This window comes from Ailuropoda melanoleuca, chromosome 5 (genome assembly GCF_002007445.2).
Source record: "Ailuropoda melanoleuca isolate Jingjing chromosome 5, ASM200744v2, whole genome shotgun sequence".
NCBI classification, from domain to species: Eukaryota; Metazoa; Chordata; class Mammalia; order Carnivora; family Ursidae; genus Ailuropoda; species Ailuropoda melanoleuca.
In genome coordinates, this window is record NC_048222.1 from 63,841,407 (window position 1) to 63,979,735 (window position 138,329).

The 138,329-nt window shown below is 47.4% G+C and overlaps 8 protein-coding genes across 19 annotated transcripts in view; 3 read left to right on the forward strand and 5 right to left on the reverse strand.

Annotated features, from left to right (window-relative positions):
• Positions 1-10,235: 10,235 nt before the first annotated feature.
• Positions 10,236-22,605, reverse strand: SPINT1 (serine peptidase inhibitor, Kunitz type 1). 3 transcript variants are annotated; one of them, XM_034661142.1, is made up of 11 exons: positions 22,107-22,600; positions 21,366-21,905; positions 14,145-14,272; positions 13,778-13,916; positions 13,497-13,667; positions 13,297-13,323; positions 12,846-12,971; positions 12,686-12,736; positions 11,560-11,730; positions 11,304-11,351; positions 10,236-10,916 (listed from the first exon to the last, which is right to left on the reverse strand). In XM_034661142.1, exons 2-11 carry the CDS (start codon positions 21,823-21,825, stop codon positions 10,699-10,701), a joined length of 1,539 nt encoding a protein of 512 aa, XP_034517033.1. In that variant the 5' UTR covers positions 21,826-21,905; positions 22,107-22,600; the 3' UTR covers positions 10,236-10,698. The 3 variants fall into 3 exon arrangements, 2 of the variants coding, with proteins under 2 accessions (XP_034517033.1, XP_011226262.1); XM_011227960.3 differs by having other exon boundaries at positions 22,194-22,599; XR_004625708.1 differs by lacking the exon at positions 10,236-10,916 and having other exon boundaries at positions 11,460-11,730; positions 22,194-22,605.
• On the forward strand, positions 21,904-44,299 carry PPP1R14D (protein phosphatase 1 regulatory inhibitor subunit 14D). The gene is given in 6 exon segments (XM_034661716.1): positions 21,904-22,201; positions 25,048-25,275; positions 32,606-33,049; positions 42,521-42,685; positions 42,858-42,890; positions 43,097-44,299. Coding segments are annotated over 5 exon segments (711 nt in total). The 5' UTR covers positions 21,904-22,201; positions 25,048-25,272; the 3' UTR covers positions 43,163-44,299.
• ZFYVE19 (zinc finger FYVE-type containing 19) lies at positions 44,287-50,738 on the reverse strand. Of its 4 annotated transcripts, none has more exons than XM_011228002.3 (11): positions 50,550-50,738; positions 49,198-49,319; positions 48,977-49,030; positions 48,473-48,591; positions 48,228-48,373; positions 47,782-47,890; positions 45,969-46,178; positions 45,449-45,528; positions 45,049-45,147; positions 44,807-44,934; positions 44,287-44,722 (listed from the first exon to the last, which is right to left on the reverse strand). In XM_011228002.3, the coding sequence occupies exons 1-11, from the start codon at positions 50,601-50,603 to the stop codon at positions 44,644-44,646; spliced, it is 1,200 nt and encodes a 399-aa protein (XP_011226304.1). In that variant the 5' UTR covers positions 50,604-50,738; the 3' UTR covers positions 44,287-44,643. The 4 variants fall into 4 exon arrangements, 3 of the variants coding, with proteins under 3 accessions (XP_011226304.1, XP_034517035.1, XP_019657706.1); XM_034661144.1 differs by having other exon boundaries at positions 44,807-44,943; XR_004625711.1 differs by lacking the exon at positions 44,287-44,722 and having other exon boundaries at positions 44,885-44,934; positions 45,049-45,703.
• A 119-nt stretch (positions 50,739-50,857) lies between these two features.
• On the forward strand, positions 50,858-86,046 carry DNAJC17 (DnaJ heat shock protein family (Hsp40) member C17). 2 transcript variants are annotated; one of them, XM_019802160.2, is made up of 11 exons: positions 50,858-51,061; positions 75,724-75,793; positions 76,094-76,152; positions 76,741-76,804; positions 77,849-77,934; positions 78,182-78,278; positions 78,853-78,896; positions 79,366-79,443; positions 79,933-80,013; positions 80,508-80,618; positions 85,849-86,046. In XM_019802160.2, exons 1-11 carry the CDS (start codon positions 50,984-50,986, stop codon positions 85,969-85,971), a joined length of 891 nt encoding a protein of 296 aa, XP_019657719.1. In that variant the 5' UTR covers positions 50,858-50,983; the 3' UTR covers positions 85,972-86,046. The 2 variants fall into 2 exon arrangements, with proteins under 2 accessions (XP_019657719.1, XP_002913261.1); XM_002913215.4 differs by lacking the exon at positions 76,741-76,804 and adding an exon at positions 76,370-76,457 and having other exon boundaries at positions 50,877-51,061.
• C5H15orf62 (chromosome 5 C15orf62 homolog) lies at positions 76,928-85,849 on the reverse strand. Of its 2 annotated transcripts, none has more exons than XM_034661149.1 (4): positions 81,162-85,849; positions 80,348-80,434; positions 78,343-79,365; positions 76,928-77,427 (listed from the first exon to the last, which is right to left on the reverse strand). In XM_034661149.1, the coding sequence occupies exon 1, from the start codon at positions 83,447-83,449 to the stop codon at positions 82,922-82,924; it is 528 nt and encodes a 175-aa protein (XP_034517040.1). In that variant the 5' UTR covers positions 83,450-85,849; the 3' UTR covers positions 76,928-77,427; positions 78,343-79,365; positions 80,348-80,434; positions 81,162-82,921. The 2 variants fall into 2 exon arrangements, with proteins under 2 accessions (XP_034517040.1, XP_011226283.1); XM_011227981.3 differs by having other exon boundaries at positions 76,928-77,966.
• Positions 86,047-86,213: 167 nt separating the features above from the next.
• Positions 86,214-90,021, reverse strand: GCHFR (GTP cyclohydrolase I feedback regulator). The gene is made up of 3 exons (XM_002913217.4): positions 89,847-90,021; positions 87,919-88,013; positions 86,214-86,749 (listed from the first exon to the last, which is right to left on the reverse strand). Exons 1-3 carry the CDS (start codon positions 89,880-89,882, stop codon positions 86,626-86,628), a joined length of 255 nt encoding a protein of 84 aa, XP_002913263.1. The 5' UTR covers positions 89,883-90,021; the 3' UTR covers positions 86,214-86,625.
• A 5,532-nt stretch (positions 90,022-95,553) lies between these two features.
• Positions 95,554-111,328, forward strand: RMDN3 (regulator of microtubule dynamics 3). 3 transcript variants are annotated; one of them, XM_019802208.2, is made up of 13 exons: positions 95,554-95,702; positions 96,014-96,207; positions 98,271-98,463; positions 98,895-99,038; positions 104,466-104,751; positions 105,549-105,651; positions 107,794-107,854; positions 109,279-109,354; positions 109,506-109,583; positions 109,822-109,920; positions 110,085-110,138; positions 110,260-110,340; positions 110,635-111,328. In XM_019802208.2, the coding sequence occupies exons 2-13, from the start codon at positions 96,021-96,023 to the stop codon at positions 110,686-110,688; spliced, it is 1,416 nt and encodes a 471-aa protein (XP_019657767.1). In that variant the 5' UTR covers positions 95,554-95,702; positions 96,014-96,020; the 3' UTR covers positions 110,689-111,328. The 3 variants fall into 3 exon arrangements, with proteins under 3 accessions (XP_019657767.1, XP_034517034.1, XP_011226312.1); XM_034661143.1 differs by having other exon boundaries at positions 95,614-95,749; XM_011228010.3 differs by lacking the exon at positions 95,554-95,702 and adding an exon at positions 95,754-95,864.
• Positions 111,329-112,502: 1,174 nt separating this feature from the next.
• The window catches only part of RAD51 (RAD51 recombinase), a 29,800-nt gene continuing 3,973 nt past the window's right edge, over positions 112,503-138,329 (reverse strand). The window contains exons 2-10 of one of the 3 annotated variants that reach the window (XM_034661145.1): positions 137,471-137,570; positions 135,783-135,920; positions 128,358-128,475; positions 126,708-126,799; positions 122,557-122,651; positions 114,095-114,208; positions 113,600-113,729; positions 113,289-113,410; positions 112,503-112,822 (exon numbers count right to left, since the gene is read on the reverse strand). In XM_034661145.1, coding sequence (XP_034517036.1) covers positions 112,699-112,822; positions 113,289-113,410; positions 113,600-113,729; positions 114,095-114,208; positions 122,557-122,651; positions 126,708-126,799; positions 128,358-128,475; positions 135,783-135,920; positions 137,471-137,557 — 1,020 coding nt within the window. In that variant the 5' untranslated portion in view covers positions 137,558-137,570 and the 3' untranslated portion in view covers positions 112,503-112,698. Of the gene's footprint in view, positions 112,823-113,288; positions 113,411-113,599; positions 113,730-114,094; positions 114,209-122,556; positions 122,652-126,707; positions 126,800-128,357; positions 128,476-135,782; positions 135,921-137,470; positions 137,574-138,329 lie in introns of all 3 variants that reach the window. The other 2 variants (XM_002913219.4, XM_034661146.1) reach the window with 2 other exon arrangements.

Below are 138,329 nucleotides of genomic sequence, written 5' to 3' on the forward strand. Positions count from 1 at the left end.
ATGTTTCTTATATCTACATTCTTACATGGCCTGATGGATGTAAATTGTTTTTAATGTCTGTGTAACCAAACCTTAGCTGATTTTTAAAATGTTTTATTTTTCCCATAATAAATACTCATAGAAAAATTAGAAAATCCGAAGAACTAGAAGATTAAAAATTTAGTAATAGTCTTAACTCCCAAAGATAATCAATAGTAACATTTTGATATACTTCCTTCCAGCCTGTTCTCCTATGCATATTTTTGAATTTTTTTTTGTGATCATGCTGTATATATAATTTTATATTTTTGGGGGTTTTTTTCCATTTAAAATTTTAACAGGGGCACCTGGCTCACTCAGTTGGTAAAGCATGCAACTCTTGATCTCGGGGTCATAAGCCCCAAGTAGGGTATAGTGATCACTTTAAACAAATAAAATCTCTAAGGGGTGCTTGGGTGACTCAGTCAGTTAAGTGTCACCTCTTGATTTTGGCTCAGGTCATGAGCTCAGGGTCCTGGGATCGAGACCCTCATCCAGCTCCGTGGTCAGTAGGGAGTCTGCTTGTCCCTCTCCCTCTGCCCCTCCCCCTGCTCATGTGCTCTCTCTCTCTCTCTCTAAAATAAATAAATCTTTAAAAAAAAAAAAAGTAAAATCTTTAAAAATAAATAAATATTTTAAAAATACTTTAAAAATATTAGTAGTATTTTTTTTAAAGATTATTTAGAGAGAAAGAGAAAGTGCATGTAAGTGGCAGAAGGAGAGAGAATCTCAGGCAGACTCCACAACCATCTCAGGGGCAAACACGGGGCTCGATCTCACGACCCTGAGATCACCACCTGAGCCAAAATCAAGAGTCAGTTGCTCAATCAACTGAGCCACCCAGACACCCCTATTATTATTTTTAAAGTAGGCTTCATGCCCAATGTGGGCCTGGAACTCACGACCCCGAGACCAAGAGTTGCATGCTCCACCGACTGAGCCAGCCAGGCACCCCAATAAATAAAATTTTAACAGTGTTTTTCATGTCATTATAAACTCTGACTAGAGGCTGTAACCGTATGTGTATATTTGCTTACTATTTCACCCTGACCATAATTTCTTTAACTAGATCCCGATTTGGAAGCATTGAGGTTGTTTTCCTTTAGCTTTTTCTTCTATTATAAATGATACTACGTATTTGGTTATTTTTTTCCACCATGGGTTGGTGACCATCTACAGAAAAACAGTTCTTCATCTTTGGTTTGGAGACTGGACCCCATATTATAATCCCAAGTGGCTCTTCGGAGAGGGCTTGGATTTCTGTGTACGTATGACTCGTGTTGGGGGGGGAACCTCTCTCTGTCGGAGCATGACTAGCAGATTGTGGGTGTTCAATAAATACTGAATGATGACAAAGTGTGTGTATATCGTGTATTTGTGTTCAGATACATTTCTCCGTGTCCCTGTTGTTGCTCTTGCATATTGAAAGTGTGTATTGTCTTTGTGCAAAACTCTGAATAATTCCATATATGTGCAAGTCTGTGTGTCTCTGTCAATGTGGGTGTCTCTCCTTATGCAAGATGTATACAGCTCTCTATGTGGACGTCTGTGCACCCCCATGATGTCTGCCCTTAGGAGTGCGTATTATCCACAAATCTATGTGTACATCTGGGTGTGCACATCTAGGTTGGGCCTAGTCTCTTGGGGGCCGTGTGTCTACGTGTTTGTGTGCACCAAGGCTCAATTCTGTTGGGTGTGTGAGGGGGTCTCTCTCCATGTGCTTCCTTGTGCCAGTGTGCGCGCTGGGCTTGGGCTGGTGTGTGAGTGTGTGCACACCCGAAGGAGGTGTGCCTGGCTTGCTTTCCCCCTGGGAGCAGAGTGGTGCCCAGGGCGGGGGTGACGCACCCTCCCTGAGCTCCCCCATTCTCCTGGGAACCAGCTCGGGAGAGTGAGTGAGACCGAAAGCAGACTGCGTCAGGAGCACCAGCCCCTTTTGCAACCAGCCCAGGCCCCAGGCGGTTAGTAACCGCGGCTCTCACAGGTCAGACCTGCCCACTGTACCTGGCTGCCAGGAAACCCGGCTCCCAGCAGGGCTGCACTGTCAGCGCCCTCCTTGGGCCCGGGCCAGATCCACCATGGTGAGCACAACTCAGCCAGCCGAGGGGCCACATGAGTCACCCTGTGGCAACAGCAGGGAGTGACTTCCTGGGCAGCGCTGGCTGTCCCCGTAACCAGGCTTTCTGCCCCAGATTGCAGCAATGCTGAGGCAGCCTTATCTCCTCCATTATCACCTTCCATTCGCACAACAGAACTTCTCAGCTCCAATTTTCAGATGAAAAGACTGAAGCACAGAGCCCCCTGACCAAGGTGAAGCCCCAGCTGGGCCTGGGACCTGGGTTTCCCGACCCCGGGTCCAGGCCTTTTTCTAGTGAGCCACCTAGGGCTCCAGGTTTCTGCCCCACTAGCCCTAGAAATGATTCTCTTAGAAGGCAGAGCTGGGAGTCGTGGTTTCTGGGACAGATTCAGTTGTCCTGGGCTGGGGAGTGGGGCAGAGGGAGACAGGGCTGGATGTGGGATGTGGGGAGAGATGTCACCACTGAACCAGGCCTGCCCTCCTTGTGGAACATTTTCAGGGCTTTTCCCACTGAACAGAGGATTTGTCCTATAACAGGGATGATCACGAAATTAATTGTCAGGTTCAGGATATTTTTGAGATTGAATGGGAGCTCTATTAATCACCTGTTCTTACGGTCACCCTACTTGTAACCCCTTTGGAAGGCAGAGCCAGTCGTTGTCATCAGCAAGGAGGGCCTCCTTGACCCTCACCTGCACCAATCTGCCTCTCTCCCCAGGTGTCTAGATGACTCCCTGGCCCCTTGGCAGTGAGGGGCATCAGGGGAGCCCTTGGGCCCAGTGGGGCCATAGAGGTTCCCTGGGGCCCCTTGAAATGGGCAGAAAATCAGCCAGCACAGACCCTACCCAGGGACGCCTGACCCATGATGACTTCCTCCCTCAGACCTGTGGCCCTGTTCTGCTACCTCTGCCCATTTGCTCCCCCTCTCCAGGACCCTGTACCAGCTGGGGAGCAAGCAGATCCTGTCCCCAGAGGTCTTCCTCTGGGACAGTGAGATCACTGTTCTGGTGAGACAGGGAACCCTTGGTTCCTGGGGCACCACCCCACCTCTGCCCAGTGGGCCATGTGCTCTGCTGACCACCCCACCTGCCATAGGGCCTCCTGTTTCAGTCCCATCCCTGACTTGCTGGGTGACTTTGGGCAAATTACTGCCTTCCTCCTTGTCTGAGTTTCTCTCCGTTGTAAAGTGGGGGTAATACTTTCTGCCCCTCCCTGGTTCCCAGGAGACCTGTAGGGATAAGCAAGATAATAGCGGGGAGCTGATTTGGAGGAAGCTATTGAGAGCCAAGTAAGAGGTATCAGTGCTGGCCCGTGTTTACATGGGTGTGGACCTTGGGTTCCCAGCATCCTGGGGCTTGGGACCAGCCCTGACAGCTTCTTGGCCTGGCTCCTGGCTCCTTTGTCCCACTTCCTGAGAAAGGACAAAAACCAAAACGAGGAGTCTGGTCGTCTGGAGAAGATGATGTCAGAGCAAAAAGTTTGGGGCTCAGGAATACTGGCTTAGCTCTGTCCCCAACCACTGGCTGTGTGACCTTTGGCCAGTCACTGCCCCTCTCTGGGCCTCAACAACTTGACTCTGACAGCCTCCCTCAGCTCTGCACTCAGGGATCCTGAGTCTATAATCAGAGGCCACCATCGTGGTTTGGGAGATAGAGAGGACCTTGTCATCTAGTCCTTTGTTTTACATAGACTACGATGGAGTCCTCTTTGGGGGCCACAGACTAACCCTGGTCAATCTGATTAACCCAAGTCCTGAACTGGTTGCCAAAGGGATCATTTGGGAGAAGGAAAGGGGGTCAGAGAAAATCCGCTAGGAAGACAACCCCAAGTGAGTTAGTGAGTCAGCAGTGTATAATCTGTCGTTCTCCGTCAGTGTTTGGTTCACCCTATACCTTCAGCCTCTCCCTCCATGCTTAAAACCTGGCACAGGCCTCTTTTCCTCCCACAGCTGGCTGTGGAAAATGTGCTGGCTCTGTCCCCTTCCTCACTACACCTGCAACTGCTCCCGCCCCCACCCTCGCCTCCACTCCCCGGCCTTCATCAGGTTTCCACCTGGCTCCTCTCCTCAGTTGGCTCCTTCCTGCCCCTGGAGAGCTTTGAAACTCCTCACCTTTGAAGCGCTGTCTTCCGGGTCTCCTGCCAACCCCCCCCCCGCAACTACCCCTCCAACCGTTGCTCCTCTGGGTCCTCTCCCTGCAAGCAGAGGCTCTGTCTTTGGGTTCAGAGTGTTTCTCTCTCCCAGCAATCTCCCACCCCTCCATTGCCCCCTATCCAGCCTACTCCCAAATGCAGACCCTCACAGCCGGAGTGCTGGGGCCTCGCCAGAATGCACCTACAGCTGGGAGCATGCAGAGCTGACCATGGCCCAAAGACGACAAAACTCGTATGTTTTTGCCTTGTTCCTGGCCAATTTATTTGTTTATTTATTTATTTGACAGAAAGAGCACACAAGTAGGCAGAGGGGTAGACGGAGGGAGGGGGAGAAGCAGACTTCCCGTTGAGCAGGGAGCCCAAAGCAGCACTCGACCCCAGGACCCTGAGCTGAAGGCAGACGCTTAACCAACTGAGCCACCCAGGTGCCCCATTCCTGGCCTTTTTAGATGTCCCTTCTTGCTCTTTTTGTCTTCTTCCTACTTTATACTCATGTTATCTCTTCCTACTTTATAACTCATGTTATACTTTATAGATCCTTTTAAGCTGCCTTTAAATCCTTCCTCAGGAAGGCCAGGCATAAGCAAACAAAAACTAAGTAACCAACAATAAAATCAATAAAACCAGTCTCCTTCTGGTCCCTGGGGGCCCCTCACCTTTCCTTTGGTTCTCTCAAAGCTGCCCCTCGCACGCGGTCCCATTTCTGCTGGCGGCACTGCCACCCACCCGGGCTCCAAAGACAGAAAACCTGAAGGGTCCACTGACTCAGTTTCTCCCTCTGCATACTCCAGCTAATGAGTCTTGCAGCATCTCCCTTCCCCAGATCTTAGAAGCTCTCTTTTCCCTCCCCACTCTCTCCATCCCATTGCATGGTTTGTTTCTTACTGGAATATATCTGAATACTTTTTCAAAAGAATAACTTTTTCTTATTACAAAAGCAATAGGTATTTATCATTGAAAATTTAGAAAATGCAGGCTGACAAAAAGAAAATGGAAACCACCTGTATTTTTTTTTAATTTTATTTATTTAGTTGACAGAGACAGCCAGCGAGAGAGGGAACACAAGCAGGGGGAGTGGGAGAGGAAGAAGTAGGCTCATAGCAGAGGAGCCTGATGTGGGGCTCAATTCCATAACTCTGGGATCACGCCCTGAGCCGAAGGCAGACGCTTAACGACTGCGCCACCCAGGCGCCCCCCACCTGTAATTTTTTGTCTTTTTTTTCCAAAAAGATTTTATTTATTTATTTGACACACAGAGAGAGAGCACAAGCAGGGGGAGCGGCAGGCAGAGGGAGAGGGAGAGGGAGAAGCAGGCTCTCCACCGAGCAAGGAGCTTGATGTGGGGCTCGAACCTAGGACCCTGGGATCATGACTTGAGCCTAAGGCAGTCGCTTAACCGACTGAGCACCCAGGCACCCCAATCACCTGTAATTTTTATCAAGGAGAGGCAAGATTTGGGTAAATACCCTTTTCCAGTTTTGTTGTCCTAAACATATAGCACCCCACTTTTTTTTTTGGTAAAGATTTTTTATTTATTTATTCGACAGAGATAGAGACAGCCAGCGAGAGAGAGAACACAAGTGGGAGAGGAAGAAGCAGGCTCATAGCGGAGAAGCCTGATGTGGGGCTCGATCCCATAACGCCGGGATCACGCCCTGAGCCGAAGGCAGATGCTTAACCGCTATGCCACCCAGGCGCCCCAGCACCCCACTTTTTTTAAACCCCACCACAAGGAGCCTCTTGATTTCTTTCTCAGTTTATTTTCTTGGTCATCCTGGTTCCAGGTTCCCCTGATAGAACCCCCAGGGGCCCCTGCAGTTGGGGGTTAGAAAAGGCAGGCACTCTGAGGGAGCCTGTGGGAGAGTCTGGGCCACCCCTCTCCACCTGCCCCCCAACCTGGCCTCTGGGTTTAGGGCTATCAGATAGTGCTATTGACAACAACCCCTCCCAAGGGGAGCTGAAAAATGCCTTCCCAGGCTGTAGTCTAACAGTTGGGTGGGGAAGGGAGTGGTCTTGTGCAATAGGGCAAACCACTCCTCATTCAGGGCTGTTTGTTTAAGTGGGCAGGGATGAGTTTGGGAGAAATAACCCAGTTTTGTCAGTGTTTATTTGAACTGTTGGGACCAATAAATTTTAGGGAAAACTCCCCAATAGGGGAAGACAGGTTGGGTTAGAAGGGATAAAATGATGGGGGTCCCAAAGTTGAATGAATGCTGGGAGTGGCAGGCTGGGTGAGGGCTTTGGATGGGTTAGTGCCTGCCCAGCTCAAGAGGACCCAAACTCAACGCCTGCATTGCTGTAGGAATGTGGGCCCCAGATTGCCAGCCTCCCAAGTTTTCACAAAAAGCTAGAAAAGTGGATTTTTAAAAAATGAATTTTTCTGACTCTCTAAATGTTAGTAACTAATTAAATTAAACCCCTGTTTGTGTCAAAGCATGATTGGCTGCCAGCGTGCAACTTTTCGACTAGCCTTTACTGCACATCTAACATACTTTGCCCAGGTTACCCTAATTTATTTGGTGCGCCTTTCTCCCTCTTTCCCTCTCCTGTGGTGCGACCTCTAGTGATAGGGCCTGCTTACCTAACCACTCAAAGCTGAGTTTGAATTTCTCCTTCCCCTGCTCAAATCCGTCTTCAACATACTCACCAACATTGCCTCCACCCGTCAAGCTCCCGGCTTTCCCTCTCAGGGCTTGAGTCCAACTGAGCAGCTTGTCGGTCCCCAGCCAAAACAAGACCCATGATCGTCACTGCCTGGCTTTTGCTCACTATGATTTTGTTGTGCCTGGAACACCCACGCCACCTACTCATCTCTTTTTATTAACTCCTCCATGAAGCCATTTCTCAATCTCCCTTTTAATTTCCATGTCTTGACCAGCCTCTGCTTTATTCGACAGCCATTTCTTAGGCACCTTGTATCCACAAGCAGGGCCTGGCATGGGGGATACTGAGGTAAATAAGACTCCCTTCCCCGGGCGCCTGACTGGCCCAGTCAGAGGAACACGTGACTCTTGATCTCGGGGTGGTGGGCTCGAGACCCATATTGAGTATAGAGATTACTTAAATGAAGGAGCTTAGGGAAAAAAAAGTCCCGATCCCCAGCCCTCCCCAAGGAGCCTCCCCCGATGAGGGCAGACATATAGTACCACGGGCCGTGTGCGTGCCGCAGAGCTGTTCGCCCCGTGGGAGGATGGAGAGGGTCCCCACCGGCTTTGGCTGGGGAAACGGCAAACGCTTTTGAACTTCATCACGAGGGAAGTAGAGGCTTTCCAGGGCAAAGAGGCATTTGAGGTAGAGGCAACGGCCCGTGACAAGGAATGGAGGTGTGAAAGTTCTGAGAAAGGGAGTCCTTGGGTGGGGATGGAAAACAGGATGTCTGGGAAAATCACAGAAACAAGAGGTTTGGGAACCAAATTATTTGCATGCCTTTTTCGTGCACTCCACAGTGTAAGTTCCAGAAGAACAGAGGCTGCGTCTCAGCTTCCATGGCTCCACACCGGCCACCTGCCTGGGACTGTGTACCCTTGCTCAAACCCTTGCCGCGAAATATGGCGCAACACAGCGCCTGGTAGTGGTGAGAGTGCCCCCTAGCGGCCCCTGCGCGATCCTTCGTTCCGTTGTCCTGGCCAAGCCCTCCCTGCGTCCCGATCTTACTGGGGATGGCACTTTGCCTGGCATCATCTCACCTCATCTTCACCCCTCCCTAAGAGGAGGCTGTTCCTTTCTGTCCAACAAACACTTATTAGGCATTTATTTTGCGTTGATCACTGTTGTAGGCATTGGGATACAGAATTTCATGAGTCATTCATCACCTCAGCCTTGGAAGCACTTAAGAGATCCAAGGGATGATGGGGGTTGTCCCCAGGGCTAGGGGCACTAGAGGGGCCAAATCCATTTTGAGCCTTGAAGGATGGATGAATGGCTGGCAGAGTAGGAAGCCAAAATTCAGTGCCCTATGAAATGGCAGTGGCCAAATCAGCCTCGCCCCTACCATCTATCCACTACCATGTACTAAGGTGGAGGGGATGTGGGGTGATGGAGACCCAGAGACCATGAAGATACTGTCTGTTGTCTCCAGGAGCTCACAACCCAGTGGGAAGGCATATAAGGAGACAGAAAGGAGAAGGGGCCACCTTGTGCTCAGGGTTCTGTTAGCAGACACCAGGGCGTGTCTCCCACCTGAGTGTGCGTGCATGTGGGAGCATTTGGGGAAGAACAATAGGCTGAAAGGTGAGAAAGGAGGATGTGGTCCAGGCTGAGAGTGCAACAGTTACAAAAACACAGTAGTGTGAGAGTTAGCTGGAAAGTAGGCCCGTCCTGGGGTGCTAAAAGGTTCTGCTTCCTGACCTGGGTGCATGCTGATATGGAAACTCATGGAGCTGTACACTTCTAGGAGTCAAATATGTACCTTCACCTTCAATCATTTGTAGCCCCCAACCTCTCACATCTTCGTGTGTGTGTGTGTGTGTGTGTGTTTTAAGATTTATTTGAGAGAGGGGCGCCTGGGTGGCACAGCGGTTAAGCGTCTGCCTTCGGCTCAGGGCGTGATCCTGGCGTTCTGGGATCGAGCCCCACATCAGGCTCCTCCGCTGTGAGCCTGCTTCTTCCTCTCCCACTCCCCCTGCTTGTGTTCCCTCTCTCGCTGGCTGTCTCTATCTCTGTCTAATAAATAAAATCTTAAAAAAAAAAAAAAAGATTTATTTGAGAGAAAGAACAAGCAGGAGGGGCAGAGGGAGAGGAACACAGAAACCCAAGTAGACTCCATGCTGAGCTTGGACCCTGATGGAGGGCTCGATCCCATGACCCTGAGATCATGACCCCAGCCAAAACCAAGAGCCGGACACCTAACTGACTGTGCAGCCCAGGCAGCCCTCCATGTTATTTTTCTGTATAGCAATTATTACAGTCTAAAAGTATCTCTTTGGTAAGACTAGGAGCCATGACAGGATTTGAACCGATCCTCCAGTACCAGCTCTAGGAGGACCCTGAGAACTCAGCTTTGCTGAGTCTGCTTCTTGGAAGCTGGGGGATAACAGTACCTTCATCCCAGAGCTGTGTGCCGACGCAGTAACTTCAGGGACATAAAGCACTTACACAGTGCTTCCTGCGTGCTTATCCTGACATTTATCAGATCGGCAGTGTAGGGCACGTAGAAGCTCAATATACAATTTGTTGAAGAAATGAATTAAAGGATGGCTTTTTTTTTTTTTTTTTGACAGCAAACAAAAAATGGCTGAAACGGAGGGGTGTGGGGTGCAGTACCTCAACTGAAGTCTCCTGGGTAGGAGCTCAGAGCCCGGGGAGCAGCTCCACTCCTGTGAAGAAGCCAAAGATTCTGCGGGTGGGCAGGGGACACAGCGGTGACCTGGGCCCCCACACCAAAGGGAGTGGAGGTAAGAACCAGAGTTCAAAGCCCTTCCCTCCTGCCCTTGAGTTCTCCACAAAACACCGCAGCTAGGATCTGTCCCAGAGACCAAGCAGGCTTGTTGACGAGGCTCAGACAAGGAAGAAATAATGCTACAGGACAGCTTTGCAGCCTCCCTGGGCCCCCTTCTTCCACAGCCCTCTCACCCCTCCCCTCTGGTGGTCAAACTTGGCAATTCTTTCCACCCTCAGGGGCTGGGGCAGTTTCGGGAAGGGTGGGAAAACCTGCTGAACAGGGTGGCCGAAGCCCGAAGCCGGAACCGGTTGTACAGGGCGGTCCTATCTCCCCCCAGCCGGCCTGTCCCTCTCCTGCCCCACAGAGCAGAGGCAGCGGCCTCACGGAACCAACCGTTTTATTACGCTGTGGGTGGACTGGGTTCTGTGGAAGGCAGGGGGACGGGTGGGGGTGTGATGCCTGAGAGCCCTGGGGCGTGTGGGGAGGATACAACACATCAGGCGCTGTAGGCCAGGCCGGGCTGGGCCTCACTTGTGGGGGAAGGGAAGAGGCATCCCCTTCCCACTCCTCTTACCCATCCCCATGGCATTAAATAAACAAAAAGCAACTCTATACAGCACAAAATATACAGGGATGTAGTTCCCCCCCAGCCCTGGACTGTGCAGAGTGGGAGGGCCAGCTCTGAAGAGCAGGGCTGGGGGGCCTCCAGTTTCTGACATTGCCCCAGGCCCCTTCCCAGTGCCACGCCACATGGTGGGGACAGGCAGCTTTGAACAAGAAACAAAACTCCAACTTCTTCTGAAATCCTACGCAGACAGGTCCATCTGTGTGTGGGACTCTGGTCTCAAAGGTTTTCTGCTCTTCCCGGGCCCTGGAGCTTTGTCAGGAATAAGAGGCCTAAGCTTAGTTGAGCCATCTCCCAGAGGGGCTGGAGCCCTGCCTCAGAAGCAGAGTGGGCCTGGGAAACAGGCTGGAGGAGTCTGGTCCCAAAGTCTTCCCCAGCCCAGGCTTCCATCTTGGCAAGGAGAAAGCAGGGCCAGGCAAGAGCTGGAAAGAGCCTGTGAGAGCCCCAGGCTCAGAGGGGCTGGGTTGTGTGGTTATAGACCAGGTGCTCCGTGTCCTCTGTGGTGGAGACCATGGAGCTGGCAGGGGTAGGGGGTTGGAGCTGGTGGGGGTGGGGGCGGTGTCTGTGGAATTCCTTCCTCTGGGTCTTGAAGAAGCAATAACCCAATAGGGCTATCACCACCACGATGCAAGTGACCAGGAGTACTGCGACGGCCATCTCCACGGAGCCTGGGGGCGGGAAGAAGGGGTGTAATGGAGGCGAGCTCCCGGGGCCTGCTCGGCTCTGATGCCCACCCCCACTCTGTGCAGAAGGGACCAAGACAAGCGGATGCCAGGTGTGGAACAGCCTCCAGCGTATGAGCAGCTGGGCTCCATCAGGAGCTCAAGGAAAGGCCTGGGACTCCGACGGCAAACACAGGACACGCACTATATTGTGCTCCCCTCCTCTGCCTGTGCCAGTATCACCACTGACCGTGGGCACTCTGTCCCTTTAGCCAACCTCAGAGTCCTTCTCAACACAGGTTTTGGCAGTCAGAACCAATCATGTGACATCGATCCTTGAGACCATACCTACTTGTCCGTGAAAGGGCTTGCTCTGCACCCCCCAGGGCTTACCTATGTTAGCTATGGGGCTTTCCCGCCGCAGACCGAAAACATCCTTCTCTACAAAATATTGAGAGAAACAAGTCAAAACTCAAGGCTCTGAGACTCAGCTGCTCCTCCGTGCCCCAGACCACCCACTGCCCCCTCCGCCTTCCCCATTTCAGGTACCCTGATGATGAACCGGGACCAGCCAGGCCTTGCGATGGAGCAGAGCGCTCTAGCTAAGCCCTGCCCCTCCCTGTCTTCTGCGCCCCACTGCCCAGCTCACTGGAGATGCCGCGACAGGACGCAAGACACTGCTGCTCCTCCTCGAAGTTGTTCTTGTTGCCAAAACAGCCACCATAGGTAAAGCGGGCACAGCGTTCACTGAAGGGGTTGTAGTACCAGCGTGGGATGTTCTCCAGGCAGAGGCCTGTGTCTGGCAGGTCCACACAGTGCCCTGGTGGGTGCAGAGCAGGCCCAAGGGTGCGTGAGTCCATGGGGGCCCTCCCTGCCACCACCCACCAGGCTCCACATGGTTGCTGCTTGCCACCTCCTGACCCGCCTCATGCTGAAACTCAGGGCCTCAGGGGGCCCCAGAAACAGCTGGCCCTTCCGTAGTTTTGCCAGAAGCAAGGAAGACAGATCCTGGACGACAGTTTTAGGCACAGAAATACCCTACATTGACTCACATAACTATTTTTTTCAATTTTCTTTCAGCTTTTCCAATTGTGTCAAGGTCTCAGTTTTCTCTCACGCACTGGATGGTCTATCTTTTTAACAAAGAAGGCTCAGGGTCTGAGCCCTGGCAGGCAACAATGTCCAGCTAAAATTTATTAACGTTGTTTTATTATGGTTATTTTAATAGTTAAAATAACTTGATTGGTAGCACGTAATAGTGGCTTTCCATGTATGCTAACAATATGAAATTTCCTTTAATACATTAAGTTTAAAAAGTACTTGATTTTGGGGGGTCTGGGTGGCTCAGTCGGTTAAGCGACTGCCTTCAGCTCAGTTCATGATCCCAGGGTCCTGGGACTGAGCCCCGTACTGGGCTTCCTGCTTGCTCAGTAGGGAGTCTGTTTCTCTTGCTCTCTCGCTCTGTCTGCCCGTCCCCACTGCTCCCATTTTCTCTCTCAAATAAATAAAATCTTTTTTTTTAAAAGTACTTGATTTATAGGAAAAATGGAAAGTAAATAACATCTCACTGATATGCAGGCATGGGTAAATCTCTGAAGGTGTTAACACGAGGACCCATGCTTGGGGAACACGGAGACAAAGAGAGCCCAGGAGCCCGCCAGCTTTCTACCTGCAGCCTAGCACACCTAGCAGGCCCCTCGGGCACCCTGGAGCCGTGCGTGAGGATGGCAGTGCCGGCCTCTGTCCCAACCCAGGGGACCCGGGCAGGAGCTCACCTTTGTCACTGCGGAAGTGGATGTTCTGGAGCTCCTCAAAGCCACTGGTGTCTGCAAAGATGAAAGGTCAGAGGCCCAGGCCCCACGAGGGTCTCCCAGGACGCAGGGTGCACAGTCAGGTCCCCCTCCGCCCACCGCCCCTCCCTCTCCCAGGTCTCACATTTCTCACAGGTGGCCTCGTCGGAGGCATCGGGGCAGTCGGGAGTGTCATCACACTCCAGGAAGCTGTCAATGCAACAGCCGTCGCGGCAGCGGAACTCGGTGGGGTGACAGGTGCCAGAGCACACTGGGTGGGGCGGGATGGCATTAAGGGTGAGGTCAGGCTGGAGCACAGGTCACCAAGTACCAAGAGTCCTCCATCTACCCAGCCTTCTCTACCCCAACACGGCATTATGACATGTCCCTTGCTCCCCTTCTAGAATCCATTCCCCACAAACCCTCCTACACACAAACTGGGCAGATCCTGATAGGGTGCTGGGCTGCGAGGGATGGGCACTTGTGGTCCTTCCACATCCTACGAGGGCAGGAATGGGTTGGGCAAAGCCAGCCGGGGCAGGGACAAAGACATGACTTGGCAGGGGTGAGGGAAGAGGGAAAGGAGCAAAGCTCACCTGGACGGTGCCTGTCCAGTGCGGGGCCTGGAGAGAGAAAACAGATGAGTGAGAGGAGTCAGGGCCAGGTCCCGGCAGGGAGCAGCTGATGGGGGGCCTGGGAATGGAGGACTTCCCTGCCCACTGCCCTGACCAGCGGAGAGACCACCCACCCTGGGGGCAAGTCACCTGAGTCCCAAAGCTGCCTCGTAAAGGCCCACCTTGCACATCCCGGCAGGCCAGCTTGCACTCCTCTTCCCGAAGATAGTTGTTCTTGTTGCCCAAGCAGCCTCCGTAAACAAAACTCTTGCAAATCTGTTCTTTGGGGTCGTAGTACCAGCGGGGGAAGGAACCGCGGCAGCGGCCCACCTTGCTGGATGCGAGGCAATATTCTGGGGGGAGGAAAGCTTGTGAGGGGCCCCTGTGAGGGGGTTGGCTGATGATGGGCCCCATCAGCAGAGGGGGCTGGCTCCAGGAACTGCCTCCCCACCCCCTCCTTCACCTTCTGTCTGCTTGGGGGACAGCACGGTAACTGTGACGTTGGTCATGCTCTCTGGCTGGTCGGAGTCGGCTGCTGTCAGCTGGAACAGGTAGGTGCCTTCCTTGAGTCCCCACAGCTTCACCTGGTCCGGCTCACTCTTCTATACACAGGAGGAGCCATCAGGCCGGGACCCCTGATGCCCTTCGGCGGCCCCAAGTCCTCCCAGCCACACAGCCACCCCCACAGGGAGGGCAGAGGAACTTGGTATTAAAGGGATCCTCAGCTTCTATCCCCCGCACCAATCTGGAACCTCAGGTTGGCCTGTGGCCCTGGAAAGTGGGCCCCGGAGAGCTGAGGTGGGGGTCAGGGAGCCAGCCCAGTGTCTTACCTCTACTCTGACATCCGTGTCACCCTGCAGTAGGTACCAATCTGTGTTCTCCACATCCTTCAGCACTAGGGGTTCCTGGGGCTGTACCTTCAAGTCTATGCCTGCCCAGGCCTTGGGGATCCGGGACCCTGACGGGGAAGGTAAGGTCAGGCCAACTCTCACTGGATGGACCAGAGCTCTCCTGAAGTGGGGGAGCAACAGGGGCCGCACGGAGACCAACCTGGGGCTCAGAAGCCTGCATGGGGCCCAGGCAGGGGCTCACAACTAAATCAGCATCTTGCTCTCTATTTAGATGTGTCTTTGGTATACTGAAGGCATGTTTTTAAAAGATTTTATGTATTTATTTGAGAAAGCGAGGGAGGGACAGAGCAAGAGAGAGCGAGAATGAGCGGAGAAGAGGGGCAGAGGGGCAGGGGGAGAAGCAGACTCCCTGCTGAGCAGGGAGCCCAGTGCGGGACTGGGATCATGATCTGAGCTGAAGGCAGATGCTTAACCAAATGAGCCACCAGGGACCCCCTGAAGGCATTTTTAATGTTGTAAAACCTGCTTTTGGAAGCAAAATATATAACAGCATGTGCCATTTGACCCCAATTAAGGAAAAAATATACACGGGAGAGGAGCTTATTCCCATTTTCTATAGTAAGCAGGTACTTGTGCTAATTGCTTTAAAAAGTTAAAGTAACAATATTTTTTAAAAATATTTTTATTTATTTATCATTTGTCAGAGAGAGAGAGAGAGAATAAGCAAGGCGAGCAGCAGGCAGAGGGAGAAGCAGGCTCCCTGCTGAGTAAGGAGCCCGATGTGGGACTTGGTCCCAAGACCCTGGGCTCATGACCTGAGCCGTAGGCAGACGCTTAACCAACTGAGCCACCCAGGCGCCCCAAAGTAACAATATTTTTGAAAAGCCAAAGAAGTAAATATGTAATTAACGCTATTAGCCCCCATTGTGCTGGTCTGGATTGCTGCTGAGACGCCCAGCCTGGCAGAGGTCCCAAGCACAGAGTCCTTGGGCAGCACCGTGGCAAGCCTTGGTGTCCCAGAGCATGTAGCCACAGGAAGAGGGTGCCTGCCTCTGCCACCTCAGACAGACTCTGCCTCTCCTTACAAGAGATCTCCAGGGAATCACACCCTCCCTCAGCTTGACAATGCCTATGCCTGAGGCTTCTAGCAGTTTCAAGTTAGGGGCTGGGGAGAAACAAGCCCAAAGCAGGATTCCTGCCTATAGTAGGATGAATGGTGGGACCCAAAACACATGCCTATGTCTAACTCCAGAACTGGTGAATGTGACCTCATCTGGAAAAAGGGTCCTAGCAGAAGTAACTAAGTTAAGCATCTCCCTATGAGATCATTCCAGATAGCTGGGTAGGCCAATGCAATGACACCTGTCTTTACAAAAGACAGAAGAGGAGAAAACAGAATGAAGGGAAGCCGTGTGAAGAGGGAGGCAGAGACCTGAGTGATGCAGCCACAAGCCAAGGACGCCTGGAGCCGCCAGGAACTGGAAGAGGCAAGGAAGGGCCCTCCCCGCTCTTCAGAGAGACTGTGGCCCTGCCAACACCTGGATTTTGGACTTCTGGCCTCCAAAACTGTAAAACAATAAATTTCTGTTGTTTGAAGTCACCCAGTTTGTAGTACTTCGTTTCAGCAGCCATAGGAATCGATACCCTGCTTTGGAGGGGACTCCAGTCCAGCTGGGCAGGTGAGACCGAGCACCAGGAAGCAACATGGGAGAAAAGACCCACCAAGATGAAGCAATACGTGGTGTGTGTCCAAGACAAGGGAGTGGACACGCTGAGCAGGCAGAGGCCACAGCACGTTAGAGGAAGGACCTTGGGCTTTCTGGAGAAGGAAGAAAGGATTTTTTAATTCTTTCATTTCTGCTTTTTTGTTTTGTTTGTTTAGTTGTGGGGAAGAATGTGCTGTGCTGTTGACAACAGCAGAAAAGGGTGAGCAAAAGCAAGGAGCTGGGAATTTGCAGGACGGGTCTGGCGGACAATGCCAGAGGCCAGCGGAGTGAAACATATCTCAGAGGGCCCTCAATGCAGAGCCAGAGCATGCAGAGACACAGAAGTGACATTCAAATATGTAACAACTGGCGCTACAGGAAGGGGACAGACGTGGCCACGAGCAGTGGCACAGAGTTCTGGACGCCACAGGTGCACCAGACATTGACCTCCTAGATGCGTGACTGAGGTCCACGAGTCTGAAGGGAGGGATCATCCTGAGCTCCAGGCCGCAGCGAGCGATCCCTTGGTCCTGAATTACTTCTATGGAGCGAGGAGGCCAGTGAGTGGACCGGCACAGCAGTTCAGCCCACACGCGAAAGGAGTACTCGGAATTAGAGGGACAGCTGAGGGAATGGAAAGGAGGATGTGAGAAGAATGCTGAACAGACACTTCAGGCTTCCATGTCTGACAGGCACTGGGAAGTGGGAAGGAAGAATCAGGGCGCAGACAGAAAGGAAACCAGATCTAGAGGGAACCTGTGGGTTCAATCAGAGAAGTTGAACTTGAGGGAGGGAAGACCATTGAGAGAAGTGACCAGCAGGCAGCAGAAGTGTGAATGGGAGCCTGAGAGGCCAGAGTTGGAGAAAGATAAGCAGTTGGGTTTACTAACCAAGCTGCCAATAGTTTAATGTGTGCTGGCCACCACACATCACCTACCCTCATCACCTGCAGTAGGAGCTGACAAACCATGGCCTGCAGGCCTTCACCTGTTAAACTTTCAAATGGTTGAAAAAAGTCTAAAGAATAGTGTTTTGTGACATGGGGAAAGCACCTAGAATTCAAGCGTGTGTCCATGAAGTGGAATACAGCTTCACCTATTCGGTTACGTATGGCCAATGGCTGTGTTCGTGTTACAAAGGAGAGGAGTGGCTGGCACAGAGATTGTATGGGCCACAAAGCGTTAAGTATTTCCTCTTTGAACCTTTACAGAAAGTTTGCTGACCCCTGGTCTATGTCACCTACCTTCCTAACCATCCCGCCACAACTGCGTTTTCGCCCCTTTCCACATCAGAAAATTGGCACCAGAGAGGTTCAATGACTTGCCCAGGATCACTCAGTTTTTTAACAGGAGAGCTGGGATCTGAACCCTGGTCTATCTGACTCCATAAGCTCTTTCTAAAACACCGTGCAGCAGGTCACCCACCTATGCAGAGGTGTGATTTTGATTGCTTTTTATAATCTCAGGGTTGTTTTTAACTTAGATAGTATCAACATAGGATAAAAAATTCAACACGTACAAAAGAGGGGCGCCTGGGTGGCTCAGTCTGTTAAGCATCTGCCTTCGACTCAGGTCATGATCTCGGGGTCCTGGGATCGAGTCCTGCACTGGGCTCCCTGCTCATGCGGAGTCTGCTTGTCCCTCTGCCCCTCCCCTCCTGCTCATGCTCTCTTTCTCTCTCTCTCTCTCTCAGATAAACAAATAAAATCTTAAAAATTAAAAAAAAAAAAAAACCAAAAGAAAAAGAAAGTACTTGAGAGTTGGAGCACCTGTGGCTCAGTCAGTGGAACATGTGACTCTGGATCTCGGGGTTGTGAGTCTGAGCCCCATGTTGGGTGTAGAGATTACTTAAAAAGTAAAATCTTACCCCCAAAGCAGTACAAAAGAGTGGTGAGAATTAAATCTTGTCTTTTCTTAACCTGTTCTCCTTAACCTCTCTTCCCACCAGAGGCATCCATTCTTACGCGTGTGTGTGTGTGTGTGTGTGTGTATGTGTGTGTGTGTGAGAAAACATCAAGACAGACAGTATTGAATGAATTCAGAAGCATGCAAGTTCTCCTTCTTGTTTTTCCCACAATATGTTTTGGAAATCATTCCATAGCAACATGGAAACAATTCCCCCCCCTTTTGGGTTGCACAGTACTCATTACATGAATGCACCATAACTTACAACTTAGCCAGTACACCAGTCTTCTCTTGACTTAGATTTTCTTTTTTTCTTTCTTCTCCTCTTCCTTCCCTACTAAGCACTAAACCAGGTTTATTATTATTATTAAAACAGCATTACCATATCCAATTATAGGATGTGTTGATGGGCATTTAGATTGTTTCCAATTCTTTGCTATTATAAACAATGCTACAGTGAATAACTGGCTGGTAAGTTGGTTTATACACATGTAAGTATAGCGGCAAGATGAATTCCTACAAGTGGAACTGTGCTGAGGGTTATATGCATTTACAGGGTTTTTAGAAAGTTTTTATCTATTCATTTAAGTAATCCCTACACCCAATGAGGGGCTCGAACTCACCATCCTGAGTTCAAGAGTCGCATGTTGTTCCGACTGAGCCAGCCCAGTGCTCCCGTTTACAGTTTGGATGGATAGTGCCAAACTGCCCTCATCGAGGCTCTACAGACTTCTGTCAAGCGTTAAGAGTGAGTTGAAAGAAGAAGAGAAGGTAAAGAGATAAGAACGCTGGTGGGAGGCTGAGTCACGGAGATTCCTCTTTGACGAGGCACTCACAGAGGAAACTCACAGAGGGTGGACCCAAGGGGGAAGACCAGGACACAGAGTGACAGTGAAGGGATGGGAGGGGAGAGCTTGCTCAGAAAAACATGCCAGACACAGGTGCAGAGGCCGCGAAGAATGAGAAAAGGAGGCCCTGGCTTCCAGGGGTTGAAGGGAAATAAAACCTGAAAAGCAAGAAAAAAAAAACACCTATCTGGACCGAACCCGTACTGGTGGCTTGGCTGGCAATCAGTAGAGGGTCCAAAAGGGGCAGGTTCAGGGGTAACCTCTGAGTGACAAAGCCATGGGGGTGCCTCCCTCCTTAAATTTTTCAGAAAGTCATCCGCTGAAGACAAGACCACCTGGCAGTCTACCTAGCAGACAGATAGGCTAGCCCCACCAGCCCTTAGGGTGGCTGTGGACAGGGGAGTGATGGAGTGATGCGTCAGGCCTTGGGCCAAACCAGCAACATCCACCCGGGCTGGCTGGGAGCAAGGGGCAGATGCCCCACCCTACCACTCCCTACTTCCTACCCCCCAAGAGGGCAAAGGGCCAGAGGGGCAATAAAGCCTCCCCTCCCCCAGCTGCCAGGCCTCAGGATGTCTCCAGGAAACACAGACTCCACCTCCTAAGCCACTCCTCCAACAGAAAGGCAAAGTGTGGGCAAGTGAGGGGAATGAAGGAAGGAGCAGGGTGCTTGGGAGCCATAGGAATCTGGGCTGGACTGGCCTGGCCACAAACAGGGAAAGGGGAACAAGCTAACCCACCCTGGGGAGGATTTCTCTACCCCATGCAAGAATCAAAGGTTTAGATGCCTGGAGCACCTGCCCACCTTGCCTGTCTTGGTCCACCCGAGCCTCCAGGATGGCTTTATCCTGCTCTTTCCCACCTCCAATCTCTAGCCAGGCTCAGCCAGGACTCCTTGATACCAAATAGCATCCCCCACCCCCCAGAGCACTGCAGCACCCCTAAAATGGCCTGGAGCTCGAACTCAGTTCACGCCCTACCCAGCTCCCTCAATGACCCAGGAAATCCCCACTCCACCCTGTGTTGTGCCAAACAGGCCTGTCTGGGTTGGGGGGCGGGGGGTTTCCAAATGAGGAAGGCTGGTCCCAAGGACCATGGAGCCCCATCCAGCTCAGCTCCCTGACCAGAACCCGGATTTTTTAGGTTCTGGTCCTGGATTGGGACTCCCATGGACCCTCTATCAGAGCAGGAAGGCAGAAGCAGCTCAAGTCAGTTAGTGTCATCACCACCTACACTCTGTGCTACTTCCTTGTGGAACAGGCTCAGGCCCTGGACCAGTGGGATTCAGGTGGCCCAGCCTGGCCAGAGATGGTGCCCACTCTCCACCTCCCCCACCCAGAATTCCCATCCCACCTCTCCTCAGAGATCCAGGAGAGCTACTGGAAGGATAGGGAGAAGAGCAGGTCCTTAACCTGAGAGAGACTGGCCCAGGAAAAAGCTGGACAGTCTCTTTTCCACTTTCCAGTACTGAGACCACCCCCAGACTGAGCACCAGCCCAGTCCTGGCCCCCGAGTTCCCCAGTCTCTGGTTCTATTATCTGCTGGGCTATCTTGGGTCAGAGTGCTAGGTTTCTACCAAAAAAGGTGGTCTTGTGTGGAAAAACAGCACAAGACTTCTGGAGATCCTGCCTGGGTTGAGTCCCACGTCTCCCATTTCTGGGCACTGCTATCCTAGGCAAATTATTTAACACAGGAGTCAGTTTCCTCATCTAAAAAGTGGGCTGACGACTAATAGCACCCTTTTCAGAAGTGGTTGTCATGAGGCCGAAGTCAGAGGTTGAGTGGCACAGCCATCAGTAAACTATCAAGTGCTAACAGAGGTTATCTGTTGTGACCCATCCCTGCCCTGCAGCCCCACCTGGCCAGAGCAGCAGGCAGAGAAAATGGGGAGCGAAGGTCTCTGGAGCGGCCCTGATCCCAGCTCACTGCTCAGTCCCAGGAGGAAGGAGGAGCCCCCACTTTGCCCTTATCCCTGGAAGTAAACAAGGTGAGCAGACCTTGTAGCCTGGCTACCACATCCTCAGCTGGAAGAGCCCTGCCTGGCTCACCGAGTACACACACACCTGCCTGTACAGCTGACATCCCTCCCCTACCAGGTACACATACCAGTGGGCTGACTCACGCAGCAACCCTCCTCACCCCCACCCCAGAGCCTCTGGCTACTGTGCCCACAACACTACCCCTTCCCCTTTTAGGTCAACCCCTGACTGGGCTTGTTCTTTAGCATCTGGGGTCTGGCCCTTTCCCCCCGGACCACCAAAAGGCCAACAGGTGGGAGGGAACAAGGGGTGCAGACAGGTGCTAATCAGTCCCAGCCCAGCAGGAGAGGTGCAGACTATCCTTCCCCAGGCTCCCCTGACAGGGCCTCAAGGTGCCTAGAACAGTGCTTGGCCAGGGGTGCTTAGCCAGTCACCCTGCGGCCTCCAGACAACTCACTCCCTGACTTGGCATATCAGGGTCAGCAATCGGGAATCCCTCTCTCCCAAACACACATCCCAAAGCACCAGCCCATTCAACATCCTGAATTCCCGACCCAGAGTCTGGGCTCTAGAATGTTACCCCTCCTCATTCAGGTAGCCCGGCCTTTGTTTTACTGTTTATACTGCCTACTTCTAAGGAGTCGGGGCAGAATGAGACTGTCCTCCTTACTGCTTTCTGATGCTCGCCCCTCCCAGAACTCCATAACCAGCCTCTTTGCTGAGTCCCCCCAAGTCCATCCAACCTGTTCCCCTCGTTCCTTACCGCCAAAGCCCTGGGTCCGCAGCTCGCGGTAGGAGTGGTAAACCTCGCGCGTGAGGTAGTTGACGAAGCCCTCCCTGGGCGCGAACTTGCACACGAAGTTCTGCTCGTAGAGGCAGTTCATTAGGAAGCAGGCGACAATGGCGTCCTCCCCGCGGTCCGGAGGCAGCTCCACCAGCGCCAGGTTGCAGTTCTGGGTGGTGCAGCACGCGCGCACGCAGTCCCAGCCGCGGCGCACGGCGGGGGAGCCCAGGAAGGTGGCCCCGTTGCTGACCGAGGCCTCGGTATCGAGCACGAAGGCAGGCACCCCGGCGGTAAAGCGGTCCAGGCAGGGGCCTCCCGGGGGCAGCCCGGGAGGCCCGGGCGGCGGCCCAGCCTCGGTGCCCAGGAGATCGAGCGCGCACAGGAGCCACACGGCGACTGCTGGGACGCGGGTCCGGGAGAGGCGGGCGCGGGCCATCATCCTCCCCGGGGCCGTCGCCTTCCTCCCCAAGGGGGTCACCTTCACTGCGCGGGCCTCTGGGCTCCGAGGGTGCTAGCGATCTGAAAGAGGGGAGGGGACACACTGGATGAGCAGACACTTCGAGGGAGGCGGACCGGCCAGGAATACGTCGAGGGGAGGGCAGGGGAGCACCCCACGCCCCGGGAGTGAGGAGGGGTACGCGGGCCCAGCCCTCCCACGCACGCTCCGGCGAGCGGGCCGCCGGACTGCCCGCCAGATGGACGGCTAAGGAGCTCACGTACCCGGACACACACAGCCGCGCCGAACAAAGGGCCAAACATGCTCCGAGCCCGCCCCGTCCCCGCCTGGCGCTCGGGGGCCCGGGTTACCTGCGCAGGTGAGTGGGGTGGGGCCGGGCCTGTCGAGGTTCCGGTCCCGGCTTCCGGCGCGGCTCTGGCCGCCGCTTCCGCCCCGGTGCCGGGAGCGCTGGGGCTCGGCCACCTCCTCCCCAGGTTTCTGGTGAAACTGAGTCAGTGCGGCCGGGGCGGGGCGGACATTAACCCCAACTCCGCCGGCCCCGCCCACTCCCGGTGTGCCGCCGCCTGCCCTGCCGCGCCGATCTCCGCGGAACCGCCGCCCCGCGGCCCCCGACTCGTCCCGCGCCGGCTGGTCCCGGCAGGGGCTCTGAGCGGCGCCCCTCCAGACTGCTGTACGCCGGCTCCGCCGAGTCCAGCCTCGCGCCGGGACCCCGCACCCCAGAAGCGCAGCGGGATCCTGGGAGGCCCGGACACGGCCGGGACGCTGCAGCGAAGTCGCCCCCTCGGGGGTCAGGCGCTCCGCGGCGGCTGCCTCCGGCCTCCCTTTCCGGTCGGGGCCGGCATTCCCAGCCCCAGGCCCGAGGCGCTGAAGGGGCTAGGGGAGGAGAAACAGGGAAAGCCCGATGCAAATGATCTCGCGGGCGTCGTCCGCCCTCGGGAAATGATTTTCTCGAGGCGGGAAGAGATCCCCCGAAGCTGTGGGGCTGCACCTTTGAAACCAGGAATCCCGGATGCCTGCTCCAGCGTCACCGCCCTTGCCGGCCCCGGGAAGCCCTCCTTTCTGCCCCAGTGAGCGGCTGAGGCGATTCCGTCCTCCACATTTCCCCGCTGGACCCGCAGTGGTTCCATTTCGTTTGAGGCCCTTCCTTGTCTTGTACCAAGGCTTACTTACACTCAGGCCTCTGTCGGAGCTGAGTCCCTGTTAGCTCACCGGTCTGCTGCCTCCTCCCCTGGAGCACAGGTTCCCTCTTCTCTCCCACCAAGAGGGTGCGCCTGGTCAAGACCTGACCACCTTCTTCCAGTAGAATGCCATCTTTGAAAGCTAGAGTTTCCAGCTCACCAAAGTAGTTGAGATAATGACCTTCACAGAACCCTGAGCTCCTTGAAGGTGAGAGTGAAGAATTCCTCTTAAAGACCATTCCTACAGAACAAGATTGGTCCTATTAATACTCTCCCAAAAAAGAGATTCTATACATTTTCACACTTAACAAACCCCGCCCAGTGGAACATTCTTCCTAATTGCTTATCTAGAGAAGCTTTACCTACTAGTTCCTGGAGCCAACCCTTTGATCATTTTCCTCGCTGAACTGCAACATCCCCCAGCTTTATGGGTGTTGGGTTGTGAATATGGGGTCTTTCCTCCTTCTCTGGATTTTCTCCTTTTCTTCCACTGCCCCCAGCACAGTGGTGGACAGGGCAATGATGTTATGCTGGGAATGAAGGAAATAACTGTGTGGTTACTGGGAAGAAAGAGTTTTGTTGTGAGTTGATTTCTGCCTCCCCCAATACCTTATACACACAGGAGTCCTAACAGAGGAGACTGTTACCTTATGGTAACATTATATAACCATAGATTGATCATTACATCCATCCACAGCATTACAAAAACCTGTATTTATCAAGCACTGACAGTGCCCAAACCCTTAGGTTCCTAAGCACTTCCCACACGTTGCCCCATATACTCAAACCAAGAAAGCAGATACTATTTTTATCCCTGATATACAGATGAACAGATGGGCTAGGAGGACAGGTAATGTGGCGGGTGGCAGAGTGAGGATTGACGTCCAGGCAGGCCAATTCGACCAAACCCTGGGCTTTACTGCAACTTGCAACTCTGACTTCAGCTAGACCTTCCGCCCTCCCCACAGATTTAACTTGCCGGAAGCAAAAAACTTATTTTCAAGTGGTGAGCAACCACCTTCAGTTAAGACAGTAACCAGCACACTTGACACAGATGATTGCTAATGCTCACAACAACTGAGAATAGTTTCTACTTTGCAGAGAAGTTCACTAGCTCCATCGAGATCACAGAGTGAAGAGTGGGAGGCAAGGCTGGATGGGGGTTGTGTATGTGGGCTTTAGACTCAGGCTCCTGGGTTTAATTATCATCTGACACTTACTCTCTGTGTGGCCTTTGGCAAGTTATTTAGCCACTCTGTGCCTTGGTTTCCTTGTGTACAATGTGGGGCCTCAAATGTTATTATGAGGCTTAAGTGAATTCATACAGATTAAAAGTTTGATGTGTTTTTCTAATTGCTTATTGCAGGCCCAAGGGGAGCTGTCTGGATGAGTTAACTCTTTTGGTAAGACCATGTGGCTCACCTTCCTTCTGTGAGCTTGGGGAAGAGTAGGCCTGGGTTTATGCTATAGGCTTCATTCTCATTTGCCATATCACCAGTATGAACCATTGCTCTTAGGATTGGGTGCTTTGGTGAGAATATTCAATCCTTAACACCACTGCTAGAAAAGGAACACTGAGTGCCTTGTCTCAGATGGTGATCTGGTGGTTTCTTTTTTTTTTTTTTAAAGATTTTATTTATTTATATGACAGAGAGACAGCCAACGAGAGAAGGAACACAAGCAGGGGGAGCGGGAGAGGAAGAAGCAGGCTCCCAGCAGAGGAGCCCGATGCGGGGCTCAATCCCAGAATGCCGGGATCACGCCCTGAGTCAAAGGCAGATGCTTAACGACTGAGCCACCCAGGCGCCGCTGATGGTTTCTATAATAGGTGTGGTGGGTTGTCTACAAAGATGGCCAAGACCATACCCCACCCCCCTGTGTGTGCACACTGCTCCTCCCACTAAGAGGTGGCATCTGTCTTCCCTGCCCTTTGAATCTGTAACTTGCTTCAACCAGCAGGACATGCAGAAGTGATGCCCTGTGACTTCCAGGCCCTAACCATATGGCTTACATTTTTCCCTCTTAGAGCCAGCTGTGACATAAAGAAGCTTGACTCCCCTGCAGGAGAAAAAGACCACCTGGAGAGAGCAAGCCCCAGGAGGATGGGAGACTTGAAGGGAGAGAGAGGAGTGCAGCTGTCTCACAGCCACCCCAGCCGAGTAGCTGTGTGAAGCCGTCTTCTACCCTTAGCCCCAGTTGAGCTGGCTGCCAGAGATCAGCTGCACCTGCCAAGCCCCGCCTAAGATGCAGAATGGTGAGTAAATTAAATGGCTGTGTTTGTTTTACACCTTTACATTTTTGGGTGGTTTATGTAGCAATAATAACTGAAATAGAGGGATAATATATTTACAGACTAAATTTTAGTTTTAATTATTTAATGATCATAAACATTACATTTTATAAATAAATTTTTTGAAGATTTGTTTATTTGAGAGAGAAAAAGCACGTTCATGAGTGGGGGGAGGGGCTGAGGGAGAGAGAGAATCCTCAAGCTGACTCCCCGCTGAGCACAGAACCTGATGTGGGGCTGGATCCCAGGACCCGGAGATCTTCGGCTGAGCTGAAACCAAGAGTCGGACACTTAACTGCCTGAGCCACTCAGGTGCCCCTAAATAAATTTCAGTTTTAATTATCTAAGTCAAGGCCCATGAATTCTCTTGATAATGCAGAGCCAACAATTTTTCATTAGGAATTTTGGGGAAAGTAATGTAATACTTTTCAAGGTGAGGCCGGTGTCATTTGTTCAATCTTTATTTAAAGGAGACAGGTTCTCTTGGATAATGCCTAAAAGGGGCATTTTTTAAAAAGATTTTTATTTCTTTATTTGACACAGAGAGAGACAGCGAGAGAGGGAACATAAGTAGGGGGAGTGGGAGAGGGAGAAGCAGGCTTCCCGCTGAGCTGGGAGCCCAATGCGGGACTTGATGTGGGGCTTGATGTGGGGCTCGATGTGGGGCTCGATGTGGGGCTCGATCCCAGGACCCTGAGATCATGACCTGAGCCAAAGGCAGGCGCTTAATGACTGAGCCACCCAGGCACCCCTAAAAGGGGCATTTAAAAAGAATTCTACTAGTGTCAGAAATGCTCACACAGTATTCCAGTGTGGTAGATTGCCTCTAAATGGCCACTGGTAGTCCAGACCTGCTGGTATTCGTGCCTTTGTGTAATCCCCTCCCCTTGAGTGTGGCTGGGCCTAGTGCCCGGCTTCTGGTGAATAGAATACAGCAAAAGTCATGGGATGTCACTTCCTACATTAGGCTAGAAAAAGACTGTGACTTCCATCTTGCTTGCCAACCATCCTCCTCTCAATGCCCTGGCTCTGGTGGAAGCAGATGTCATGTGGTTAGTAGTTCTCTAGAAAGGTCCTTGTGGTAAGGAACTGATGTCTCTGACCAACAACCCTGGCCAGCATCTGACTTGCAGCCTTCTGAGAATCCCTGACCGAGAGGAGCCAGCTAAGCCACCTATACAACAGTGATAGAGTAAATATTTATTGTTGTAAGCTGCAAAATTTGGGGATAATTTGTTATGCAGCAATATATGTAACTCACATATTCATTAACTGAAAAAATTAGGGTATCAAACTATAAACAGTTCATTTGGTACAACTTTTCAAGGAACTAATATGACCATAAATATTAAAGTCCCCTAGAATTTCACACATCCTTTGTCCTTGTCGTTCCGCCTCTAGAAATTTCTCTTAAGGGAAAAAAAGTCATGGAATTCTAACAAAGGAATAGTTAAGAGGATGTTCAGTACAGCACTATTTATAATGGCAAAAAATTGTAGCAATCCATTTATCTAATAATAGGGGACTGAGTAACTATATCATGGAATTGCTGCTAATAAAACAGGATGGAATCTATTAGTGAATCTTAAAAACAAAGTGACTTGTCAGCATTTGAAAAAATAAAATGAAATCGATTTGAAAATATCAGAGGAAAGGTAAGTTTTGCTTCATAAGAAATTTTTGTTTCATGTTTGTATATGTATGCGTTATGATAGTAAATGAATTCCTTACTCTTGAGTCATGGTCCAAATTTTTAAAAAGTCTGCAGAGGTTAAAAAAAAAAAAAAGGGATATGTGTGGTGTGCACCTGGGTGGCTCAGTCCCTTAAACATAGGACTCTTGATTTCGGCTCAGGTCATGATCTCATGGTGGTGGGATCGAGTCCCACATTAGGTTCCATGCTCAGTGGGGAGTCCACTTGAGATTCTCTCTCTCTCGCTCTGCCCCTCCCTGCTCTCGTCCGTGCACACACACACTCTCTCTCTCTCTCAAATAAATAAATCAATCTTAAATCTTTAAGGGGCACCTGGGTGGCTCAGTCGTTAAGCGTCTGCCTTCGGCTCAGGGCGTGATCCCGGTGTTCTGAGCCCTGCATCAGGCTGCTCCGCTGGGAACCTGCTTCTTCCTCTCCCACTCCCCCTGCTTGTGTTCCCTCTCTCACTGGCTGTCTTTCTCCGTTAAATCAATCAATCAATCAATCAATCTTAAAAAAAAATCTTTAAAAAACTTGTACGAAACTGCTTAAGGGTACAAAAAGTATTCAAAAGATATTAAATTATAAAACAGCATGCATATGGTACAAAATGATCTAATTTCATGAAAATCTAAAACAAGCGAAGCTCTATGAAAAATGGAAAATAAATACACCAAACAGATTACTTATACTTTTCTTTTTTAAGTTGTATTTAAAAATTTTCTACAACAAACAAGTCTTCTTTAAACTTATTTCTTGAATTATAATAATAGTTTTTAAAGTTGCCCAAATAATTGTATATTGTATATTAGCATTTTCTCAACTATGTTATATATGCATAGAAAAAAGACTGGAGAGAAATTTTCCAGAATGTCAGTTAGCAGTCATGGTTTTTATGTGGTGTGATTGTGGGGAATTTTTAATGTTTTAGAAAATTTAGAAATGTTTCTAAAATGAACATGGCTTTCTTTTATTATAAAAAATTTAAAAAAAAATTTAAGTAATTTCTACACCCGATGTGGGACTTGAACTCATGACCCCAAGATCAAGAGTCACATGCTGTACTGACTAAGCCAGCCAGGCGCCCCATAAATAAAAATTTTTAATAAGAGAAGGAGGGGCTTCTGGGTGGCTCAGTCATTAAGCGTCTGCCTTCGGCTCAGGGCGTGATCCCGGAGTTCTGGGATCGAGCCCCACATCAGGCTCTTCCACTGGGAGCCTGCTTCTTCCTCTCCCACTCCCCCCGCTTGTGTTCCCTCTCTTGCTGGCTGTCTCTTTCTCTGTCGAATAAATAAATAAAATCTTTAAAAAAAAATAAGAGAAGGAAAAGAAGAGGCATTTTAAAAAAAAAGATTTTATTTATTTATTTGACGGAGAGAGAAAAAGAGCATGAGCAGGCAGAGCAGCAGGCAGAGGGAAAGCAGGCTCCTTGCTGAGCAGGGAGACTGAGACGGGGCTCAATCCCAGGACCCTCGGATCATGACCTGAGCCTCAGGTAGCTGCTTAACCGACTGAGCCACCCAGGTGCCCCAAAGAAGGGCATTTAAGAACAGCCTAGTTCTGATGGTGTTTGCCTGTGGCCCATTTTATCCCACCACTGGACCTAGGGCAGGCCAGGGGAGCAGGGCAGACACCCTCACCTCTGCCCAGGCCGGCACCCTCTTTGTTTGCCCACCCTGGGGTGGCCCTGAGGTCTTGGTGCTTTTTTCTTTCCATGTTATCTCGGGACATGATTTCCTTATCTTGGGCAAACTAATTGATGAATGGTGACATGTGTAGGCCAGTGAGACGTGTGTGAATGCAGAAATGGAATAATGTTAATAAAGAGCCTTATACACACATGATGGGCGTAACTCATTTGTGTGCCATCGAGCTTCACGGAGGTCATTCTGCATGCTCTTACAAAATCTCCCCAACCTCCAGTTTACAGATGAGGAAACAGGCTCACAAAGTCTCCATGTGTGAACCTGTCTCTGTCCCTGTGTGGGCGTCTATGAAGTTTGCTAATGTTGTGATCCCAGTCCATCACCAAGTTCTATTAAATAATATCCCCTAAGTAGCTCTCCACTGTCCCCTTCTCACTACTGACAATACTACCTCCCCCAGTCAAGCCCTACAGCATGGTCTCCTAACTGATCTCTTTCAGACTTTCTGTACCCTCCGGTTCTCTATTTAACAGGCAGGGTGATCTTCTGAAAATTTAAATCTGAACATGTCAGCCTATCCCACCACTGTTGCTTAAGATTTTGCTGTGACTCCCAGTGTGCTTAGGATAGAGACAAAATTCCTTAATGTGGGTCACAGGGCCCTGTGTAGATACCTCTACCCCTTCTGCCTCACGACTGTGTTTCCCTCCCTCCTTTCCCTGTTCTAACCCTATTGACCTCTTAGTCCTTGTATTCAACATCTCCCTCCTGCCACAGGACCTTTGCATTTGCTCTGACTTCTGCCAAATCCACTCTTGCTGGTCCCTGTGCCTAATTAACTCCTATTCATCCTTCAGAATTCAGTTCAAACTGTTACTTCTTGCCAGGTCACATCCTCAGTAGACATTCTTATAACACCTTTTTTTTTTTTTTAAGATTTTATTTATTTATTTGACAGAGGGAGAGACAGCCAGTGAGAGAGGGAGCACAAGCAGGGGGAGTAGGAGAGGAAGAAGCAGGCTCCCAGAAGAGGAGCCCGATGTGGGGCTTGATCCCAGAATGCCGGGATCACGCCCTGAACCGAAGGCAGACGCTTAACGACTGAGCCACCCAGGAGCCGCTCTTATAACACCTTTAACCTTTTTTTTTCAGATCACTAAATACAGATGCAGTTGCAGCTTTACATTTATTTGATTAGTTGATTAACATTTGTTTATTTTTACACTTGACTATAAGTTCCACGAAGACAGGGACAGAGTTTCTTTTGGATCACCAATCCCCAGGACTGAGCATAATGCTTGGCCTACTAAAGGAGCTTGTGAAATCTTTGTTATTAAGTGAATGACTTAATGAATGAACAAAACCCACTGAGTCTTCTGATCTGGTTCCTTTTCCTGAAAGGGCTCCCAAACTCTTCACAAGACAGGAAACAGAAGATAGAAGGAACGATCATAATAATGCTGCCCATCACAGAGTATAACAGGTGATTCAAAGTAACAGCTGAGTCCATGGGCTGCATTTTGGAGGCCTCCCTACCACTGCTCATGTCCACCCTCTTCCAAAGAGGCCCAGGAAGGAAACCAACACAGAGAAATCCCTCAGCAAGCCTTTGGCAGACAGAGCCATACCAGAAAGGCAGGGAGTGAGAAGACAAAGAAAGGAAGGGAATAGATGTCTCCTGAGAAGGGATTCTGTTTCGGACATCACGTTTACATGTATCAACTCATTTAATCCTCCCCCAAAACCATCTTTTGCAGATGAGAAAATGGACTCAAAGAGGTTGTGAATGTGAAGGTTAGAAAACCAGTGCAGGGCAAAAAACTGAGTTTGAACTCAGATCTGTCAGCCTTCCTCCGAAGTCTGTTCCTTTCCAGGCTACTTTGCTGGTGTGCACCCCTCAAACACCTCCCCCACTCTGTCAACTTAGGGCCCCAAAGCTTTTCATCATTTAAGAATCATGTATTGGAGGGGTGCCTGGGTGGCACAGCAGTTAAGCGTCTGCCTTTGGCTTAGGGCATGATCCTGGCGTAATGGGATCGAACCCCATGTCGGGCTCCTCCACCGGGAGCCTGCTTCTTCCTCTCCCACTCCCCCTGCTTGTGTTCCCTCTCTTGCTGGCTGTCTCTATCTCTGTCAAATAAATAAATAAAATCTTTTAAAAAAAAAAGATTTTATTTATTTATTTGAGAGAGAGAAATAGAGCGCACAAATGGGGCGGGGGGAGAAGCAGGCTCCCCCGCTGGGAGCCCCACATGGGCCTTGATCCCAGGACCCCAGGACCATGACCTAAGCCGAAAGCAGGCACTTAACCAACTGAGCCACCCAGGTGCCCTGAAATTCAACATTTTAAAAGCAACTACTGCAAGACCTAAAAAGAAACAAAAATTGGAATGTAGAAAGTAAAAGGGGGTGACAAAGTTAATTTCCCATTCTACATATGTAGAATGAGGAGACAAGAGATACTGTCAAGAATGGACAAATATATGATATTACACAAAGGGATAAATGGTGATTACAGGAGAATTAAAGACAGAATCTGTTGGTGGGATTGCTTCTGGAGAGAGGAGAGAAGCTTTCATTTTTCATTTGTTTGTCCTTCTGAGCTGTTCATCTTTTTTAAAAAATGACAGTGTTCTTCTGTAACTTTTCTAAAAGGTTTAGAAATTTTTGTTACAGGGCGCCTGGGTGGTGCAGTCCGTTGAGTGTTTGACTGTTGATTTCAACTTGAGGGATGACGTCAGGGTCATGGAATCCACCCCTAGTCGGCTTGGGATTCTCTCTCCCTTTCCCTCTGCCCCCCTGGTGTCTCTCCCTCTTAAAATAAATAAATAAATCTTCTAGAAAAGACATTTTTTTTTAAATTTTTATTTATTTATTCGATAGAGATAGAGACAGCCAGCGAGAGAGGGAACACAAGCAGGGGGAGTGGGAGAGGAAGAAGCAGGCTCATAGCTGAGGAGCCTGACGTGGGGCTCGATCCCATAACGCCGGGATCACGCCCTGAGCCGAAGGCAGACGCTTAACCGCTGTGCCACCCAGGCGCCCCTAGAAAAGACATTTTTGTTACAAAAGACTAAACCAACAAACACACACTTCCTTTAGAATGCAAGTACCATATGTTTAGAACTATTAGTCTTGTCACCTGGGTAAAAGTTAGGTCTGCAGGTTTCCGCTGTGTCAGGAACAACCTGAGTCAGGGGAGGGTCATGTGATGATAAACATGGCGTCCCAAGCAGTTGCCTCTGGGGGGCGGGCACGGGAGATGAGCTTGATTAATTTACCTTTGCAAGCACAGGCCAGGCTGACAGAGGAACACCTCTTCCTTCACATATTCCTAAGACAGCTCACATTCAGACACATCCAGACCCAAGAGGGTACTGACCCGACAAGGGCCAGAGATAACCATTCCTCTAACTACCCCTGGTGAGACTCTGCCCCCACCAGTGCCACACTCTGAGCAGCAGCTCCCAACTGCCTGGGACCCTGTTCCTGCAGGATCCATGTGACTCCAGCTCCTCGGGGCCCAGGTGGATCTAGTCCCAGGAAGATGGGATGCTGAGGGCTCTCAGGTGAGTGTGACTCCGCTCCTGTTCCACAGCTGGCCATAGAGCACCAATCAGAGCCCTGCACCTCTCAGGACCTAAGCGCCCCTGCTTTCTCCCAGTGTATGCACGTTCTTGACCTTTACTTATCTGAAGTTGATATCACTCTGGGCTCCAGCAGTTGCAAAAAGGAGGGCTGGGGCACAGCTCGGGAGTGCCACTTACCGGCAGCAAGGAGCCAGGAGATTGACATTCCCAGCACCCGGGAAAGTCCTGTTGATCTTTGACCCTCCGCCCCTCCTGGAGCCTTGGCCCTCCCTCTCTCCCCCTTCCGTTCTCCACTGGCCTCTCCCTCTGTGCTCTGGGCTCCTCACTTTCCCGGCACCCTTGCTCTGACTGGCAGTTTTTCCCAGGTCCGTGCTCACGCCAGTCCTTCCATGCTGTCTTCAAGCCCTACTCCCTGCACATCTCCCAACCCTGACGGGGAGAACCCAAGTAAGAAGGTCCGCTGGACTTCTGGGAGGAGGAGGACGTCATCCACAGACTCAGAGTCAAAGTCCCACCCGGACCCCTCCAAAGTAGCCAGGTCCCGGAGACCCAGCCGGCTGACGGTGAAGTACGACCGGGGGCAGCTCCAGCGCTGGCTGGAGATGGAGCAGTGGGTCGANTGCGGGGGCGGGGGGGTGGGAACAGAGCCTGCAGGGGGACCTCAGGAGGAGCTGGAGGGCCCGTGAGAGACAAAGCTTCTCCCAACAGGTGAAGATACACTTGCAGTCCCGAAGTCCGCCTCCGTCAGGTCTGGGCTCTGCCTCCAGTGCTCTTCAAAATCTGTGCCAGGTGTTTTAACACCCCGAGGCGTAGTTTCCTAATCTATAAAATGAGCCTATCAGTGCCTGGCATATCTCCTCTGGGGGACTTTTTGAAGCTCAAATGAGATAGAAGAGCTATTTTTATTTATTTTATGTCTTATTCTCATTCTCAACACCCCTGCATGTCAAGAGCTGTTGCCAGCACCATGACTATCAGCCACGTGTAGCTGTTTGCCTTCAAATTAATAAAAATTAAATAAAATGAAAAGTTCAGTCCCTCATTCACACTGGCCACATTTCAGGTGCCCCGTAGTCCCGTGTGGCTAGTGGCTGCCATCTTGTCAGCACAGATATAGAACATTTCCATCCTCTCAGAGTGGACAGCACTGGACTGGAACTAGTTCTTGCCCCTGGCTCTGACTGACTCCACTCAACTCTCCCTGAGAAAAGGACACGTCTCTGCCCCTGTCACGAGACATGGCACTTTCTTCCTCAGATAACTAAAAATCAGGGTCCTAGAGTAGTAACAACCGCTGTTTTAACAATAAGAGTAACATTCTGAACACTTAACTCTGTATTAGGCGCAGTGCCTAGTTCTTGACATGCATTACCCATTCAGCGCTCCCCACCACTCCCTTAGGTAGATATGTTTTATCGTGGAGGAAATGGAAGCTTAGAGATGTTGAGTAACGAAGGATCCCAAGGTCACACGGCTAGGAGACCAGGAGACCAGGAGCTGGGGCTCTGCAGAGCCCAGGCACTTAGGTGAGCAACTTAGTGGTTCTCCACCCATGAAGTACTTCAGAAGAAACCTGATGACCTGACTGCACCCCAACTGACTAAATGTCTTGGGGTGGGGCCCAAACACTTGCCTTTTTTTATAAGCTCCACAGTTAATTCTAGCACGTGGCTGGCTGAGAACCACTTCTCCAAGCCAGAACCCAGGAGTCCTCATCTACATACCATGGTCCTTCTTTCTCCTCCTTCTTGACTTTGTTTCTCTCTTTTCTTTTTGGGGCAACAGGGGCTTGTCATTCTTCCAGGTAAGAGCTGTGCTGCGGTGGGGGTGGAGAAGACTGAGGCATGTGGCCCGGGCTGTCACGTGAAGCTCACTGGGTCATGTGTTAGTGTGGCCCTGGTGTCCCCCATGTCTCCAGCAGCATCCTGGGCTCCCTGGTACAGGGGAGGGAGATGCTCTGGAGCTGGGAGCAGGAGAGGCACACTTCCTTGGCCTGCTTCTGCTCTGCCTCCACTGCCCTTCTCTCCTGCCAGCACCCTCCCTCTCTGGATCAGTTTCAGTTTCAGATTGTTGTGCACTTGCATAAAAAGTCTCATATTTCAGACACCTCAGAGCAAATTTGTCCCCGCATCAGACAAATAATAGGACCTCAAAGATAAAGAACTTGTTTTTACAAGATCAACATGGGGAAGGGGGGGTGGGTGGGAGGAGTATAAAATAATGAGTTCATAACATCGGAAAACAGGATATGTGGGAGGACCACTCCCAGGCAATGACCGAAATAAAATACCTGGCCTGTGGTTGCCATGGCAATTGTCCAAAGGTGCTAGGTGGCAGTTCCTCTCCCAATCCCTGCGCTTTTCAGCAGGAAGCAGCCAAGTGGCTGGGGAAGCCCCAGGTGGCTAGTCATCTTGGGAGAGATTGAGGCAACAGTGTCTCCAGGCTTACCCTGCCCCAGTTCTGTCTTCACAGAGCCTGTCTGCATGCAGCAGGCTCTCCCCAACATGCCCACCTTGGATAGCCCTGCAGGTGCTGGCTCCAGGCATGCATCATTCCTCGTTCAGTTTGGTTTAATGGGATTCAACCTCATTCTGATGGAGGGCCCCACCTCTTCTCCCTGGGTATAAAATCTGCTTTGGGGTCTTAAGAGGAACCCAGTCTGGGTTCAGCAAAACAAACAGACTTGGGGCCCTCGTGCTCCTATTGTCCAGAGGTGAAGTGTGGATTTGGCTTCTAAGCAAGAATATAAACACTCATGAGTTTCTCCTATTTTAAGGAGACTCTTGATCGGCCACGAGCCCCCTCCAGATCCTGCCTCCAGTATGTCTCCTTTAGGACAAGACTTCCTTTTTTTTCTTTTTTAAACATTTTATCCATTTATTTGAGAGAGAGAGAGAGTGAGAGACAGAGAGCATGAGAGGGAGGAGGGTCAGAGAGAAGAGCAGACTTCCTGCTGAGCAGGGAGCCCGATGCAGGATTCCATCCTGGGACCCCAGGTTCATGACTTGAGCCGAAGGCAGTTGCTTAACCAACTGAGCCACCCAGGCGCCCCTACGAAAGACTTCTTAAAGAATTTGTCCACAGTCACATCCTTTACTTACCTTTCCCCTTCCTATCACTATTCAGACCACTGAGATCTGGCTTCTGTTCCCATCATTCTATTGAGAGCTCTTGCCAAGGTCACCAGTCACTGTCTTGGGGCCAAATCTAATGTACACATCAGCACAGGGTACTGTTGACCACCCTAGAGTTTTGCAAACATTCCTTTCCTATAACTTCTGTGACACTGTCTTTTTCTGGTGGCAGCTGGCATTTTGATGTCAGATATATGGCATCACGAACATGTGAAACAAGCCCTTGCTAGCTCCTCCCTGAGCCTTACTCCACTGCTGGTTCCCATGGCAGAGACATCGGGAGGAAGGGGACTGAGGATGGAGTGAAGGCTAGAACGGTGTCAAAATCAGGCACCATCTGACAGGAAACCCCTTCATGAAATAGCGAGTCACAACTTTACCACACTTGTTCATCTCAGCAGTTGTTTGATGTATCCACTCATTTACTGAGAATTCAAAAAGTACTTGAGGGCAAGAATATTTGGATTAGGATATCAGCCCATATTCTCAACTCCAGACTGCAGTTGCAATCTGACTCTCAATAATATACTACCTTATATTCAAAATACATGTGGATAATATCCTACATGATATGAAAAGGTTTTTTTGGGGGGCCAGACTAGTACTTTTTTAGAGGTAGAATTCTATAATTAGAATGCAGCTTTACTATTCAGCCCCACCCTCCACCTTCTGGGATTCCAGCTGCACATAGGTGAGACCACTTGATATCACACCACAGGTCATCAAGACTCTGTTCTCTTCTTCTTCCCCACACCCGCCGCAAGGTTTTTTTCTTTCTGTGATTTCATTTTGGCTAGTTTCTGTCACTGTATCTTCAGGTTGAACTGATCTTTTTTTTGGCAACATCTAAATATGCTGTTAACTCCATCCAATAAGTTTTTCATTAAAAATATTGTATGGGGCGCCTGGGTGGCTCAATCATTAAGCGTCTGCCTTCAGCTCAGGGTGTGATTCCAGAGTCCTGGGATCGAGCCCCACATCAGACTCCTCCACTGGGAGCCTGCTTCTTTCTCTCCCACTCCTCCTGCCTGTGTTCCCTCTCGCTGTCTGTCTGTCTCTCTCTCTCTGTCAAATAAATAAATAAAATCTTAAAAAAAAATATTGTATCTTTCAGGATGCCTGGCTGGCTCAGTTGGTAGAGCATGTGACTCTTGATCTCAGGGTTGTGAGTTCGAGCTCCATGTTGCGTGTAGAGATTACTTAAAAATAATCTTTAAAAAATATTGTATTTTTCATCTCTACATGCTCCATTTGGTTTTTTCTCATATATTTCATTTTTCTCATTACTGTGTTCATGTTTTCCTCATCTGCTAATTCCACCATCTCTGGCATTTCTGGGTCTGCTTCTATTAACTGATTTTTCTCTTCTTTGTAGGTCACATTTCTGGTTCTGGTATGACTAGTGATTTTTGTTGGGATACTGGATGTTTTATGAGTTTTATGTTACTGGGTAACTGGATTTTTTTTTTCTTCCTTGAAAGCATTAGGCCTTGTTCTAATAGGCAGTTTAGTTATTTGTGGCTCAGTTTGATTCTTCTGAAGCTTGTTTTTAAGTTACATTGAGTCTAGAGTAGCCTTTAATCTGGAGAATAATTTAACCCCTAGTAAAGTAGGGCCCTTCCAAGGTCTGTACTAAGTTCCTGCATGATCAGTGATGACTGTCCCCTCTGGCTGGGTGGAACCTGATTTGCCTCCCAGTCCTGTGTGAGGTCTGTTCATCTCTGGGCCTTCGGTGACTCACACTGCCTGGCCTTGTGAAGCTTTACCCTATGAATATGCATCTTGTGTTCAGCAAAGACTCAAGAGAACCCTTATGCGTATTTCTGCAGGTCTCTTTCTTCATAACTCCCTTCTCTCCACAACTGTGTCTAGCAACTTCCAGCCACCTCAGCACTGAACTCTGATCTCTGTCACATTGATATAGCAAGACCACTGCGCTCCGCTTGGGGCCTCCCTTTCTGCTCTGTGGTCTGGAAATTGCCTCCAGGAAGGAATACAGGGCAATTACAGTGTTTGCCTCTTCTGTTTCCCTTCTCTCTCAGGTAGTCCTGAGCAACCTGTTGTCCAATGACTGAAAACACTGTCCATATATTTTTGTCTAGTTTTCTAGCTACTTATGTTGTGAGAATAAATACAGCCCCTGTTACCCCATCATTTCCAGAAATATAAATATCTGGTTAACTCTTACTCAGCCTTCAGGTCTCAGATTAGAAGCCGCTTCCTCCAGGAACCCTTCCTGAACCCCAGGCTTGGTTAGGTTCCCCTTCCATGTGTTCTCAAAGTATCTCATCAGAGTGCTTATCACTCTGTATTATAACTGCCATTTCACTTGTCTGTATCGTTCAGGAGACCATAAGCTTTTCAAGGGCAGGATTATATGTGTCTGTCTTGCTGTTATGGCCTTAGTACTCATCACAATACTTGGTGCATAGCATGCTCTCAGTAAATATGCATTAAATGAATGAAGGCTGAACCAGGTGAGCTGGAAACTAAGGAAGCAAAAAGGAAAGTCGAGAGCTTAGGGTGAAAGAGCTAACTTAGAACCCTAGCACTATTTATTTTAAAAAGCCATGGAAGGACCAAAACTGTTAACAGTAGTTACCTGTTGGCAGTTGGAGGAATGAGAGGGCAGGGGAGGCTTCTTTTTCTTTTTTCTTTCTGTTTTAAAAAACATCAAATTATTGAGGTATAACTGACAGAGAATAAAATTTGAAGTGTACATTGGGGTGCACTTTGCCATATGTAACCACTACCCCAGTCAAGATATGGAACATTTCCATCATTCAAAAAGTTCCCCCAAATAGCCTTTCAACAAATTATACATTAGTTACTTATTGTATCTGTTTCTATTATGTCTCCTAGACTGCTTCTAACATGTGGACTCTTGGAGGACAGGATCTTTGTTTTGTTCACTGACATTACCAAGTTCATGGTACCATGTTAATAGTAGTCACTGGACGCATATTTGTTGAGTAGAAAGATTTCAAAGGATTAAATAATCAAAAGGAAAAGGTGAAATTATCAAACCTTTAGAAAACATAAAGGTAAATATCAAATATTTATTCAAATCAGTATGAGAAGAACTTACTAAGCATTAAAAGAAGAAGAAAGAAGGGGTGGCAAGGAGTGGGGGAAGGGGAGGAGAAACAGCAGCAAAATCCAACTGGAAAAGATCAATAGTTACATTCAGCTATATAAACATGTATTTCCCCAACTCCTTCCCCACACATAAATGGTATCTCCAGGGGCACCTGGGTGGCTCAGTCAGTTAAGCATCAGACTCTTGATTTCGGGTCAGGTCATGATCTTAGGGTTGTGAGATCGAGCCCCTCATCGGGCTCTGCGCTCAGCAGGGAGTCTGCTTGAGATTCTCTCTCTCCCTCTCCCTCTGCTCCTCTCTCCATTTGTACTCTCTCTCTCTCTCTCTCAATAAGCAAATAAAGAAATAAATTAAAAAAATTTTAAATCTTAAAAAAAAGGTATTTCCATCATATGTGGAATGAATGCTAGGGCTAATCTGAATTTTTAAAAAAGACTTCTTAATAAGAAAATACTAAACAACCCATAGAAAAATGAATAAGGCAGCAGTTGTTGAAGTATATTCTGGTGACCCTTCGGGAGGGTTCCTGTTTATTTTCGTAATAATACTGAGATGTCATTTGGCTTTTTCACTATGTTGACATTTGTACTGGTAATGCAAAAACAAGGGTGGCCCCTAGCGTGAATCCAGAAAGTGGCCATGGGGGCACCTGGCCGGTTCTGTTTGAGGAGCATGCGACTGTTGATCTTGGGGTTGTGAGTTTGAGCTCCATGTTGGGTGAAGAGATTACTTAAATAAATAAACTTTAAAACAAGAAGGAGGGGCGCCTGGGTAGCGCAGTCGTTAAGCGTCTGCCTTCGGCTCAGGGAGTGATCCCGGGCGTTCTGGGATCGAGTCCCACATCAGGCTCCTCCACTGGGAGTCTGCTTCTTCCTCTCCCACTCCCCTGCTGTGTCCCCTCTCTCGCTGGCTGTCTCTCTGTCACATAAATAAAAATAAAATCTTTAAAAAAAATAAAAGAAAACAAGAAGGAAAGTGGCACCCACCTGTACTAGTGTTACAGGAATTTTTATTCCCTTAGAGCCCGCAGTTCTTGGTCACGCTGCTTTGAAGAATGAAGACGAAGACCGAAGAGTGGTGGGCAGCAAGGCAAAGTTCATTGAGCAATAGTACAAAGCCCCCAGACAGGGAGGGGACCTGAGACGGTTGCCGTTTTGGCGTTCAAATCTAGGGGGTTTTATAAGCTCTTTTGCACAACTATCTTGAGCATCCTGAGTGTGGGGCCCCTGTGGATTGGCTGCTAAGCTGTGCCACTTGGGGCTTTGATCTACCTATGGGGTCATTGTTCACGAGTCGATGGTCTTTGGGGCTGACCTTTGGAGACTAACTGCCTCAACTTGTGATAGTGACAGATGTTTTACGGTTAATTGTTTTGTTTCAGGATGTTTTGCAAAAGTCACTTCTGCAGAGGCTACTAGACAGGATGCTGTTGTGGTCTCGTCTAAGCTGTAAAACAGGCTGCTAGGGCAGTTTGGTCTTAGCTGTCCCGGCTGCCTGTTTTCTTGTTGGGGACCCTGGCCCTGACTACCTAATTGTCCAACTAACTCCTAACACCAGGCGTCGTGTTCTTCACCAACGTGTTACTTTCACTTTAGAAAGTTCTTGATGAAGCAGTAAATCTCTAAGTTTATGAAAACTTCGCCACTGAATTGACATCTTTTTTAATAGACTTAATTTTTAGAGCAGTTTTAGGTTCACAGGGAGACTGAGCAGAAAGTACAGAGTTCCCATGTTCCCCTGGGCCTCCACATAGGCACAGCCTCCCCCACTGTCAGCATCCCCCACTAGAGCAGTACACCATTACAATCAGTGAACCTACATTGACACGTCAAAATCACCCGAAGGCCATAGCTTATAATAGGGTCTACTTTTGGTGTTGTACCTTCAAAGGGTTTGGACAAATATGTAAGGACATGCGTCTGCCATGATAGTATCGTATAGAGTATTTTCTCTGCCCTAAAAATCCTCTGTGCTCCACCTATTCATCCCACTTTCCCCCTTAATCCCACTGATCTTTTTACTATCTCCAGAGTTTTGCATCTTCCAGAATGTTGTATAGTTGGAATCATGCAGTGTGTATGACTGGCCAATTTCATTTTTTTTTCATTTTTTTAAAGATTGTATTTATTTATTTGTCAGAGAGAGCGCGCAGAGTACAAGCAGGGGGAGTGGCAGGCAGAGGGAGAAGCAGACTCCTGGCTGAGCAGAGAGCCCGATGCGGGGCTCGATCCCAAGACACTGGGATCAGGCCCTGAGCCAAAGGCAGGCGCTTAGCTGACAGAGCCATCCAGGCGTCCAGACTGGCCAATTTCAGATTGGCTTCTTTCACTTATTCTGTGTGTTTACAGTTCATTTAGGGCTTTTCATGGCTTGACAGCTGAATAATACTCCATTGTCTGGGTGTGCCACTGTTGATTTATCCATTTACCTACTGAAGGACAGATTCATTGCTTCTGAGTTTTGGCAATGATAAGTAAAGCTGCTATAAACATCTTTATGCAGGTTTTTGTGCGGATATGTTTCCAACTCACTTGGGTAGGTATTAAGGAGCTTGATCACTGGACCATGTAGTAAGAGTTGTAAGAAACTGCCAAAATGCCTTCCAAAGTGGCTGTACTATTTGGCATTCCCACTAGCAGTGAATGAAGGTTCCTGTTGTTCCATATCCTCATCAGCATTTGGATTTGGATTTTTTGCCCATTCGATAGGTATGTAGTGTATGTCATTGTTGTCTTAATTTGCAATTTCCTAATCACATATGATGTTGAACAGTTCTTAGGCAGTTTGCCATCCACATATCTTTGGTGAGGTATCTGTTCAGATCTTTGGCCCATTTTTCTATTGGGTTGTTTCTTATTGTTGCATTTCAAGGATTCTTTGTCTGTTTTGGATAGTAGTCCTTTATCAGATATATCCTCTGCAAATAATTTCTCCCAGTCTGTGGATTGTCATCTCATTTTCTTGAGCTTCTTTCACTTTTAATTTTATAAGCTCTGTATTCTTTCAATTATTTCACTGACTATGATAACTTTTAAAGACAGCTTTATTGAGATATGATTTACATGCCATACAATTCACCCCCTTAAAGTGTACACTTCCAATAGTTTTAAGTGTCTTCGGGGTTGTACAACCACAGTTGAATTTTAGGACATTTTATCACCCCAGAAAGAAACCCTATACCAGTTAGCAGTCACACCTCATTCCTTACCACTACCACTCCCAGCCCGAGGCAACCAGTAATCTACTTTGTGTCTCTATGGGTTTCCCTATTCTGGACATTTCATACAAATTGAATCATATAACATATGGCCTTTTGGAACTGGCTTCTTTCACTAACATAATGTTTTCAAGGCTGGTCTATGTTTAGCATAAAACAATGCTTTGTTCCTTTTATTGCTGAGTAATAATTTATGGCTACATTATATTTTATTTATCCATTCATTGGTTGACGGAGATAAGTGTTGTTTTCACCTTTTGGCTCTTACAAATAATGCAGCCATGAACATTCACGTGCAGGTGTTTGTGTGGACACGTCATTTCTCTTGGGAGCAGACCTAGGAATGGGGCTGCTGGGTCAGGTGGTAACTCTATATTTAACATTTTAAAGAACTGCCAAACTGTTCTCCAAAGCAGCTGTACCATTTTATATCCTTACCAACAATGTGCGTAACTTCTGAAATTAAACAGGCACTCTTTTTTTTTTTTAAAGATTTTATTTATTTATTTATTTATTTATTTATTTATTTATTTGAGAGAGAGAGGGAGGGAGAGTACACAGGAAGAATGAGAGGGAGAAGCAGATTCCCCACTGAGCAGAGTGCTCGATGTGGGTGGGACTCCATCCCAGGACCCTGAGATCATGACCTGGCCAAAGGCAGATGCTTAACTGACTGAGCCACCCACATGTCCAAACAGGCACTATTTTAAAAGAACCCTAGCCCTGTGTCAGATAGAAGGTAGTAGGTCCTCGGTAAGTGTTGAATGGGAGAATGAACGGGTGGTTTGAGGAAGGTGAGGAGATAGACTGAATGTGGGAAGCAGGGTAGGAGATGGGGGAGCCCCTGACTGACTTCCGCTCCAGCACCAGCTGGCCAGGCCCCTCTGAGCCCCATGTGATTCCCAAACAGGACCAACCAACTCCTTCTGAGCCTGAGATTGACCTGGAGGCTCTCATGGAACTATCCACAGAGGAACAGAAGACTCACTTGGAGGTAGAATGCGGGGCTGGGCTTAGAGCGGGAGGAACCCAGGAACCCAGGTTTTGCCTTCTTGAGTGGTGTGGGGAGAACCAGTTCAGAGGGGAGGATTCCTGGGAGGGCTGAGTGGAGGCTTGTGGGAAAGTGCTGTGGCTCAGGGACCCACTCTTTGCTCTCTTCCACCCAGGCTATTCTCCGAAACTGCCCCCGCCCCACAGAGGTAAGGGATGATGCTCTGCAGGTCTGGGGGTAAGAGGGACCCGGAGGGGAAGCAGCTAATGAAGAGGAGGATTTGAGAGGAAGGCTTGGCTCTTGGTGCTTCTCCCCTTCCCCAGCTCTGGAGACCTGGAGTCAGGGGAGATTAGGGAGGGCAGTATGGTGGGTGGGTGTGATGCCATGCTTTGATCTCACCCATTTCTCTCTCAGCCTTTTATCTCTGAGCTGCTCAGTCAACTCAAGAAACTCCGGAGACTCAGTCGGCCTCAGAAATAAGCCTTGTGAGACTACCTTCAGCAGACTTAGCACTGCCAAGCGTGCCCCGAACCTCTGAATCCTGGGCTGAGAGGAAATGGCCCCGTGGGACACAGACAAGGAACACGAAGGATGACAAGGGACATTTGGATACTCCTGGTGTATGTGTAGTCACAGCTGGGCTTTCTGGAAGCCATTCCTGGCTGTTGCCCAGTACTTTCCTCGGCAGCCAAGTGGATAAAGCCTTTGGGGAGTCCCAGCTGAATGGAATGTGGAGCATATCTTTCCTGAGGGATGGGGAGGGGAGGTAAAGTGATAAACCAGAGGGCCAGCATCCTGAGCCACCAGGCTCTGTCCACACATCCTCCGTCCATCTAGCCAAATTGGCCTTGAGAATTCAAAGAAGGTCACAGTTCTCCTTAGAGCTCATGATCTAGCAAGGCCCAGAGGCCAAGCAGAGGGCACCAGACTAGAACACACAGCATCTGGCATCACCAACAACAGGAGCCCAAGTGGCAAAGACTAGTTTTGAATCCCAGAGGAGAGGTACCAGGGAAAACCTAGCTGGGTCTGGGGACATCAGGGCAGGCTAAACCTTCCTGTCCCCCTAGATGAGTCAGGAAGCATCAGGTTGAGGACTGTTGTGAGCTGGCTTCAGCCAGCAGCAGAAAGAGAAAAAGCCAGAGCTAAGCAGAGAGGTGTAAAGGGGAGGCTGAGAAGCCAGGAGTCGGCTCAGGAGCGTGTTGCTGGAAAGATACTGCATCTGAGCGGCTGGCAGGTTGGGACAGGACCTTGGGGAGGTGGCATCCTTTGGGAGTAAGGCAGAAAGCGGCCATTCACTGTTTGTGCATGCACTGTCTGAGTACTACGGAGCCTGAGGGATCCAGATGGTGGGGCTTGGGCGCTACGCTGGGCTGCCCAGCGCTGGATGCACAGTGCAGATCAGGTGAACGAATATGCATTGGCCACTTCATGTGAGCCTCCGGGATGGATGGGGCTATTCCTGCCTGGAGACACCTGCAGCGTGGCCCCACCTTTTCCCCCACTCCACAGGACTGGACTTTGAGTGGAAGTCCTGCTCTTGCCACCTCTCCTGGGGCCCAGGCTCAGAGCCCACAGGGTTCTAGAGATAAGAGATGCTGGACTTAAGACAGCAACATTTTTTATTAGATCCACTAAGTGCCGGGGAAGGGCCCTGAGCCTTGAGCAAGTTTCAAGGCTCATCATCCTTAGATCCAGTCTCATCTTTCCCCACCATGCCTCACTCCCAGTCCAGGCTTGGCTGTTGGCAGGCTCCTGACTTCTGCCTTCCCTCTGGCTCTCCCTCGTCATCATCTCGAATGGAGAATCCTGTCTTCTTCCGGGGACACTGAGGCTCAGGAAAGGGCACATCCATGAGCAGTCTAGCCTGACTCGCTCTCCCATCGGGTGCCCTGGGGCTGGGCCCAGGGGTGGGGGCGCCAGCCTGCACAACTGCCCGTGGGCTAGCGTGCCTGGTTTCCTCAGTACTCTAGGCCTGCGCTCGGCAGGCAGTAGGGAGACGTCTGGTGCTCTTTAATTTCAAAGGCATCGTGGCCTTCCCTGTGGAGCAGAGAAAGACAGGTCAGGGATCACGGGTGGCCCTCGACTTCTCCCAGTGGAACAGAACATGCCACCGGCCCTCACCGGAAGCAGCGGGCGCAGTAGAGGTCCCCGTCGCAGCCAGCGCAGCGCAAGGTGGCATCCTCATTGCAGATGCAGCACCAGGGGAGCTCCTCTTCCTCGGCCTCGGGCCTGGCGGCCATGGCCTGGGCCTGCCGGGCCCAGAGAGGAATGGGGGAGGGAAGTAAGATGTGTGGCAGACCGCTGCAGGGGCAGGTGGCCAGGCAGGGAGGGAGGCTGTGGTGGCAGCCAGGGGCTTTTCTCACCTCAGGCTCTGCCCTGCAGGGCTGGGCCCGGGCTCGGACAGCGGGCTCCACAGGGATGTTAAAGCCACTTGCCTCATCCAGGGCAGCTTCTTCGGTGAGCTGTGGACAGGGCAAAGAGGTGCAGCTCCCTGTTCCAGGTCTGGACCCTGACTCTCTTCCCCATGAGTATTTCTGTGTTCTGTGGCCTTAGCTTCTCAACCCATCTCCCTTTATGATACCCCATCTCCAGGGACCAGTAGGCCGGTCTGGGTCATAGGGACAGTGGGGCCCCAGCCAGAACAGGAGCTGCAGTGGCCCTTCAGCACGAGAGCGGAGGCAGGGTGAATGGGGCCAGGTGGGGGGTGGGGCAGTGAGACCAGGACAGGACAAGGGGTGGTCAGGTGGGTAAGGCAGGGCCCACCTGTTGCAGGACTCTCTGGATGGCCGTCTCCTCATCCTCATCATCATCACTGTCTGGGAGGCGATAGTCCTGGAGGGTCACTTGAAGAAGGAACGACGGGAGCAGGGCAGGAGGAGTAACATGGACAGAGTTCACCTGAGTAGCTGTACTTTTGCCCCCAGGAGCTGGTTTGCTTTCTAGTGGCACTTGTTCCAGAGCTAGGCAGCCTCTGTCGCCACTGATCAGATCCTGCCCTAGCTGCCCCACTCTGCAGGGCTGGGGGACAGGAAACAGAAGACTTTGCACCTGAAGGCACTGAGGGCCCCAGGCCCCTGATGGCTGCTATGTATTCCTTTTCCACTCCTTTGCCCCAGTCCCTTCCTTGTGGCTCTAGACAGGGCTCGACAGACCCCTGGGCACAGGAATTCCCAGCACCTGACTCAGCATGGCCAGGAGTGGCCGTTTTGTAGAGGTTGGCCTGGGGGTCTGTGTGGGGGCCCTGCCTGATGGACAGAGTGAGCTGCTGCTTCCCAGCCTCTACCTTTATCGGGGTCCTGGCCCCGCAGCACAGCCAGGCGCTTGGCGAGGACCAGGATCCTCTCCTGCCTCGTGTTCTCTTCCCGCAGCTCAACCGCTGCCTCAGCCAGCAGCCTGCTTTTCTCCTCTTCCAGGGACCAGGTGGCCTGCCCCTTGGAATTAGTACTCTGGCCCCCTGGGCCACCTTGGTTGAGGTCATTCTGGACAGAGGCAGCTGGAAGGAGAGAAGCAGTCAGGGAGGCAGAGACATTCCAAGATCTCTCATCAGAAGCCAGTGAGCCTGTTTCTCAACCTCCTTTAAAAACCATAGATTATCAGTGTTTTTCTTCAGCATTAGCTCCTGTGGTTTCTATTACCAATAAAATGAATCTTTCCTCCACTTTTCCAATGTAAAATACTAGTAATCTTGGGCGTGGTTTTTTTTTTCAACTATATCCATCCCCACTCTTGATATTTTTACATGTTGCCCTTAGGATGGGTATCCCATGGTATGAGCGTCACTGCCCAAAAAGATGAGATATGGGGACACTAAGCCTCAGCCAGTCTTTCTGCCTTACAGGCTGGCCTGAGTATTTCCAGAGAACAGCACAGAGGGGACATGAGAGAAGGTGAGGTTTTCTATGGCACTAGGCAGGAAGACTTCTACCCGAGTGGGTGTGGCTCCGACACGGTCCCCTTTAGCTCAGCGTTTCAGAGCAAGAGGTTCAAAATCAGACAGCTTTGGGTTCAAGTCCCAGCTCTGCCACTTCATACCTGTGGCCTTGGTCAAGCTCCTTAAACTCACCAGGCCTCAGTTTCCTTGTTCATAAAATATGGGTAATGATAGTATGTACGAGATTACGGAGGATAGTCAGTGAGATTAGGTCTCTAACTCAGGCTTCTCAACCCTGGTTCACTGACACTTTGGACAGGACGGTTCTCTATTGTGGGGGCTGCCCTGTGCGTTCTAGGGTGTTGGGCAGCATCACTAGCCTCCACGCCAGTGGCACCCCCTAAGCTGTGACAAGCAGAGCATCTCTGGATATTGCTGTATGGGCCCCAGCGGGAAAATCATCCCTGGTTAAGAACCCTTGCTCCAAAGCACTTGAAGAGCACTGTCCAATAGAATTTTTTATGATAACAGAAATGTTCCATATCACTGTATTTGTGCTGTCCAAGATTGGAGTTCAACAGCATTTGAAATGTGGCTGGTACCACTGAGGAACTGAGTTTTAAATTTCTTTGAATTATAATGAGTTGTTGTTTTTTTTTTAAGTAGGCTCCACGCCCAGTATGGAGCCCAATGCAGGGCTCGAACTCACAACCCTGAGATCAAGACCTGAGCTGAGATCAAGAGTTAGACGCTTAACCGACTGAGCCACCCAGGTGCCCCAAATTTCAGTGAATTTTAATCAAATTCAAATAACCTCTTCCTCATCCTTATCATCATCATCATTGCAGAGAACATTCGCTGAACACTCACTATGAGCCAGGTAGGGCCTTAAGTGCTTATTAGATTATCTCACTATTCATGATTTCCCCGTGAGGCGGGTTTTAGCACATATACTTCCATTTTATAGATGAGGATAGTGAGACTTAGGTCTTTCTCAGGGTCACAGAGCTAGTTTAAGTGGTAGAATAAGAAATCACTGTCTGATTCTAAAGCTTACACATTTATCCACGAGGCTTACACTGGCTCCTGTTGGAGCAAACCCTAATTTACAATGTTGATTGTTCTCTGATTTATATTTGTGTCCCAGAGGGTGGGCAGCAGAGCCCGTCCTACTTGGGGAAAGAGTCGGGGGCACGTTCCTGGGGGACCCAGATGGAGAAGTTACCTGGGCGTCCTCGTTGCCAGCTCTCATCAATAGCCACCTCTGCCGCCAGCTGTGTCAGGAGATCCTGCGCCTGCTCAGCTTGGGTCCTGCTGTCTGGTGGCTGATGTGCCTGCTCAGAGGGGGCAACTTCAGTGGGGAGCAGGGGAGGGGGGAAAGCAACACAGTAAGGTGCAGAACTGTCTGGGTTGGGGGGGATGCGGAAGAGTTTCCAAAGCTCAGGGAAAGGGGGCTAATCCAGGGCCCCCATAATCGAGTGGATCTGGCCATTCTTTCCTGCCCCACCCCACCCTGCTGCTTGTCTCTGGTTCCCTGGCCTCGCAGTGGGCCTGAGGATCAAGAGGTGAGGGTGGGAGGTTTTGCCAATTCCTACAGAGTGCATAAGCATACATGTATCTGGGCTTCTGCAAGGTCCTGATCCTAGGACCCCTGTCCCCCCAAGCACTCACAGGCTGGGAAGTCTGAGAAGGTGGAACTCTGCCCTGCAGTGCAGCAAGCCGTGCCTCCATTTCCTGGGTGGAAGGGATGGAACCCCGGGGTTCATCCCTCAGCGCAGCTAGCCTGGCTTCTATCTCCGCCTGTGAGGCCACGGACTCTGAAATTGGTATGGAGAAGCCTTGTAAGATCCCAAGGAATCCTAGTCCCAGGAGGCCTGGATGGTATCTTTTAAGTCACCCAGTCTGCTCCCACTCACTGGGCTTGTTCTGTTGGCGCAGCCGTGCTAGGCGCTCGGCGATGACTTGGTCCTGTTGGATCCGTCCCGGGCTCTGGGGAGTGCTGGGCTTCTGCTTGGCTTCCAAGGTGGCCACACGCCTGGCAGGGAAGGAGATAAGGCTTTTGAAGAATGCAGGAGGGAGGGGTGAAGGCACCCACTCTTGTTTCCTATTCAAATCACTTCTAGGCATCCAGAGAGGCCTCCAATGGACAATATTCTGTCGTCCTCATTCATGTCACCCTGGAGCCCAATCCAGCTGATCAATTGGAGGGTCTGGCTGAGAGGACAAGGCCTACCAAGAAATGTTTCAGGGTAGAGGGCTGATGAGTTACTGTCTGAGCCCAAGAGGGCAGTCCAGAGGCTGAGAGACGATATACTCTTGACCCTGTGCTCAATTGATCTACAGGCTGGGAAGAGAGTCCTACCCTATGGCTCCTTTGTCTTTTCCCCATCCCTATTTGTCTCTGTCCGTTCAGCACTTACTTCTTGTAGTTCTGAGGTGGTGACCACTTGGAGGCATTGGCAGGAGAAGATCCTCTATAGAGAAGAAAACTGGTATCAGAATTCCCGCCATCTTCCAGTCAGTACCTCCCACCCCACACACTTCCTGAGCTAATCTTGAGCCACAGAGCACAAAGCTGTGTGGGCTGGCCAGCTGCTTGGTCCCATGCTTGGCTAAACCCTTGCCCATGTCAACTTCTCACCTGGTCAGGACCTCGTGGCACTGCTTGCAGACTTTCTGTTGGGTATTCCCAGTCCGGGGCACCACTGCACTGAAGCTAAGGCAGCCAGAACAGAAGGCCCGGCCACAATTCTTACAGCCATACTACAAGAAAGATAAAATAGGAGGTTCCATCTCTCACCCACCCCTGCAGGCTCCTCCCTGGGACTCTCCAAGCACACAGAGAGGGAAGACACTGAAGTTTTGACCAACTGCTGGGAGGAAGATGAGGAATACGGTCCCTAAGGCCTGGGGAGAGACAGGGGTGGAGGGTCTTTTATTCAAATCAAGTAAAGCTTTATGTAAAATTGCCATGCTTTCTACCCGGTCTTCAATTCCCTGATGCTGGGGTGTAGAAAACAAACAGGCAAAACTTCATGCTGCAAGTCACTGACTCTTCAACAAAGGAGTGTCAGAGAGTGCAAAGCCCCTGCCTTCTCTGCCTTAGCAGAGATGGAGGGTGGCTTGGCTTCGGTATGGGATAACAATAGCCTCTATTTATTAAGCACTTACTGTGTGCCAGGCGCTAAATTCAGTACTTAACATTCATCTTCTGATATAATCCTCAATTTATACACACTACTTTACTTAATCCTGATGACCACCATTATTATTCCTATTTTAGATGGGGTCAGAGAGGTTACATAACTTGCCCAAAACAAGGTCATTCCATGAATACGACACAGAGATCAAATCTGAACCCTGACCACCCTGATTCCAAAAACCAGGTTTCTAAGTGCTACACGGATCTGCATCCCTACTGCTATTTATTCATCCAGTCTGGCTCCTATCTCCTGCACAGCTGAGCTGTTTACCAGGAGAACTTAGGGGCCTGTGCAGAGGACAAAAGAGACTTTGCTATGGTGCCCTGGCAGCAGGAGGAGGGGCAGTAATCTAACTCAAGAAACCTGGTAAGGGCAGACTGCATGACGGTGAAGGTTTCAGAGCAAAGTGAGTAACGGGCATAGTGTGATGGAGAGTGGTCACAGGATAGTAAGCAAGACTGGGGTGCGGAGGAGCAGAGCGGAGGAAAGGAAAGAGCTGCATCTTACACTTGGTGGACAGGAAAGCCTACCTTTCTAGAAAGGACACGAGCGTGCTCTACAGTTTATAGGGCACTTTCACCTCCAGCACCTCTCTGGACCCTCATATCAATCCCGAAAGCGAGGGAGCGTTAGCCCCATTTTACAGAAATGGAAACTGAGGTTCAGTGACTTCATCAAAATCACACAGCTGGAAAGGGGCCATAAGACCAAGTCTACGGACTTCAAGTCCTGTGCTTTTCCTCCACTCCGCATCCTCCCTGGCCCTCTAGCCCGCGGGGAGAAGACTCGCCTCCTTTTTGAAGAGGGTAAACTTGACAGCGCAGCCGTAGCACCTACTCTCCATTCTGGTGGCCGGCGAGACGCCGCAGGTTCCGCAAAACTGAGAGATCGCGCCCGCCAGCTCCCCGGACCCTTAGACTTTCACTAAGCCCCACCCCCGTCCGACGCCCCACGCCCCCTCGCGCGGGCTTGTTGCGACCTCCCGCAGGAAAATCGCGGTCGGCCAAGCTATACAGAGAGTGGCGGCGGCGGGCGCGGGGGCTGCTGGGAGGCGTAGTTCATTCCCGACTGCTCCCTTCCTTCAGAGGTAGTCAAGCCTGATCCAGAACACATTTCCCAGGGGGCTAAGCGCCATTAGGCCGGTTGGGATGATAGTCCCCGGGAAATCCTACGCACGCTTAGACTCTTGGGAGCTGTAGTACGAATCCAGTCAGGGTTGGAACCATGGCGGTGGCCAAGGACCTCTTACAGATGGACCTGTACGCGCTGCTAGGTATCGAGGAGAAAGCGGCGGACAAAGAGGTGAGAACGGTGGCGAGGAGGGTCGAATCCGACCGGCCTGCCGGCCCTTCTTGTCTTGGAGCCTCGCCAGCGCTGGCACCGGCTTTTCAGGTTCCGCCCGGCTCTAGGCGGGGAGTGAGGGGCAGCCCGACGGCCTCAGAAGGTGGTTTCCCAGACGTTTCCTGGATGGTCTGAGGGCCTCACGAGGAATTGGGGTGCACAGAAGGGAGACTCTTAGCGGGGGGTACTGTGCTCTCCCTCTGGCCCTTGCCTAGGAGGGGCAGCTGTGTGAGCACGAGAGGGAACCCTAGTCCCCTCCTTGCGCCTGCGCAGTCTTAGCCTCTGAGTCCGCTTTTGCCTTTTCGGTGCCTTGAGGTACTTCTTACAGTCACCCCCTGAAGGCTGACTTAACTCTGCTTAGAGCCTAGGGCGGAAGAAAGGCCTGTCTCAAGGCTCCTGCACTCCCTTATCCCTTTCTTGGCAGTGAGACCTGTGACTGCCATCTCTGTTTTCCAGCCTAGCCCATTGTTCCCCTTCTGAAAACGTGCTAGTGGGCTCAAAGCGGGATCAGAAGAGTAAAGGCAGATGGTCTGAAGTTCCACGGGAAGGTGTTGATAAAGGTGCCGGGGAGTGGGATACTAATTGATCAAGCTGTAATTAGGATTTCTGTTATCTTCCTCCTGGATAATGGTGGAGGTTGCAGCAATGTAGGAAAAGGAGGCAGATAATTCATCAGATGAAAAGTAGTGCCTGCCAATGTCCCTGTACTTCGTGAGCTGTGTGTGCTTGTGAGACGAGGAAGCTCTGGGCAGAAAAGCAAGGAGATCAATAGAGCCCTGGAGGAGAGATGCTGTCAGCTTGCACATCACTGTCTCCTGCAGCTGAAATCAGAAGTTGGCCATGGATGTGTACCGAGCACCAAAAGCATCTTCTACACTTGCCTCATAACTCTTAAAAGTTAACATTAATAGTGCCCAACACCTATATAGTGCTTACCGTGTGCTGGGCACTATTCTGAGTGCTCTACATTTGTAAATTGTTTAATTTGTACTTCATTAATAGTGAGAAATTACTTTGGACATTTTGCACCAAATCCTGCCAGTGTGTTGGAACCCTGAAATCGAGAACTTCTGAGGAAGGCAATTGGGAGCCACTGATGTGTATATCACTCAGAGGTGGAGGTGGGTGGATGTGCCACCACTAAGAGTTGGGTGAGGCCGCTGTCTAGACAAGAGACCAAGGTCTAAGCAGGCCAGTATCCAGTTTTCACTCAGATGAGATAAGGAATATGTGAGAAGTTTCTTTATAAAGGGTAAACGGTACTGTTCCTGTTCGTAGGGGAAGCACAACTGTAATATAAAGGAGAACATAATAAATTCCTTAAGAGGGTATATAAATGGCCAATAAATACTTGGAAAGATGTTCAGTACCACTAATCATTAGGTAAATACAAGTCAAAACCACGATGAGATACCACTTTACACCCCTTACGATGGCTATTATTTAAAAAAACAACCAACCAAACACAGAAAGTAACAGATGTTGACAAAGATGTGAAGAATTGGAACCCTTGTGCATTCTTGGTGGTGCATCTGTGTGGAAAACAGTGTGGTGAGTCATCAAAAAATTAAACATAGTATTATCATATGATCCAGCAATTTCACTTCTGGGTATATACACAAAAGAATCGAAAGAGACTCAAATAGATGTTTATACACCCATGTTCGTAGTAGCATTATGCACAATAGCTAAAAGGTGGAAGCAACCCAACTGGCCACCTTCTTATGTGAGGTTCCTCTTATATGAGGTTCCTTGAGTAGTCAGATTCATGAGATAGAAAGTAGAATGGTGGTTGCCAGGGTCTGGATGGTGGAGGTGGAATAAAGAGTTAATGTTCAACTGGTACAGAGTTTCAGTTTTACAAGACATAAAAAGTTCTGGAGGTTAATGGCAGTGATGGTTATACACTAATATGAATGTACTTAATGCCATAGAACTGTACACTTAAAAATGGTTAAAATGATGGGGTGCCAGGGTGGCTCAGTTGGTTAGGCATATGACTCTTGATTTCAGCTCAGGTCATGATCTCAGGGTTGTGAGATCAAGCCCCACGTTGGGGCTCTGCATTGGTCATGGAGCCTGCTTAAGGTCTCTCTCCCCCTCTCCCTCCAACCCCCCGCCCTCCAACCCCCCGCCCCCCTCTTGAGTCCTCTCTCACTAAAAAAAAAAAAAAAAAAAGAAAGTTAAAAAGTGGTTTAAATGGTAAATTTTATGTTATGTATATCTTATTTTTTATTTTTCAAAGTAAAACATTTATATATATATTAGAGAGCACGAGCTGCAGGGGGAGGGGCAGAGAGAAGGAGAGAGAGAATCCCAAGCAAGCTCCATACTTGCCTGACTTGGGGCTCAGTCTCACAACCCTGAGATCATGAACTGAGCTAAAGTCAAGAGTCAGAGGCTTGGGGTGCCTGGGTGGCTTAGATGGTTAGGCGTCTGCCTTGGCTCAGGTCCTGATCCCAGGGTGCTGGGATCGAGCCCAGCATTGGGCTCCCTGCTCGGGTCTCTCTCTCCCTCTGCTGTTCCCCCTGCTTGTGCCCTCTTGCTCTCTCTGTCAAATAAATAAATAAAATCTTAAAAAAAAAAAGAGTCAGAGGCTCAACTGACTGAGCCACCCAGGCGCCCCTGTTATGTATATTTTATAATGAAAACAACCAACTAACCAAACCAAACCCAGCACAAAGAAGAATGTTTGACAAAGACCATATGTGGCCTCCTAAAATTTTTGGCCTTTACAAAAAAAGTTTACCTACCCCTACTAGAGTTAGGGGCACGGTGAGTTCCAACTTTCCGTACATGAAACTTCCCCCTCTGCTATCCTCCTGGTGTAACAAACCTAGTAGGCCCAGAAGTGGGCTAAACACCACCCATTGGTGGTAATTTAGAGACTCAGCAATTCCTAGGTAGAGATTTTTGTTCCCATTCCAGCCTCAGAGGAGATAGGCAGGGCACGGTATTACCTTCTTATAGAAAAGTCTTGAATTGAGGACCTGGATTTGGTGTGGAAGTGCTCCTAGGGAGAGGATCGTGCCCTGGGAATTCAGTCCCTTGCTAGAACCTGAAGCAGTGAGCCCCTTATTCTTACCTGCTCATGCGCACATGCCTATGTCTGTGTATGTGTGCACGCATGCTCCCCGTACCCACCCACTCACTCACTCGCTCACTCAGTCTCTGCTGGAGCAGGGCCCCAAGGCCTGCCAAGATGAAGAGTATGTCGTGAATTAGTGCCATTTGCAAAACCTCAGGAGATTCTGAATTAATCTCAGGGTGAATGCAGTGGCCTTCTAGCCCTTTCTTTAATTCTGCTCTTGCCCCCTTGAGCCTCTTCACGCAGCAGCCAGAGTGAGCCTTTAAAAATGTGAATCAGANATATATATATATATATATATATATATTTATAAATATACATATATTTTAAGATTTTATTTATTTGTCAGAGAGAGAGAGAGCACAAGCAGGGGAGCGGCAGCAGAGGGGGAGGGAGAAGCAGGCTCCCCGCTGAGCAAGGAGCCCGATGTGGGACTTGATCCCAGGGCCCTGGGATCATGACCTGAGCCAAAGGCAGACACTTAGCCAACTGAGCCACCCAGCCGTCTCAAGATTTTTCTTTTTTTACGTAATCTCTACCCCCAATATGGGGCCTGAACTCACAACCCTGAGATCAAGAAGTGCATGCTCTACCGACTGAGCCAGCCAGGCACCGCCCTCCTTTTTAAATTTGAATAATATTTCATTGACTGTATGTACCACATCACCACATTTTGTTTATCCATTCATCTGTTGACAGACATTTGGATGATTTCTACCTTTTGACTATTGCGAATAATGCTTCTGTGAACACAAGTGTGTAGATATCTGTTAAAGCTTCGCTTTCAGTTCTTTTGGATCTACACCCGTAAGTGGAATCGCTGGATCATATGATAACTGTACGTGTCATGTTTTGGGGAAACCCCATACTGCCTTCCACAGCAGCTACACCATTACACCTTCCCACCAGCAGTGCACAAGGGCTCCAGTTTCTCCTCCACAACACTTGTTATTTTCTCTTTTGGTGGGGGGGCGCGGGGGGGGCAGTAATAACCTTCCTGCTGGGTGTGAAATTGGCCTCCAGTGATTTTTTTCAAACTCGCCTAACACATTCTTGCTTCAGGGCCTCTATACCTGCAAATCCTTCTGCTTAGGACATTCTTCTCTGGCAGTTGGATATCTTTATCTCATGTCTGCACCTTATTCATTGCTATTCAAGTATAACGCCCTCAGAGAGGCTTTCCCTGACCACCAATGTAAATTAGGTACCCCCACACCCTTACTCTGCTATAGATATGTCTAAGTAGTACATCTCACTACTAATGCTGACTACCACAGTGTATTGCGTACCCATCTGCTTGCCATTGGTCTCCCCCATTAGAATGTAAAAAATCCAGGAAGGAAGGGACTTTCTCTCTTTTTATTGCTGTGTCTCTAGCACCTAGAACAGTATCTAGCACTTGATAGGTGCTCGATAAATACTCGTTCAGTGATTGGATGAATATGCGTTATTATTTTCTTAGACAGTAATACTTTGTGACAAAGGGAAATTACTAGACCAAAAGTAAATATATTTAAAAGCTTTAAAAAAATTTTTTTTGGGGGGGCACCTCGGGTGGCTCAGCCTGTTAAGCATCTGCCTTCAGCTCAGGTCATGATCCCAGGGTCCTGGGATCGAGCTCCCCGTTGTTGGGCTCCTTGCTCAGCGGGGAGTCTGCTTCTGCCTTTCCCTCTGCCGCTCCCCCTACTTGTGCTTACTCTCTTTCTCTCCTTTGTCAAATAAATAAATAATTGTTAAAAAAATAAAAATAAACCCAACTTTAAAAACCTCTAAAATTTTTTTTTTTAATTATCTGTACACTCAACATGGGGCTCAGAGTCACAGCCCTGAGATCAAGAGTTGCATGCTCTACTGACTGAGCCAGCCAGGTGCCCCTAAAAGCTTTTTCAAAGTTGTGTTTCAGAGAGTTAGTACCGACTTACAGCCTCACCAGGTCGGCAGGATTGCCCATCTCTCTGCTTGCAGGCCCCCGCCCTGCTCTTGAAAGCAGCATGCTGTGTGCTTCATGCCCTGCCCAGAACACTGGACCTTTATTAAATCAAACTTTATAGTGTTCTCCCTGTTTCTTTTTGATTTCCTTTCCTGTTCTCCATATGTGTTTCAGAGGAGCGTGGAAACATTTCTCATGAGCATCTGATTCCACAGACTTTTATTAAGTGCCTACCATGTGTCAGCCGCAGAGTCTGGTGCTAGGGATACATATGTGAAGAGAGCGTCCCTGTAGGGTTGCCCCACTTGCCTGTTTCTACCTTCTCCATCTCTTGTTCGTATGGCCCATCATTTTGGAATGCAGAGATTAAAGTTGATAATTCTAGAAGTTGATGCTTTCTAATCTGATGATGATTTCTTAGAGAGTGTAACTTGGTATAGAAAATAACAGTTTTTCTAACTAATCTCAACAAGTAAGGCCAGGAATTGTTTGTTACATCTACGGTATGTCGAAAGTAGATAGAAATTATAATACAGAGCATCAAGCAATGTTGGGAATTTTTAGTGTGCTTTAATCATCACCTTTGTACTTATTAGCAGTGATAATTAGGAAAGTGGACTTTGACTCCAAAGTCATTGTAAGTCATTGACTCCATGACTTACCTAGTTGTGACCTTGATCAAATGTTTTACCTCTTTGTGCGTTGGCTTCCCTGTCTGCAAAACGGGAATGATGACAGCCCCTCCCCCTGCCAGCATTGTTGTGAGTCTTGATCCAGGTCAAGCATTTAGCATGGTGCCTGGCCCAGAGTGAGTACTCACTACATGTTAGCTCTTGCTGTTAACATCGTCCTTCACCTTCCTTACGCTGTAAGCACTAAAGTCAAATACACGTCTCCCACAACTCACATCTAAGGGTGCCCTCCACCCCTCAGCCCTTCTCATTCATTCTAGTCCTGACAGACCAGTGCTGACTCAGTGATTCTTGCAGCAGTCTGGGTGGAAAGGAGGTGGGGAATCGGGTAGAACAAAATTGGGGATCAGCAGAGTCCACTGTTCAGTTCAGATCTACAGATGAGTGGAATATATCACCAAGGACAAGGTACCATGCAGGCATAGTGGGGTTTAGAGCTGAATAAGACATCAGTCCACTTTCTGCCAGGTCACACAGTATAGTGAATGATGAATGTTGAGGGAGAATGGAAGAGGTTCCATTAAAGCATTTAAGGAATATGCTGTAGGAATAAAGAAGGTATGAGTCATACAATGGCAGGATCAGGGAAGATTTCCCTGAGGAGGTGTTTTTGTACAAGACCTTGAGGAGAGAAAAGAATGTATCGCAGCAGGGATCTTCACAGTCATTGATTCTCTTCATTTGATAGGCAGGAGGATCCAGGTCCAGAGAGGTTATGGACCTTGCTCGAGATCACCCAGAGAGTAAGTGTCAGACCCAGACTGGAGCCCCAGTTTAATATTCTTCCCACTCCTGTGCAGCTGACACATGTCTTTGTCTATTACAGCCTTACCTTTCATCTGAAGCCCTTTGAAGGGTATATAACTCATTGTATCTTGGCAAGTAGTACTTGATGAAGCCAGGTACTTGAAAATGCATTTTGATGAACTCTTTCAAGACAAATTTTAAGTGTGTTTACAAGGAAAACTACCAAAGACACTTAATATTGACACTTTCAGGAAGAGATGTTGAATTATAGCATGTAAGTTACTTTAAGGAAAAGGCTATTTTTTCTTGTATGCTAGGTAATACCTTTATTTAAACTCCATATTTCTGTTATAATCTAGACGGGGATACACCAACAATCTTTATTCCAGAATTAAGAGGAGTAAGTCTTTGAGGACAGAGGACAGAGAAGGGCTTCAAGGAACAGCATGAGCATGTAGGTATAGAAGTAAAGTGCCTGGCATGACAAGGAATGGGGCATTGCCCAGGGCGTGCTGAAGATATGGCAGGAGATCAGTCTGAAAAATGTGGTATCTTTGGACCTCTAGGTGCTACAGTGGTTGGACTTGATTCTATGGGCATCTGGCAGCCATTTCTGGATTTGCGGTGTCCCTGACTCAGTCTGTTGTCTCCAACAGGAGCCTTTCCTAAATCTCTTACTTCCAGAGCAGGCTTTGAGGCCTTGAGGTTGGGCACCAAGCCTGGTTTCTCTTGATGGCAGTCATTCGTTCACTAAGGGCCTGACTAGCACTGGTCGGTCTGGGAGGTAGGTCTCTAGTCCTCCCAGCTTTTCTGTGATGGTTAAGTCACTCCTGGGTTTTGTTGTCTGGCTGGAGCTCTGGATTTTTGAAGTTACTTGGCTGTCTGTTAAGTCAAAGGGAATGATTCATATGTGTTTGTAAGCTACAAGTTATTCATTAGCATTCAAGATAATCCCTCACATTTATATGACACCAGAGTGCTTTCACATAAATTATCTCACTTGATGGGATCTTCAAGACAGGCCTCTGAGATAGGCAAGGAGTATTAGGTCCAATTCATAGATGAGAAGACTAAGACTCAGAAGTTTAATTGATTTGCCCAGCATAAGGTAGCTAGTAAATGCAGAGTGCTTGCCCAAACCCAAATTTTCTACTCTTTGAGAGCTTTTTTCATGATCCACACTTCAGGAGCTATTAGGGCAACAAGAGATGGGTCTGTGAGCCCTGGAGAACCTCACAACTCTGTCTGTGACACAGAGATTTGACTCTGAGTAAAGCTGCCTAGCCCGGGTGAACCTGACAGGTATGAAGCTGATCTAGACAGCTTGAGGGAGTACATTAAAATGTGTGTTCAAACTACCACAGTGCAGTTTTCATTTCAGTGAGGGTGACATTCAAAATATTCTGCTTCCAGGGTCGCCTGGGTGGCTCAGTTGTTAAGCATCTGCCTTCGCCTCAGGGCGTGATTCCAGAGTCCTGGGATCGAGCCCTGCATCAGGCTGCTCCGCTGGGAGTCTGCTTCTTCCTCTCCCACTCCCCCTGCTCATGTTCCCTCTCTTGCTGGCTGTGTCTCTCTCTGTCAAATAAATAAATAAAATCTTAAAAAAAAAAAGAAAAAGTCTGCATCCAGGGGATGCCTGGCTGGCTCAGTTGGTAGAACTTGTGACTCTTGGTCTCAGGGTCAAGGTCGAGCCCCACGTTGGGTGTAGAAATTATTTAAAAGTAAATCTTAAAACAACAAAAGGGGGTGCCTAGGTGGCTCAGAGGGGAGTCTGCTTCAAATTCTCTCTGCCCCTCCCCAGATGGGGGGGGGCAAACAGGGAAAAGGGCAGAGGAAGAGGAACAGAATCTCAAGTAGACTCTCCACTGAGCGTGGAGCCTGACTCAGAGCTTGATCCCAGGACTCTGAGATCATGATCTGAGCCGAAACCAAGAGTCGGATGCTGAGCCACTCAGGCACTCTGATAAATAAATCTTAAAAAACAAAAACAAAATAGTCTGCATCTAAATAGTTGCTTTCCCAATTTTTGCTGTTCCTGAGTACTGTTATCTAGTTATTATTATTTTTCTTTAAATTGACTCACTTCTTTCTACTAATATAAATCTGTTTTTACGGGGAAAAAAAGAAATGAATGAGATGTTGGAAATACCAAGGCCTAGAGAGGAGTTCTGCACCCTGAGAAATGGCAGAGATGGGGCAGAGAGAACGGCTTTGAGGCTGGGGATGCAAGTCTCCAGGGGTCGAGGGTGACAGCAGGCAGTGGGGAAGCCAGATCCAAGATATCTGACAGATGTGAGGGGATAGGAATCTACAACCTGAGGGAAGCAGGTGGGCAAAGATTTTGGAGTCTGAGCCTCATACAGGGATGCTTAGGGTGAGGATGGGAGGGAGGAGGCGGGGCTGTAGATGGGGCTCCAGGTGGGTAGCTGGTTTGGGGAAGTGCACTGAGAAGAATGGCACGGCAGGGGTTGAGGCCCAGGAAGGGGTGCTGGGAGGGCTAAAGGAAGGGGGGGACCCAGAGGCAGGAGCCTGAGGGATGTGAGGAGCTGAAGAGTGACTGCAGGGATGGTCCAAGGACCCAGATCCAAAGGGGGCATAAAGGCAACATTTGGGGAGAAGCAGGTCGGGCCCTGCGCCCAGTCCCAGTTGTTCCAGGCTGTATAGGTCACTGGGTCTGGGCCATGGGCCATGGTTAGCAACCTGAGAAAGATGCTGGTGTGAGGTCTGAGTTCCCCCAGAATCTTCTCAGTACCAGCAGCTCACCTTTCGGAGCACTGACCTGAGGGGGCTGGTCTGGGTGGGGGGGTGGCTGGCACCCTGCCTATAAGGAGCCTTAGCAGCAGTGCAGTTTTTGTAGTGACCAGGCACTTGGGGATTTCTTGGCAGTGCTGTTGCAGGGTGGGCCACAGGCTATAAGGAACGAAAATGACCAGTATGTCAGGCAGAGGGACTTCCGCATAAGTGCCCAGGGCTCTGTGGTTTCCTTCCTGCCTGTGACACCGGGTAGTGGCATGACCTCTGGTGTTCCAGCTGGTGCAGGGATGAGGAGATGTCTGCCTCTCCGAGGCTTGGGGAGAAACTAAATTACTGCTTGTGGCGTGATTACTGACTGTTCCCATTCCTGCACCCAGACCTGATAATGGTGTTCTAGCTGATTCACCCATATGGTTTGTTCTTTTAGTACCTGTTGTCACACGGAATGGTCTCCTTATCTGTCTTCTGTATGAGTCTGACCATGAGTCTGGCTTTTGAGAACTGGGCTTAATTACGGTACCACTTACTTACCTGGTTCCAAGTTTTATTTATAAGAAGGGACAGCAGCCTTTAAAAAAAAATAATGATCTCTTCTTTGTAGGGCACCTTTCTTCTCAGTTAATGATGGCTATTTTACGTTTATGAGACCCCTTAGCACCTTGCTTTTTTTGAGTGAGTCAGGAGTTCGTTCCCCTCAAGAGGTGAAACTGGAGTCAGGTGTATTGTCAGAGGCCCTACTGTGTGCCTGGCACAAAGCCCAGTGGAGTTGGTGGGAGACCCACTTCCCAACCCACTCCCCTGCTCTGGGCTCAGGTTGCTACAAGTGCAGAACCAGTTATGGAGCCTCTGGGAAAGGCTGGGTGGCTGGTAATTCATGATTCATCTTTCCCCTCTGTGATGTGGGTTCTGTTCTGACAGTCTACTCTAGTGATTTTTTCCCTTTTTCAGACTTGGTTTCTCAAGAGTCGGGGTTAGCAGGTGGAAGGGATAATTGTGAAATAGTGGTAAGGTGTCCCAGGGTCAGGACAGCACTCACTTCTACTCCTCCATGGCCCTGAAGTAATTGACAGAGTTGAGGCTTTCTCATTGTGTTTTGGATGTTTGCCCCTTTCATTCAATAGGTATTTATTGTGTGCCTACTCAGTGCCAGGTCCTGTTCAGTGCACTGTTCTGGGCCCTGGGGATAAACAAAACTCCCTGCCCCATAAAGCACATTCCCTTTTTTTGTAAGGGAAACCCCCATTACTTTCCTATACCTGTGGGCTGTCATTTGAGGTACAATTATAACAATTGTAAAATGAAAAAAAATTTTTTAAAGATTTTATTAATTTGTTTGAGAGAGAGAGTGCATGAGCAGGGGGGAGGGGCAGAGGGAGAGAGAGAAGCAGATTCCCTGCTGAGCATGGAGCCCAACGAAGGGCTGGATCCCAGGACCCTGAGATCATGACCTGAGCCAAAATCAGACACTTATCAAACTGAGCCACCCAGGCAACCCTGAAAAAAAAATATTTTTAATTAAAAAATTTTTTTTAATTTTAAAAATTGTAAAATTATTTTAAAAGAACCAGAACAGTTGGGCCATCTGTCTGGTTCATTCAGTACAGTATGCAGCCCTTGATCTTAGGGTTGTTAGTTCGAGCCCCACATGGGGTATAGAGATTACTTAAAAATAAAAAAATCTTTAAAAAATAAAAAATAAAAGAACCAAAACAGTTTATCTGTTTTTCCAGACTATACCAGAAAAGAAACAGCAGATTAGAGGCACTTCGAGGGAAGTGCTGGCATCTGGCACTGACTAGTAGAGACTAAGTAGGGAAGAGACAGGACAACTATAAAAAGAGTAGATTTTAAGATCATTGCCTCCTAGAGAAGCATAGGAAAAGCCTGACTCTGCCTTCAGTGGAGCCTGAATGTGTTGCACTGTTCAGTAGTTTACGTCCTGATGATAATCCTGAGACAAGGAAGTCAGACTAAACTCAAGTGGTGTCCTAGGATGGAGAAGGGGAGTGGGGAGGCAATAGCATTTTAGAAAGACATCAGGAGAAAGACCACACTTCTGCAAATTGGAATTTAAAGTCCTTGTGGAGCTTCTGTTCATCTGAGATCTTTGCCTTTCTGGGGCTGGGCCTTGGAGATAGCCTGGTCTTCTGAAAAACCATGGTCTGTGCAGGGGACATTGGGTGGGAAGCCACTCAACTGTCACCTCACTCTTCCTCTCTCTGAAGTCTCAGGAAATGCAGATGAATGTTTCCAAGTGCTAGGAGGCCAGGGATTGAGGGGAAACCACAGGTAAAGAAAGAAAGCTGTAAGTATTAAGTCAGTCCAGTAGCCTTTGGCAACTTCTTCTTTTTTAAAATATTTTATTTATTTATTTTTTCATTCATTCATTCATTCATTCATTCATTCATTCATTTCTTAGAGAGAGTGAGTGTGGGGCGGTGGTGGGGTGGTGGGCAGAAGGAGAGGGAGAGAGAAAATCCTAAGCTGGCTCCATGCCCAGCACAGAGCCCAACTTGGGGCTCCATCTCACACCCCTGAGATCATCACCTGAGCTGAAATCAAGAGTCGGAAGCTTAACTGACTGAGCCACCCAGGCAGCCCTAAAGACTTTATTTTTGAGTAATCTCTACATCCAACGTGGGGCTCAAACCCATAACCCTGAGATGAACAGTCTCATGCTCCACAGGTGCCCCAGCTTTTGGCAACTTCATGAGGTGGCTTCAGCCCTGCCTGAGTGATCCAGCACTTGCAGACTCGGGTTCATGGAGGAGCTGCCATCCCCGATGCTTGGTCCTAGCTGGTCCTAGCTGGTCCTAGATGGTCCTAGCTTTACCCACATCATTGCAAATAGGGTCTCTGTTTCTCTCTTCTGAAAGTCCTTCCTCCTTTCCAACTTTATCATAGTTAAGGAACATATTTTGCATCTTTTTGCCCTGAATCCAGCCTCTTGAGCAGCTAATAAGGCAGGATTATTTCATAATAAACAACATTGACACCGGAAGCTTTTTCAAAGGCCTGCTTCACGATAGTTGTGTTTATATGATGAGAAATTCTTTAGGCAGCAGTCACTTTGGAACGCTGGGCAAAGCTGGGAATCCAGTTTGTAACACAAAACACTGAACTCCAGGCCAACTGGTTCAAAGTCACAACTGGCCTTCAAGGCTAAAACCCAGGAATGGGCCCTGCCCAGAGCAGGCTTAACAGCTAAAAATAGTAATAACTAGTTAATCAGGACAGACACACTTGACCAGCATTCTTAGGCCACCTGGGTTTTGGTTCATAGCCACTCTTAGAAGATCTCAGTCTACCTACTCTGCCCTCTACTCTTTGAATGAGAGTATTTCGGAGCCTCTGGGGGCTAACCAAGTATTACGCTTTAGAACCACATCCCCAGCAGACTTGAAACCAGCCCTCTCCATCTTGAGAATTCAAATTGGGCTGACCTGGCCCCACTGTGGACTCACATCCATCCCTGGAATTGCTGTCAGGTTGGCATCATTCTGGGCTGGTGTCACAGTTTACCTCCCTCCCAGAATTGGATAGGCAAAAGTTTGGGGACTTATATTGAGTGCTGAGTTTTTGTCAGGTACTTCACATGGACTGTTTTTTGTTGGTTTTTTTAAATCCTCACAGCTGTCCTATGTGTAGGGGATACTTCCCTCACACTGTAGTTGAAGAAGCTAAGGCTGAATGGGGTTCAACAATTTGTCCAAAGTCATGCTAGTAGTATACAGAAGATTGACAATTTAAAAATACATCTATTGGATTCCAGAACTTTCTTTCAGTGAACTATGCTGCCTTCTAGCTTAGAATAGTAGAAAGAAGCAAAACGTCCCTGGTTTTTTAAATTGAGATATAATTGACATTATATTAACATAATGACTCGATACATGTGTACATGGTAAGATGTATAACACAGTAAGTCTAGTTAACATCCGTCACCACACATAGTAACACATTTTTTTTCTTGTGGTAAGAACTTTTAAGATCTCTAGCAAATTTCAAGTATACAATACGGTATTATTAAATTTATCAGCACACTATACATTACATCCCCATGACTTATTTATTTTATAATTGAAGTTTGCACCTTTTGAGCCCCTTTACCCATTTCACCCACCTCCCACCTCAGGCAACCACCGATTTGTTCTTTGTATCTTTGAGTTTGGGTTTTTTTGTTTGTTTTTTTTAGATCTACATTTAAGTGAGATCATATAGTATTTGTCTTTCTGTCTGACTCATTTCACTCAGCACGATGCCCTCAAGGTTCATCCATGTTGTCACAATTGGCACACTTTCCTTTTTTATGGCTGAATAGTATTTGTGTGTGTGTGTGTGTGTGTGTACCACATCTTTTTCCATCCCTAGGGTTGTTTCCATGTCTTGGTTATTGTAAGTAATGCTGCAATGAACATGGGGTTGCATATATATTTTCAAGTTAGTGTTTTTATTTCCTTTGGATAAATACCCAGAAGCCGGATTGCTATAGCATGTGGTAGTTCTATTTTCAATTTTTTGAGGAACCTCCGTACTGTTTCCCACAGCGGCTACACCAATTTATATTCATACCAACAGGGCATGAGAGTTCTCTTTTCTCCGCTTCCTTGCCAACACTTGTTATTTCTAGTCTCTTTGAGAACAGTCATTCTAACAGGTGTGAGGTGATATCTCATTGTGGTTTTGATTTGCATTTCCCGATGATAAGTGATGTTGAGTGACTTTTCATGTGCCTCTGGCCATCTGTATGTCTTTTTTGGGAAAATGTTATTCAGATCCTCTGCCCATTTTTAAAATCAGATTGCTTAGGTCTTTTTGCTATTGAGTTGTATGAGTTCTTTTTATATTTTGAATATTAATCCTTTATCAGATATATGATTTGCCAATATTTTCTCCCATTCCGTAGGTTGCCTTTTCATTTTGTGGGTGGTTTCCTTTGCTGTGCAGAAGCTTTTTAGTTTGATGTTGTCCCACTTGTTTTTTTTTTGCTTCTGTTGCTTTTGCTTTTGGTGTCAAATCCAAAGAATCATTGCCAACACTGATGTCAAGAAGCTTACCACCAATGTTTTCTTCTAGGAGTTTTATGGTTTCAAGTCTTACATTCAAGTCTGTAACCCATTTTGAGTTGATTTTTGTGTATGGCATAAGGTAGGGATCCAGTTTCATTCTTCTGTACATGGCTGCTTTTGCTGCATTAGTTTTGGTATGTTGTATTTCCATTGTCATTTGTCTCAAGGTATTTTTTTATTTCTCCTTTGATTTCTACTTTGACCCACTGGTTGTTCAGTAGCTTGTTTAATCTCCACACATTTGCGAATTTTCCAGTTGTCTTCCTACAATTGATTTCTAGTTTTATACAACTGTGGTCAGAAAAGATACTTGATATGATTCCAATCTTTTAAAAAAATTTTAAAAAAACTTTGAGAGAGAGTGTGTGAGTGAGGGGAGGGGCAGATGGAAAGGGAGAAGGGAAGCAGACTCCCTACTGAGTGCAGAGCCCCACACAGGGCTGGATCCCATGACCCTGAGATCATGACCTGAGTCCAAACCAAGTCAGACTGTCAACCACCTGAGCCACCCAGTGCCTCTCAATCTTTTAAAATTTAGTAAGACTTATTTTTGGTCTAACATATGATCTATCCTGGAGAATGTTCTGTGTGTGCTTGAGAAGAATGTATATTCTATTGCTTTGGATGGAATGTTCTGTATATCTGTTAAATCCATCTGGTCTAATGTGTCATTTAAGGCTGATGCTTCCTTACTGATTTTTCTATCTGGATGATCTATCAGTTGATGGAAGTGGGGTATCAAAGTCCCCTGCTATTACTATATTTACTTTATACATTTAGGTGCTCCTATGTTAGGTATGTAATATTTACAAATATTATATCTTCTTGATGGATTGACTCCTTTATCATTATATAATGACTGTTGCCGCTTATTATACTCTTTGTCTTAAAGTTTATTTTGTCTAACTATAGCTACCTCAGCTTTGTTTTTGGTTGTGTGGATTATCTTTTTCCATCCCTTTACTTTTAGTCTGTGTGTGTCCTTACCTCTGAAGTGAGTCTCTTATAGGCAGCATGTAGATGGGTTTTGCTTTTTAATCTATTCAGCCATTCTGTTTTTGGATTGGTGCATTTAGACCTGGTTTTTTTTTTTTTTCTTAAGATTTTATTTTTGAGCAATCTCGACACCCAGCACGGGGCTCGAACTCACAACCCCGAGATCAAGTGTCACGTGCTCTACCGACTGAGCTAGCTGGGTGCCCCTAGACCTGTTTGGGTTTTTCGACAGTGTTTTTCTTTTCTTTTTCTTCTCTTTTTTTTTTTTTTTAAGATTTTATTTATTTATTTGACCGAGACAGCCAGCGAGAGAGGGAACACAAGCAGGGGGAGTGGGAGAGGAAGAAGCAGGCTCCCAGTGGAGCAGGGAGCCCGATATGGGGCTTGATCCCAGGACCCTGGGATCACGCCCTGAGCCAAAGGCAGATGCTTCACAACTGAGCCACCCAGGTGCCCTGATAGTAAGGATTGTCTTATCTGTCACATTTCATGCAAATACTTCCCTTAGGTTTCATTTCCCTATTTATTTTGTCTATGATTTTTTACCTAGAGAAATTTAAAATTTTTTCATTGTAAATTTATTCATTCTGTGTATGTGTGCATGTATGTGTATTTTCACATGTGTGAGTTCTTCCCTTGCTTTAATACTTAGGAATTTCTTCGCAATTCCACAGGTAGATTAATAGTGCCATCATTTTCTTTCTTTTAGGTTCTTTTAGTTTTGTTTTTTATATTTAGTGTTTTGATCCATCTGGAGTTGTTTTGGTATATGGTTTAAGATGAAGATTTAACTTTTTCTTCACTAGTGTAATAAATTTTAATAATACTTTTTACCATATGTTGAATTTTTACATTTATTAGTGTTTGTTTCTTGGCCAGGCTTATATGTGCCATTAATCTTGCTTTGTGCTTTTTATGATACACTTTCATAGCTGACAGAGAATGTAGAGGTTTAAGTTCTTTGGGCTTAGAGATCCCAAAAGCCTCTTCAGTCATTCATCCTTGATAAAGATTCACTACCCTTGAACTCAGCAAGCCCATCACATCTGGTCCTGCTCATCTGCACTGTGAACTTTCCCTTCTAATTGTTCTACTCTCTTGTTTTATGAGTCACACATAATTTATAAATCTTTTTTTTAAAGATTTTATTTATTTATTTGACAGAGAGCAGGAGAGAGAGTGAGAGAAAGCACAAGCAAGGGGAGCGGCAGGCAGAGAGAGAAGCAGACTCCCCACTGAGCCGGGAGCCCAATGCAGGACTCGGTCCCAGGACCCCGGGATCATGACCTGAGCCAAAGGCAGAAGCTTAACTGACTGAGCCACCCAGGCGCCTCGAATCACACACAACTTATGAATCATATTAACTTTCTTAATATTTTCAGTGTAATCCCTGAGAAATTTTATCATACTTTAACCTTTGTTTTCTCCTCTTCTTGGCCCACTGAGCGTTTCTTTACCTATATATGTATGTTCTCACTCCTCAGCATTTCTTCATCCGGTCTGTGCGTTAAAATGTGTTTGTATGAGGGCCGCCTGACTGGCTCAGTCGGTAGAGCATGTGACTCTTGATTTCAAGTCATGCGTTCAAGCCCCACGTTGGGTGTGGAGCCTACTTTAAAAAACAAAAATTAAAAAAAAAACCCTGTTCATATGAATTTATTCTTTTCCTACTCTGCTTCCAATACTTTTCTTTGGTTGAAGTTTCTTTGTTTGTTTAAGATTTTATTTTCAAGGGGCGCCTGGGTGGCACAGCGGTTGGGCGTCTGCCTTCGGCTCAGGGCGTGATCCCAGCGTTATGGGATTGAGCCCCACATCAGGCTCCTCTGCTATGAGCCTGCTTCTTCCTCTCCCACTCCCCCTGCTTGTGTTCCCTCTCTCGCTGGCTGTCTCTATCTCTGTCAAATAAATAAATAAAATCTTTAAAAAAAAAAAAAAGATTTTATTTTTAAGAGGCACCTGAGTGGCTCAGTCAGTTAAGCGTCTGCCTTCGGCTCTGGCTGTGGTCCCAGAATCCTGGGCTCGAGTCCCGCATTGGGCTCCTTAGTCCACAGGGAGTCTGCTTCTCCTTCCCTCTCTGTGTCTCATGAATAAATATATAAAATCTTTAAAAAAATTTTATTTTTAAGCAATCTCTACACCTAGCGTGGGTCTTGAACCCACAACCCAGAGATCAAGAGTTGCACACTTCACTGACTGAGCCAGCCAGGTTACCATGTCCCTCTTTTTTCATGTCCTTTTCTGTTCTCAGTACCTTTCCCTCATTAAAGCAAAACTTTTTTTTAGCTGCTTTTTTTTTTTTTTTAAGATTTTATTTTTAAGTAATCCCCACACCTACCATGGAGCTCAAACTCACAACCCCAAGATCAAGGGGCTCTTGCTGTACTGACTGAGCCAGCCAGGTTCCCCTAAAGCAAAACTCTTACATATCTCTTCCAAGCTGGTCTGGGGCTCTAGGAGAAGTCAGGCTCTTTTACACCCTCTGTCTTGAATGTCCTTTCCAGCTCTCTGCTGACAGAGCTACTCACCTTTCAGACCCAGCTCAAATATTGCCCCTCTGGGGAGCCTGCAGGGCTAAAATTAATTACTTCCTTCTCTATGTTTCCATTATTTTTTAAAATTATTTCATTTTATTTGTTATATTTTATTTCATCATGATAAGTGTACTTTTTAAAACCCATCCCCTATTTCCCCCACCCCCCCACTCACCTACCCTCTGGTAACCATCATTTTGTTCTCTATAGTTAAGAGTCTGTTTCTTGGGGCGCCTGGGTGGCTCAGTCGTTAAGTGTCTGCCTTCGGCTCAGGGCGTGATCCCAGGGTCCTGAGATCAGGCCCCGCATCGGACTCCCTGCCCAGCTGCTTCTTTCTATCCCACTCCCCCTGCTTGTGTCCCCTCTCTCGCTGGCTGTCTCTCTCTCTCTCTGTCAAATAAATAAATAAACAAAATCTTAAAAAAAAAAAAGAGAGAGAGAGTCTGTTTCTTGGTTTGTCTCTCTCTTTTTTTCCTTTTGCTTGTTTTTTTTCTTTGCTTGTTTTATTTCTTAAATTCCACATATGAGTGAGATCTAGCCACATTGTTGCAAATGGCAAAATTTCAGTCTTTTTTATGGCTGAATAATATTCCAGTGTGTGTGTGCGTGTGTGTGTGTGTGTGTGTGTGTGTGTGTGTGTGTTGCATCTACTTTATCCATTCATCAGTCAATGGGCACTTGGGCTGCTTCCATAGTTTGGCTATTGTAAATAATGCTTCAGTAAACATTGGGGTGCATGTATCCCTTTAATTAGTACTTTTGTATTTTGGGGGTAAATACCCAGTGGTGAGATACCTAGATCTAGGGTAGTTCTATTTTTAATTTTTTGAAGAAACTCCAATGGGAATTTGTATTCCCACCAACAGTGCATGAGGGTTCCTTTTTAACCGCATCCTTGTCCAACACTTGTTGTTTCTTGAGGTTTTGTTTTTTGTTTTTTGTTTAAGTGAGGTCTATGCCCAATGGGGCTTGAACTCATGACCCTGAGATCAAGAGTTGCATGCCTGGGCACCTGGGTGGGTCAGTTAGTTAAGTGTCTGCCTTTGGCTCAGGTCAGGATCCTGGGGTCCTGGGATCGAGTTCCGGATCAGGCTCCCCACTCTGCTTCAGAGGGAGTCTGCTTCTCCCTCTGCCCCTATCCCCTCCTCATGCGCGCTCTCTCTCTCTCTCACACACACACATACTCTGTCTCTCTCAAATAAATAGAAGCTTTAAAAAAAAATAAAGGAGTTACATGCTCCATGGATTGAGCCAGCCAAGCATCCCTGTTTCTTGTGTTTTTGATTTTAGCCATTCTGACAGGTGTGAGGTGATATCTCGTTATAGTTTTGATTTCCCTGATGATGATGTTGAGCACCTTTTCATGTGTCTGTTGGCCATCTGTATGTCTTCTTTGGAGAAATGTCTGTTCGTGTCTTCTGCCCATTTTTCAATTGAATTATTTGTTTTTTGGGTGTTGAGTTCTATAAGTTCTTTAGTATTTTGGATACTAACCTTTGATTGGATATGTCATTTGTAAATATCTTCTCCTATTCAGTAGGTTGTCTTTTAGTTTCGTTGTTTCCTTTACGGTGAAGAAGCTTTGTATTTTTTTGAAAAATATTTTATTTATTTATTTGACAGAGAGAGAGAGAGAGAGCAGAAGTAGGCAGAACGGCAGGCAGAGGGAGAGGAAAAAGCAGGTTCCCTGCTAAGCAGGGAGCCTGATGCGGGACTCGACCTCAGGAGCCCAGGATCATGACCCGAGCCGAAGGCAGTCGCTTAACTGACTGAGCCACCCAGGTGCCCATGAAGCTTTGTATTTTGATATAGTCACAATAGTTTATTTTTGCTTTTATTTCCCTTACCTCAGGAGACACATCTAGAAAAATGTTGCTACGGCTGATGTCAGAGAGATTATTGCCTGTGCTCTCTTCAAGTATTTTTATGGTTTCAAGTCTCACATTTAGGTCTTTAATCCATTTTGAGTTTTTGGGGTATGGTGAATCAAAGTGCTCCAGTTTCATTCTTTTACATGTGTCCATTTGTTGAAGAGACTGTCTTTTTCCCCATTGTTTATTTATTCCTCCTTTGTCAAAGATTAATTGACCATGTAATTGTGGATTTATTTCTGGGTTTTCGTTTTCATAGACCACTCTTATGGCATCACACACAATCATGCAGTTCATTGTTTTCACGGCCATCTTTCTTGCTAAACAGTGTCCTTCCTCTTCAGTATCAGGGAAATATCTGATTTTTTTCTATATCTCCAACTTCAGTTCAGTCTCTTTATTCCTAGATATTCCGTCAGTGGACCCAGGAGGTGGGGTATATTCAGTGCTGTACTGAAGGCTCTCAGAGAGCTCTCCTCCTACCCTTAGGTACCCCTCCTTAGGGATGAATACCATCGTGACCTTGACTTTCTGGCCTTAACCTCTCTTCTTGCTAATAATCAGCCAGTGCGTGAGACTGGTAATTTTTTTCTGATAAGATCTTGAAATACAGAATGATCAGCCCCTATACCTTTAAAGGATGGTTTGGAAATTGAGGTCCAGGCCAGGCCTTGAGGGAGTGGGGGGTCCAGGTTACATAAATTTGATTACAGCAGTTGTATTTAGTTGCAAATTTGGGGAGTATGGAGCTGGAAGGACAGGGGTAAGATGCAGTCCATGCAGATGGAGATAACCTAGGTCTAGTTATACTGTTGCTTCAGAAAAATCTGATGAGACTGTTATAGACATTTGTCAGAGGAACACATTCTGGAAAGAGAATTGATAAGCAAATTGATATATATAGATTAATTTCCCATTATTACATAATTAATTTTTTTCAGTTTGAACAATTCATTTCCCTATTTAAGTAAAACAAAAAGTTTTCTTTTTTTTGTTTGTTTCTGTGTCCCCTCTTTTATGGTTTTGCAGCAGAATGCCCAACATGAAGTGTAATTGCAAATATTCAGCCGTGCACAAGAGAATGGTGCTTAAGTACAAATGTAGACGTGATTCTTTTTTAAATAAATACTTAAGCACAACTCAGGTCCCACAAGCACCTGGACTCTAAGGTCTGTGTGACAAAACAAAACAAAACAAAACAAAAACTAAAACCAGTTTTCTGATACAGAACATCCAAAATGAATTATAAAACACATAACAGTACTTAATATTGTTCCTTTAGGATAAAGTCCATAAAGCACTCCCTCAAAAAAAAAAAAAAAAGAAAGAAAGGGAAGGGAAGAATGTGCTACTCCATGCTCCCTTTTTCTTTTTTTTAAGATTTTATTTGTTTATTTGTCAGAGAGAGAAATAGCAAGAGAGAGCACAAGCCGGGGAGCGGCAGGCAGAGGGAGTAGCAGGCTCCCCGCTGAGCAAGGAGCCCAGTGCGGGACTCAATCTCAATCCTGACCTGAGCCAAAGGCAGATGCTTAACCAACTGAGCCAGCCAGGTACCCCCCACCCCGCCTATGCTCCTTCTATCTTGCTTTTTTACTGGTCCTTCTTGCCGCCTTTCTCCTTTTTACTGTCTCTTTCATGAGACATACAATACTTTTAAATAGCCCCATGATACAAAAGAAACTGTCTTCCACAAAATGGCCCAAAATCAGTAGGCCGCAGCCCTCATCCTGATCCTGAAGAAGTCCATTCTGAGGGCAGGCAGCTTTCACGTTCCGGTGACAGACACCGTCTTCTCCCTGCCTCTTCCTTTCACCCATCTCAGAGAGAGAGGAGTGGGAGAGAGGCAGAAACAAAACTGAAAAAAGCCCTGTTTTCTGGCATGATCAAGGAGGAAGGTTTAAAAGGCTTCCCACCATCCAGTTAACGCTCGAACCTTGAAGAGAGGGTTGAGGAACTGGGGAAAGAACATTAGTATTGTTTTATTTATTGAAGAAGAAAAACAACAAATAAAGGACCCTAATATATAAAGTATATATAATAAAGGCTTAGTTTTAAATGAAAAATAAATGAAGCCAGGGGCACAATGGAGGAGGCAAAAGAAAGAAGGAGAAAAGATGAATGATAAGGGGATGAAAGAGTAAAGATGATGTTTCAGATATGAACTGTATATAAAACGATCACCTTTTTATTATTAATTGTTTAACAGTGAAACCAGAGCTGGATGTTATTTTTTAATGGTGAAAAGCTAGATTGGGTTGGGGAGGCAAGCAGGTGGGCCAGGTGAGCACAGGTGGATGATTGGAAGGTGGGAGTGTAGAAGGCACATCTACACCCTGGCTGCTCAAGGCCTGTCCTGGCAGTGGAATCTGTCTTTTGGGCTGAGCCAGGAATGCCAAGAGCCTGATGGGCGTGGTCGCCCAGGCTTGTGAAGCTGTAGTGCCCGCCGCAGCCCGACAGATGGCAGCACATCCCAGAGGTTCTGGGCTAGGTGGCTGCCCGCTCTCCTTGGCCTTGGAGGCGGTAGTGGAGTGAGGCACCTCCCTAGTGGTACTGGCTGCTTGCTTCTGAAGGGCCTTACTTAGCAACTTTGGGTAGAAGTATGTATTGGTTTCCTCTGAGAAGCCTAGAAAGCCAGTTGGCCTACCTACTTGAGGAAGTTCTGTGTCCAGAGGCTCCTCCTTGCAGAGGTTTGAGTGGCAGGTAAGGTGTGCAGGCCGAAGTGAGGGCAAGGCCTCAGGAACCAGAGGCAGAATCTGGGATTTTGTGCTCTGGCTTGTCTTTAAAACAGCTGAGCGGGCAATAGATGATAGAGAATTTTGGTGGCTATGTTTGTTTATTTTTACTAACATAAGAAATAATACCTTTTTTCTTTTTAATTCAGAGATAAAAGATAAGAACTAAAGATGGACCATAACCTCCCCACCAAGATAACCCCTGTTGACAATAAAAAATGATAATAAAATAAGACCTGTTTAAGGTTTGAAAATTTGAGCTACAGAAAAGTATAAAATAGAAGTAAATGGGGGCGCCTGGCTGGCTTAGTTGGTGGAGCATGCGACTCTTGATCTCGGGGTTGTAAGTTCAAGCCCAGTGTTGGGTGTAGAAATTACTTTAAAAAATACTTTTTATTATTATTATTTTTTTAAGATTTTATTTATTTGACAGACAGCGAGAGAGCACAAGCAAGGGGAGTGGCAGAGAGAGAGGGAGAAGCAAGCTCCTCAATGAGCAGGGAGCCCGATGAGGCAAAAAAACATTTTTTTAAGTAAGAAGTAAATGTTTCCCTCCCCTCCATCTTCAGCCTCTCTCCAAAGGAAACCACTGTTAGGTTTCTTATGATAAGAAACTTTTTTTCTCATAAGTTTCTTATAAAAAAAAAATAGGGCCCCTGGGTGGCGTAATTGATTAAGCATCTGACTCTTGGTTTCGGCTCAGGTCTGATCTCAGGGTCGTGAGATCGAGCTCTGCATCTGGTTCCACGCTTAGTGGGGAATCTGCTTGATTTCTCTTTCCCTCTGCCCCTCTCCCCTGCCCTCTCTCTCAAATAAATAAATCTTAAAAAAAAATAATAAATCAAAGGCTATGCACATGCCCGAGTATCTCTATTTATAGCTCTTTTATTTATTTTAAATTCTAAAGTGATATTATATATACTGTTTTAAGTCTTTTTTTTTCATGCACTATGCCTTGAAGATTTTTTTTTGAGGTATAATTGACATATAATATTGTATTAGTTTCAGGGATACGACATAATGATTTGGTATTTGTATATATTCAAAACCATCACCACAAAGTATCTAGTTAATATCAGTCATCATACAGAGTGTTTTTTGTGGTTTTTTTTTGTTTTGTTTTTGTTTTTTTTTTTTGCTTGAGATGAGGACTTGGAAGATTTTTCTAGTGGGCACATATAGACTTCTGTCTATCACAGTATTTTTTTTTAAAGATTTTATTTATTTGCTAGAGAGAGAAAGAGAGAGAGCGTGCATAAGCAGGGGAGCAGCAGGCAGAGGGAGAAGCAGGCTCCCCATTGAGCAGGGAGCCTGATGCGGGACTTGATCCCAGGACCCTGGGATCATGATGTGAGCTGAAGGCAGATGCTTAACCAACTGAGCCACTCAGGCGTCCCATATCATAGTATTTTTAATGGGTCTCTCTGTTGGTGGAGATTTTGGTTGGTTCCAGTGGGTGCTCATATAAACATTGCTGCAGGGGCTCCTGGCTGGCACAGTCAGTGGAGTATATGACTCTTGATCTCGTGGTTGTAGGTTTGACCATCATGTTGGGTATAGAGATTACTTAAAAATAAAAGTTTTTTAGGGGTGCCTGGGTGGCTCAGTTGGTTAAGTGTCTGACTCTTCAGCCCAGGTCTTGATCTCAGGGTTATGAGTTCAAGCCCCACATTGGTCTCCACGCTGGGTGGGAGCCTACTGTAAAAAAAAACAAAAACAAAAACAAAAACAAAAAAACTTTAAAAAAATAAAGAAACACTGGTGCCATGGACATCTTTGTATGTTTGCTTTGAGATACTTCTACAAGTCCAAATTGCTAGGAGTGATCAGAAGGCAAATACATTTTAAAACCTGTATGGCTCAATTTTCTTCCAGAAAAGGTGTCCCAGTTTACATGCCCACCAAGAGCATGTGAGTGCCTATTTGCAGGTGGTTGTAAAGAAACCTGCCCCTGCCAGGAGTCCTTCTGTGGTGAGACTGGTGCTGAGCAGGAAGTAGGCCCAGCTTCTCTGCTGCAGGACAGCAGTCAGCTCCCTCCACGGTTTTTGCCTCCTCCGCTGCAAATCTCAGAGTGTGAGTGACTGTTCCTGTGTGGGAGCCAGCAGCCTTTCTTTAAGCGCTGGGAGCGCTCCCTGGATTCCCTTATCACTTTAGTGAGATTTTCCTGTCTGTCCTGGGGTGAGAGAGTGAGTACCCACATCTTCTGGCTCTTCCAGGTGAAGAAGGCATATAGGCAGAAGGCCCTCTCCTGCCACCCAGACAAAAATCCGGATAATCCCAGAGCAGGTGAGTCTCTCCTAGGTGTGGGAAGGTGAGACCTGCTCACGCAGACATGGTGTCTTGCCCATCTCTGCTCCGGAGTGCAGGCAGGCACAGGCAGCCCGGCTTTGGGTGCGCAGCTCCAAGCCTGCACTTTGCATGCAAGGGGTGCCTGGTCAGTTGCCTGTACAGCCCCCTTCCTTTGCTGGTCCATCATCTGCTGATGTCGGCCTTCCTGCCAGCCTGTGGCTTCTTTAAGGTGCTTTTCTGAGGGAACATCAGCCTGACTTCATTCTCTCCTCTTTCTTTTTTGATCTGTATTTTTAGCTGAGCTTTTCCACCAGCTTTCTCAGGCCTTGGAGGTGCTGACCGATGCTGCAGCCAGGGTAAGCTCATACTCCTCTATCTGAATTGTCCCCGTGGTTAGAGACCCGTGTGGCACCTTAGCCTCAGTCCCCTATGCTCTGCCCTGTAGCACAGTCTTTGCTGCCCCAGCCTGGAGGCCTGGTCGCCAGGCTGCCTCCTGACGGCTCTCGGGCTATATGGCTATGCTCTGGCTTGTCCTCGAGCTGACTGCTCCTCGGTGTTCCTTTCTCCTGCCAGGCTGCATATGACAAGGTCAGGAAAGCCAAGAAGCAGGCAGCAGAGAGGACCCAGAAACTTGATGAGAGAAGGAAGAAAGTGAAGCTTGGTAGGTGACATTGTGGTGCTGAGTGGCCTGTGGTTTCCCTGGGCCATTTTCATGCAGCCCTTCACCTTTCTTCCTGGAGCTGTAATTCTAGCACCTCAGAGCTTTTCGGCTCCAGCTCTCTGGGCAGAGCCCTGCGGTCAGGGGTGGGTCCTAAGGACACTCTTAGGAATAACAACAGTGACTAGATTTACTACCAGCTAGCACTGTGACAGATGCTTTACAGCCTCCTTTAATTATCACAACTATCCAGGGAGGTGGGTATTACTAAACCCATTTTTTATAGATAAAGAAGCTAAGGCACCAAAAGGATAAGAACTTGCTGGAGCTGGGACTTAAACACATGTGGTGTAAGTCTGTGTTCTTGTTCACCGTGCCGTCCTGGATCTTCGGGTGCAGCCCAGCCTCACTTCTGCACAAAGCTTTCACTCTGTGGAGTCCGCCCAGAAGAATCCAAATAGGTCCAGACATTCTTTTTTTTTTTTTTTCAAACAGCTTTATTATGGTGTATTTTGAATATCATAACATCTACCATTTCAAGTGTACAATTCAATGATTTTGAGTAAATTTCCCAAATGGTGCAACTATGACTGTAAATCAGTTTGAGAACATTTTCATCACGGCAATGATTGCTCCAGGCAGTCTTTACCCAATTTTTCTCCCCTTCTTGCCTATCTGACATCCATATATTTAATATGTATACACACCATCCTGGTCCATCCATCTTGCTATCAAAAACAAACAAAAAATCCTGGTAATTCTAGGTAAGTAAAGTGCCCAGAGAAGAAAGCCGTGAGTGCCAGGCCTGAGAGGAGGGTTTGTCACAGCAGCTGGCCTGGCCTAGGGCCACAAGCAGGTTTCTCTTGGAAGGTGGGAAGGGCTCCAGGACATGGTGTGATGTCCTCACACAGACTCCGCCATTGCTGTAGGTGCCACCAGAGTCGGGTCCAAAGTGAGGCTTGGTAAATGTGAGCTGAGAGGGAGGTAAGGGAGACAGTGGGGACTTGATCTCTGTGGTGGGAGAAGCATCAGCGCCGAGGTTGAAGTGTGGTGCCAAACCACAGGAGCAGGCCAGAAGCTCCACCCTTGGCATCCCTGCCCCATGGCCCTGGGCTGCTGACATAGGCACCCACCCACACCCTGTTCACTGATCGGAAAACCAGCTTGGTCAGCGTGAGCTGAGTTAACTCTTCCAGACCCCGGCCACTCAGCCGGAGCCTATACTTCATCTGTGCTATGCCTTTTCTCAACGAAGGCTAACTGGGGAGCACATGGGCATGGAGGGAGGGGGTAGAGCCACTCCGTGGTTTCATCCTGCATGAGACTTTGGTCAGGCTGCGGCCGTGTAGAAACTGCCTAGACCAGACATCGGCTCACTCAACTCTTGTGCCCAGACCTGGAGGCCCGAGAGCGGCAGGCCCAGGCCCACGGTAGTGAGGAGGAGGAGGAGAGCCGGAGCACCAGGACGCTGGAGCAGGAGGTGAGCATCCAGGCGTGCTAGCCTAAATCCATCTGCAGGAAAAGGAGGAGGGTGGGCCTTGGTGGCTTTTGTGGCTGCGGACGGCATGGCCTGTCCCTCTTCTTCTGTGGGATCTGGGTAATCTATCCAGCCAGCAGGGTGCTGAGCCCTAGCTTGCAGGTGGAGCCTCCCAGGGACCTTCACAAGGTGAGCCAACCTGGAATCGGATCTGCACAAAATTGTCACTCCCCTCAACCCCGCTCTGCAGATCGAACGCCTTCGAGAAGAGGGTTCCCGGCAGCTGGAGGAACAGCAGAGGCTGATCCAGGAGCAGATACGCCAGGAACGGGAGCAGAGGTTGAGAGGTAACCGTCCCTCACGTCCACCCACCTCCCCTTTGAGGCAGCTGCAAATGCCCAGAACACCCACCTGGCTGCTTGGTGGAGTTGCTCTGGAGGCTTCCATCTGCTTGGAACCCTGGGGGCACCTGACTCAGACATGCACCACCTGTCCCTTCTTCCCACCACTTCTTGGGGCCTATTTGTTTTTCACTCTGCCTGAGATCTCCGGGCCCTGTTTGTCTGAGTCCTAAGCAGAGCCGGCTCTATTTTGGAGCAGATCCGTAAGGGAAAGGCTCTGGGATACTTTGTTTCTGTGGAACTATGGTGTTCGCACCTCTCTCTTAAGCCTTTGTTGGCAGAGTGCTAATGGCGGCCTTCAGCAGGCAGCCAGGCAGACCGGCCCTGAGGTGGCAGCTCCTTGGGGTGGGGGTGGGATTGCCTCTGCCTTCCCCACCAAGCTCATCAGCAGGGCAGGCCAGATACCACCCTTGGTAAGGAGTGACCTTTTATAGGTCCTTCGAGCTCTGGGTTGTGTCTCCTTTAGAGAACCTGCTGGCTCCCTCCTTTTCTACCTTGCTAATTTTCCCAAATTTTTTAGGAAAGGCAGAAAATCCTGAAGGCAGAGGAACCCCCAAGCTAAAGGTGAGCGAAAGCTAAACCCCCTGTGGGACCCATGAGCCACTGCACACTACCTCTTGTCAGCAAGAACAGATGCCTCTAGGGGCTTAAGGGGTTCTGGCGGGGGCGCTGAGTCTCTGGGAGCCAGCACCACCACCCACATCCTTCCGTCCTTCCGCTACCTGGGGATCGGGCCGGCTTCTCGGAGCTCACCCTGAAAGGCCCTCTTAGCCCTGGAGGTTGCCGGGCAGCACTCCCCAGAAGCCCTGGAAGCGGGGAGCATCTCATGGAGGCAGAAGTGCGGCTTCGGGTGAGCAGGCCGCCCTGCCTGTCCATTTTTGAGAGGAACACATTTTTGTGGGGGGGCTCCCTAGATGACAAGTGCTAGGAAGACCACAAGGGTGTCATCCAGACTGTAAAGCTCAGGTGCGGTGCTGGGACTGTTTAGGTCGAGGTCAGAGTTTAATGGTGGCGCTCGCTGCTGTCCTTTCAGCTAAAATGGAAGTGCAAGAAGGAAGATGAGTCAAAAGGCGGCTACTCCAGAGATATTCTCCTACAGCTTTTCCAGAAGGTCTGCCCTGCCACTTTCCCTTTCCCATCATCTCCGTCTGCATCTCAGCCGAAACCCTGAATCTCCGAGCCTAAACTTCTCTTAACATCTCTACCATCCTTTTTTTCTGTCTCACGGACCATAGGACAGCCTAGAGGCTTTCCCCAGCCACGATCCTCTAGCCCGGTGTTGCCTTCCCTGCCCAGCTCTAGCCCTTGCCATCTGGAGTGTGTGGGGAGAGACGACGTGGGCAGGTGGCACAGAAGCCCCGTCCCCTTCCCCACCTTCAGTGGCAGTCTGTGTCCTCAGCCCTTTGCCCGGCTCTCCTTTGCCATCCTTCCACATCCTAGCAAAAATCTCCTTTCTTTCCCATCTCTGATCCCTCCCTGGGAACTTAGCAACAAAGCATTATCTGCCAGCCAAAAATGTCCTGGCAGGCCTCAGGCCAACCCAGACTTGTCTTGCCCCGAAGGCTGAGCCATGCTTACTGGGACCCCCTTATCCTCACAGTATGGAGAGGTGCTCAACCTGGTGCTTTCCAGTAAGAAGGCTGGCACTGCTGTGGTGGAGTTTGCAACTGTCAAGGCTGCGGTGAGTGTTGTGGGAGGCTTTGGGGGGCCATGGTGGCCCCACTATTCCAGAGTAGGGAGCCAGTACTGTGGGCCCTCAGAGCTTAAGTATCCATACTCCCAGAGGCCACCCGCCCCCATTCCTGGGAGTAGAGGCACAGCGAGTGAAGGTAAGGGTGGGAGAATGCTCTGGGGATGAAGGAGAGCATAGACTGACTCTTTCTTGCTGCCTGGCTCCACACCATCTCCCCTCTCCCCTCCTGTGGAAGCTGACATGCCTCCAGGTATGCTTTGCCTCCCCCCCTTGCCCCCCCCTGCCCCGCTCCCCAGTTAGAAGGCTCATACCCCCCACTCACCCATGGAGGAAGGTCAAAGCTTGAGCCCATCACTGTGAAGGTTGTTTGGTTTTGCCTGGAGGATGAGAGTGCTGGTTCTGGTTCTTTCTGTGGGTGTAGAGAGAGCCACTTTACGGCCGATTGGAGCCATGGGACCAGGACTGGGTACTGTGTTTGGCAGGAGCTGGCTGTCCAAAATGAAGTGGGCCTGGTCGATAACCCTCTGAAGATTTCCTGGTTGGAGGGACGGCCCCCGGCTGTGGGGGACCCCAGCCACCCAGGACTGTCACAGGTAAGGAACCACACCTCCCTCAGCTGGGTCTGCTTAGGGTTTGAGGGACCTTTTCCTGTCTGGGCTCTGCTCAGGGCCCTTTCGTCCCCAGAGTGAGATTGGCAGGTTTGCCAACCTCAACAGGCCCGGGGTTCTGTTCTGACTCTTTCTGTTTCTTAGTGCCAGGACCCCACGCCACACAGAATTCTTAGACCTTACTCCCTCCACGCCCCAGTCTCCGGCTGGGGCTCCCGCCGTCGCCCAGACGGGCTTTCCGGGCCCCCGGGCTGTTTGGTTGTGGTGTGGCACCGGCGCCGCGCGGTGTGAGCGGCCGCTTGCTCCCCAGCTCTGGTTCCCCGGCTGCGTCCGTGGCTGCCACGGGCAGGGGCCCCCTGGCAAGAGACGGAATCTCCTCAGAAACAACACTGGCTCCCCTGCGGGCACGGGACGCCGCCGGGGTGCACTCGGCGTGTGCGGTGAAGCACGGATTTCAGTGCCGCGCGCCGGCGCTGGCGCTGGCTCTCGGTCCTCACAGGCGCGGGAGCGGTTTCGCGCAGCGCTTACCCCGCCCTCGCTGGTGGGACAGAGAGCTTCAGCCCGGAGCTGGCCCTTCTCTGAAATGGCCTGTGGATCTGTGTGGGCGCGTCAGGCTGCTGTGTTCACAGCCCACGCCACGGGGCAGAGGGTCCCCGGGGGCCGCAGGGCTTCGCTCTCGTGGCCTCAGCCCCGCCTTCCCTGCCGTCCTGTGTGCCGCTCAGCTGGCTGTGAGGATGGGCAGCTCCCTAGGAGTGTGTCCCACGTCTGGAGGGAGGAGAAGGATGAACTGGTCGGAGCCGTTCTTTAGAGACCTCATTCCCCACTGTTAAGTCCCAGCATTTCACGGCCCCAGATGACATGCCATAGGCCGTGTTACAAAGAACTTTATTCATTTTCCAGAGGGGAGCCTTTCAACTCTGCAAGTGCGTGCAGAGGAGGGAAGAGGAAGGCTGTAGGCTTGGGTATGGAGGCGGCTTGGGTATGGAAGCAGCGTGTGTTGTGCGTTGAAGCCTCCTCTCTGCCTCTGCCAGGCTTGGAGAGGCCTGGGGTGTCACACCATGTGGCCCAGCCAGTCTGGGTTCTGGTTTCAAATCTTCTGGCCAGGCCACAAGATGGGGGCAGTAGCACAGCCTTTGGCCTTGACCAGTGGGCGCGGCTCTGGGTGGCAGGCCTCCATCATCAGGGGGTTCAGGCAAGGCAGAGCTCCCCAGTCCTGGTGGAGGATTCTGGAGACCCCCTGAGCTTCTTCACGGTAACAGCCACAAGTTTCATGTCCATCCCCTGATCCAGTTCTCCTATGCTCTTGGGGCAGAAAGGGAAATCTGCCACTGTTCCTTCTACATTTCCCAAGGGTTCCCATTACTAATAATTCTGGGAACTCCCCCAAGCACCCCTTTGCAGGCTGTGCCTGTGCCTTTGGCTGGCATTGCCAATGGCCTCCTTCCTCGGGCACCAGGGAGTTCTCTGGGCAGCTGCGTTGGCAGCTTGTCTCTCTTGTCCCTTTTTGGTAAATGATTTGTTTGGCCTTCCCCCCCCCCCACCCCCGAGTTGTACTCTGCACCTCTACCTGCCTGGCTCTTCCTACTCTTCCAGCCCCTCCCCTCCGCTTCAGGTCCTGTTTGTCCCCCTCCCCCCACCATGGCACTCATGGCTCCAGGCCATGGTCTAGACCCGTGCTAGCCCCATGCTGCCCACTAGGGCTTTCTCCAGTGATGTTCATGTTCAACCCGCACTGTCCAATGTCGTAGCCATTCGTCACATGTGGCTGTTGAACATTTGAAATGTGGCCAGTGCAACCAAGGAACTAAATTTTTCATTTTGCTTAATTTCAGTTTGAACAGCCACATGTAGCTCGTGGGTCAGACCACTTTTGCCCAGTCCTGTCCTGTGATTCTCTCTATCAGTAGTCGCTTCAGAGGGGGCTGGTGCTGGGCACCCGTCTGACCTGTGTGGTCTGCCTATCCTCCACTCCCCGACACACCCCTTGTGCTGCCCTCCCCCTCAGCTGGCCTCTGCCCCATCCCTGTGGTTACAGGCGTGGCCTCCCTTTCCCAGCCTAGCCAGCTGCCTTTAGGGCTCCTGTCAGCAAGTGCCCCCTCACAGCATTTCCAGCTTGCCTCTGTCCTTCTGTCCCTCCGCTCCAGGGTGACATGGAAGACAGTTCAGGACCTGGAAGGCAGGCAGGATCCTGGATTCCTATCCCTACCTTTTTCTTAATCTGCAACTGTACCCTCCTTCCAGGCTTCCGGCTCTTCCGGTTACCCCACCTCTGCCCACCCGCACCCCATTCAGAAGCTAGGTTCACTTGGAAATTGCTCCCTCAGCATCTGTAGAACTTCCTCAAGAAGTGAAATCCCCAGGTCCACTTTGAAGGAGAAGAAGGGGTCACTGAGGTCTGGAGCAGGTGTCCCCTGGAAGGGGGGGGTGTCCAGAAGGTCGTCCTCAGAGTAGTGGTGGAGGGCGCCTGCCAGGGACAGCGCTGAGGGCAGGGTGGCCGAGTAGGCAGTGGTATAGGCAGGTGGGGGCTCCAGGATGTTGGGGCAGCTGGAGCTCTCTCGGTAGAGGCGGGGAGGCTTGGGTGGGGCCAGCAGGGTGGCCCGGGGCTGCTCGTCCCCCCACAGAGGCAGGCGCCGGCCATCCGGCCGCCCTCGCAACTCCCGGATGACCTCTCGGTTGCTGTACTCCTCGTGATCCCCGCCAGCCGTGCTTGCCTGGCTGAGCACGCTGCCCTGTCGCCGGAGTCGCCTCGGCCGCCCCAGGCTCAGCCGCTTGAAGAAGGAGGCGTTGCGGAAGGAGCCTTTCCGCCAGGTCTCCATGGCACCCAGGGGAGCCAGCAGACAAGCCTGGTACCTCAGCAGCCCAGTTCAAGAGTAGCTAGGGACATCAGGTCCCTGCTGAAGCAGTGACTGGCAAGAGCCAGGGGACAGCCCTGGCTAGAAGCACAGACTTTGGGCCAGCATCTTGGATGGTGGCAAGAAGTCCTGGGAAGAGGGCGCTTTTGTCCAGGAGAGCAGAGGGGTGGGAGTTCCTGGCGACAGGAGTTTCCCAGAGGGACAGGAGTGGCCTGGTTACTTGATCAGGCAGTGGGGGAAAACCCCAAGAGGAAGAAGCAGCACTTACTGGAGTCGGAGTGCGGGCAGCCCCACTGGGGCGCTGGAGATGGGCGTTGCGGTGCTAGAGTGGCCAGGACTGCTTCCCCGGCGCGGTGGCTGCGGGTGGGCCTGAGCTCACCCTCCCTCCCTGGCCCCTGCAGCTGGCCTCTCCGCAGCAGCTCCCAGACGCTGATTAGTGGCTTGGCTGTTTGTGCCAGTGTGTAGCAGTGGGGATATGTTGTTTTCAGGTGACTCAGGCAGGTGGGAAGCCGGGTTTCATGCTTAGGTAATTGCAGCATCCGTGGGCTGGGATTGGGCCAGCTATGGCCAACACCCCAGGGCACTGGGGAGCTTCGGATTCCCCTGAGGACTCTCTGGGGGCAGCCCTGCTTTGTGTGTCACCACGTTGCTTCCTTTTTCCCCACAGCCTCTCTGCCCAGAGCCCTAGCCCACGGGCCTGGATCCCCAAACCCCTCCTGCCCCCCAAGTGTCCGGGAGGGAGGAGCCCCAAGAGGGTGGGAATTAATTGAAAGGCAGGCATGTGGAACAGTTGTTGGGGAAGGAAGGGAGACCTGTCACTAGTGTGGGTGACTCAGTCGTGGGGCCTGGTGACAGGCCCTCATTAGCCAAGCCTGCAGGAATGAGGGGGAAGAGGCAGAGGGTGTGTTAAGGGGAGTAGCCCCATGCTTATAAAGGGCTGACTCCTCCCACAGCTGGGCTCTGGGCAGGCCAGGGTGACTGCGAAGTCGCTCTGCAGAGCAGCATCACCTTGGGGAGGGAGAACTGCTCTCCCCTTGGCCTGGCACCCAGTCTGGCCATTGCTCATCTTCCTGGATTTACTCCCATAGCCTCAGGGCAGGAGAGAGCAGTTGAGGGCCGGGGTCCTGCTCCCTCCTGTCCTGCTTTGCTCCAGTCCTTCCCCTTGGGCCACCTGGGCCTTCTTTGGGGTCCTTCCTCTGTGGAAAGGGTTGGGCCCCAGGGGGCTGCCCTGAATTGTCAGCGGTGCCCGGGGCCAACCTTAGGTAGGTGGGCCTGGCGGGGAGGGCTACTGTCCTCAGAGCTGCCGCAGCCTGGGACAGACGAGGAGGCTGGAACTGTCAGAGAAGCAGGGGGATCTGGGCTGAGTCACACTTCCTGGTTCTGTACAGCCCTTACTTCAAACTAGTTGGCCAGGGTCTGGCATCTTAACCCCAGTAACTCCCTTCCTATTACCCGGGTCACTGACCACTGAACTTTCCCCCTGGCTTATTTCATGACTTGTACTTGCTGGGTCTGCCACAGAACAGGGCCCGGCAGTTGTCTCTGCTCTGTGGCCCCACTGGCCTGGCTCACTTCTGTGCCAACTCAGGTGGGCTTCACGCTTCACACAGCTTCAGCTATACTGATGGAAGAAGTGATTTCATTCCCATTGCAGACCTTATCAGGGCGTGGAGTTGGTGGGTCCGAGGTCGGCTGTAGAGCTGCCTCTCGACCTCACAACACTGGCTGGGGGTTTGGTTGTTTATTATTCTTTCGATTATTAACATATAGCAGCCCTCTTTAATCCCCCGCACTGTGCTGGCAAGATCATAAAAGAAGGCACGGGCCCTGCCCTCCAGCAGCCCTGGTGTGTATTTTTAGGAGGCGAGTGGCCTCATGCTTGTTTCTCTCCTCCTAGTGTGGGGGCTGACTGAGGCTGTGTCTAGGGCAGGGCTCCCTTCTCTCTTGTCCTGGCAGGAGCCAGACCGCAGCTGGGAGGGGGCAGTGCTCTCGCCTCCACCTCCCAGAGCAGAGTGGATATCTGCACCTCTGACAGCCCCTTCACTGGAAACCTAGGAGAAGCAGGAGCCATGGGTGGCGGGAAGGAATGTCAAATAAAGGGCAGGGAGGAAATGAAGGGAGACAGGGCCTGGCTGGCGCATGGAGTGATTCAGCCCGAGGAGATGGAGCAGGGCTGACTGGTGATGGAAGGGGGCTGATAGCTGCTTGCGGTGGATGGGGGGAGAGCCTGCCGAGAAGTCCCTGGCATCCTTGCTCCTTGACTCAAGACTGTAGTGCTGCTAGGCCCAGTCCTCCAAGTCTGGAAGGTGGGGCTGCACCCTGCCGCCCTGACTGTCGTCCCCGGGTCCCCCTCTGTCCCCCAGGGCTCAGTGCTGTCCGAGAGGGACTATGAGAGCCTCGTGATGATGCGCATGCGCCAGGCGGCTGAGCGGCAGCAGCTGATCGCCCAGATGCAGCAGGAGGATGCGGTGGGGCAGCCCACGTAGCCGCCCCCAGCCCACTGACCCACTGCCCTCTTCTTGAATGTCACCAATAAACCTTTTTTTTTTTTTTTTTTTTTTTAACGAGAGTCTACCTCTATTGTATCTGTAGGTGTAGGGGTGCAAGCGTGACCCTGGTTCCTGGGCTCTGCCTGAGAGGGTTCCACCCAGGCATGGCTCTCCCTCCCCGGGAGTGAGCAGAACCCCAGGGAGGGGCTCCACACAGTGAGAGTCGGTGGGCCAGCAGAGCAGAGCAGCAGCCACTCATCACAGGCCTTTATTGGCTTGGACTAGTTATGCAGGACCCTCCCACCCAGTCCTGGGGCCATGCTCCTCAGGGTCTCCCAGCTCCTGGCCAGGGACAGCCTGGCTCTGTTGGGCCCCTCAGCCTGCCCACAGAACATGGCCTCCTCCAGGGCTCTCAGCCAGGCCAAGAAGCTGGAGGGGCAGCTGTGAGCAGCAGGGCAAGGGCCCTGCCCTCTCCCCTGTGGCTGAGGCAAGTTTCAGAAAGGGCCATGTACTGCCCAGTTGTTCTGGGCTAAGGAAAATGACAATTTGGGAGGAGAGGGGCCAGGCAGTGAGTGAACGGGAGCTCAGGATCAGGGCCCATGGCAACCGCTCAGAAAAGGGGTACTCTGTGTGCTCCTCATTGTGAGGGGGTCACTCCTTGTGCAGGCACCACACCAGCGTCTGGCCCACCCCTGTCATGCTCAGCACACGGAAGCCCCTGCGTTCCAGTTTGTCCAGGACGATGCGAGGAGGGTCGCTGACAAAGTACTCATAACTGTGAAGAGAAGGGGGAGAGGGGACTGTGAGGGGGCACACAGCGCCGACTCCCCACACACAGCTAGTATCTGCTGATGACGAGGCCTGGTCAGGAATCCTGGCAGTGACTGATGTTTGCTGGGTGCCTTCTAGGTGCCAGGCTAAGCGCACACTCCCTGCCCCCTCCCCTGCTAAGCACTTGGCTTGCATATCTTGTTTTTTCCTCCCAACAGCCTAAGGAAGGTACCATGATTATTCCCATTTTATAAATAAGAAATCCTGAAGGGGTTGGGTAGCTTTCCAAATGTCATACGGATCACAGAACCCATGTTAGTCCGATGACAGCCCCACGTGCGCTGGGCCACTGCACTATTCAGGAGGAATGGCCTATTCTCTCCAGGGTTCTTCCCCAGGGCTCTGCTCTTGCTGCCCTGCCTGTCCCATAGTCCTGGAGCAGCAGGTTGGCTCTGGGTGCTGCTCGCTAGCACAGAGAACGCTTGCTGTCCCCTCTTTCAGGGTCGATGGACTGTGAAGGGTTGTCAGTCAGATAAAGGGCTCAGGCCCCAAGCTGGGCATCTTGAGACAAATGCCTCATGGTAAAGGAACGGGGTTGGCTTTAGCCTTCCAACCCTGACCCAAGGGGCTGGGGCCAGCTTGCCTCCTCTTTCCCCTCTTTGAACTGGGGCTCATTCTTGCAGCACTTCTCACGAGTTTCAAGCCTATGGAGCTGGTGTGAAGAACGCCAGGGGAAGTGGCCAAGTCCCCAGGCTGCAGCCGAGCTGGAAGTAGGACCCAGGCTGCCTGCTGCCTGTTTGTAGAGTTTAGCTTTCTTACCCAGCCAGCTCGAGAGAAACCTTTCTCTCTGTGCCTTTTTGTCTCGATGGGGTCCAGCTCCAAGATGAGAGGGCAAGGCAAGGAACCGTCCACTTACGGAGTTCTTTACCCAGCTAGACTCTGTCCTGAAGTTCCCTTGTGAAGGGAGGGCCAGTGAGGAAGCTTTCAGAGCAAGCCTGGGGGCCGCAGTAAAGCCACAGACAGGACGGACCCTACAGAGGACAGATCCCCACGATGCAGGCAGGGCCTCTGAGGCTGGGCAGTGGCATCGTCCCTGGGATTGGTTGTGTAAAGGAAACAGGGACAGGTCTCGGGGCCGGCAGGGAGAAGATCCTTAGGAATGCCACCACTTACAAGTTGTTTCCCAAGGCGCTTCTCTTTGAGGCCCCCAGATACTGCATCAGCTCTGGATCTGAGTGCTCGTCGCCCACCATGGTAGGGCCCACCTCCTGCAAGATAAGCCACAGCGGCTGCTTGGCTGGCTGCCAGGGAGAGGTGGAAGGGCTCTCTGTCCTTCCTCCCCTGCCTGCTGGCCCTGAGCCATTTTCAGTTCAAGGCTGGACAGGTTGCTGAGGAATGCTGGGGGCTGAGCACGAGCTGGGAAAGGCTGGAGCCCTCAGTGATCAGGCCGGGCAGTGAGGTGTCCCTAGCCCCTCCAGGCTGAGCTGGTCATTGCCTGCCCACTGGCACCTTCCTGCCCGGCATCACTACCGTGTTTGTGTGTATCTGAATCCCCTGGAACACAGAAATGGAAACAGGTCCACACAAAAACTTGTATAGGAGTGTTCCTAGCAGCATTATTCACAAGACCCCAAAAGGGGAAAGAGCCAAAGTGTTTGTCGACTGACGAATGGAAAACGGTAATGTAGCTACACAGTGGGATCTTATTTGTAAAAACAGAGGAAATGAGGAAGTACCCATGTGTCCTACAATATGGATGAACCTTGAAAACGTAGAAGTGAAAGAAGCCAGACACGAAAGTAGATGAGTGGTGATCTAGGACGGGGGNNGGGGGGGGGGGGGGGGGGGGGGGGGGGGCTCAGGGGCAGTGAGGAGTGACTGCTAAGATACGGGCGCGGGTACAGGGTGTCTTTTCAAGGTGATGGAAATGTTCTAAAATTGATTATGGTGATGGCTGCACAACTCTTGAGTATGGTCTTAAAAATACTGAATTGTACACTTCAAATTGGTGCATTCTTTGACATGTATGCTATGTAGCAATAAACCTGTTACATTTATTTAAAAAAAAAATCCCCTGAAGAGCACGGAATTCCCAAGCCCCAGGCTTAGAGAGTATTTTGGGAGGTCTGGGAAGGGGCCCAGAAGTGCACATTTTAACTGCTCAAGTAACTGGTTCTCAAACCACAGCCCTGGGGCACCGCCAAGACCTCGCCTATCCCATGGAGAACCCCCCCCCCCGCTATCTCCATCTTAAGGGAGCTGTGCACCCGCTGATGGATCACCCAAGCACCTAGGGACTGGGAGAGGACGAGGTGCNGAGAACCCCCCCCCCCCGCTATCTCCATCTTAAGGGAGCTGTGCACCCGCTGATGGATCACCCAAGCACCTAGGGACTGGGAGAGGACGAGGTGCCAGCTGGGGTGCCCAGTCGTACCATTCTGAAGTTAAAAGGGGGCAACCCCAGCACCATCTTGGACGAGGAAACTGCACCCAGAGAAAGGGGCGTCACTTCTGACTCCGGAATGGTCTCCCCACCTCTCACCACAAGGCCTGTCTCCCCTTCTTTCTCTCCTAAAGCCCTTCTGGAAGTGCCCGAGGGTGCTATTAGTGGCTGTGGATGGGCCAGGCACTTGGCATAGGTGTTTGAGCGTCTTAGCACGTCTTTTTCTTTTCCAAACCTCTTTCCCCCAAAGTATTTCCACTCCCACCCACCCACCCCCAACCCCTGCGGAGCTGCTGTGTGTAGGGCAGTGGGTGCTGCAGACATGAGGCCAGGGCTTCCTGGCTTCCTTGGGCGGGCAGGTAGGACAGGAGTCGCAAGGGCCCCGAGTTCACTCGGCCGACCGGGACGCATGCACCCCACCCGCTTCGCGGCCCTGCAAGCACCGCCGGCCAGAACTCCCCGAATCCCGCGATCCGGGCTGAGTCGGCTCCCCAGCCTCCAACCCACCGCCCCAGGGGGCGTGTCCCGGGCGGCTTCCGGGTCCAGTCACTGGCGGGCGCTGCCCCAGAGGGAGGCGCTGAGGTGCGGTGGCAGCGCCCTCTGCCCGGCCCGGGCCCCAACCAACTCCATCCCAACTCGCCGGGTGGCGGGTACTTACCATGCGGATCTGGGTGCTGATGAGCACGTAGGGCATGGTGCGCGCGTCCCGGCCAGGCTCCCACCCAGGACTTTGGGCTCGGCGCCGACGCCAGCCCCTGGAGCTCCGGGACTGCGACCCGCCGCCCAGACTCCAGTTACTCCAGCTCTGGCCTCGGGCGGCGCCAATTCCAGTGCGCCCGGCCCGTGACCGCCGCGGCAGGCCAATCAGGAGCGGGCGCCCGTGACGCGCCCCCGCACTTGACGAGTCAGGCCCGCCTCCTGCCCTCGGGGCAGTGCTCCGGGGCACAGCGCTGGGGTGTTGGCGCGCATCCGCCGCCTGGAGTAGAGGGTGGCCCAGAGGGCGCGGCGGGCTGCGGCGGGCCGAGCGGCAAAGAGTGCCTGTTTACCGTGCTTGCTCTTCCTGCAACACCTCAGGCACTAGGTTGCAAAGTCCTGGTCCCCGCCCCCGTCCCTGTGAAACAGGAGGGGGCAATCGGCGACCCTCCCAAAAGGTCCCTCCCAAGCTCCAGCCCATCCCACCCAGGGACGCCTCTAAAACTCTTAGCCGATCCCCACTTCCCGTCCCCAGGACACGTTCTCCGGGGACTCCTTCAGCGCACGGGAGATAGGGGTGCGACTCTTGTGGCTCTAGCTACAATACTACCTCGTGTGCACGGTGCATTTCCGCCTCCCTGACTGTAATTCCTAGTGCAGCGGCCGAACCTTGCGTTTCTGTGGCCCCAAAGGTAAATCTGTAAAGGAACTGAGCGTTTGGCTGTGTGCCAGTCCCGGAGGGATTTAAGCCAATGGAATCTGACCCCCACTTGGGAGAGCTTCCCGCGAAGGTGGAGAAATGCAGCGCACGCGCGGGAAATCACAAGGCAACACCTGAGTCGAAAAGAAACATTCCCGGCACCAGCCCCCTCCCCCCCCCCCCCCCCCCCCCCCCCCCCCCCCCCCCCACCCCCCCCGCCCNAACAAGCGCACCTCGGTGTGTCCACGCCCTCATCTAGATGTTTCAAAATGTGAAAACTCAAGATTCTTTACCTGCTTTGTGATTGGTTCTCTAAAAAACAAAGCAAAACAGCAACAGCCCGTAACCTTCCCTGGCCCTTGAACCATCTTCTTGTCACTGAAGGGCACTTACAGGCCGTGCTCTGTGCCTCCAGCTGCTTGACAGATGTGGAGAGCGCTGTAAGGGAAAGGCATTTGTAATCCTAAAGGACTCTTACTGGTCTGACTATTCTGTCCTCTCTGCCCCTATTCTCCACCTCCAAGACTAACAAGTTAGCTAGAGAGGTACGATATTCATGCCTAACGAAGGATTCGAAGGATTCGTTAAACTGACAAAAGATTAATGCTTCAGGACATATAAAGAACTCCTACAAATCAACAATGAAAAGATAAATCAACAGAAAAAACATAGGCAAATGACTTGAATAGGCACTTTCAAGAGAGGGAATGGAAATGGCCAATAAACTGATGACATGATGTTCAATATCATTAGAAATCCCAGAAATGCAAATCAAACTATATATTATTTTTCAAAGATATATTTATTTTATATAGAGAGAGCGTGAGTGCCAGTGGAGAGGGCAGAGAGAGAGGGGGAGAGAGAATCTCAAGCAGACTCTTGGCTGAGCTCTGAGCCCACACGGGGCTTGACCCTACCAACCTGAGATCATGACCTGAGCCGAAACCAAGAATCTGAGGCTTAACCAACTGAGTCAGGCACCCCTCAAACTACATTTTTTTAAAAGATTTTATTTATTTATTCGACAGAGATAGAGACAGCCAGCGAGAGAGGGAACACAAGCAGGGGGAGTGGGAGAGGAAGAAGCAGGCTCATAGCAGAGGAGCCTGATGTGGGGCTCGATCCCATAACGCCGGGATCACGCCCTGAGCTGAAGGCAGACGCTTAACCGCTGTGCCACCCAGGCGCCCCCCTCAAGCTACATTTTAAACCACAGTGAGATAGTACTTTAATGATTTGCTAAATAAATAAATAAATAAATCTGTAAACATTGAGTATTGGTGAGAAGGTCTAACGACTGGAACACTACTGTTGGGATTGCAAAGCGTTATGATTGATACAATCACCTTGGAAAAACAACTTGGCAGTTGTGCATGGGTATGACTGAGCTAAATCTCTCCTAGATAAACTCAAGAAAACTCACTCATCAGGATACATGTATAAGAATATTCATAACAGCACTGTTTGTACTTGACAAAAATACATGGAAACAGTCCTTATGTCCATCAAAAGTGGAGTAAGTTTTTGGTTGATTCAACGGAAACTGCATAGCAATGAAAAATGCTAAGTGCAAAAGTAAAGAGATGCTTAACTGACTGAGACACGCAGATGCCTCTGGACATTTCATTTAAATAGAGTCCTATACACCTGCATGCCAATGTTTATAGCAGCAATGTCCACAATAGCCAAACTATGGCAAGAGCCCAGATGTCCATCAACGGATGAATGGATAAAGAAGATGTGGTATATATACAATGGAATATTACTCAGCCATCAGAAAATGAAATCTTGTAATTTGCAACGACATGGATGGAACTAGAGGGTATTATGCTAAGCGAAATAAGTCAATCAGAGAAAGACAATTATATGATCTCACTGATACGTGGAATTTGAGAAACAAGGCAGAGGATCATAGGGGAAAAGAGGAAAAAATGAAACAAGACGAAAGCAAAGAGGGAGACAAACCAAAAGAGACTCTTAATCTTAGGAACCAAACTGAGGGTTGCCGGAGAGGAGGAGGGTGGGCGGATGGGGTAACTGGGTGATGGCCACTGGGGAGGGTACGTGTTGTGGTGAGTGCTGTGTGTTGTGTAAGACTGACGAACCACAGACACGTGTTGTGGTGAGTGCTGTGTGTTGTGTAAGACTGACGAACCACAGACCTGTATCCCTGAAACAAATAATACATTATATGTTAATAAAAAACATAAGGGTTAAATAACACTTCAATAAAAAATATGTGGTTAAATTATAAAGAAGAGTAAGGGAATGATAAATGTAATATTCAGGGCAGTGTTTACCTCTGAGAGAAGTGAAAGAGACCACAGGGACAGCTGTGCAGGAGTCTTACAAGGCAAAAGTGATGTTTTCTTTCTCACACTAGGACCTGGATGTTAAGGGTTATATATGTCCTTAATCTTTATTGTATTATACGTATTAGAAATACCCTTTTGTAGCTATTGAATATTTAATAAGAACAATTTTTTTTATGTCAAGTACCTTCGTGGTTAGACACAGGGGGTAGGGCCACTGTCCCAAGGTGTTTGACTATGTTGCCTCTCTTGGAAGAGCCAAGTAGGTAAATGAAGCTTGTCTGTTTGGGGCAGAGGTGAGAGCAGGAATCTGAGGGCTGCTCTGTTCTATCTCAGGCTGGGCTGGGGTGAGGAGGAGACGGGAAGACAGGAAGACGGTGCATATCTCAGGCTGCCAGAGCTTTATTACATTTGCAAAACTGGTCTGCAGATGGCACAGAAGATAGAGAGTTCCATCCAGAATCACCCACCCCTCGCTGATTGTTCTGGCAGCCACGTGCCCACCAGATAAGATCTTTAATATCCAGAGGGAAATGAATTCCCCTGCTTGGTCTGCCCATCTGGCCTCACCTCTTGCCACAATCAGTTTTTCTGGCAGATCTTCCTCCCCTGCAGAAAGAGGAAAGGTTGTGCTTCCACAAGTCAGTTTCTCATCATGAAGGCATTGTCGAAGTGGTCGCGCCTGGATATTGGTTATTCCTTCTTTCCTTTCTTCCTCCACATTCAGCTTCTATGGGTGGCTTCTGCATTGGAGCTCAGGGAATGTGGAGGTGAACGGAGCATGACCCCAACCTGGAAGAGTGAACACTCCAGTTGGGTAGCCAGACTAGAAAGCAAATAATCATGGAACCAAGTATAATGGAGGTAACCAAGCCTCAGGAGCAGAGAAGAATAAAAAGATTAAGTCCACCAAGGTGGTAGTCTGGGAAGGTTCCCCAAAGGAAATGACTTTATTCTCTCCAAAAATTAATATTTTTTCTTATTATTAAAGAAACACATGCTTATCTCAGAAAAATGAGGAAAAAATTATGGAAAAACTGTATTAAAAACTCTTTTCTCACCACCAAGACAATGATAGTGTATCTCAGAAGATACCAATTCAATAGAATCCTTAAAAATGAGTAGGTTGTATTGGTAAATTTCTATTCCTTAGGTTGTAGGGTGGGAACCTTGTTGCCTTTAAATTGTTCTTTACAGTGTACATTACATTAAATGTACTCTCTTATTTGTAAACTATCTCACAATTAAAAGGTAAATATAATATCTAGTCAAGGATTTGAGGAAGACTCATTTAGGTCATTCACCTGTCACCAAACGAAATTTTAACTTGAAAGAAACGCTGGTGGTAAAACTGGAACCATAGTCCTGTATTTTTAGTTTTTAAAATTATAAGAAGTTGCATAAAATGTCAAAAGTAAAGTGAAATTATAAAAATCAATGGGCCAGGGTGGTGTTAACCTTAAAAATAAAACTGCCAGTTATTTTACCAGCAAAAACATAGGTTTATTCAGGAATAGCAGAGGTTTGCAATCTAGGACAAGGAAGCTACAACAAAACGATAGGCAAGTTCAACAAACAAAGGAGAGGAATGCTATTTTATGGAAAAGGAGGAGGAGGTTAGGAGGAGTTGTTCTGAACACCAATGCATTGGAGAGTGGCAAGAGTTTGGGGTGATGATGGTTTTTCATTGGCTGCGTTGCAGGGGCAGCCGATACATTGCAAGGGGTGCAATGTACATCTTTCTCTGTGGGAGCCTGTGGTTTATGGCTCTCTTCTGTTGAGATTCTTCTGTTAGGGGTCTGTGATTGACAATTCTTTCTGTAATTGACGTTGAGTGGTATGGTTGCTCTTTCCCGTCTTCCCTTCTAGCAGCCTGTGTCTACATTGGTGGTTTCCCTTTATTAATTTTCACAGTGGGCACAGAAATCCGGGATAATACAGCTTTTTAAAAAATGAAATGGCATCTGAACCAATTTAAGCAACTAGAGATCAGCTCAAGTTTCGGCCTCACCCAAGTGCTTAAAAATGTTATCATTAGAGGAATGAATTTCATTTACATTCTGGAACTGGAAAAACAGTTTGTAACCCTGTTCTTAAGGTACTACAGATAATGTAAGGTTTATGATTTTTTTAGTGCTGCCATTTGCATCTGTTCTGAGTGTTTTTCAGTATCAATCGGCAGAAGCTGGCCCTGGTGACTCAGGGACCTCTTGTAGGTAACCAACAATTTATCTGGTCTAATTTGAACTGCCAAAGGTGCTACTGTCTTATGCTTAATAAATGGTTCGAGTAAAAATGCATGAGCAAATCAAACCGAAATCAAATAAAGTCTTAGTTCAGACAGAGTGTCAAGGAAAGGTGGGGAGAGGGTGGTGTTTTCCAGAATGACAACGGGCTTTTCTAGGCAGAAGCCACAGTAGACGCAAAGCGAGAAAGACATTCGGAAACAGCAGGAAAACTAGTGTGACTGGAGGGAAATGGAACCTCATCTGGCCAGACAGGGGTACTGCTGGAACAGCGGACCCAGAAGTCTCCCGGCTCTCCTCTTCCCCTCCTCCCTTCTCTCTCCTGGGTCCCTCCTTCCCGCTCCCTGCTGGCGCCGCCCCCTGGAAAAAGCGTGGGCGGAAACAGAGCCTCCAGCGGTCATCTCACCTCGCCTTCCTAACGGCGCGCGGGGCTGGCGGCGCGGCTTGATGACGTAACGGTCATTGACAGCGTGAGGCGGCGGCCGTGGCTGCTGCCTCCTTGGTTGTGAGCGGCCGGTTAAGGGTCAGAGTTGATTTGCTGCCTGGCCAGGGCGACTTCCAAGGTGTGGTGGTGGTGGTGGCGGCCTGGAGTTTGCAGCCGGGGCGGCGGGTTCGTTGTCTGCAGTGTCGTGGGCCTGGGGGAGGGAGTTGGAGGCCCAGAAACCTGACTCTGAGCAGGGCTGTGGGTGTGTTGGAGGGGAGGCTGCGCCCAAGTTGGGTGAGAGGTACGTAGTCAGGCACAGGGGTCTGGCGGACACCTTAGGATCCGGGTTGGGGTGAGGGTAGTTGGGAGCTTCGGGGTGGGAGGACCACGCTCACGAATCTCTCTTTCCCTGCCCGCCCGCCTGCTCCCGGTCGTTCACGCGGGCTACAGGTGCAGCATGTCTAGAATGGGGGTCTTGGGCGGCGCCCAAGCCGGGTTGGGACTGTTGCTGGGCACCGCCGCGGGCGTTGGATTCCTATGTGCCCTTTACAGCCAGCGGTGGAAGCGGACCCAGCGCCATGGCCACAGCCAGAGTCTGCCTAACTCTCTGGACCACACGCAGACCTCAGAGCCTGGTCGTCAAGGTACAAGCCGGTCCTCTGAGGGCACAGTCGGTGGCTGACGGATGGGCCCAGGGTCCGGGCTGCCTTTAGCAGAGCCCGTGGAACAGGACAACGGAGGGGGGTGTCTGAGAGTTTCACTTTTCTGTAAAGCTTATTGAAAAGGAAAGCAGCCTTCCTCTTCTGTACTTTTTCCTGTAATCCCAGGAAAGCGTATTGTGAAAAGGCTGTTTAGCTTTCACTCTTAGTTCAGGCTACAGTAGTGCTACGTATATTTTAAAGGCACTTGCTTAGTGTTGGGGTGAGGGGTTTAATAAGTAGAGAAAGAGTCCAAAATAAGGCAAAAGGGAAAACTAATCTTAGGGGAATTAAGTCTTGAGGTTTATGTATTAAATTATGTATTAGAATTTGAAGGGAACTTGGAAACTATCCAAGTTTTGTTTTTTTTTTTTTTTAAATTGAGATTCAAAAAGATTATGTAACTTTACCCAGGGTGTCACAGAGCAATTAAGTGGTAGGATTGGGCCTGGTCACCTGTGGCTGTGGGCGTGCGTGTTCTGCAATTGAAGCTGAATGTTGCTGGAAGCCAGCCACAGGTGAAGTGGGTAGTGCTTTTGTTTTACAAAACTTTGACCTTAAGTTATTTGAGCAAAGCATCTAGGGCTGGTGCAAACCGCTCTCCTCAGGTGTGTGTAATAGAGAAGCATTGCGATCATGTCACCCCATGTTAATTGGGAATGAGTGTTTCTCTGATAACCAAATGCTGGATGGATTGAAAAAGTTAGTTTTAGAAGAGTCTTCAAAGAGTTATCAATTTAGATTGCAACTGTTTGTCAGCATTTTATAACCTGCTGGTAGCCTACTATTGCAAGTGTGCTTGTCTTTCCTTTCTTTTCCTTGTGGCTTATTTGTAATTTCTTAGCAGTAGATGTTTGGAGAAAGTGGCCATGTTCCCAGAGGTCTTTCTTTTTTAAAGTCTTATTTAAGTAATCTCTACACCCAACATGGGGCTGGAACTCTCAACCCCGAGATCAAGAGTCGCGTGCTCTACCAACTGAGCCAGCCAGGCACCCCCAGAGATCATTCTCGCTTTACATTCTTGAATAATATTGGGTGTGTACTGTAATCCAGCCTAGACTCTTTTTTTTTTTAAAGATTTTATTTATTTATTTGACAGAGATAGAGACAGCCAGCGAGAGAGGGAACACAAACAGAGGGAGTGGGAGAGGAAGAAGCAGGCTCACAGCAGAGGAGCCTGATGTGGGACTCGATCCCACAACGCCGGGATCACGCCCTGAGCCGAAGGCAGACGCCCAACCGCTGTGCCACCCAGGCGCCCCCCAGCCTAGACTCTTAACAGATCTCCTTTAACACATTTATGCTTGCCTGGACTGTGGGTCCTGCCTTCCTGGTTTCTTTACTGTTTTTACATTTTCTAGTCCAGCGGCCTTGGGTAGCTACCGGTTTATTAGCATTTATTGTTGGAATTTACCCAGAGCTCAAATGAGGGCCCGGGAATGGTGTTCTTCCCATGGGATGTGGATGGGCTTTTCTCTTAGTAACTGCCCCTTTCTCTTTGCCCTTCTCTAATGATACTAAATGGAGTCCTTGAGAGGATCTCAAAGAGTTTCTTTTGCTCTTCTTTGCAAAGTGAAAGCTCAGAATTTGAAGGAGCTCAATTTTAGTTTTGCCGTGTGGTTAGTATTGACTGCCTGGTATCTGGGAACTAGATGGACAGGTAAAGGGTTTTGTTTTCCTTTCACAGGGCAGGTGTCCTGCCTTCTAGGTACTGCGTTCTTGCAAGCATTTTACATTACCTGCCGTGGGGTGCGGTATTGTTAAAGGCCCTGGTGTGAAAGGTTCTTGAAACAGAGGGCTCTTGTTTAGAGATTGGGATCTTGATTTTTTTTTCTTTGAAGTTACTTGAAGACTTGTTACCAGGACTTAGCTGCGAACATAGACTGTCTGAGCCTCAAGGGTTTTGGTAAATTGAGCTCCAGTGAGAAGCAAGTGTTCTTAAACTCCAGGTCCAAGACCTTTTCCTCACTGCGTTCCCTGAGCATCACTGCGTGCTGTCCTTCCTTCAGTGAGGCCTTTTCGGGCGGTCCCCGGTGAGGCTGGAGATGCTGCGATGTTGCCCAGCCTTCCGCGAGCAGGGCAGGAGGACGTGCTGGAGCGCCTGGACTTCGTGCTGACCAGTCTGGTGGCCCTGCGGCGCGAGGTAGAGGAGCTGAGGAGCAGCCTGCAGGGGCTTGCGGGGCAGATTGTCGGCGAGGTCCGGTGAGTGATGCAGCCTTCGGTCCCGCCGTGCCCCCTGCCCCTCAGCTTTTCCCAGCCCCTGTAGCTTTCTCACCTGAGCTGAGTCCTGGCCTTTGCTGCCCTCTCTAAGGCAGAGGCAGTCTTATAGCTTCTCAAGCCATTGGCCAGGAAGCTATATGCTGGGTACCTTGCCTTCCAGAAGTTCCTTGCTGCTCTTGGGCCCTCCTGGTCTGTTGTAGCAGCTGACATGCTTTGTGCCCACTCAGCTTCTCTGCCGGGGCAGCTGGGTCCAGGGAGCTGCCCTTCTTGTTCTCCTAAGGGTAGAAACCCAGGATTTCCTCTGTCTTTGGCCATTTAATGAGCAGCAGTAGTAAGAGGTTCCTTCATGGGGAGGGGAAAGACGGGCTGGCTGGGGCCTAATGGCGCCCTCTCTAAAGGGACCTGCCTTTCAGATCCCACATGGAAGAGAGCCAGAGAGTGGCTCGGCGGCGAAGGTTCCCATTTGCCCGGGAGAGGAGTGACTCTACGGGGTCCAGCTCAGTCTACTTCACAGCCATGTCAGGAGCCACGTTCACAGACGCCGAGAGCGAAGGCGGGTGAGTCCTTTCTCCTGGAGGCAGTTGTGGCTTCAGGCAGGTTACATTTTGTGAGAGTGCAGTTTCTCTATGGAAAATTCACACTGAGCTGCTGTCAGTAATCTTGGGAACAAGGTAAGGGTATGAATGAATAAAATCAGGAATAGGTGAAACAAGAAAAACCATCCACCTTATGTCACCCAGGCAAATGAGATGCTAACACACGGCTTATGCTTGCACCTATCATTTTCCTTGGAGTTGGTGTTTGACAGGGTTGCCACCATTTTTATTTTCATTTCTCCTGTAACATTAATTGAGCATTTGCCTGTGTTATCACAAGGGCTTTATAACCATTGTTTTATAACTTTATTTCCCTCACTCAGTGGCTGAGCCAGGTTTCCAGAGCCCTCCAAGCTCTCACTGTGCCCCCCTCTCCTGGGAGCTCCTTTCTTCCCACATGGGTGGCTTGCTCTCGCTCCGTTGCCATCTTTACAGGTGGGAGCTGACTGTCCCGAGTACTTGGTGGCCCGGCAGGTCTGACCGTAGGCCTTACTGTGATACGAGTCAGCAGGCGGGAGTCTGGTGGACGGCCTCCAAACGTGGGCAGGCTAAGGGCTTTTTAAGTCACGGGCGCTATTTTGAACCTTGGTCTCAAGGATGGAGTTGGAACAAACATCTTTGTTGTGGTGCTGGTGCTGTCGTGGGCAGCTTCTGCCCTCGTCTGCTGCTAGCTCCTCTGTGAGGTGTCGAGGCTGACCTTTGTTTCTCCGTAAGGAAAAGACTGGCACGGAGAACGGCCCAGCCTTCTGTTGGGACAGAAGGACTGATTCAGCTATAAACACGCACACGGCCCTTCAGGTGATCTTTGCCGCAATGTCCTTCTTCGGCGGCAATACCTTATGATGTTACCTACTGGTTCTTTTCCTCTGGCAGACACCATGCCAAGCACTTCAGAGCCATTTCCTCACCCGGTCCTCCCAGCGGTGCTATGAAGTGGGCGCTGCGCTTCTGCCTTTTCTCACACACAGATTTGCTTAGCGAGGGTTGACGCCTTGCCCGGGGTCACGCAGCTAGTAGGCGCAGGCTCGGCTGCGCTCGTGCGCGGGGTGTGCGGGTCCGTGATCTGGGCATGGCTTGGCCTGGGGCGTGGAAAGGCCTTTGCAGGAAGACGTGTCCCCTGCAGTCCCCGGGAGCTCTTCCCGTGGACCAAGAGCTGCCACAGCTCACTGCCCGGGGAGGACATCTGACAAAATTTCAGTCTCATTTTCTTGTTTGGGACAGTATATTCTCCTGCTTCGCCTCATTTGGTTTTCTAAGAAAATTAAGAATATTATTACTCTCTTTTTCCATATTACTGCCATTGGGCATCTGTCCTGGATTTGGTCGCTGACTGCTCGGGCACCCTTTGCAACAAGCAAGTGTTGGTAAGAGCTTTAGGCCTCCATTTGTGACTACTGTTGTCAGGGCTATCTGACCCGTTATCTGTATTGTCAAGGGCTGATGGACGTGGCCTTTTTCAATTACCCAATACTTCTGTTTCTAGAAGGCTGTGTTAGGGGAGGGGGCAAAAATGGAATTCGTATTTGACCTATCTGGAGTGAACAGAAAGAAGGACGAGGTAATTGCTAGTGGATCCTGAGACTTAAGGAGCATCTCTCTGCGACCCACTGAGGCACGTCACCAGGGTGGGAAAAACTTAACATTTGTAAGAGGGTAGAGCAGAAGGAGAGGTCACAGCTCTGCCCAAGGTCAAGATGTAGAACTCAAGGCCTTTAATGATGATTTTAAGAAGTTGTACAAGGAGTGTGTGGGTGGCTCAGTTGAGGAACCGATTCTTCTTTTTTTTTTTTTAAGATTTTTATTTATTTATTCGACAGAGATAGAGACAGCCAGCGAGAGAGGGAACACAAGCAGGGGGAGTGGGAGAGGAAGAAGCAGGCTCATAGCGGAGGAGCCTGATGTGGGGCTTGATCCCATAACGTCGGGATCATGCCCTGAGCCGAAGGCAGACGCTTAACCGCTGTGCCACCCAGGCGCCCCGAGGAACCGATTCTTGATTTTGGCTCGAGTCGTGATCTCAGGGTGGTGGGTTTGAGCCCGGGTTGGGCTCCGTGCTCAGTGGGGGAGTCGGCTTGAGATCCTCTCCCTCTTCCTTTGCCCCTCCCCCTCTTGCTGGTGCCCATGGGCTCGCTCTTTCTCTTTCTCCCTCTCAAGCAAATAAATCTTAAAAAAGAAAGAAGTCGTACAAACTTCTGGGAACAAGGAAAGCCAGAGGATTTAGCCAGGGAAGCTTATGGGTGCTTCACTGCTTGGGGTGCTCATTGGGGCTCTGAAGGCCATAAGGGAAAGGACAGGCTTCTCAGCCACCTGTGTTGGGATGAGAGGAAGGGTGGCCTTCTCACTTACAAGCAGGCTCAGCCCATGACTGATCCTGTGGCGTGCAGAGGCTGATGGTGGTATGTGGTGCAAGACTCTGGTTGAGCTGGCTGCCATCTGGGGCAGTGGCCGTGGTGAATAATTCTTTTTGTCATGGCCAGTGCCGTATAGGTCAAGGGGGAATTTTTGGGAGGAGACTACAAACTCTGGAATGGCTTTGAACATGTGGGACCAGAGGAGGAGTGCTTCTTTGAGGGATGAAAGACTAAGAATATTTGATAGCCTGCTCCACTGAAAGCTGTATTCCCTTCTTCTTCCAAATAAAATAGCAACTTTGAGCTCCCAGGGGACCGACTGAATAGGGCAGAGGCAGTCACCCTGTGGGTCCACGAGGTTGTTCCCTGAACATTGTACTAAACATAGCTTTACTTCTCTCCTGGTCAAAACCCAGCCTGCCCTCAAACACCAGCTCCTCCAGCAAGTCTTCCGAGGCATCCCAGCCAAGGATGGCCTGCAACCTCATTGCCACTCCTTCTTGGGCATTTATCGCCTCATTTGGGTTGGTCTTATCTTCCCCACCACTGAGCGTCTCCCATGCCTGGTTGTCTTTGAATGCTTTAGCTCAGCTCCTCTAATGGGGCTTAGGAGGAGTCAAAAGAAAGAAAAGTATCAGAAGGGGATATGTGTGTAACTGAGTCCTTGATCATGGACTTGTGGGCTCTCCTCAAGGGGTAGAGTCGAGTGGCTCAGGCCTCCTTGCTCTGAAGGAGCCATGGGTTCTCTACCATATGTGGAACAATGTGTCCCACCCCAGGGCACGGCTCCAGAGAGCCTTTTCGGAGGTCCCTACCAGTCCCTGGCAGATGTCAAAAGCTGCAGGGCATGTTAAACAAAGGGGACCCCCCTTGCTCTCGTGGATTTCTCCAAGGGCTGGATTGGTGGTCTGACAGGTGTGAGAGCCCGGCATGAAGGTAGAGAAGCAGCCCATGTAGCTGTGGAAGCCCTGGAAGCTCATGGGGCTGATGTCTGTGCTAGGTCTGAACAGGTGTTTGCCCGCCCATGGCATGCCAGCCAGCGGTGTGCGGATTCGCAGGGCAGAGCTCGCTGAAGTGGGGCCTCCTCACTGTGCAGCCTCACTGGGGTCTCCCTGCCTCACAGGCTCCACCAGCTCTTACTCTGTGGTGGCAGCAAAGTCCCTCCTGACCACTGCTTTTCCGCAGCCGTGTGAGCTCCCTGGCATTGCTAGACATTTCGTCGTGGTCAGCTCCTCGGAGAGACTCTGCTGATGCCTGTGCACTAGAAGGGATAAGAGCAGGGGTCCCTCCCCGAGACACTCCTGATTTGAACTCCTCATTGGAGGGAGTTCAGCAGGCAATAGTGTCTCCCTTTCTTTCTGGCAATAGGAGATACGACACTCTAGCTCCTTACCCCAGAGAACCCATTTACCCGTCTTGCCTTTGGGTCTGGCTGGGCTCAGTAGATGCTAATTTGATTTTCTCACTTGGGCAGGTTACTGTCCCAGGCTTCAGAATTGGTTGGGAGTCTGTCAAGGTGCCTCTGTGTGGTCTTGTCCATCACCACCCGGGTTGGTTGTAAATCCTGTGCCACTTTTCCTTGTCCCCTTAATTGCTAACGTTCCTACTGCACATTGCTACAGGGGAAAGAACTCGGATAACATCTTTAAAAGCAAGGCGAAGCTAACCAATACCCTACAGGTTCCTGTAGTAGCTGTTCCTGGGGCTCTTTGTTAGATGATTCTGGAAGCTCCTCTGTGAAGCAGCAGCACAGACTGGGTGCTCGGTCTGGTTGCTCACTTGGTACGTTCTGGATGCAGCCCGCCTCCTTGTCGTGTCTGCTCTCTGGCCTAGCACTCGCAGCCGGACTTGACGCTGTCTCGTCCTGCCCTCCTTTGTGGGTGCCTTGCTCGTCTCCTTCAGGTCTGTTTTGCGCCAGCTGTAGGTGTCCTGTCCCTGTCTTTGATTCCAGGGTGGAGGAAGGCGTATCCCTAAATGACCCTAAGATCTTCGCTGTGCCTCAGAACCTTCTGGCTCTGACAGAACCTGATTTTCCTTCACTCAAGTCTGGAGGTTTCTCTGGTGTTTGCTTCTAGCCTCTGGAAGTCTGACATTGTCCTCTGCTCAATTTTTGTCTGATTCAGTTGGCAGTTAGGGAGGACACCCTCATCATCCACTGGTGAAGGCCGAGATCCATGAGAAACGTGGCCTCTTCAGTGAGTGCATCAAGGTCGGGGTTCCAAGGAGACGCCTACATGGCTTGTGGTGGCCCCAGAGATCCCTTCCCAGGCGCTTCTGTTTGCAGCTGCCTCCTCTCCTGATTCCAGCTGCAAAGTGGCCTTTCCCCACCCCCAGCAAGTTCCTAAGGTTTCCCAGGGCTACTCCTATTGTGGTTTAGGTTTGGCTGCTGATTTAGGACAGAGGTATACCTTGAATTGAGAAAGAAAATGTAGATATTTGGGCTGTCCATGGCCTCAGAGGCTGACACCCAGCCATGTTGTTTCTGGCGGTGCTTTTGGCTGATAAGGCAAGAATGACTGACAGACCCTTAGCCTGGTGAGCCACTAGCTCAGGAGATCAGCTCCACCCATGTTATGGTTTTTATCTTAAGTATTCCTTCTTTTTTACTTAAAAGAATATATGCTCACTAAAGCAATCATATGTAATGTTAAAAAGTAGAAAATTTCCTTTGATTCTTCTATGAGGTCTACTAGCAACATTCTGGTACATTCCTTTCTAGGCTTCTTCTTTCTAGCCTTTTTCCTTTTCTGATTATCTGGCCAACTTGGTAGTTTGGCACGGGGTTCTCATTGGCCCCCGACTGCCAGTGCTCCCAGCTGGTCACTTTCCCTCCAGGATCATTTTCCCAGCCCCTGGTTCCCATAGGAAGCTTTCTCTCAAGCACTGATTTCTGCCCTTAAGCGGTAGAAATGGTTTTTACTTGGTGCCCTGGACAGCAGCGCCATGAAGAGTCCCACGTCATGGGTGGGAGACTGACCTTAGAGCTCTGAGGCTAAATAATCTCCCTTGACCCTTCACTTCTATTTCTCTGCCACAGTTACACAACAGCCAATGCCGAGTCCGACTATGAGCGGGACTCTGACAGGGAAAGCGATGACGGGGAAGACGAAGTGAGCTGTGAGACCGTGAAGATGGGGCGGGAGGATTCTCTGGACCTGGAGGTGGAGGTGGCTTCAGGCCCGGCGGCCAGAGCCCTGGATGCTGGAGGCTCCCCTGGCCCGGAGGACGTGCTGCCCCTCCTGCAGCAGGCGGACGAGCTGCACCAGGGCAGCGAGCAGGGCAAGCGGGAGGGCTTCCAGCTGCTGCTCAACAACAAGCTGGCGGTGAGGCTCCAGTGGCCCGTCTGCCCTTACTAGCCCCCCAGCCCCCTGGGCGTGGTCGTTCATAAGCCTACAAGATGACATAGGAAGGGGAATGAGGGTGAGACGGCTGGTTCTGCATGGATCCCCCAGGGTTGCACATCCTACACCAGTACACCCCGCACTGCCCCTCGGGCCTGGGTGTACCGCCCGCCCCAGAGCTTCCTCCCCACGGTCCCCTGCCTCCTGTAGAGCTGTTGCAGGAGAGCTCTACCTCTTACAGTGGAGAGAAATATGGAAAGAACCGGAATATTTTTTTTCCTCTTTTATTTCCCGTGAGGCAGAGCCCAAGGTGCCTGCCCTACTTGAAGTTTCCATCACAAGTGACAAGTGTGTAAGTCACTCAACCACAGTTCCCTTCTCCTCTGGTTCACTGCCAGAATTTATGCTCACCCAGGTATAAATGCCCCAAAGTTAGAATGTTTCGTTTTCTTGGGCATTCTCACATCTTTCATTGTGTCAGCAAGACTTCTGGTGCCTCATTTCATCTTGTAGTTGACCTTTCCTCCTCACAGTGTCAGGCCAGCATGCCCTCGCTCGGAGGCTGGTGCAATCTACCGGCTAGAGAGGACGGATCATCAGTTAGCTTAAGTGCAGGCGGGAGGTCATGTGGGGGTGGAGCGTTGTGCGTAAGGCTGGCCTGATGTCAGCGTGTAACACACTAGCTTGGACACTCCAACCTAGGGCTTGGGAAGAAGCCAGAGCCCCAGTTCTCTGCAGCTGAAGAAGAGGGGCCTCATCTATCCCTGTTTGTTCTGCAGTATGGAAGCCGGCAGGACTTTCTCTGGCGCCTGGCCCGGGCCTATAGTGACATGTGTGAACTCACTGAAGAGGTGAGCGAGAAGAAGTCGTATGCCCTAAATGGTAAGTGCTGACAGATTCCTGCTGGGAAGGTGACTGATCCTGGGGGTGGAGATGGCCTGTCTGTGTGGGGCTCAGGGGAATCCCCAAGATACAGGCTGTCAGGGCAGTTGTGGCTCAGTTACTCACTAGGGACAAACTCTGGTTCCCAGGGACTTCTCCTTCCTTTTTGAGATAGCAGTCTCTGCTTCCCTGCACATGGTGATTGATACGGGTGCAAATGTTTTTAGGGGTAGTTGTGTCATACTGGCGTAATTCTTTGTTTCCGTTCCCCAGCTGCAGCAGAGGGCAAAGCCTGCTTGCTTAATCTGAAGAGGGGTTTTTTGCTGCTGCTTAGGAATCTGGTTTGAGTTACGGAGTCTGTGGGGCAGGTGTTGTCTAAGAATATCAGTAGAGTGTGTTTGGTGAGCGCCTGTGAGCAGCGGTCTGGAAGAATACGCTAGTTTAGGAGTCCTTGGGATTCACTTAACTCTGTTGCCAAAGTCTGTATCCTGGCAAGTAGGGTGCATACGAATTATGCCAAGCTCAGGGCTCATCCCTATCTGTCGTGTCACTGAGAATCCTGGGACTTTGAAAAATGACTGGTTTTGTGGGGAAGATGGGTCCTGCCTAGCCGCACACCATAAGTCGGGCACTGTCAGTGAGCTGCTGGGTCTTGTGGTTTAGTTAGGTACCTCAAGTTAACTATCCAAAGTAAATATGTCTACTTCCTCACTTAGAAACATTGAATCTCTTTGCTAACATAGAATCTGACAATACCTCAAGGTCATTGTTTCAAGCATTTGTAGAATTGTCAAAATAGAACAGGTCAGTTGAGTTAAATATTTATTGATACAGCTCATCAGAAAAATCTCCAAGTTTTAACAGAAGGTGCTTAATTACTGCTTGCTTCTTTCTTTTCAAAAGTTTCTACGTTCCCTCCTAAATTTCAGGTAAGGATTATGATCAGCTTTTGGGCTGATATTTGGACTCCTGGTACCAACAAGAACCTTTCTTTTGATCGTTGATCATCTCTCTCTTTTTTTTTTTTTTTTTTTTTTAAGATTTTATGTATTTTAGCATGAGCAGGGGTTGTTGGGGGAGGAGAGAGGGAGAAGGATAAGCAGACTCCAAGTCGAGTGTGGAGTCAGCGTGGAGCTTGATCTCACCCTGAGACCATGACCTGAGCCAAAATCAAGAGTCAGAGGCTTAACCGACTGAGCCACCCACGCGCCCCCATTGATCATCTCTTATTAGTACTGGTGACCAGCATGAAATCCAAAGGTGGGAGATGGTTGGAGCAGCCATTGTCAGTGCTCTGGTTTGATGTGCAGAGCTTAAGGCATGATGTTCCTCAGCTAGAGGGCTCCTGGCTACTTGACAACCTAGGAGATCCTCGTCAAGAGCTTTATGTGTTTAGGCCTTGATTTATCAGTCTTGGTGCCTAGAAAACTAAACGAACGTCATTTCTGGTCAGACATTTGGCTCTGGTGAGGAGTTTTGGCCTAGAGCCGTGATTAATGTTTTTAGATCATAAAGCCTTTTGAGAATGTGATCAGTTTGATAGGCCCTCTCCTCAATAAAACACACATGTACCTAAAATGTTATACAACTTCAGAGGGCTTCACGGACACCCTGAAGCATGCCCACAATGCTCTAGGGTAAGGTCTGTTGGTGACGGTTTGATTGCCATTGGGTTGTTTTATATTTAAAATGCTTTGAGGGGCACCTGGGTGGCTCAGTCAGTTAAGTGTGGACTCTTGGTTTCAGCTCAAGTCCTGATCTCAGGGTTGTGAGGTCAAGCTCCGCCTGGGGCTCTGCGGTCAGAACAGAGTCTGCTTGAGAGTCTCTCTCCCAACCCCCCACTGCTCACACACTCTCTAAGGAAAAAAACACACAAAGACAAAACTTTGAACCCATCAGCTGGGTGCTGCAAAAAGAAGGTAGTTGGGCAGCTGATGACAGAAATAGGGAAAACAAGGTGAAGCAGAAGTTATCCCTGAGAAGCTATTTGCTTTTCATTCTGCTCAGATTCAAAATTATTCCAAACAAGTCCAGGTTGGTTAGGGACTGGGAAGAGATAGAGCAGTCATTCTTGCTACAGCCCCTCCTGTGGAAGTATGCGTGGGAGCCCTTGTCAACGCTGGCTCACCTTTGTCCCTACAGGAAAAGAAGAAGCGGAGGCTGCCCTGGAGAAGGGGGATGAGAATGCTGAATGTCACCAGTGGTAAGAACACCCTGCAGGGTCCCAGGAAGAGCTAGCATGAGTTATGCTGGAAGAGAGCCATTTCTCTGCCAGAGGAAACAGGAGAGGGCGCTCTGGCCTTTATTACCATATGGCTAGGCCTAACCCAAATCAGGGACGCAGGGGAGTTTTCTGTGGAAGGTGCCCTGGGAGTGAGGCAAGGGGAAATTCGAAGATTTGTTGTTGTTGTTGTGGCTTAGAGAAATGCGTAGCTTTTTAAGAGTCATCCCTGCTACAAAATGTGGGTTCTTGGCTCCTCAGGGAGGCTGGCACAATTTGTAGCTCCCATGTCCTGCACAAGCTCTTCTTTCCTCTAACTGCAGTCCCTGGCTGGTGGTAGATGTTGGCTTCTTCGCTTGGCTTGCATGAGTTAAAGTGAATGTGAGCTCACCCCCAGGAAGTTTAGTTTATTAGCTTACAAAAACATCAGCCCTGCTTTTGTTGTCTCATGTGAGGCAAAGTTCTGCCAACTTCCATGGGTCAAGGCTAACTTGTGTCCTAGGGCCTGGTTCCAGCACCTCAGTTTTAGTGAAAATTCCCTTCTCACTTCCCCTTTGCTTTCCGTATTTCTGTCCTAAGATTGTGTCTGCAAGAGCTCTTCTCAGAGGCCAGCTCATTGTCACTTCCCTGTGGATTTCCTTGGGGCTCCTGGACTACAAGGATGGAAACTGGTCTCACACTTTATTCTTGGGGAGTGGCTGTTTGCAGGAAATACAGAAATGAACCTCTGGAAGTGTCAGATACAAATGCCCTCCCAGATATTTGTTGAATATATGAAAAAGCAACTTGGGTCTCTGGACACTCATTTAATGTCAACTGTGCTTCCAGAAACAATGCTGGGGGATGGGGTAGTGAGACCTTTGTTTTTGAAGACAGAAGATGGGAAGCTGGCTGGCTTTGTTCCCTTGGGAGGGAGGATGTGGAGAGGACTGAAATCTGAAGCCTTTCTTCCTCTGCTTCTGTTGGTTCCCAAATTAACATTAGAATTTCCTAGAGTATCCCATCCCAAGGACATGCCTGTATGCTTCTAAAGCTAATGAGACCTTTTAGTGTCTGCTCGGGAGATAAGAACCAATATACTCAGGTCCTTTACATTTTGATGTTGATTATTAGAGATCTGCTTTTTAAGTTTTTATGACCCCCAATGGCTATACTCATTATAGGGGAAATTTGTGGAGACCTGGACTGAGACACTGCCTAAATGTTAATTAAGTATGAGAAGTTTACTGTGGTTGGCCCTACTTTTTTTGTACCTAGCATACTTTGGAGAATTGGGAGCACAGATCTGTGAAGAGAGGAATTTTGTACATACGGAAATGCTATTTTCAGCTCTACTTGAGGGGGAAGGGGGCAGTGGGTGGAAGCCGGTTCCTTGTCCCTGAGCTCGCTGCGGCTTTCCCCCGTAGGTATGCAGTGCTTTGCGGGCAGCTGGCGGAGCAGGAGAGCGTCCGCAGGCGCATCCAGAGTGGCTTTAGCTTCAAGGTGAGGAAAGGCTTCTCTTGCTTCCCTTGTGCTGCTCTAGTCCAGATTCCCTGCTCTGCCCTTGCTTCTTGCAAAGGATGTTTCTACAGTCTCTACAACTTCTTCCTTTAGCAACGCTGGTGTCAACTTATATTTACATTTTCCCCCTCAGGAGCACGTGGACAAAGCCATTGCTCTCCAGCCAGAAAACCCTATGGCTCACTTTCTCCTTGGCAGGTGGTGCTACCAGGTAAGCTGAATTCCGGGGCGCCTGGTGGCTCTATTGGTTGAACTCCTAACTCTTGGTTTCTCCTCAGGTCATGATCTCAGGGTCGTGAGACTGAGCCCGTGTCAGGCTCCAAGCTCAGCAGGGAATCTGCTTGAGATTCTCTCCCTCTGCCCCCCTCCTTCCCCAGCTTTCTCTCTCTCAAACAAAACAAAACAAAACCAACCACCTTTTTATTCACACTTTGATCTTTTGGTGGCAGGTGTCTCACCTGAGCTGGCTAGAAAAAAAAACTGCTACAGCTTTGTTTGAAAGCCCTCTCAGTGCCACTGTGCAGGATGCCCTCCAAAGCTTCCTAAAGGTATTGGGAAGGACGGGAGGGATTTCTGGTAGGTTGCAATTTTATGCTTGCTTGTTCTGTAGGGAAAGTTCCCTAGACCAGGACTGGAAAGCTCTATTTAATAAACTTCAGCCCGACTTGATTTTGATAATTACCTTTCTGAAATGCCTTCTTCCCTTTTCTAGGTTGAAGAACTACAGCCAGGATTTTCCAAAGCAGGGAGGGTATATATTTCCAAGGTAAACTCACCTGCGTTTTTCAATGTGGATGAAACTACGTATGTTGATCTATAATGGGAAGTCCTGAAAGTTCAGTCTCCGGGTGGTGGTTCTCCAGGTTTTCACTGTTGTCTCTTCTCAGTGCTACAGAGAACTAGGAAAAAACTCTGAAGCTAGACAATGGATGAAGTTAGCCCTGGAGCTGCCAGATGTCACCAGTGAGGTAATACTTTGAAGAGCTTTCCTAATACTGGGTTCCATTATTGAATCATATGACCTTTTCAGGTAAGAAAATCTTCCCTTGAGGTTTTATTTCCCTACAAAAGAGTTTACACTTGTGCATGTGGGCTCCTTTATATATCTCACCTAGTGGGGAGGAGGCAGATTTCATAGGCTGCAGGCTATCCTGGGAAAGTAGGTTAAAGACTGTGATAACAGAGCTCAGAAGGGAAGGTTATCACTGGTTTGGGAAATGTTGGCTTAGATTTTTAAGTCCTAGTCTTTCTTATCTCCTTAGGATTCAGCTTTCCAGAAGGACTTGGAAGAATTAGAAGTAATTTTAAAAGAATAATCACATTTCAATGGCCTTCATGACCTGAGGAAGCCTACCTACCCTGCTTAGATCATCAGGAATCTAAGACTGCTGAAGTGATGTCCTGACTCCTGGGTCTGACTGCATCCATAACCATTCCCCAATTTCTTTCCTGTTACCCACCAGTTAATTTATTCTAATCCCTTACTTTATCTGAAATTGGGGAAATACTTAAGGCCTAGATTTCTGTAGTTGTCTTAAGTGAATTCTTAAAGAATCAAGAGTAACATATAGAGCCCTGAAGGCTGTGGTCAGTGTGCTGGTGGGGTGGATGAACTTTGAAGAGCTATAGGAACAAAATACAGAACCTGCACTCTGATCTTTTCTACTGATTAACATTAAACACCAAACTATATAGTTCTAAGACCACACCCTGTCTACCAGGGTAAAAGGAACGATCAGGGCAGCCTGTGGATATCGTCCCATGGATACTGCAGTCTTCTCACCTATCATGTGAATTCTAACTGTATTCCTGGGCCGAGGAGCTGGACCACTTCACTTCCAGAGTCCCGGCAGCTTGTGGAAGGACACTAGTGCATAAGGCTTATGGGACTGTGAAACAGTGATTCTGAGGGAATATATTTTGGTACAAACCTGAAATAAACCAAATTTGACTATATTCCCCTATGTTTGCCATCAGCTTCTTTCTTGCTTGACACTTCCATAATTGTTTCCTACTATTGAAACTGCAGACAAATAGAAGAATAGCACCAAGTAATTTAAGCTCTTGGGTTAAAGCTATTTTCAGTGGAAATTTTAGTTACATGTAAAACACAGGCAGAGAGCTTGTTTTAGCCTAACAAGGCCTATTCCAGCTAGTTAGGGCTAACAGCACAAAGCCTAATCTCACCTGATAAATCCCACCTACAAGAATAATTGAGATAAGTTTATAGGACTGAAGGATTGAAATGCTTTTATACAAGAACCAAGCTTCCATTCTAGAATCTGTCACTCCGGCTATCATCCCAGGTTTGTTACATGGTATAAAAATGAAACACAAGAGTGGAGAGGTACTCCATTCTTTAAACAAAGCCACATTAAATTGATTACGTCTTCCCATCTCCCTATATATAGTAGGATCAACACAGGCAACAGATTTTCTATGCCTCTCCTCCCAGTACTAGCTGACAGGCCCTTTGAAATTCAAAGAGCTGGTTAAAAGCCATCCTGAGTATAAATCTGAAGAAGAGGAAGAGGATCTCAAACCCCTAAAGTAGAATAATCCAGACAAGTATCAGGACTCTACAATGTAAGACTCACAAAGGCCACTGGAAAGTCATGGCATATTTATCTGTAATAATCTCTTAGACTGAAGGAAAATAAGCTCCATCATCTGAACATATAACAACAGCACAAATAACTTCGCAGCTCCACACTAAATCTACTTAAAGAGCCCCTGAATGCTTAAGATTCTAGAACTATCTTGAGTTACTCTTAGCAGTTAAAAAACCAAGCAAGTAGATGGTGAAGGGCTGGTGGTCCAGTAGGCCTGCTCTGTAGCCCTTAACACAAATTCTTACATATTTCAGGCAAACTAACTTAACCTGCTTCTGACTGTTTTACTGGCAGAAAGAAAAGAACCTGTGAGAAGACCCACTTTCTTTGCCACACAGGCATTTCAACATTGTTCAAACAGAGAAGAATCCAGTCTCCCCAGCTTATGTCTGCAAGAGAACTAAAGATTGTCCAGTAGATCGTTGTTAGTTCTGAGTCAACCCCAAGGCACTATGTCAAAGGTATTCCTTACTTCCCCTGAAATAGTGCACATAGAAATTAATACACTCCAGACGGAATAAACATTTCAGATCAGTTTGTGACTACTGACCTGTCTCCTGTTTACACCATCAGAAAAGCCGATACAATAGATGTTTTTCCGGAAGCCTTTTTCTGGCAGTCACAACAGGAAGAGGCCTATGAAGAACCCCAGGGAGCAGTCTTCTCCAACAGTCTATAGCACTTAAGGTTTAGCACAGGAAAAACCCCAATGTTTCAGTCTTTGGCATCTCCCACTCCATCTGCATTGATGGCAAACATAGCTTCAGCTTCAGGAAGACAGGGCGAGTCGTAGATTTTGCAGATTCTGGTTTCCCCTCTTCCTTTCCTCAGATATAGTCTGACCCAAAAAACCAAACAAAAAAAACAAAAAAACAGACCAAAATTTTAATTTAAAAATCTTTTTCTTATTTATGGTAGATCTAATTTTTTTTTCAGACCTATATACTTTCTAGGACTTCGGGGAATCTTTTTGTATTCCTTAGGGGCATTTCCACCCTGGAGGAATCCAACTCCTACCCTGCCCTCCCACCTTAGTGGATTTTCCGTATTGATACAATTACTTTTTTAATAATGAGGGAGAGGCATACCCTTCATATTCAGTCTGGCATATTTGAGGGCTTTTAATTCCTTTATAAATTGAAAACATATGCACTAATCAGCATGACAGTTACGTTTAGCAAGGACTCCTGTGTCTAATTATACAACGGTAACTTTAACTGGATTTAAATGGAAATGTTATATCTTCATGTCTACTTCAGTTAATATGACATTCCAAGACGAAGCCGCCTATCCCATCATTTTACCTGGTTGTTGAGGCATGAGCAATGATATTTCCTCCAATAGGTTTTTTAGGATCTGCAGCAAACATGGCTGCTCCATCCACTTGGGCTACCACCTGGTTGGTGATTACCACTGCCACACCAAACTGATGGAGAAAGGATAAATGTCATTTTTTGTGGCCATTCTAAGGACCTTACTGCTGCCGCCCCTTTCCCCACAAAATAATGAATGATTAATATATTCTTCCTATCTGTGAAACCAGGCCCTAATGTTCTGGCCTCCCAGCAAGGTCCCTGAAGATTAAGACATTCTCTGTCCCGATCCCACAACTTACCTCATCAGCAAGTCGCAGAAGCATCCGCAGAAATCTGGCCAAGTGCATCTGCCTGGCTGAAAGCTCCCCTCGACCCGAATAGTCCGTTCTGTAGAGGGCAGTGGCACTGTCTACAATGAGCAGTGCATACCTACAGGGAACAAGGACTCTATGAAGTCTATTTCAAGCCTGGGTCAGATTCTGTTCCCTTCCTCACTACCTTAAACTTTGATATTCAGTTATACTCGTACATAAATGTTTTGTTAAAATATTTGTACAGCATTTATGTCTGAGGCACTATATAATGAGTAAAGTTTCCAGTAAGTTCAAGTGGATTATGGTTTCATTTCTTAACAGTGACTTGACCTGAACTACAATGCAACAGTGTCAAATTAAGAACTAAAACTTAAATCTCCCCATTTCTAATTCAAGTTACTATCAATTTGGCCAAGAGCCTATATAAGATTCAGGGTAAGGGCTCTGGGCCATGTTCAGTGTCTTCCACTGAGCACGTACCTAGACTCTACCATCATGGCTGATGCTTGATAAAGGAGCTGGGTCTGGTGGTCTGTGTTGAACCCTCGAGCATATGCTACGTTATCCAGGACATCACTGCCAGAGAGGCCATATCTAGAAGAAAATAGAGAACATTTCTAGGCTGCAAAGAAAACTCAGGCAGACTGGAAATTAATCTCTAGCAAAGAGATTGCTTGATTAGGTAAGAAGTGTTAAGGCTAAAGATGTTAATTCCCTTTCTATTAGAAGTCCAGGCAAACTAGAGAGAGAGAACAACAGCAACTGCTCTGGAGTAGATCTACTGAACAGGACTTCAAGATAAATCAAATTTAGTCTCTGAGGACTCCTGAGCCAAAACAAATTTCCAAATATCATGTTCCAAATGTTCCCTTGGAAAAACCAATGCAACATGACAGAATTGGAACTGAAACAAAAATAATGAATCAAAGATCAATTAAATTCATATAAACTGTTGTTATAGAGGAATAAAACCTTTTTTCTCTTTCTTTTCTTTCTTTTTTTAAGAGAGGGAGAGATGGGGGGGGGTGGAGGGGCAGAGGGAGAGAATCTGCAGCAGGCTGCATGCCCAGCACAGAGCCAGACGTGGCTCAATCTCACAACCCTGAGATCATGATCTGACCTGAAATGAAGAGTCAGATGCTTAACCACATAAGCCACCCAGGTGCCCCTAGGAATAAAACCTTCTAAACAAGCACCCAAAACTTTAAGAAGTTCAAGAGAAACAAGTAGATTTCATTTCTCCTAGTCTCCTTTCTTGCTAATAACTAGTTACAGTTAAGACAGATTATATGACATGTATCCAGTATGGTTAAATAAGTGATACCTTAAATCATCTTATACCTCAATGATTTTTTTTCCTTTGCATTTAAAAAAGGCAAATAAGGGGTGCCTGGGTGGCTCAGTCAGTTAAGTGTCCAATTAAGCCCCCCCCCACTGTGCTCTCCCATTTTCTCTCTCAAAAAAAAAAAAGGCAAAGTATTTCCTATTTTTTAAAAATCTATTTTTCCCACCTCTGTAACGGCTACCTAAGACATGAATGCTCAACACTTTGAGCATTCACAAGTAAGCCAATTTTCATTCTTTTTTTTTTTTTTCTTGAGTTATTTTAGAGAGAGCAGGGGGGAGGGGCAAAGGGAGAGGGAGAATCTCAAGCAGATTCCATGCTGAGCACAGAGCCCCACATGGGGCTTGATTTCACGACTCTGAGATCATGAACTGAGCCAAAATCAACAATCTTACACTTAACTGATGTGCCACCCAGCCACCCCAATGGGTCCCCATTTCTTCAAAGGTAAAATTTGATTTTAGCCATTTATTGAAACACAACTAAATGCCTGCATTTTTACAAAGCTTCTCTGCACTTCTCAAATAGATGTGATTCTCCCTCTTCTGCACTTCCAGAAAACTTGGTTTAGGCCTCTTTATGGCATTTATGAGAAGCTAACTTACTACTCCTTTACTAGACTACAAATTCCTTGAGGGAAAAGACTAGGCCTCTCTTACCTAGCACATTTTTAATACCTAAATTCTGAATAAATGATACTGAATAAAGCTTTTATCCACAACCCAAACAAAAAGACAATCATACCACTTTAATCCAAGTAGTATTTTCATATTAATGTTAACCTGAAATCATTATAGTCCAAAAGTACACCACCAACTGCCTTATGTTACAGTTTAAAAAAAAAAATCTGTTTAAGCAAAATCAAGGCATTCTTTGAGAACCCTAAGTTTCTATGTTTGTGATTTTATCAGTCCTTTACAGAAGCAAGTCTATTCTATGCAGAGACTCTGATCTTTACTAAAGCATGCACTACATTAAACCTATTCTTCTGAGATTAAGCTTTAGTGAATAGCTTTCCTCCAGTTTTTACTCCCAGAAAGACGGGGGGGGGGGGGGGGGGGGAGAAACACTCTATCTAGCACTTGGATAGAACACTGCAATAAGCTAACCCTCAATATCAGGAAGTCCTACTCTAACCAAGTGCACTCTCCACATCATAAAATGTATTCTTCATCTTAGGCACAGTCTTTGTACTTTCTTAGACACTTCAAGTACCTGCTATTTTTGCCACCATCAACACAAGTAGAAGTTTAGCTTTGGCATTAAGTGGATTGATGATGATGAATTATTAAATCTGGGCATGAAGATAAAGAGACAGAATAAGGATAGGGTTTTACCTTGGAATCTTAACCAAATATACTGGGGATAAGGAGATAAAAATTTCCATATTTAAATCATGGCTGTAAGAAAAAGATTCAAGAGGCCTAAGTACTGTACCACACAAATCTAGATTTGCTCAAGAAACATTGATATCATCTATCAGGAAAGGAGATTATCCTTTGCTAAAAGAATATGGATGGTTTACCAGGAAAACAAAGAGTTATCCTGGACTTTATGTCAGCAGCGTTCACAAAAAACACCATAGGGATCTCTGTGCTCACATTCCTGAAGCAGCACATGGAATTTTCAATTCCCACAATGTGGGAAAAACTGGAAGTAAGCATCACCTCTCATAGTGTTTCCAGAACTTCCTTAAAGAATAACCTGGAACAGCTGTAAATAAAAATTCCTGGGCCTAACCGAGACGTAATAAATCGTAATTTTGGGGGAAGAGGTGTGGTAATTTGTGGAGTTAACAAATGTTTCAGGTGATTCTTAACATTTAAGTTTGAAAAAGAGCTGTACCACCTCAAGGTGGGTTCTGGCATTCCTTCACAGTATTTAAAAGAAGTTTCAAAAGAGGTGGTGACACTGGGGCACGCTGGGTGGCTCAGCCGGTTGAGCATCTGGCTCTTGGCTTCTTTCAGCTCAGGTCATGATCTCATGGGTTGTGGATTCGAGCCCCACGTCAGGCTCCGTGCTCAGCGTGGAGTCTGCTTCAGATTCTTTCTCTCCCTTCTCCCTCTGCCCCTCCCACCCTGCTCTAACAATCTTTAAAAAAAAAAAAAAAAAAAAAAAGGCGGTGACACTGTAGCTAGCAATTATGGCCATGGTTCTTTAACTACCATCTGCAGAGAGAGCTTGTTAAAACATCGCTGGACCCTATCCTGAGTCTCTACAGTTTCTGATTCGTAGATCTGGAGTGGAGTCAGATGATCTGTACTTCGAACAAGTTCCTAGGTGAAGCTAATGCAGCTGAACTGAGGACTGTGTTCTGAGAAGCCCCGAACTACAGTATAACCTAGATGGGGGGGCGGGTGTCAATATTCTTCAACAGCTAAAACTAATGAGGGTTGTTCTGTTGTGAAGGGAAACTAGATTAAGGCTTAAGGAGGCCTGGTAACTTTCCCAGAACTGTAAACACAATATACATAAACAGAAATTCAATTTTAAGAAATGCTCTTGATAGGCAGAAGTGATAAAATGGATTAATGACATTTCTATTTAAACCTATTTTTCCTGTAGTTGACAAAACAGCCATAAACATGGCCCTACTTAATAAAGACTATTTCATTCATTAATACCGTTTGCCCTTTTCTGGGGCTTAGGGATACAGTAAGTGAGGAAAACAAAGCCCTCTCCTCAGAGCCAACATTCTACTATCTCATCTATCCTATCTGAACACTCATTTATGTTAGTGGGCAAAATTTTAATGATTTTATCAAAAAAACTATTAAAACAGTGTACTTAAAAATTAAAAGTGTGATTTCTGTGCAAGAACAAAAATAACTTTGGGAGGGAAGATACAGTTTAGTATACTCATCTTTATTTTTTAAAGATTTTATTTGATGGCACAAGCAGGTGCGGAGGGGGAAGGAGAAGCAGGCTCCCCACTGAGCAGGGAGCCCGATGTGGGGCTCAACCCTGGGACCCTGGGATAATGACCTGAGCCGAAGGCAGACTCTTAATTGACTGAGCAACCCAGGCGCTCCAGTATCCTCACCTTTAGAAGCCTAAAATCAGGTTGAAAGAAAGGAATTTTTTTTTCCTGACAGATTTTGGAAGCAGATGCAAAGAGCTGCAATTATTGTTCCAACTGGTGTTTTTGCCGCAATGGTATACACATTCAATAGCTTGGATTCTTCAAATAGCAAACTGGGGCAGATAATTTGGTTATAATTCTAAAACTAAAAAAAAATTCTCAACTTAGCAAGGCAAGTTCCAACTTGGGTCTGATATCTCAACATGCAATTAAATTGTATTTAATCACTAGGTTTCAGTGCAATATGTGGTAGGGACCAAATTATCACATTTTACCCTAGACAAGGGGAAATATGTAAAACAATTTTAAGAGTTTGAAAGATTTATTAGGGGACAGAGAAAATTATACATTCTTTACCAGCTTTACGGAGGTATTCCGTATGCCATCAAATTGACCTGCTTTAAGTGTACAACTGAATGACTTTTTTAAAGTTTTTTGTGTTTTTTTTAAAGATTGCATTTATTTATTTGTCAGAGAGAGAGCACGAGTGAGCAGACAAGCAGGGGGAGCGGCAGGCAGAGGGAGATGCAGGCTCCCTGCTGAGCAAGGAGCCCAATGTAGGACTCGATCCCAGGACCCCAGGATCAGACCTGAGCTGAAGGCAGACGCTTAACCGACTGAGACACCCAGGCATCCCTGAATGACTTTTTAGTAATAAAATTTGCAGATTGTACAGTCATCCTCACAATCCAATTTTAAAACATTTCCATCATCCCCAAAAGATCTCTCAAGTCTATCTGCAGTTACTTCCTAGTCCTACTCCCTGCCCTAGGCAACCACTGATCTATCGTTCTATAGATCTTTCCCCTTCTGGAAATTTCATATAAGTGAAATCATAGAATATGTGGTCTTGTGTGTCTAGGTTCTATCATTTAGTATGTCTTCTCAGATTCATCTGTGGTATGACCTGCATGGGTACCTCATTCCATTTTGTTGTTGAATAGTACTCCACTATATGCGTAAGCCAAATTTTGTTTATTCATTCATCAGTTGATGGACAATTGGGTTATTTCCCGTTTGGGGCTATTATGACAATACCATAAACATCTACATACAAGTCTCTATATGAACATGTTTTCTCATCTCTTGGGTACATAATAACTAGAGCGCAATTGCTGTGTTATATGGTAATTTTACATTTAACTGCCAGTTTTCCAAAGTAGCTTCACCATTTTACATTCTTACCAACAATGTGTTAGGGTTCCAACGTGTCTACATCCTCCCTACTTGTTACTGCCTATTTTATTACAGCCATCCTAGTGCTGGTATCTCACTGTGGTGTGAATTTGTTGTTCCCCTTGATGTTGAATATCTTTTCATGTGCTTCTTGGCCATTTATCTTCTTTGGAGAAATAACTGTATGAATTCTTTGCTCAATTTTTAATTGGGTTGTCTCTTTATTGGTGGATTTTAAGAGGTCTTTGTATACTCTGGATACTAGACCCTTCAGAAATACGATCTGCAGGGGCGCCTGGGTGGCACAGCGGTTAAGCGTCTGCCTTCGGCTCAGGGCGTGATCCCGGCGTTGTGGGATCGAGCCCCACATCAGGCTCCTCCGCTGTGAGCCTGCTTCTTCCTCTCCCACTCCCCCTGCTTGTGTTCGCTCTCTCGCTGGCTGTCTCTATCTGTGTTAAATAAATAAATAAAATCTTTAAAAAAAAAAAAAAAAAAAAAGAAATACGATCTGCAAATATTTTCTGACGTTCTTTGGGTTGTCTTTTCACTTTAATAATGTTTTCTGAAGCACAGAACTTTTAAATTTTGATGAAAACTATTATCAATGTTTTCCTTCATGGATGCTTTTTGGTGTTTTATCTAAGAAATCTTTGCCTACCTCAAGCTCACAAATATTGTCTGCCTTTTTTCCTGAAAGTTTTATAGTTTTATTCTTACATTTAGGACCATCATCTTTAAAAGAATAATAATAAATATACATGACATACAATTGACCATTTTAACCTTTTTAAAAATGTATAGTCCAGTGGCAGTAAGTACATTCCCATGCTGTGCAACCATCAACCACCACCCATGTCCACAACTTTTTATCATCCCAAACTGAAATTCTGTATCCCTCAAATAATAACTCACAATTCTCCTCACTCTCTGCCCCTGGGGACCACTGTTCTACTTTCTGTCTTTATGAACTGGACTACTTCAAGTACCTTGTATAAGAGGAATCATTACAATCTTTGTCCTTTTGTAATGGCTTATTTCACTTCACATGTTTTTAAGATTCATCCATGTTGTAGCATGTGTGAGAATTTCCTTCCTTTTAAGATTAATATTCCATTTTATGTTTATATGACATTTGTTTATCCATTCATCTAGTGATGAATAGGCCGGGTGTTTCCACCTTTTGACTATTGTGACTAGTGCTGCCATGAACACCGGTGTACAAGTATCTGAGTCCCTGTTTCAATTATTTAGATACTCAAAAGTGGAACTGTTAAATTATACTATAATTCTAGGTTTAGTTTTTTGAGGATTCACCACACTATTATCCATTTTTGTTCATTTTATGTATGGTGTAAGGGTCTAAATTTATCTTTTTGCTTGTTGATATCCAACTACATTGGTACCATTTGTTGAAAAGACAAGTACTGAGGAACCATTAAATTGCCTTGGCATCTCTGTCAAAAATCACATGACTATAAATGGAAGAGCTCACTTCTGAATTCTCAGTTCTGTTCCACTGATCCACATGTCTGTCCCATTCCAGCACCACACTGTCCTAATTATTGTTGCTTTATAGTAAGTTTTAAAATTAAGAAGACCAAGACCTCCAATTTTGTTCTCCCTGCTACCCCAGAATGTTTTGGCTATTCTGGGTCCTAGACATTTCCATATAAATTTTATAACCAGCTTGTTGATTTCTGCCAAAATCCTTCCTGAAATTAGAGTACGGATTGTGCTGAATCTCTAGATTAGTTTGAGGGAAAATTATGACTTTAATCTTCCAATCCCTGAATATGGACTGTTTCTCTAATTATGTAGATCTTCAATTTCTTTCAGCAATGTTTTGCAGTCCTCTGTTAAATTGATTCCTATTTTGATTTTTGATCATTTTGACAGTGAATGGAATTCAGTGCTACTGTGAATGACGAAATTATTTTCTTAATTTTTTTTTTTTAAAGATTTTATTTATTTATTCAACAGAGATAGAGACAGCCAGCGAGAGAGGGAACACAAGCAGGGGGAGTGGGAGAGGAAGAAGCAGGCTCACAGCAGAGGAGCCTGATGTGGGGCTCGATCCCGTAACGCCGGGATCACGCCCTGAGCCGAAGGCAGACGCTTAACCGCTGTGCCACCCAGGCGCCCCTATTTTCTTAATTTTTGAACTGTTCATTGCTTGTATATGGAAACACAATGGATTTTTGCATAGTGACAATGTACCCTAGAACCTTGCTCAACTAATTTAGTTCTAGTAGTTTTATGTTTCTGGATTCCTTAGGATTTTCTACATACAGGATCACTTCATCAGTGAATAAAGATAGTCCTACATCCTTCATTCCAATCTGGATACCTTTTATTTCATTTTCTCACCTGACTGCATTGACTAGGGCCTCCAGTACCTTCAGTATATTCCACCTTCAATGGAATGTAAATGGTGAGAGTGGACATCCTTGTATTGATTCCAATCTTAAGGAGAAAGCATTCAGACTTCCACCATTAGGTACAGTAGCTAAATGGTTTTTGAAGTGAGATATGGTCCCCAACCATTATGGTTAAATTGCTTATTTTGCCTTTCAATTATGTAAGTTTTTGTTTCACGTATTTTGGGGCCTATTATTAAGGTATGGAGATGCTTATAATTGTTCTATTTTCCCAATGAACTGACTTTTTAATTATAAAATGTTCCTCTTTGTCTCTAGTATTTTTTTTTTTTTGTCTTAAAGTCTATGCTTTCTGACATTAGTATTGCCAATTATGGTTACTGTTGGATGCAATATCTTTTCCCATCTTTTTTTTTTATATATATATTTTTTATTTAAGGCAGATGCCCAATGACTGCGCCACCCAGGCGCCCCTCCCATCCATTTTCTTTCAACCTATTTGTTGAATCTACAGTGTTTCTCTAGAAAACAGCATATAGTTGTATGTAGTTTTTTATGCAGTCTGACTATAACTCATAGATTTTAAAGAAGAGTGCTTTTTTCTAAGGAAGGTCATTCTTCTGAACTATACATAAAACTTTGGGGATATAGACCAGTAAAAGAAGAAACACTCTTCAGACATACTAACCCTGGCAATCACTACAGTGACAGATGCAGCCAGATTTCTCTCATCTAGGGGCACCTGGGTAGCTTCGGTTAAGTGTCAGCCTTCCTCTCAGGTCATGATCCTGCCCAGGGTCCTGGGATCGAGCCCCGCATCCAGCACCTGCTCAGCGGAGAGTCTGCTTCTCCCTCTCCCTCTGTCCCACCAGCTCATGCTCTCTCTCTCTCTCCCTCTCTCTCTCTCAAATAAATTTAAAAAAAAGAAAACAGATTTCTCTCATCTAATTTAGTAACCTACCTCTCAGCCACTGCTAGCAGCCGTTCTGGTCTAAAGGTACCCTCGGTGTCAATGTACATGGCCTTTCCTTCTCCTCCACCTCGGTCAATGGGAAGCTAGACAGAACAAAAAGAACAGTGTGGAAATAACTAATCAACTTCCCCATCCACCCCCAATAAAGCAAAGAGAAAAAACACTTTAAAGAGTCAATCAGAAGTCGGAGGCATTCCCTTCTGACAGAAATACAACTAGTAGTGGATATGAAACTCCTGTTGTTCCACAGCATGCAAAGCCAGACTCTTGCCAGAGTTGGACTGCTTGGAAATACAATCCAAAGTAGGTGATAAAATTTTATGACTGAATACCAACGCAAGACTGAAAATTCTCTCAAGAGTACAAACCTTTGAAAGATCATTTACTACCTTAGCTTTAATAAGTTAGAGACCCTGATCCAATACCCAATTATTTTTGTCACATCCAGACCACACTTAACACTTCACTTTATTGAGCAGAGTTGATTCGTTTCTTCAGGTTCCTAAAGGGGTCTGGCAATGCCCTAGGGGCATTCTTAGTAAGTTTAAAGTATGACTGAGAGAGACGAAAAAAGGTGTTTATTCCAATAATACCTACAGATGTTAAAAACAAAAGGGGGAAAAGGAAAATAGAGCTTTAAAAAAAAAAAAAAAAGAAAAGAAAAGGGAGGAATGCCATCAAAATTGTCTTACGAGCCACTTAGGGAAATCTTTGTTTTAGGCTACCCATCCCATGCCAGACACCTTTAAGTTCTACAAATTTTATGTGAATGATGCTAAAGGGTAGCTTCCACCCTAACAATCTACTTTGGAGCCACAATTCACCTTTAAATTCTGAGGGAAATCCTTTAGGACATTTTACATTAAGAGCCAAGAAGCATCAAATTTTCTTTCTTTTCCTATTTCTGAGAAAAAATTTTCCAAATTATGCAAGTACTATATCCTTACATTAAAAATTCATACAACATAGAAATGAGTAAAAAGTGAAAGCTCTTATCACTCCCATCTCCCAGAAGTAATCTTCCAGATCATCATCTATGCATTTTCATATAACACTCTTCATATGTGGTTCAGCCATTACTATGTGACTTTGAGAGTATTAATCTGTTTCCTTTTCCGTAAAATGTAGATAAAACCCACCTTATGGGACTGTTCTGAAGATTAAATAACTCACATAAAGTGTTTAGCATACAGTGGCTGACATACAGAAAGCACTTTGATAACTGATGATATTCTCCACCTCTAAGGCATTGACCTTACCATTCAGTTACAGATGCTTAATTTGGAAAACAAAAAATGATTATGTTATCATTTAATAAGCTGGCAGATAAATCTTAAGAATCCATAGAAGGAGGAAAGGATATGTATACAACAAAAGAGGGTCCTGATAGAGGAAAGGTTTGGAACCACTGGCCAAGAGGACAGCAAACGCTTAGTTTTTTGGGGAGGAGAAAATCTTGACACACAGGGGATAAGAAATTAAGGAATTAAGATGAATGAGGATCCCCATTTCTCTCACTTTGTAATCTTTAGAGCTAGCATGAGAGGAAGCTCTTTTCCAGCTACAAAGGCCTCTATGGGCAGAAGGGAGACCATAGGTGACCGGGTATAGGTATGAAGACTGAGAGAGGGGCGCCTGGGTGGCACAGCGGTTAAGCGTCTGCCTTCGGCTCAGGGCGTGATCCCGGCGTTGTGGGATCGAGCCCCACATCAGGCTCCTCTGCTGTGAGCCTGCTTCTTCCTCTCCCACTCCCCCTGCTTGTGTTCTCTCTCTCGCTGGCTGTCTCTATCTCTGTCGAATAAATAAATTTAAAAAAAAAAAATCTTAAAAAAAAAAGACTGAGAGAAAAGTAGACAAGGTTCCAGTCTATTACTGAGCCAATTTCAAGGGGAAGGACTGCATACTCTGCACTCTAGCGCATTCTGTCTCCTCCATCTTGCCCTCCAGTGCCACTGCAGTCATCCTGTATTACTGAACTGGGACACCACCACCAAGTTAGTGATTTTTAATAACTTCTTAGTACCATAATTTAACTCTTCTTCTATTTTACAGTGATGTAGGTTGTTTTGAACTTTCATCATTTTAAAATGCTGTGGTGTATATTCTTTGTACATTTATCCTTGACTATATGTGAATAGTTGTATAAGCCACATTTTCTGTCAAAAGGTATATGCATTTAAAATTGGAATTTATGATAAACTGTCTTCTCTGCATTTTAAAATTAGTCTAGTACTTTAAAGAAACATGGCCTGTTCATTTTTATGATTTAACTGTGGCTCTCAACTTTATGTATCTTCATTATTAGACAGAGATCTAATGTAATAGAGTTTTACTTCATTAAGAAAATCTGAAAAAATAAGAGCAGATTATGTTTAGATTTAAGCAGTAATCGAACATCCTTTCTATAACACTAGTTCTAGCTCTTAGGCTGGTGAAATGTAATCCTTTCTGTTATTAATGAATTAGCATCCTTTTTCTCTCTCTCTTTTAAAAGATTTTATTTATTCATTTGAGAGAGAGCGAGAGAGGCAGAGACAGCACAAGCAGGGGGAGAAGCAGAGGGAAAGGGAGAAGCAGACTCCCCACTGGGCTGGGAACCCAATGTGGGGCTCGATCCCAGGACCTGGAGATCATGATCTGAGCAAAAGGCAGACACGTAACCATCTGAGCCACATAGGCGCCTCTTCTCTTTTTTGGGGGGTGGAGGGGTGGGGAGAGTAGAGGGAGAGAGAATCTCAAGCAGGCTTCACGCCCAGCACGGGGCTTGATCTCATGACCCTGAAGTCATGACCTGAGCCGAAATCAAGCGTCGGATGCTTAACCAACTGAGCCACCCAGGCACCCCATATATCTATTATTTCGATAAAACATGATCTTAGGCATTAATTAATTCACTGTGTCTGTTTCCAAATCCTCCCACGAATGAGACTATAAGCAAAAAAAAAAAAAAAGTTTTGGAAGAGATACTTAATACAGAGGTAAAGCAGAAAATAGAGGAGGAGTGGAGTCCTTGAGAAGGTGGCCAGAGATGGTAACCAGATCACACTGATAAGATGGGGTTTTGAAAAGAAAAGAGACACTTTTTCCATTGTAGCCCAAGATAAGAAAAGATGGATATAAATGTCGGTAGATTTATAAATTTGATGTGAAGAGCAGGTTGGTCATTGGCTGAGTGAGGGCTGAAGGGAACATGAAGGTTTGGAAAGAAAGGACAAACATGAGAATTGTCATACTGAATGGGAAAAAGAATGCCTAAACAGGTGCGCCTGGGTGGCGCAGTCATTAAGCGTCTGCCTTCGGCTCAGGGCGTGATCCCAGCGTTTTGGGATCGAGCCCCACATCAGGCTCCTCCGCTAGGAGCCTGCTTCTTCCTCTCCCACTCCCCCTGCTTGTGTTCCCTCTCTTGCTGGCTGTCTCTGTCAAATAAATAAATAAAATCTTAAAAAAAAAAAAAGCCTAAACAAATTTAGTAGGTCTTCCAAGCAGTACTGAATGTTAATCTAACGTCTGTCAACTTGAATTTAAAGTGAAGACAATCAGCTTTATGGTATGATTTTTCCCCAGTATGGTCAGCTATTAAGGAACAGGCACTAAGAAGTCAGTTCTCATGGGGCGCTTGGGTAGCTCAGTTGCTTAAGTGTCTGCCTTCAGCTCACATCATGATCACAGAGTCCTTGAATCCAGTCTGGCACTGGCCTCCCTGCTCAGTAGGGAGTCTGCTTCTCCCCTGCTCCCGACTCATGCTCTCTCTTAAATAATAAATAAAATAAAATCTTAAAAACAAAAACAAAACCAGACAGTTCTCAGAGAAGACTCTGAGAAGGGTTCATCTGAGACTGACAACTCTTTGGGGGGGAATATATATCTGAGGAATGAGTTTAATAGTGAATCATAAAATCTAGAGTATTGAAGAAGGCAGGTAAAGCCTGGGAGGCATAGTGGATGACAAGAAAACATATGAAACAATGACCAAATAATCTGAAAACAATGATGTGAAAGTTTCTAGGACGTGGAAGAATTCTGCAGTAGGAGTCTACAAGTCTTAGGGATAAAGTGCCCTTTTAATGTCCATCCCAAAAGATGCTTGCAAATAGCAATCAACTAATTTTTGCTTATTTGGTTAGAGTCCAAAAGCTCACCTGGCATGTTACAGCCAACGTATGACAGATTTGAGTCTTTCCAGTTCGGAATTCTCCAAACATCTCTGTGATGGATCCCGTTTCAATTCCTCCTAAAAGAGCAGTAAGAAACACCTCTTAGCACAATACAAATGTTTAGAAACGATAATCCTAGAAATGTCCTTGGAATTCATCAGAAGGATGTATACATAATTTGGAAATTCAATTTTCAACAAAATTTTTATTGGAAATAATTCTAGATTTACAGAAAATCACAAAGAAATACACAGAGAGGTTCCATGAATTCTTTTTTTTTTTTTTTAAGATTTTATTTATTTAGGGACGGCTGGGTAGCTCAGACCCTTCTGCCTTCAGCTCAGGTCATGATCCCAGGGTCCTGGGATGGAGTTCCACACCAAGCCCCTTGCTCAGAGGGGAGCCTGCTTCTCCCTCTGCTCGCTGCACCCCATGCTCATGCTCGCTCTCTCTCCCTCCTTCTCTCTCTGGAAAATAATTAAATAAAATCTTAAAATATATATATATTTTATTTATTTATTTGACAGAGCGAGCAAGAGAGCGAGCACGAGCAGGGGGAGTGTCAGGCAGAGGGAGAGGGAGAAGCAGGCTCTCCACAGAGCAAGTAGGGGCTCAATCACAGGACCCCAGGATCATGACCTGAGCCACAGGCAGACGTTTAACGACTGAGCCACCCAGGCGCCCTGGTCCCAAGAATTCTTCACTCAGCCTCCCCCCAGTGTTAACATTTTACATAACCACAGAACGGCATCAGTATTAGAAAACTGTCAGTGAGACAGCCCCCAGAGTTTGTTCAGATTGCTCTAGTTATAAATGGACTCACCTCATTTGTGTATATGTGTATAATTCTATGCAATTTTATCACATCTGTAGTTTCATGTAACTACCACCACAATCAAGATACAGAACTATACCATCAAAAGTCAATAAGCAGTAAATGTAAAAATTATAGAGATATCATCTAACATTTACTAATTGTTTCTTGTGTACCTGGCATTGTGCTATGCATATATATGTACCATTTCATTTAATTCCAATAACCTATAATGTAGGAAGTCTTTTTATCCCACCATGAAGATAATAAAGCTGAGGCATAGAGATATTAAGTAATTTGCACATATTCCTGAATATATAGTAATTTGCATACTATTCCTGAATGCATACTACTTTGCACCCTAAAAAAAACCTTGAATGATTAAATATTTGGGGAAGCAACAAGAAACAAATCTAACCTTGCAATAATTCAGGACAGCAATGTTTTCAAAAGTTCAAAAACTTTACAGGTTTCCATAAAGTACAAAAGTTTAGTGTGCACCACCATGCACTGATACTATAACACGGTATTCAAGCATGGAGCGTTTGAGTTATCAGATTTTCAACCTTGTGTTAAAGTCAGCAGAGAAAGCTTACTTTCCGAATGCAGTATTAAACGGAAATTCAACTATTTCATTGGCAGATAATTTCACTATAAGTCAGGTCCCACCCTCCAGCAGTCTTACTTCTTCAATGTGGATAGTTCTCTTATCTCTTAATCGTATCTAACACATAAATTCTACCCAAATACTTTGGTTTTGTTCTGTGACCTGCATGCTTCGCTAACTGCAGTTTACAGCAGAGGATAAGGAATTACTATACCTTGAAGTAGTTTGTCAAGTTCTTTTGAGCCGGTAGTAATCTGTATGATCTCTGACCGCCTTTGGTGGAACTCAGTTGCTGTAGTGAAACCCATTGGAACTAATTTAGCTGCCTCGGTCTGGGGAAAAATAAGAAATGTCAAATCAATAAAATATGACTATTAGTAAAACGAGAATCAGACATGCTGTGGGAAGAGACAAATTCTAACAAAATTTCCAGAGTGATATCTCTTTAAAAAGTCATCAAAACGGACCCCTGGGTGGCTCAGTCGGATAAGCCTCTGCCTTCAGCTCAGGTCATGATCCCAGAGGCCTGAGATCGAGTCCGGAGTCAGGCTCCTTGCTCAGCAGGGAACCTGCTTCTCCCTCTGCCTGCTGTTCCCCCTGCTTGTTCTCCCTCTCTGACAAATAAATAAAATCTTAAAAATAAATATAAATAAATAAATAGTCATCAAAATACTAGTAGTTCTAGTTCTAGGATTATTTTATCTCTCTGGCAACTAAAGGATAAGCTAATTTAGAGACTCCATGAAGATTAATTTTTTTAATTGCTAATTCAAGCAATACATCCCCTCAGTTAAAAAAAAAAAACACCTGAAAACTAAAAAAACCCCAAAATCCTGTTATAGACCCACACATACATACTTCGCCTGACTTATGACAAATGTGACATACAGCACAAGTCTAACAAAATATTTAAATTCTCATTTCCTGTTCCATCAACCACATAGACTACATCTCTTAACTTTCTATTTTGTTAAATGAGGACATCTGTCCTTCAATCGCTTTTCCCTCCATGTCTACCTTCCCTATCTCATTCAGCTGTATCTTTTCTTTTACACTGTCAAGGTTGAAAACATTTATAACCCATTTTGCAATCACTGATAAGTCTTCAATAATCAATCAATTAATTCCAAAATTTAAAAAGTAAAAGCATTCAGAGGCGCCTGGGTGGTGCAGTTGGTTAAGCATCCAACCCTTGGTTTCAGCTCAGGTCATTATCTCAGGGTAGTGGGATCCAGCCCTGCTTCAGATTCCATGCTCAGCAGGGAGTCTGCCTGAGATTCTCTCTCCGTCTCCCTCTGCCCCTCCTGCTGGTGCTCATGCACTCTCTAAAATAAATAAGTAAAACATACTAGAAAAAGCAAACTAAACAAACTAAGCAGAAGGAAGGAAATAAGATTAGAGTAGAAACTAATAAAGTAAGAGACTAGAAATACAATGGAGAAAAATCAATGAAACCAAGAGTTGGTTCTTTGAAAAGATCAGCAAAATCGATAAACCTTTAGCTAGATCAAGGAGAAAAAGAAAAAAAAAAGACTCAAATCACAACTCAGAATGAAAGAAAGGATTACTATCAACCTTACAAAAACAGAACTCTATGCCAACAAATTAGATAACTTCAATGAAATAGGCAAATTCTTAGAAAGATACAAACTATTAAAACTCACTCAATAATCCAAAACTCAAAAAATCATCAAAGTCAAGGCACAAATGATTAGTTGAACCTGAATCTGTAAGATTTTATTTATTTATTTATCAGAAAGAGAGTGAGAGAGCAAGCAAGCACAAGCAGGGGGAGCAGCAGGCTGAGGCAGAAGCAGGCTCCCCACTAAGCAAGGAGCCCAATGCAGCACTCGATCCCAGGACCCTGGGATCATGACCTGACCCAAAGGCAGACACTTAATCGACTGAGCCACCCAGGCATCCCTAGTTGAACCCGAATCTAAATACAGTAACAGAGGGGCTCCTGAGTGGCTCAGTTGTTAAGCGTCTGCCTTCGGCTCAGGTCATGATCCCAGGGTCCTGGGATCGAGCCCCGCATCGGTCTCCCTGCTCAGCGGGAAGCCTGCTTCTCCCTCTCCCACTCCCCCTGCTGGTGTTCCCTCTCTCGCTGTGTCTCTCTCTGTCCAATGAATAAAATCTTTAAAATAAATAAATAAACTCAGTAAAATAAACGGAGTCTGACTACAATAAAAAAAAGGGAAAGAAAAAGAAAAATCTGAATACATCCATAGCAAGTAGAAATTAAACTTATTTAAAAACTTTCCACAAAGAAAAAAGAAAATCAATGAATAGCTGAATAGTAGCTTTATTCTCTAAGCTTCTCTAATACTATCTCATTTGAACACCCATTACATTTATATTACAGCTTTGTAAATTTAATTCACTGCAGCACCAAACAGTGCGTTAGAAGTACAATTCTTTCACTAAAGTTCCCGTGTTAACAACTCAATGTCCCTCATAGGTTTCTGTCAAATTCAAATGATTTCTTTTTTTATACGCCACCAGTTTCAAAATCATAGTTCGTTTTACCTTGCTTTTATATCTGAGTCATGTCTTTCTCCAGTGCTTTCTGACTTCATCATTTCTCAAATTTACCAACCTCCAAATCTTACCATGTATTCTACTGAAACCCCTCTACCTGAAGTTCCTTCTCTTCTCCAAACTGGGCTATCTGCTCTCTAGGTTAACTACTGTCCCCGACCCTCCTTCACTGAGTATTTGAGTTGGAGTCTAACCTAGATCCTTTGTTTTCCACCCTCATTTTGTTAAAAGTATATCTTCAAGTAATTTCCTAAGAAAGTGGATAAGAGAAAAACGTTCTGAATTTTTTACTTCTGAAAATGTTTTATTCAGCCCAAGTACTTGGTTAATAAAATTGCTGAAAACAGAATTCTAGATTTAAAGTTATTTTCCCTTACGGGTGCCTGTGTGGCTCAGTCTACTTAAGCATCTGACTTCAGCTTGGGTCATGATCTCAGGGTCCTCGGATTGGGGCCCACATTGGGCTCCGCGCTCGGCAGGGAGTCGTCTTGTCCCTCTGCACCTCCACATGCTTGTACACTCTCTCGCTCAAATAAATAAAATCTTAAAATTATTTTCCCTCAGAACTTTGAAGGCATTGTTCTACTAGCTTCTACCAGTCAGATTTCTGACAAGAAATGTGGTCTTTCTGGGTACCTGGCTGGCTCAGTTGGTGGAGCAGGGAACTCTTGATCTTAGGTATGTGAGTTCAAGCCCCACAATGGGTGTAGAGATTACTTAAAAAAATAAAATCTTTTTTTTTTTTTTAAGATTTATTTATTTGACAGAGAGAGACAGCCAGCAAGAGAGGGAACACAAGCAGGAGGAGTGGGAGAGGAAGAAGCAGGCTCCCAGCGGAGCAGGGAGCCCGATGTGGGGCTCGATCCCAGGACTCTGGGATCATGCCCTGAGCCGAAGGCAGACACTTAACAACTGAGCCACCAAGGCACCCCTAGATGTGGGTTTTGACACTCCATGAGTTCTTACTATGTGAGACTTCTGCTTCCCTTTAGCTCTGGCAAATTTTCTGTTATTAAGTCTTTGAGAATTTCTTCCCTTCTTTTTCTATGATCTCTCCTGTAACTTCTACTAATCTTTAGGAAAAATAGAGATTAATGAAACTAGAAAATAAAAATACTAAAGCAGGAGGGTGAGACTATAAACCAATACTGAACCCTAATTAACATATGCTGAACTGTGTAGGGGGAAATGTACTGACGTCCGCAACTTTCTTTGAAAAGTATAAAAAAAATTCAAGATGGACTGACTACTGGATAGAGAGATGAACAGACAGGTGGTAAGTCAAATATATTAAAATGTTAATGGTAGAGTCTAGGTGGTGGGTATGTAAGTTTTCAATGTAAAATTCTTTCAACATTACAGTAAGTTAAAAAATTTTAATAACAACATGCTAAGAAAAAAACATAGGAGATGCTTTCCCTGTTTGTCATTTTAACTCCTAAATTTTCTAGACTATGAGCCCTTAGAGGAACAAAATATAACCAAAGTGAAATTTGAAGTAAAAACCGTGCAACTGCCTAATCTGGGAGAACCTTACTTCTATTCTCAAACTTGCATAATGAGTTACTTTCATCTGAGCTAGGTGAAGTCTTAAGTCTATAGTTTTCAATAGCCAAGAACTACTAAACCTTGGACACAAGACACAGAATGGTGAATAGAAAGAAAACATCATGGGGCACCTGAGTGGTTCAGTTGGTTAAGCGACCAACTCTTGATTTTGGCTCAGGTCATGATCTCAGGGTCATGAGAGCAAGCCTAATTGGGGCTCTGCACTCAGCAGGGAGTCCGCTTGGGATTCTCTCTCCCTCTGCCCCTCCCCCCCACTGCATACACATGTGGATGCATGCCCTCTAATAAATCTTAAAAAATGGAAAATATTACAAAAAATAACTGTGCTGAATCTGTCACAGTGCTTACAGTACTAGAGAACACAGTTCAAAAAAAGACAATTACAATTAAACTTTGAAAATGTGGAAAAGATCACACAAAAATCTGTCACCTTCTGAATGAATTCGTTCATAAAAGCTTTCTCTCTCAACCACCTTGATTTACACACTACAAACGGATTTTCTTTATTTTCCTTTCTCCACCGTACAGTGGATATTCTTGTCGAAAATCTCAATTTCAGGAGCGCCTGGGTGGCGCAGTTGGATAAGTGTTGGACTCTGAGTTTTGGCTCAGGTTGTGATCTCAGGGTCCTGAGATCAGACCCCATGTGGGGCTCCATGCTCGGTGTGGAGTCTGCTCCAGATTCTCTCTCCCTCTCCCTTTGCCCTTCCCGTTCATGCTCTCTCTCTCTAAAATAAATAAATCTTAAAAAAAGAAAAAAAAAAAGAAAATTTCAATTTCAAAGACTTTGGGGGAATAAGAGGGAAGAGCCAGTGACTGAAGAAATCTTCTTTAACCTTTAAAAGCAAATAACATCATCAATCTTTACCCACTAGAAATTCACAACATAAAATGTCCGAAATCAAAAAGGACAGAAAAATAGACCTAACTCCGGGGGCGCCTGGGTGGCACAGCAGTTAAGCATCTGCCTTCGGCTCAGGGCATGATCCCGGCGTTATGGGATCGGGCCCCACATCAGGCTCCTCTGCTATGAGCCTGCTTCTTCCTCTCCCATTCCCCCTGCTTGTGTTCCCTCTCTCGCTGGCTGTCTCTATCTCTGTCAAATAAATAAATGAAATCTTTTTTAAAAAAATAGAGTAAATTTATTTAAAAAAAGAAAAAGAAAAATAGACCTAACTCCGTATCATTTTGCACCTCTCATTTTGCTTTATTAAAGGTTTTTTTTGTGTTTTCATAAAAGCAGGACATTAATTTGATTTCTAAAGCTAAGGTCTGACAAGGCATAAGCAAAGATCCTGTCAGGATTTGTTCTGTCACAAATATTAATGCCCAGAAAGAAAATAACCAATAGACTTTAGGGACACCTACTGGCTTAGTATCACACATACTCATTTGATAAGGTATTGGGGGGCTCAGAACTGTCATTTCCAATTAAGTCATCACTTCAACAACATATCTGAATAATACAATAAATGACAACTTCAGAGGCGCCTCGGTGGTACAGTTGGTTAAGCACCCGCATCTTGGTTTAAGCTCAGGTCGTGATCTCAGGGTTGTGAGACTGAGCAGCCCTGCATTGGGTCCATGCTCAGATAAATATATAAATCGTAAAAAAAAAAAAAAAAGAAAAAAAGACAACTTCATACTTTCATGGATAGCAACATCTTTCCTCTAAGGACTTAAATTAAGCATTTGACTCTTGGTTTTGGCTCACTCAGGTCATGATCTCAGAATCATGAGACTGAGCCCCACGTCGGGCTCCTCAGTGTGGAGTCAGCTTGGAATTCTCACTCCCTCTCCCTCTGCCCCTCCTGCTTGTGCTCTTTCTCTCTCTTCTCTAAAAATAAATAAATAAATCTTAAAAAAAGAATTATGACTTTTCAGCCATGAGTTACTATCACAAAGTGGTCTAAATGAAGTAAAATTCCTGCCAGTGCTTAAAAATTCAAAGCTCTCAGTATAATACCCAATAATACAGAATTCATCATATCTATCTATATATATCATATTAATGTATGAGATAATAAGTACTCACAAATCTCAGATATTGTCCATTTGAGTAAGTTACAGTACATACACTACAGCTCACCAACAACAAAGGATAGTCTTTTTTGAAGATTCTTTAGCCTTTGAAGATTTTTTCAGAGAAAAATTTCTGTGAAACTATAACAGTAATCAACATAATACGAAAATGCAATTTTATAGATATTTACTTTATGCTATATAAAAGTTCAAGGGTAAAGCTAATCAAACTGTGTAACTATTGGGGCACCTAGGTGGCTCAGTCAGTTAAGCATCTGCCTGGGGCTCTGGTCATGATCCTGGCGTTCTGGGATTGAGCCTCGAGTCGGGCTCCCTGCTCAACAGGAAGTCTGCTTCTCCCTCTCCCTTCGCACCCACTTCACTCATGCTCTAATAAATAAATAAAATCTTAAAAAACCAACTGTATAATAACTATATAAATACCAAAGGATAAGTGCATAAAATAAAATGTGATCATGGGGAATTATGAATGCTAAAGAAAAATTAATAGTAGCTGTAAGACACTGGAGGAAAATAAGATCAAAAAATGATAGGGTGAAAATAACTGGATTCTAGTTTTAGTTCTGCCACTGCCTGCGCGACCTTGGGTAAGTAACTGAACCACTGTACCTTAAGTTTCCTCATTCATAAAACAGATACTACTGGCCCTACCTATTTTTCTCAGTGTTGATATGAAGGTCAGATAAGAACATATATATATATGAAACAGATGGGATTTCAAAGTTAAAATGCTATATAAGGGATTACTAAGTTACTACTTCATTTCTATTAAGCCAGTAAAATCACGTTTATATCATTAAGTTTAAAAAAAAAAAAAACCCAAAAAATAAGCGCACGATTTGAAGTCACATTCTCTTGTCATAATAAAGAATCTTGCCTATGATCAGTTAGCTAACAAGAAATAAAAACACTTGAAAGTAAAACTTATTATACAAAATGAAGAAGCTTTAGAAAATCGAGGCAAAAATAAAAATTGCTCACATTCTTACCATCCATAAATAATACCACAAATATTTAGTGTATTTATCTGTATATGTGCTATACATATACACACATTTTTAAAAACAAAAATCAATCATGTATATATATACACTTGTGTTTTATTACCCTGCTTTCTTATATCAGGAATATTTTCCTATGTCAACAAATATTTTCAGAAACTCTTTTTAGAAATATACTAATGAATATATTTCTAAGGCATGAGATCATAATTTCCAGAAAGATAAGGTACATACCATTCACTGCTGGTGGGAATGCAAATTTGTCAATTTGGCAGTACTCATACACCATGAAACTAATTTCCTTGAGAAAAAAAATCCCAATTTATGCAAGGAGGCACATACAAAGATAATTAGTGCAATCACCTCTGGAAAGGGGAACACGATGACACCATGAGGGATGAAGGAGGAACACTGCCACCTTTCACCGTATATCCTTTTGTACTATCCCCTCTAATGCCTCCCTACGTCACATAAGCAGTACTTACCAGAATTTTGTCAGCTTTGGCTTCACTAATTCCCTTAATATTTATTAGTTCCTTCTTTGGTGCATAGGCAACAGCCTCCACGGTATGGAATCCAGCTTCTTCCAATTTCTTCACATCATTGGCATTTATGCCACATTGCTGCAAATGAAGAAAACCATGGATAAATGTAAGCTTCAGTTCTCTCATCTAATGTAGATATTTGCCCTACTCACTTCAGAGCTGTTTTAAAGAACTGTGATATTATATGCAAAAGCTTTGAAAAGTATTCTCTACACATGACGTATTTAATAACAAATTATCAACCATTTCACTTTGAAAACCAATAATTTTAAATTAGTAATCCCATATTACTATCCCACGTATTCTCATCATGAGTTGGGACTAAACCATTAATTCACAGGCACTGGGAATAAACCTGTAACTCTCAACATTTTATGACTAGGACTCTAAATGACCTTTGAGAGGCACCTGGGTGGCTCAATCAGTTAAGCATCTGACTTCGGCTCAGGTCATGATCCCAGGGTCCTGGGATCAAGCCCCGTGTCAGGCTCCCTGCTCAATGGGGAGTCTGCTTCTCCCTCTCCCTTTGCCCTCCCCTGCTCATGCGCTCTCTCGCTCTCTCTCTCTCTCTCTCTCTCTCTCTCAAATAAATAAATAAAAACCTAAAAAAGACAATGGGGGAAAACTACTTTTGGTCAAGGACTCATATACCAGTTTTCAAAATAAATCGCCCAAAGGCACCTCTTCCTACTTATATTACAAATTCAGCTTTGATTTTATTAGCCACCAAAACTATGACTGCTGGGACAATATTAGTTAGTGGTGGAATGTGTATGTATTTGCAGGTTGGGAAGGGTTTTCAAGAGGGGAGAGAATAGAACCTGCCCATAGAAACAAGCTCTACTATTAATATTTAAGCAATAAGCAAAATGCATGTGTGGGTATAAGGATGCTTATGATACCAGAAGTTACGATGCTGAACTCTGTCATATTATCACAAACCCATTTAAATTAACTTCTGGAGTCTTGAAGCTTAGCTGGGGGTGGTAGGAATATGTGTAAAGAGAAGAATAAAGGCTTTCTCTGCTTTCTCTCCTACTTCTTTCAGCCTATGTCAGCTACACTCACACTGTGGGGCCTCTGTACAATGGGAAGAAATCGTGCAAGGCCCCAGCTCTGGTGCTTGATGTTCCTCTGTGCAGAGTCCTGAATTGGAACTTGGCTCTTATATATATATATATATATACCTTAGTAAACGCAAGCCCTTCTCCCTGACCAGGACAGCTGTCTTGCTAGTAACTTCAGCACAGATATGGGTCAATGGAGAGACAATGCTCCTCTCTCTTCCTGCATAGCTGTCCCAGGCCACTCTAATTCTCTGGACTGTAATTTCATACATAGTCCACCATGGGATCCTAGGGCTTCTTAGTTTTTGACAATCCAACGCTGAGAGAGAAAAATGATAAAGTAGAAGGAGAATTCTTAACAAAAGAGATCTGGCCAGACATGTTTAACAGCATTTCATCTTAAGCCTTTCCACAGGATCCTTGTAACACTTCTGAAAACTCTAATTTGGGTCTTGACCTAGGTAATAAATCAATCATTTATGAAGAGGTTGTGATTTCTCCCAATAGGTAGGAGACTCTAATGTAGCATTATAATTCCAAAATTAACAACTAAGCACATACCTCTAATCGTGAAATAGGTTGTGGGCCAAAGCTCTCTTCTTCCACTGAAGTATCTGCATTTGCTTCAAGCTGCATTTGCATAGCCATTACTCAGCATACACTACTGAAAAATACAGATGGCCAGAAAAAGTACAGAGCTGCAAGGTTCGTTTTGCAATAAATCTCTTAAGAATTACTCATTAGTCTTTTGGTCTAATCAGTGACTCACCCACGGCAAGAAAAAGAATATATCTTACCAGCTCTCCCTTCCACCTAGCTAGTTCTATCAAAAGTAGTTTAGGAAGACCCAGGAATAGTCTGCTTCTTAAAGATGCACAGCTTAACTAGACCAACTAGGTCCCCAGTTCCCCTGCTTCATATTTCTTGAGGATAGGGGCCAAGTCTTATTTGTGTACACCCCACGATACATTAAATGTTAGGTGTTTAGTAAGTATTTGGTAAATGAATGCAGACTTTCCAAGATTCGACTTAGAATTAAAAAAAAAAAAATTGATGAAAGTTTGTTAAACTGTTTCATTTCATTGTTCCCTTCCAGTAAGTAGGGTTTGGGGGTGGTGGGAGAGGAGTGAAATGAAGGTGCAGAATGACGGTCTATAAGACTCCACTCCTGATAAGGGAGTAGACTGAGAGGAGAGAAGTACTTCCCATCTTAGCCAAGGATCATAGCTTGTAATCACACATTCTGCTTCCAATAGGAATGTGTGAAATTTAGGGTGCCTGGGTGGCTCAGTCAATTAAGCGTCTGCTTTCGGCTCAGGTCATGATTCCAGAGTCCTGGGATCAAGTCCCACATCAGGCTCCCTGCTCAACAGGGAGTCTGCTTCTCTGTCCTTCCCCTGGCTTACATGCACACTCTCTC

Excerpts from the sequence above, each read along its gene's own strand:
- SPINT1 (XM_034661142.1), bottom strand. The coding sequence starts at position 21,825 with ATGATGGCCCGCGCCCGCCTCTCCCGGACCCGCGTCCCAGCAGTCGCC. Across the intron at positions 14,273-21,365 it reads GCGGACCCAGGGCTTTGGCG|GGTCCCGGATCCCCAAGGCC; the intron begins GTAAGGAACGAG and ends CTTCCCCGTCAG. Across the intron at positions 13,324-13,496 it reads GGCCTGCCGGGATGTGCAAG|GCCCCGCACTGGACAGGCAC; the intron begins GTGGGCCTTTAC and ends TTCTCTCTCCAG.
- ZFYVE19 (XM_034661144.1), bottom strand. The coding sequence starts at position 50,603 with ATGGAGAGTAGGTGCTACGGCTGCGCTGTCAAGTTTACCCTCTTCAAA. Across the intron at positions 45,529-45,968 it reads GGGCCAGGACCCCGATAAAG|TGACCCTCCAGGACTATCGC; the intron begins GTAGAGGCTGGG and ends TCCTTCTTCAAG. Across the intron at positions 45,148-45,448 it reads TCCAGAGAGTCCTGCAACAG|CTCACCGAAGAAGCTGCCCT; the intron begins GTGGGCCCTGCC and ends CCCTGTCCACAG.
- DNAJC17 (XM_002913215.4), top strand. The coding sequence starts at position 50,984 with ATGGCGGTGGCCAAGGACCTCTTACAGATGGACCTGTACGCGCTGCTA. Across the intron at positions 76,153-76,369 it reads TGACCGATGCTGCAGCCAGG|GCTGCATATGACAAGGTCAG; the intron begins GTAAGCTCATAC and ends TTCTCCTGCCAG. Across the intron at positions 78,897-79,365 it reads GAGGAACCCCCAAGCTAAAG|CTAAAATGGAAGTGCAAGAA; the intron begins GTGAGCGAAAGC and ends CTGTCCTTTCAG.
- C5H15orf62 (XM_034661149.1), bottom strand. The coding sequence starts at position 83,449 with ATGGAGACCTGGCGGAAAGGCTCCTTCCGCAACGCCTCCTTCTTCAAG.
- GCHFR (XM_002913217.4), bottom strand. The coding sequence starts at position 89,882 with ATGCCCTACGTGCTCATCAGCACCCAGATCCGCATG. Across the intron at positions 88,014-89,846 it reads TCAGCACCCAGATCCGCATG|GAGGTGGGCCCTACCATGGT; the intron begins GTAAGTACCCGC and ends CTTATCTTGCAG. Across the intron at positions 86,750-87,918 it reads AGCGCCTTGGGAAACAACTT|TTATGAGTACTTTGTCAGCG; the intron begins GTAAGTGGTGGC and ends TTCTCTTCACAG.
- RMDN3 (XM_019802208.2), top strand. The coding sequence starts at position 96,021 with ATGTCTAGAATGGGGGTCTTGGGCGGCGCCCAAGCCGGGTTGGGACTG. Across the intron at positions 96,208-98,270 it reads CTCAGAGCCTGGTCGTCAAG|TGAGGCCTTTTCGGGCGGTC; the intron begins GTACAAGCCGGT and ends TCCTTCCTTCAG. Across the intron at positions 109,584-109,821 it reads TTGGCAGGTGGTGCTACCAG|GTGTCTCACCTGAGCTGGCT; the intron begins GTAAGCTGAATT and ends TTTTGGTGGCAG.